The 135168-nt window shown below is 44.6% G+C and overlaps 5 protein-coding genes across 7 annotated transcripts in view; 1 reads left to right on the top strand and 4 right to left on the bottom strand.

The window, feature by feature from the left end:
* The window catches only part of rhpn1 (rhophilin, Rho GTPase binding protein 1), a 13420-nt gene extending 2896 nt beyond the window's left edge, over positions 1-10524 (bottom strand). Inside the window, exons 1-10 of the mRNA XM_062395905.1 lie at positions 10279-10524; positions 7821-7936; positions 3611-3739; positions 2373-2448; positions 2036-2113; positions 1728-1852; positions 1419-1585; positions 459-646; positions 216-372; positions 1-127 (exon numbers count right to left, since the gene is read on the bottom strand). The exon at positions 1-127 is cut by the window's left edge and continues 20 nt beyond it. Coding sequence (XP_062251889.1) covers positions 1-127; positions 216-372; positions 459-646; positions 1419-1585; positions 1728-1852; positions 2036-2113; positions 2373-2448; positions 3611-3739; positions 7821-7936; positions 10279-10350 — 1235 coding nt within the window. The 5' untranslated portion in view covers positions 10351-10524. The remainder of the gene's footprint in view (positions 128-215; positions 373-458; positions 647-1418; positions 1586-1727; positions 1853-2035; positions 2114-2372; positions 2449-3610; positions 3740-7820; positions 7937-10278) is intronic.
* A 6703-nt stretch (positions 10525-17227) lies between these two features.
* LOC133960776 (uncharacterized) lies at positions 17228-21585 on the bottom strand. Its single transcript, XM_062395614.1, has 3 exons — positions 21243-21585; positions 20031-20075; positions 17228-18684 (listed from the first exon to the last, which is right to left on the bottom strand). Exons 1-3 carry the CDS (start codon positions 21583-21585, stop codon positions 18485-18487), a joined length of 588 nt encoding a protein of 195 aa, XP_062251598.1. The 3' UTR covers positions 17228-18484.
* An 11213-nt stretch (positions 21586-32798) lies between these two features.
* tut4 (terminal uridylyl transferase 4) lies at positions 32799-49922 on the bottom strand. 3 transcript variants are annotated; one of them, XM_062395252.1, is made up of 30 exons: positions 49583-49922; positions 46990-47537; positions 46750-46901; positions 46012-46128; positions 45721-45898; positions 45151-45239; positions 45002-45053; positions 44607-44676; positions 43586-43712; positions 43158-43277; positions 41174-41368; positions 40877-41051; positions 40265-40785; positions 39680-39830; positions 39133-39219; positions 38785-38888; positions 38622-38679; positions 37998-38101; positions 37824-37913; positions 37163-37276; positions 36989-37066; positions 36684-36861; positions 36557-36604; positions 36225-36307; positions 35984-36099; positions 35504-35658; positions 35297-35394; positions 34344-34902; positions 33409-33576; positions 32799-33312 (listed from the first exon to the last, which is right to left on the bottom strand). In XM_062395252.1, exons 2-30 carry the CDS (start codon positions 47453-47455, stop codon positions 33224-33226), a joined length of 4542 nt encoding a protein of 1513 aa, XP_062251236.1. In that variant the 5' UTR covers positions 47456-47537; positions 49583-49922; the 3' UTR covers positions 32799-33223. The 3 variants fall into 3 exon arrangements, with proteins under 3 accessions (XP_062251236.1, XP_062251237.1, XP_062251238.1); XM_062395253.1 differs by having other exon boundaries at positions 34722-34902; XM_062395254.1 differs by having other exon boundaries at positions 34809-34902.
* A 266-nt stretch (positions 49923-50188) lies between these two features.
* gpx7 (glutathione peroxidase 7) lies at positions 50189-53971 on the top strand. Its single transcript, XM_062395256.1, has 3 exons — positions 50189-50668; positions 52495-52756; positions 53509-53971. The coding sequence occupies exons 1-3, from the start codon at positions 50534-50536 to the stop codon at positions 53670-53672; spliced, it is 561 nt and encodes a 186-aa protein (XP_062251240.1). The 5' UTR covers positions 50189-50533; the 3' UTR covers positions 53673-53971.
* Positions 53972-56841: 2870 nt separating this feature from the next.
* Positions 56842-128699, bottom strand: LOC133961122 (uncharacterized). The gene is made up of 6 exons (XM_062396094.1): positions 128648-128699; positions 126571-126672; positions 126305-126472; positions 126064-126180; positions 124744-124909; positions 56842-57618 (listed from the first exon to the last, which is right to left on the bottom strand). Exons 1-6 carry the CDS (start codon positions 128697-128699, stop codon positions 57531-57533), a joined length of 693 nt encoding a protein of 230 aa, XP_062252078.1. The 3' UTR covers positions 56842-57530.
* Positions 128700-135168: the final 6469 nt, after the last annotated feature.

Here is a 135168-nt window from a genome sequence, read left to right as displayed (position 1 = left end):
GGGTCTCGTAGAATGAGGCTGAGTGAAGGTCCGACAGGAGCGCTGACGTAGAACTGGAGGAAAGCCTTCTCTGCTTCCTCCTGCTGCCTCTCCTCTTCCTCCTCTTCCTCCTCTTCCTCAGCAGACGCTGCAGAACCAGACACATCAGGTTCAGTCGAACTCTCGAGTGATCAACGCGACACAAACACAGACTGGATTCATTTCTCTGTACTCACACATGTGGTCACAGAGCGCGACAGCAGTGTAGTAGTGTGAGAGAGCGCGGAAGTGTTCAGATTTGACCTGAACCATGGACGCCCACGAAAAAGGCACGTAGTCCTTCATCAGAGGCTGCGTCATGGTCTGCTGCACCAACAAGTAGACGTCCGACACCTGCAGGAGACACACAGTGAACCACACAGTGAGCAGCGCGGCACAGCCACAGGAACCACGCACACTAACCAGACGTGAGCACTCACCCGTGCAGCCTCTTGTGCCAGGCGGAGCTGGGAGGTGAAGTGTGCGTCCCGGGTCGTGAGCGTGACGCGCTCAAAGATGCACTCCTGCACCTGGGCGACCATCAGCCGGACCAGCATGCAAAGCGACGGGCCACTCATGTCCAGACTCGGAGCGTTGGAGAAATTCTCCTTCAGGTAATTAAAGGCACCTAAACAAAAAGAAGGAGATGAAATAAAGGATCAAAAATCTGCTTTACAATCGTAATCAGTGAATTAATCAGTCAAACAACAACAAAACCTTGATCATCAATAAATGAGGATTTTTTATCAACTTTTCATTTTCAGAAATAAATCGACCAAAACCTCACACGTAATCTAATTTCAGTTTTTAAAATGTGGAGAATCTCGTCTTAGATCTGTTGATATCCTTTTTAATTGAGTTTTAAGTTTTAGTTTGGTAAGTTCGTTTGAAATGAAAATGCTACACCAATGAATCTTGAACTGTCTGCAGCAGCTGACGTCTGGGTTCATGCTCTGGATCGTTTCTAGAGTTTATCCAGAGCTCAGTGCAGGTCTGAGAGCAGCTGTAAGTTACACAATTTAATTCTAGGATAGGACAGGATAAAAAATCTGTTTCAGCTCTAGATTAAATAAATTCAATATGATTCAAGATTCAAGAGTTTTATTATCCAATGCACAGAGATAACAGTTAAACAGTCGCTGGCAATGAAATGCTTGAGTCACAGGCTCTCTTCTAACAATGCTCAAGAATTAAAATAACTAAATTTGAATAAAATAGTGTAAAATAGAATATCAAAAATTTTAAATTTGAAATAAAATATATATTGCGGTTATTGCAGTTGGGAGGAGTTAATAAGTCTTATGGCCTGGGGGATGAATGTATGAGTGAACAGAACTACGATTAGAGGATCGACTGTGATTGATGGAACCCAGCTGTGTGTGGTTGTGTTGTTTCGGTACCTGCGGCTCTCTGGAAGGCATCTATGGCCCGGTCTATCCCAGCGGCTGCAGAGCGGTCCTGCCGGGCTCCGATCTGCGTGAACAACGCTCCGATGTTGAACAACACACTTCCTTTCTCGAAGGCCAGCGCCCGCTGACAGGACGGGACGCCGGTCAGAGAGTCGTACCTGGGAGAGAACCACAGTGAACTCCATGATGGATCTTGTTTGTGTAGCTCCACTTTACTTCATGTCTTTATCGTTTTAAAGACGCCTGGTACCGACTCCTCAGTGGAAACCATGCTGACTAACAGAAGTGTTTGTGTCCTACCAGTGGAAGTGGACGCCCAGGTTCCTGAGTGGAGGGAAGAAGCGCTGGTCCAGGTAGAACAGCTGGTTGTAGTACTCCATCAGCAGCTCCAGACCGGCCTGGTTCCGACTGGGAGTCCGCATGGCCTGACCACAGAGGACAGAGGAACCTCTTACCTCACAGACAGACTCTGAGACCTGTTATACAAGGTTCTTTTTACCACTGCCAGGAGCTAAATCGATTCTCCACAACTATGTTAATAAAAGAATATAATATTGAAGAAGATGAGTGTTTGTTTTGAAAGAAGTCATATGAGGGACTTTATGAACCTGTCTGAGCTCCATAAGCTCTCTGATCTCCTGCTCGTACAGAGAGCTGTCCTCTCCGTAGTGCTCGCAGATGAAGTCCTGTGGGAGGAGGCAGGAGGACAAGTCAGTCTCACAGTGATCTGCGTTCATGTCCTCACTTCACAGTGTGCACACAAACAGATGCTCCTCTACAGAAGAAATGTACAAGACACAAACTGATAAATTATGAAAACAAGCTGCTATAAATCAGTTTAATCTGCTGCATGTTCGTGAGCGGGGGGGTTTTCCTGAGATGTTGTGTTCACAAGAGTGAGACGGTCGGACGAGGGGGGAGACATGAACAACATGCTGTTTTCACCTGGATGGAAAGAGTGAAGTCCACCTCTTTGGTTTCCTTCAGGCCGAGAGGGATCATGGGAACGTTGACAGCCTCACTGTGAATAGAAAGAGTGTGTTTGTAATCTGTCACCAATGTAAACACACACACAAACACACACGCTCACACACAGAGGGCTGGTTTTCTAATATGCCTTGAATATCTAATATGGTTCTCAAGGAACAATATATTTGAGGTGCTTTAACGAACCCTTGCATTTGATGAGGTTACCCAAATATCAACTTGTAAAGTAAAATAAGTTAATATTATATAAAAGTTGTTTTCTTGTCACCATTTCATTCTCTGATGTCCCATAAAGCTCCTGCAGGAACCTTTGAGGGTTCCAGTGAGACCTCCGCTCACGGTTCCTGGAGGAACCCTGGTTATTAAGTCCTGGTTATTGAAGGTTCTTAGAAGAACCCAGGTCCTGTGGTTTTCTGAGGTTATCTAATGACAACAAACACCATCTGCTTATCTTCTAACGCAGCAGGGCTCCATCCTGCTAATAAGCAAAGCTAAAGCCAAGTATTAACCCTCACGCCCGGGCTCCCTCCCCTCCCCCACACCCGCCTCCTCTCGTTGACCATGAACACAAACACTCACACACAACACACACTAATCAGGGGGTTTATCCCTCCCATGACCTGGGGCTGCACGGGGGGAAATCGCTGAGCTGTTGTGTGTGTCTGTATCTTGAGTGAAGCTCTACAGGCCACATCCATACAACCACGTTCTCATTTGAAAACAGCTTTTCAGACTAAAACGATCTCTGTCCACATGATTGTGTTATCACTTTTCATCCTCGTCCATTCTAACACCTGAAAACACACAACACATGACCACTCGGCTTATTATCTTATCTCCTCCACATGTAAATCACTGTAAAATGACAACTGTAACTGCACAGCAGCTGTTAGCAAAGACAACAGGGTCAGTAACACTTGTTTCTCCTTGTTGTTCTACACTGAGGCTGGTAGTTTTCTTCATGAAGGGGGTCATGTGACAGGAGCCTGACGAATCAGTGAAGGCTACATCATGACCCAGAAGGTTTGAGTGTCTTCAGCCTATAAAACGGGGACGGCTCTAAATCTCTGGAGGAGAGTGGACACCAGGTGGATCCACAGCAGAGCTCATGCTTTCGGATGTCGCCTAAATCTACACAACACAAAGTTTTAACTCTCAACCAGTCAACAGACAACATCCTGTGTGGGGCTGTGTACCTGTCGGTCTGGTAGGCCTCCATGTTGCTGTTCAGCTCCTCCAGTTCCTCCTTCAGCAGCTGCAGGTTGGAGTTGACGAAGCTGAGCTCCATAGCCACGGTCTCCTTCACCTTGTTGTTGGTCGTCGCCCTTCACAATAAAAGAAGACGACGTCAGTGAAATGTTTGTCATCTGTCTGCCAATGTTGTTGTAGTTTATGTATTTGAGTTTCATAGGAGTCGCACAACAAGGCTGAAAGAAAGACAATTGTGTTAACGTGTGCACTTTGTTACACATCTCACCAACACAATAAACACACACAGCTTTGGACTTCAATGAATGTACTGTATGCATCATCTCTCCATCTCCTCCATCATCCTCTGTTCAGTCCAAGACACTCAAACACTAGGGTGGGGGGGAAGGCTGTTGTGTTTGTCTCGGGGGGGGGGGGGGGGGGGGGGCATCACTTGGTTACCATGGTAACTAATGACAAACACTTTGCTGGGAAGGCGCTGAAGAAAAAAATCCCCCAGAATGAGACAATCAGTAAATTCCACAACACAAAGACACAACAACACTGAACTGAGGCAAGGAAACGAGAATCACTGCTCACTGCACAAAACTGTGAACATGAGTTTAACATGATAAACTTTTAAAAAAGACGGGATCACACAAACAAAAGAGACGATTTCAGCGAAGCAGCTCAAATAGAAACCAGCCAGAGTTTTTCCTCATGTGGAATCTAAAAGCAGAATTAAAGGTCATGGTGCTGAGTCACCAGATGCATCAACAGCTGGGAGATTCAGGGAGGACAAGTCAACAGAAACTGTCGGATAAATAATCCAGTGAGAAAGAAACACTCCTCTCTGTGTGTAAACAAACTGAAGAAACAGATCCGTCAGGTTCTCTTCATTCTGTTCACCTGAGTCCTGCAGGAAACTGGATCTGTGGACAAACTGTTTCTTTTTACCTCTGTCACTTTCTGAAGGTAAATTCAAACCTGTTCTTTTTACCTCTGCTCACGAGCTCCTGTTTCTCTGTCCGTTAGCTGGTTGTCTGTGTGTCAGCAGGATTACACAAAAACTAGTGGACGGACCAGGAGGAAGGATGTGGGTCAGGAAAGAACTGATTAAAGTTGGTGCTGATCCGGATCCTGGGGCCGATCCAGGAATTTGTCTTTATCACTCAGTTTCTCTAACATTGTGAGAAGGATGTTTTTCCACAGTTTCAGTGATTTCTCACAGAATAATAAACAGATCGTGATGAATCAATCTGACATCTTCAGAGGACTGATATTCATGAGAGTGTGAAGTTTGGTTCATCTTCATTGAGTTCGAGGGGCTGCTGAGTCTGGTACGAGGTGTGAGCTCTAATCAGGAGTCCTAGTGAAGTGTGTTTGTACTAATACTTCTGGTTAGGGTTGTTATATATGATAATCAACTGAACACAGACACACCACAAACTTCATGGACATGACCAGAAAAAGTGAAGTGAAACTGCAAAAAAAGTTTTTCTGTATTACTATAACTTTTTTATCTTGTTATTACAACTTTTTGTTTCATCAAATTATGACTTTACTCTCATATTCTTGTTATATTTCAACTTTATATATTTTTTCTTGAACTGTGAAATGGCCGTAACACTCGTACCTTTGAGCTCCTTTTGAAGGATCTGTCCAGTTCGACCATTTTACATTCACCTCTCTCTTCCACACGCACACACACACACACACACACACACACACACACAAACAGACCTACATCTAGGATCAAGCCAAGGACAATCTGATTAGTCAGCTTTAACTGGGCAACCAATTATCCCCTTCACACACACCCACTCGCACGCACAACATTCTGCAGCTTTTGAGAGAAATGAAAATAGGAAGGAAGCCGGTGATCATAGTTCAATAAAAACCAAACTGACTGATAGAGACCAGGATCTAACTGTCGTCCAGCTGGATTCTCACAGAGGGACACGATGTGACGTCTTCATCGGCCAATCACAACCCATCTTTCATCCGTCATCCCCCCCCATGTCAGCACCCACACCACGACCCAGTTCCACAGGGAGTGAAACATAGAGGGAGGAGTTTCTGTTTGTCAGTATGTAGGTGTCTGTGTGTGTCAGTATGTGTGTGTCAGTATGTGTGTGTCAGTATGTTTGTGTGTGTCAGTATGTAGGTGTCTGTGTGTGTCAGTATGTTTGTGTGTGTCAGTATGTGTGTGTCTGTGTGTGTGTCAGTATGTTTGTGGGCTATTCCAGTTGACCGGAAAGGGGGAGGACAAAAAAAAGAGAAAGGTCTGACGGTGCCAGACAAATAAGTGGGGGATGAGGCTGCCGGGGCCTCGCTGGAAATCACTGCATGGGAACAGGACGGGGGGGCGGACACAAAGCCAGCTGATTACAGGCCGCCTGTCTGCGTGGGGGTCCTCTTTGTCTCTGTGACCCCCCCCCCCCCCCCCGTCCCAACAGAAAGGGCACGAGCACTGGTTTTATTTCCCCTGAACTGAGTCATCACCTTTTAGGATAACAGCCTGAAACCGGTCAGGAATGGAGCTGAGGGGAGAAACAGCCACGACCTGTCGAAGAATTAACCTATAATATCAATTAGTGCTATAAACAGCTGATTGATCAATCACAACAATTAATTATTGACTTAATTATTAAAGTGAATTCACTGGATCCAGCTCCTTAGATGTGAGATTTTCTGCTTTTTTCTATTGTGTAACTGCTTCTTTCGTATTCTTGTGAGTTTAGGATCATGCATCAGTCAAGAAAAGTAATGTCAAGTCTTACTAAACAAGTATATTGGAGATAAAAAGATAAATAAACTAACTGAGTGACGAAACTCCAATGAAAACAGTTCATTAGTGGTCGTGGCCCTGCCGCCCATCATCCACCCCCCCGAGAAAGATCTTTGAGAAAGTTAATTAGTCGTAGCCAAACAAGTGCTGGGATAATAGTGAGGAGTCGTGTGTTGATCTTATTAGATTCTGACACGGCACTTCTAACGAGGCCCAACGAGGCTCCTTGCTTTAATTAAGTGGCTCCTCCTTCTACTCCCTCTTTACGAGCGAGGAGCACCAGCTGACCCCACTGGTCTCAGACCTGCCACAGCCAACAAGGTGCATAGAGCAGATGTATGCACATGTATTAAATGTACAGTTTTCAGCATCTCTTCATTCATCTACGTCTGAGGGGATTAACAAACATGCACAGCCTGAGACGTAGTTAGGAGGAAAGAAAGGAGAGCGGGGGGGATAAAGATGATGTTAATGTTCTCAGAGAGAACACTTTGATGTTCTGCCACGTTTCTTTTTTCATTTCCCTCATTTCTCCACCGATAAAACTCCTGCCCGCTGTGTGAAGGACAGCCTGCTGCTTCCAGAGCTCAGGTCAGCTCAGATCAGCTCAGTGTGAGTAAATCCCATATTTCCAAAAGTATGCAGGGTTTAGTATTGTTATGCATGATTCTGTAAAAAGTACTGAAGTGAAAAGAGAGGCACATACGCACAACACAAAGGAGCAGACACATAAACACACACAGTGAACACAAACAGAGCCATAAAACTGGGTGGTGCTCGTCTGTGTGTGTGTCTGTGAGTGTGTGTGCGTGTGCGTGTGTTTTCGGGGGGGGGGGGGGGGTCAGTGATCTCTGACCTTTTCCCACAAATGTGACAGAGCCGACACGTTCACAAAAAGTGAACCGACACATAAGAGACGTGAACAACATCCATCACCACATCTCAGAGAGGAGAGCGCTGGACTTTTCAATCCTGAAGGAACCTTATGAAGAACGGGTCCATCTTTAAACTTTGTACCAAGCTCTCACTACTACCACTACACAACCAGTACACATTACAACACCACACATGTTCTCAGGTCACAGTGACTACAGGGAAGGTGCTGGTTGTCCTTCACTCTGTAAGTCAGTAACGAACTCTAATTGTTTGAGGACTGTGACAGCTCAGATCTCTTTTAACAGCTCTCAGTATCATTGGTCGATCACCATCTTACTGCATTTAAAGACAGTGACTATGTGGATCCTATTATAATAAACGATAAAGCAGAAAAACACCTAATACAATAAACACAGCTATTTAGTGCTGCACCTTATCCTCAAAAGTTACAGCAGGAAAGTTCCTCAGCAGATTTAGATTTCACCAGATTCTTTGATGTGCATCATAGAATCCCAAAGATGGAGATCCTCAGTTCGGGACTCTGACCTCACCTGAACAGGTTCTCTGCTCCTGCTCTCATGCGCATCTCCTTGTTGATCTGCTGGTTGATGCGAGCTCGTCTGTGCTGCAGCTTGCTGCGCTGGGTCTGGGCGAAGGGGTCGCATCCCTGCAGGTGGAGGAGGAAGAAATGAATGAATTCATCAGTTACAGCGACACATGTCAACACGTCAATGTTCACTACAGTCTGTACGACCACATGAGTAATGAAGACGATATGAATCCAGTCGACTTGATCACTCTGTGTTCTGTTCATTTCAAATAATGTGACTGAATTGGCACTTTGCTCGTTTCTTGTCCATCATATTGTAAATATGTTTCTAACAGACTGCATCGGAATACGATTTCCTATCTGCATGTTCCCCCAGAAAGACACAGAGATGAATAACAGGGATTCTTCAGCAGAGTCGTTCTCAGGATCTTTTTTGGATCCTTGCTGTAGAAACACAGACTGGACATGAAACCACCAGAGAGAAAGTCTACTTCATGGTGGAGATGACAGCTTGTAAAGGAACCTGTCAGAAACCAGAGTCACTGAGAAGAGCAGAGCGTCACGGAGACTGAAGAGGGAAATGATCTGATGTGCAGAAGGAACAGAACCTCCACTCCAGCAGGATCTCATGTTTTTGGTTTTAAGCATATTTCTTAAATAAGCGAGAGACTCACAGTAAGTTGTCCAACTGGCCAGGAGTGAAACCAGTGACCTTCTGCTGGAGGCGTGTTCATGAACACGTGTGCTACGTGCCCTCGCCATCAGCTCGCTCCAGGATCACGTGTTTAATAGGAAAGGGACCTGGTGATATGTCAGAGCAGTTTATCTGCCTGAGGACTTAAAGGCCTCTTAAATCTCACTTCAGCAGACGTTTAGTCCACAGCACCCCCACAGCTCCCAGTTCCAATGTGCTCCCTGGGAATCGATCACACGCTGCACCCCCCCCAGTTCCCTCTCACCCAGTTAAGGTGTTTGTTTAGCATGCACACGTCAAGTAATCCTCAGGGTGCCTGCGTGGATTAGGACTCGGGCCGAGCTCCCACCTCTGCTGCACCATCAGGAGGACGGAGGCCGCTCGACATCTGTGCAACCAACGCACAACTCGTCTCATTCAGCAACACAAACAAGTGAACCAACAAACTGTTGCTATCACAGTTATCTTCTCAGTCCAGCAGCAGCAGCAGGACAAGTGCCTTGCTTCAGGGCACCACGTCTGAGATCGATATTTATTATGACAATAAACTCTTGAATCTTGAATCTTATTATCCATCAGTGTTTTTACATCCCACTCACGGTGTCTGGAGTTAATTCAAAGGAGCAGTCGGACCTGGTTAAATCCAGTTCCTGCCGACACTGGCCGGCATGTGGGGTAAACAACAGGTTGCCAGTTTAATTCAGGACCAATGAGAAATGAGTCAACCTCTCACACCTACGGCCAATCAAGAGTCTCCAATTAAACCCAGTTTGCATGGGTTTGGACTGAAGGTGGAGCAGGAGCACATGGAGAAATCCCACTCAGACAGACAGGGCTGACCACTGCACCACCGTGCCACCACCGAGCCACCACCGTGCCACCACCTTACCACCACCGTGCCTCCACCGTGCCTCCACCGTGCCACCACCGTGCAACCACCGAGCCACCACCGTGCCACCACCGTACCACCACCGTGCCTCCACCGTGCCTCCACCGTGCCTCCACCGTGCCACCACCGTGCCACCACCTTACCACCACCGGGCCTCCACCGTGCCACCACCGTGCCTCCACCGTGCCACCACCGTGCAACCACCGAGCCACCACCGTGCCTCCACCTTAACTCCACCGTGCCTCCACCGTGCCACCACCGTGCCTCCACCGTGCCACCACCGTGCCACCACCGTGCCTCCACCGTGCCACCACCTTACCCCCACCGTGCAACCACCGAGCCACCACCGTGCCTCCAACTTAACTCCACCGTGCCACCACCAGCCTGATTGAAAAAACTGAAGATGTTCCTACTTCAAGTGTAAAGCTTTAAGGATAGATTTGTACCTCTATCTCTGTGGAGTGAGGACATTTTAGAGAGTGAGGACGTTTTGGTCATAACTCTTTCAAAGCCCTGTTTGAGGGTTGAGACTTGGTTATCAGTTAGAATGAGGTTAAAGGGATAGTTCTCCCCAAAATGAAAATTCACTCATTATCTACTCATCACTATATCGATGGAGGGGGGGGGGGGGGGGGTGTTATGACACAGTTACAAGTTATATTTGAATGACACCATTGTGTTGTTTCTGTTGTTTCATTACGTCTATAGAAGTGGTCGTGTTAACTTTAATTGGATTCTGCTGCAGCGCTGTTTAACCCCTGAAACTCCACAAGTGGTTACTGGAATCAGACACTTCACCCACCCCCCCATCATAGTTGTGTGTGTGTGTGTGTGTGTGTGTGTGTGTGTGTGTGTGTGTGTGTGCAGGTGTCCCACCTTCCGGATGCTGCCCTCTGTGGGCAGCGTCATGGGCAGCTCATCGTCTGAGGCTCCGTCTGACAGCGACATGTCCTGCTCTCTGTGGAAACACACACACACACACACACACACACACACACACACACACACACACACACACAAGCGGGGTTTCAACACACGCTCCCGTCCCGAGCCACGTTCTGACCACACACAGCCGCTGGTGGACAACTCGCCTGGTCGCAGGTTCCTCCATCATGAAGAAGCACCGGGCTACATTCCTCTGATCCGCTTCGTGTGGATTCAACCGCCAGAGGAAGAAAGTTGAGTGAGAGAACAACAACCTGCAGCTTCTCCTCCTTCTTCTTCTTCTTCTTCTTCTTCTTCTTCTCATGACCCTGAGTCCTCCTCCTCCTCCTCCTCCTCCTCCTCCTCCTCCTCTGTTGTTCTCTCTGCAGCTGCTGAAGCTTATTCGCTGAGGCGGGTCGCTCAAATTGACTCCAGCCAATCACGTGCCAGTATTCCGGAGCGAGAGTGGAGTGGACGAATCAGAGGGAGGATTAGGGGCCGAACGACGGCCAAAGCTGACCAATCAGGAGGCGCTGGAAGCGTCCCCCCCCCCCTTCACTCAGCGGGCTGTTGCTATGACGACGTCAGGGTTGTGGCTCGTGAGTGAATAATACGGATTATTACGTAGTTTACGCAAATTACGTTCAAAACACTTGAAATACTTACTTATATTACTACTAATAATATTATTACTTGTAGTAGTAATAATGATAATATTATTAACAACTATAACATAGTATCAATAATAATAGTCATAATAACAATAAACAATAGAAACAACAATGTTAGAAGTAAAGTATCAATTCTGTAGAATGATATATTATTTATATCATTCTACAGAATTGGGTTTATTATATTAATTGTTGCTCTGTGTTACTGTATATGTACAGGATACAGTTATTTATGTTGTTCCCACATTAGGAGTTACACACAAAACAATAAAACTAATTCACCTACACATCTGGATTATTTTTTGACATTTTAATCTTTATGTTTAAAGATAAATATTAAATTTGCATCATTCTCATCTAAACTAATCCATCCTGATCCACTTCATCTTGGTTCCACGGCTCTGGTCAGAAGTAGATTGTTCCAGAACGGTGAGGACACACTGAGACGACCCGGCTGCTGCTCGTCCCCATCACTGCCTCTGTGTCTGTCAGAGCACGTGTCTCCACATGGCAGCTCCTCCTGTCCCCGTCCAGCCGGTACTTCTGTCTGTCTTTGTCTGTGACTGTGTCCTGCAGGCAGCTCGGAGGAGACACCAGTCAGGACGGGGGTGCTGTGGGGGAGATTCATTAGCAGTGGGAAGAGTTGGTTCGATTCCAGGGAGAGAAAGATGAAGAGAAACTTGAAAGAGAAGAGCTAGAGAGAAAATGAATGCAGGATGACAGCAGAGTTTTGTTTGTCGACTATCACAGCCTCCTTTCTGTGAAGTTTCACATCTAACGACTGGTTGAAATTAAAGATGAAACTATGTGATTCTATTTAGTTTAACAATCAAAAAGACCTAAATGATCACGGTTATCGGTTTTATCTGTATTTATGTCCACAAACAAAAATGTTTAAACAGTTCTGATTCACAAACTGAGGTAGTTCAATGAGTTTTATATAGAGTGATATATTTATTATCAATAAAAGATAATACGGCACCAACACCGAAATAAAATGTAACATAATCATTGAAAAAAGGTAAGTAATAAGATATTATAATGATCTAATGACAGAAAGTGTAATGGTTTGACACTTACACTTGTTTTGTGAAGGACTTTTATTTTCATAGATGTCTAATATTTGACAATGAAATTAATGGTGTAAGTTGTGGGTTGATGTATTTACACCGAAACCAGTTCTGAACAGAAAACTAGAAATTAAAAAACCCTTATGAACTCTGAATATTCGACTGTCTGTGCTGTTGTTCTGCTGTTTGGCCACTTCGGGGCGCTATCACACAGAGAATATCACACTGAGTTTCAGTGGGTTGAAATATCTTCATCCATCTTTCAATCTCATTTTATTTATACTGCAGATATTCACAAATCCCAATCTGTCTCATAATTGTAATTTATAATAAAACTTTAAAGTTACTATTGCATGATGGGAATTGATAACCTTTTATTCTGCCTCCTCCTCTGAAACTCAGCAGAACCCAAACGGCTTCACGTTCATACATGTAACGTTGATGTAAAGTTTACTGAGACACAAGGTTACCACGTCTCCATCGTTTGACCCGGGAGAGTTTGTACTATCAAACTTTTCTTCAGGCTGCTCACATTCACACGGAGCTCCACCGGTGTACGAGGCCGGGGGACACTTCCAAACCATCCATCACTCTGTGTGCTCTGCTGTCTCTCTGCTGTCTCTGGGAGAAATGTCTCCCTGAAAGTCCAGCAGCAACCTGTCCCGAGGCTGAGCAGGAGAAAGCTTCAGTTCTCTGGATCATTTGTTTTTAGGCATTAATCACAAAGTACAGAAAATGAGGAAGAATGTGCAGGGACATATTTCATTTGGTTTGGAAAGTTGATGTGTTAAATAGGACATTATGAAAAGGGACAGTCGTTCTACAGACGTGATTAATAGTCATCAGTGTGGTTGTAGCCATAAAGGCTGGGGCTGCTGGGTAAAGGAGGCTGTTGTCTTCTGAGAGGGGCCCCAGAGAACCACTGATTACATTAGTCCACAGCTACGACACTATAGTTAGTGCTATTCTTCAGTTCCTTGTGCCTGGGGCCCCCTAAGCATCCTGCTGGGGCCTGAGGGCCTGAGGGCCTGTGAGGCTGCAGAGAGCAGGTGAGGACTCAGCCTGTGACACGACTCTGCCGGGAGGACACCTCTCACCGAGCGGGCGGGAGCAGGGACTCTGGAACAGATGGTTACCGGGTTGGGCAGGTCCTCTGCAATCCTCACGGCCTCTTCATTAGCCCCACGTGTCGTGCACCTTTCAAACGGGAGGGTGGGCTGACAGGCAGCAGCTCGCTCAGCAGTGTGGGCAACCCGCTGGAGTTTGTCCTCAGAACACAGGACGACTGAGTCACACTGAGAAGGTGCTTTGAGGTGAGGAAGCATTCAGAGCACGCAACAGACATATTTTCACCTCAATTAAAAGATGAATTTGAATAACTCGCTTCATTAAAGCTACGTACAGATCTGGTTGTTGGCAGGGCTGTTTGATGGTTTCTACCCAGCATGATCTGTTCTTACAGGAAACAAAGAAGAGGAATGGCCCTCGGGTTCGGGTTGAGGTCAGACAGACACACATCAAATAAGTTTTTCTCAAAGACAGTGAGAGCAAAAACATCTGAGATCACCACCTGGTGGCCGGCTGCAATATAGGTCATGAATCCTCCCTCCTCCATGTTAGCAGATGGGACCTGGTGGTGGGAGGAAGAGGAGAAACGTCTATGTAGTGACACGGACGTCCTCTCTCCACTTCCATGGTATCAAACACGTGAGCTCGGCCGCTCATTAGTATTTCCTCTACGTCTTCACAGCAGTTGGTCGATGCGTTGAAGAACCTCTGAGACTGTGATGTTGCAGGGGGGGGGGGGGGGACCACAGTGCAGCAGGAATCCTCAAGGTCAGGTCCCAGCAGGTCCCTCTCTGGGCTGCGTGGGTTTTATAATAACACTTTGAAGCTGTGGGTCAGTGTTTCCCTTCAGTTGTGTGGCGTTAGGAAATGTCATGTTAATGCTTCACTGCCTCAGCAGGTCACCACCGCAACAACATTTGTATTCTGCTGTTCCGCGCTGACCTTCATCGTTCCTGCGAATTTTAATAAAGTAATAAGATATTATAATGATCTAATGACAGAAAGTGTAATGGTTTGACACTTACACTTGTTTTGTGAAGGACTTTTATTTTTACAGAAATTACTGGTGTAAGTTGTGGGTTGATGTATTTACACCGAAACCAGTTCTGAACAGAAAACTAGAAATTTAAAAAACCCTTATGAACTCTAAATATATGTCTGTGCTGTTGTTCTGCTGTTTGGCCACTTCGGGGCGCTATCACACAGTAAATATCACACTGAGTTTCAGTGGGTTCAAACATCTTTCATCCATTTTTCAATCTAATCTGATTTATACTGCAGATATTCACAAATCCCAATCTGTCTCATGGGATTTTGATATTCTGATTGTAATTTATAATAAAACTTAAATTTACTATTGCATGATGGGAACAGTTTGGATCGTTAAACACTATTTTGTGAAGATTGTCTCAGAAATGAAGACGCACTGAATATAACAAACAGAATTGATAAGCTTTTATTTTGCCTCCTCCTCTGGAGTCAGAGTCTCAATCTGCAGCAGCTCAAGCTGAATTCAGATTCACTGGATGTGAATGAAACGGCTTCACGTTCATTCATGTAACGTTGATGTAAAGTTTACTGAGACACAAGGTTACCACGTCTCCATCGTTTGACCCGGGAGAGTTTGTACTATCAAACTTTTCTTCAGGCTGCTCACATTCACACGGAGCTCCACCGGTGTACGAGGCCGGGGGACACTTCCAAACCATCCATCACTCTGTGTGCTCTGCTGTCTCTCTGCTGTCTCTGGGAGAAATGTCTCCCTGAAAGTCCGGCAGCAACCTGTCCCGAGGCTGAGCAGGAGAAAGCTTCAGTTCTCTGGATCATTTGTTTTTAGGCATTAATCACAAAGTACAGAAAATGAGGAAGAATGTGCAGGGACATATTTAATTTGGTTTGGAAAGTTGATGTGTTAAATAGGACATTATGAAAAGGGACAGTCGTTCTCCAGACGTGATTAATAGTCATCAGTGTGGTTGTAGCCATAAAGGCTGGGGCTGCTGGGTAAAGGAGGCTGTTGTCTTCTGAGACGGGCCCCAGAGAACCACTGATTACATTAGTCCACAGCTACGACACTATAGTTAGTGCTATTCTTCAGTTCCTTGTGCTTGGGGCCCCCTAAGTATCCTGCTGGGGCCTGAGGGCCTGAGGGCCTGTGAGGCTGCAGAGAGCAGGTGAGGACTCAGCCTGTGACACGACTCTGCCGGGAGGACACCTCTCACCGAGCGGGCGGGAGCAGGGACTCTGGAACAGATGGTTACCGGGTTGGGCAGGTCCTCGTCAATCCTCACGGCCTCTTCATTAGCCCCACGTGTCGTGCACCTTTCAAACGGGAGGGTGGGCTGACAGGCAGCAGCTCGCTCAGCAGTGTGGGCAACCCGCTGGAGTTTGTCCTCAGAACACAGGACGACTGAGTCACACTGAGAAGGTGCTTTGAGGTGAGGAAGCATTCAGAGCACGCAACCGACATATTTTCACCTCAATTAAAAGATGAATTTGAATAACTCGCTCCATCAAAGCTACGTACAGATCTGGTTGTTGGCAGGGCTGTTTGATGGTTTCTACCCAGCATGATCTGTTCTCCCAGGAAACAAAGAAGAGGAATGGCCCTCGGGTTCGGGTTGAGGTCAGACAGACACACATCAAATACGTTTTTCTCAAAGACAGTGAGAGCAAAAACATCTGAGATCACCACCTGGTGGCCGGCTGCAATATAGGTCATGAATCCTCCCTCCTCCATGTTAGCAGATGGGACCTGGTGGTGGGAGGAAGAGGAGAAACGTCTATGTAGTGACACGGACGTCCTCTCTCCACTTCCACGGTATCAAACACGTGACCTCGGCCGCTCATTAGTATTTCCTCTACGTCTTCACAGCAGTTGGTCGATGCGTTGAAGAACCTCTGAGACTGTGAGGTTGCAGGGGGGGGGGGGGGGACCACACTGCAGCAGGAATCCTCAAGGTCAGGTCCCAGCAGGTCCCTCTCTGGGCTGCGTGGGTTTTATAATAACACTTTGAAGCTGTGGGTCAGTGTTTCTCCTCGGTTGTGTGGCGTTAGGAAATGTCATGTTAATGCTTCACTGCCTCAGCAGGTCACCACCGCAACAACATTTGTATTCTGCTGTTCCGCGCTGACCTTCATCGTTCCTGCGAATTTTAATAAAGGTGAAGAAAACTTGAGAGAGTTTATATAAACCACATGTTTTACTGTATATTGAAACTTTTAACCATTTGTTTCAGGTTGAAGGAATAAGAATGTACATATTTATTTTATTTTCTAAGAAATGAAAAGGCCAAAACCATCGACTCTGACGGAGGACATGACACCTCCTGGAAATAAAAAGTCATACACCTTGTCTCCTCCATGTTAGCAAATGGGAAGTGGACCAACAGACAAACTTGTTAAATAAATGTTTGTTATCACACTGATGTTTGTTAAAGTGTTTCTGATAAGTTTGGTTTAGATATTAGTTGATGAGATGACAACTGGCTGAAACCTAATGATTGACAGCTGACACTGAATGATATATTGGATCCTTGTACCTCGGAACAACTGCAGAGTTGTGATTGTTTTGTATTGAGAGTCAAACTGTTTTCATGGTGAAAGAAAACGTGCACAAACACAGAGGAAAGTTACTGATGTACATGAAAATAATAAACAAAGAATTAACCGTCGCACTTTATCCAATGACAGTTTATTAGAAGGAGTGTGAGTGATGGTGAAAGAAATAAAAGGTTCAGTTAAACACCATTTTATAAAACTGCCCTACAAACGAAAACCTTCAGATACAACAGACAAATCTGTTTCACCTCCTCTGCTGTGACTCACACACTCCAACATGTCGTCCGGTATTAATGCAGCTCACTAAGAATCAGCCCCATTAGTACGCAGCCCTTTGAGGTAACACAGGTAAACAGAGGCTTTGACAAAAAGCTGATATTAAATATTAAATCAACACTGTATCTTCAGGGGTGATGTCACGTTCAGATATTTAACCAGAGACGTGATTATCATAGAAACAACTGAAATTACACGAACATTGTTTTTTAACTGGAGCTCTTGAAGGTGATTTAACATTTGTTCACATCGAGCTAATAACATGAAACTACAAAATGATTCTATTTTATCTATTTACAATTTGTTTGCCACCAAATTTTGTTACACAAAAAGGAGACAGTGTTTATACTTCCTGTATCATTTGATGTGTGACACAAATTTGAGTGTAATATTGGGTTGCAACATAAAAAAAAGATTGAAATGAGGTATTTGTATCAGCAATATCACAATAAATACTGACCAACGTGTTCTGTCTACCAGGTAGTCCAGATTATTAGATTATAGTTACATTGTCAAGGATTACATGATTACTTTTCAGTTGAGTTATTAAAATATAAATGTTTTCAATTGAAAAGGATTAAAGGTTCAGACCGGTAAACATCTTCTGATTTAAAAAGCTTTCAACACAAGAACGTCCGTGTCCAGAGCAGCTTGTTTGAGACATAAATGAAGTCGTCATCTGCAAAGACGTTGATTAAACTCTGAAGAAACATGTGGAGGAAAGTTTCCTTCACAGTCAACGAGCTAATGTGCAGAAAAAGAAATGTGGGAAGAGTTTTTATTTTTCTACTTCAGCTTGAATTGTATTTAAACGATTGTCACCACCAGGGTCATCGGCTGTTTTGCATCTGACACAGTTATAAACTACGATTGATAACAGCAGGAATTAGCTCGTTAGCTAACGTACAAATGCTAAATGTGCAAAATGCATTTTTATCGCACTGATATATTTTTAGGTGTTTCACGATAATATTTGTGGAACTTCGTGAATTTTTGTTTTCTAATTTGAGGTGCGGTTTTTCCAGTCTTTGATTCAGAAGTAATCCGTTTAGATCATATCTTTTGTAATCATAATGGATTAGATTGGTAATAACAAACGTTGGCATTTCATCTGCATTCAGTAACTAGATCTCCAGTTAATCTGACCACACACTGATTGTGTATGTAGAGTCACTGTGTGGCTGTGGATGCAGGGAACTGAGTATTTTCACAATAAAGCTGTGATAATACTGCGATGAGGACAAGAAATATACTTTTTTCCTCAGATTGTTCATCCTGACAAAGCTGCATCTTTCCTCGACAGTCACTATGAAGAGTTGAGAGCATCTCCAGCATCTGAAGCCTCCAATGTTCCAGCAGCTTCACAGTCCGTCGTCCTTTGAGGCCTCGACACCTGCAGGTGATGAAACAGCGGAAAGAGCTTTGATTCATGACACACTTTCCACTCCAATGAGAAACCCAGACAAATACGCTGCCTTGCTTTTCTCTCAGGGAAAAGTCTGAGGGTCAGGGTTAAGTCCCTGAGCGAGTGTCCGGGGGTCGCAGCGGTACCGTCTCGTCGATGGTGACCACCGTCTCCTCCGTCTGTCCACTGGAGCTCAGGCAGTTCATCCGGTTCAGGGACATGTGGCTCGTCTCGTTCATGCTGCTCGCGACGCAGTTGATCTCCGTCTTGTTCTGGTTTGTAACTCGACGAGGTCCAAGCATCAGATCTGAGGAGAGAGAGAGGGATGAACGAGGAGAAGCTGGACGTCACTGAACGAGTCCACATGGACTCCAATGAACTGTCTGTATGTTCTCCCCTTCTTTCCTCCTCTGGAACAATTAGCTTGTCCATATGTTATTATAATATGCAAGCTTATTCTCTCCCTTTAATAAAGCCCATAGTTTATGATGAGCCTTCACAGACGTCCCCTGAGTGAGTGGAGGTATAACAGTATTTAGAACATGCACAGATAAAGGCTGCGAACTTCATCTGACAGAAAGTTATCATGGATTCAGCCTCTGTAATTCCGTTAGAGGCAAAGCACCATTAAATTGTTTCGGGGGGGAGGTGTGTGTGTGTCGCACAGCGGCTGCATCACGTGTGGCGGAGCCTTTTCCAACTGGAACACATCAATCACTGCTCTGTCAGATGAGCGGCTGAGATTCAGGTCGACAGAGGTGAGTGTGAAGAACAGGAGACTGAGCCGGACGACAGAGCGGCTCCGTGACCAGTCCTCCGTTCAGATATCATGATACATAAACACACTGATACATGGACCATGAGGATTTAGCACTTGTACACAACAAGCTTATAACATGACGTCCTGCGTACTTTGATGTGTTTGATACAGTTTTTTGTGTGTTACGACATTAAAGGAAATATAAAAAAATGAATGTTTAAAGTTTAGTAAACGTGTACTGTACGCAGGGTTAGGTGGGAAGGAATTTACTAAAAATAAGTAATTAGATTACAGTTACATTGTTAAGGATTACATGATTACTTTCAGTTAAGTCTTCAAAACATGGCAATTTAAACAACTTAAACAACTTAAACAACTCTTTCATTAAACTCACATCTTGACCTGGAAACACATTTTGACTTAAAACTTTTGCAACACAAAAACATTTGTGTATGTTTGAGACATAAATGAAGTTAACTTGAAATACAGCTAAGGTTGATGAAAAATGAAAGAAGGGTAAGGTTTAATGTTTGTTTTTATTTCTGTTGCTTTAGTTTAAATTCAGTTTCAACCATTTCCCCCCCGTGCTCATCAGCAGCTTTGTGTCTTACACTCACACCATGATGAGTTCTGATTCCTTCATGTTGCACCACGTCAGAGAAGTGAAGCTGCAAGACACAAATCCTCCACATTTACACCTCAGAAAGCCCGGGAGTCCAAACATGGTGTCGCCTGTGTGTGTGTCATATAAAGGTGTGTGTGTGTGGGCGGGGGGGGGCTCAGGTGAGGTGGGGGGAGACGGACAGCTAAGCTCTCACTGCTGAACACAGCAGCAGAGAGGTCAGTGTGTCTCTGTGGCAGAGTGCTGCAGACTGTGACCTGCTCTTTTTCACCTGGTTCGTTGGTTTCACCTTCAGCAACAATGGACCGGCCTCCACCTGCAGGGAACCAGAGAACAGCAGGTTGGAGACCGGACACAGACACAGAGACAGAGAACAATACTCTATTCCATCTAATTCTGAAATGTGATCATCTGGAGCTCAGACACTGGGTCGACTATCGATGTGTTAAAACCTGCACGGCCCCAATTGAGTGATGGTTTATAAAACTTAAAACGACACAAAGCAAAATCTGTTAAAACCCAAATAATAACTGTTCTTTTTCATAGAGAAAATACAAAGACAAAGCGGCATCTCATCATAAAACATTACATATGCATGGGAGTCGTTTTAACCCAATGAATGTCTTACAATTAATGTTGGTAGTGGAGGAAATGAGCAGCTTTATGTTTTATGATTTCGTGCTATTTTTTTAACATCTTGGTATAACTTAAAAAAAAAATTCACTCATGCCACCAAAACCCTTTGTTTCCTCTTCCTCAAAATCTGAAAATTTACCTCAAGATTTCCCAAATTGTTGAAACAATCACAGAACTTGTCAAATGCATCTTAAATGTAATTCAACCAAAAAACCCTGAACACCTAAAGAACATCAGTGACAACTTCCCCCTCTGTCCCGATCTGCCCCTGCAGAGACGTTACTGAGTGAAATCTCTGAAAACCACCTGACGTAAAACACAGACAATCAGGTCAAGTCAGCACATAGGCGACCGAACTGGTTCCTAAGAATAGACTCAATGCTTCAGTCAGTCGTTCATTATGCATCACTCACAGGAAGCTCCTCAAACTGAGGGAAAGAACCTGGTCTCTCACTAACATGTCAGGACGTCTCCTCACAAGGTCACCGGCTGAGCACAGATCCTCCAGATCTGAGTCTCTGAGCTTCCACTGTTGTTTTCCTGAATGAATCTAATTAACTCCTCTTCTCTCTCTCTCTCTCGCTCTTTAATTAAGACCTGGATTCTGCTTCTCTTGGAGGAGTGGCTCTCAACGAGTGAGGGCTCAGCGTGTGTGTGTCAGGGTCCACACGCAGAATGAGGTCACATTTAAAAGATTTAGGCTATATCCCTAACCTAAATATATCCTTCACCTAAATATACATCTAAACTCAAAATATTTATTAACCTTTTCATACACACATGGACCACACACACACACACACACACACACACACACACACACACACACCTCACAGGGGTCACGTACCAACAACAAAGTCATTGACCACATCTTTCACCAGGTGTCCAACTATCGCGTACGCCACCGCCACCACCACCAGCGCGGCCACCACCAGGTAGAGCACCGCCTTGGGCAGCGGGATGGGGTCTCTGCCCGGGGTCCGGTGGTCGGTGAACAGCAGGTCGCTCTCCGAGGACTGGAAGACGTGCTCCATGCCCGAGGTGTGGTTGGAGTGGAGCGGCGGGCTGCTGGTCGCCACCGCCTCCGCCTTGTCGATGCTGACCAAGCCCGTTGTTTTATTCATCAGAGGCAGAATCTGAGACAGGAAGTAGCTCCAATCCTTGATGGCACTCGTGTTGCATAAAAACATAGTTTCTAATCACCGCAGGAGGGGGGGGGGGGGGGTGTCTGCAGGACCACAGGGGCGCACGGATCTGAAGACGCACAGGGGCCGCACCAGGAACCCGTCCGTCCGGAGGGACAGTTTAATCCAACAGGTTTCCTGAGGAGCCAAAGTCCGACAGGAGCTCATCGGTGCTTCTGAAAACTTACCTCGCTTCCACCGACGACGCGACGCACACCGACGAGCTGCGCGCCTTTTACGCACGAATCACGAAGAGGTTTTGAGCATTGAACCATTTCCAAAGAGCAGCAGGAAGCAAGAGCCTAGAATCTCCAACACGGAGAGAGACGAGGAGGAAGACGTGTCGGCATGTTCTCCTTAAAACGCGTGAACCTTGATGTTGGCTGAAGGAGACGAGACATCCGCAGAACCACCGGTCGCAGGATGGAGAGGACGGTGAACGGGTTGGAGTCACGAAGCCTCCCTCCTCTTCTTCCTCTTCCTCCTCCTCCTCTGAGGTGACCGGAAAAAACCTGCGGTGAGAACCTCGGATCCACTTGATCCTGTTGGCTCGTCGGCTCCAGGATCAGCTCGAGGTGAGTTCTTGTCTTAATTTGAGACCAGTGGAGATTTTTCACGAAATCAAACGTGTCTTGAAATGAATCCTGGAAGAGAAAGAGAGACGCGAGAGAGAGATTGTCTTCTCTTTCATCTTTCAATCAGATGAAGTCTAATTAGAAAGTTTATAAAAGATCAAATGAGGTTTGATGAATATCATTTATCAATAAAGTGAAAAGGGATCAAACTTCTGGAACAATTAACCTGCTGAGCTCAAAAACTCAAATTAATTCACAAATAAAACTGTAAAGTGTGACAGCACATTCCTGTGAAATAACTTCTCACAGTGTATTTTTGAATAATATATTCAATATTAAGTAATTTTGTCGTATTTGAATTTAAACAATGTATTTTTTTAAGGTTTGAAACAAACCAGGTGTGAACGAGTCCGTCTGTCGACTCTACCGCTGTAGAAACTTCATCTGTATGAAGAAGAACAGTGACGTCCAAACCGGTAACGGTCCACTTTAGTTTCTTCCATTAGAGACAGAGTGGACAGTGAACCACAGATAACTGAGAGACGTCACTTATCTCTGTACCTCTGAAGACTCCATTTCTCCTCTGCTCCTGCTTCTCCCTGAGAAGATGAACCAGACTCAATTAAGATCACATCAGCCGCTGGAAGATCAGCTCAGAGGAAATGAAGTCGACTCACTGACCCTTAAATCAATCACAGCGTCCACGAGCCACCAGGGGGCCTTCAGGGAGTCTGCTGTCCCAAAGGTAGAGGACGGGTTCTTTTCAACTCTATATTAAGATCAGATTCATGAATGTCCCTGTCCATGACCTCGGAGACGAACCGGCCGTGTTGTCTGAAATGTCTCTGAGCCTTTACAGGATGTTGAGAAAGTGCAGAGGAAGAAGAAAAGACGAGAAGCGATCGTGTTCCACTACGAGACGTCACTGAGGCTGTGAAGCCCGACAACAGAGAACCAGCCCAGTGGGGATTCATCCTGCTGCAGGTCCACCTCTGAAAGATCAGTTCAGTTCTCCAGCTCAGTTTCCGGGAGAAGGCGACAGTAAGCTGACTCTCCATCGGCCTGATGGAAATAGTGTTGTAATATGTTGCACTTGTGTGTTTGTGTATCTTCTTTCATATGGTGTCGTAACTTAACTCTGAACGATCCAATCGTAGCCGACCTGATTTTGGTAAATGTGAGCTCCACCCATCAGAGACATCCCTGCTCCACCAGAGGATTGTGGGTAATGAAGTTTTTCTCCTTTGCATTGTGAATAAAACATAAAACTTATATTTCTACTTCACACACAGTCGAAGAGACAGAATGAGGATCTGTGGTTGGATGTGTATTACCGCAATGCACTGTGGGATTTGGGAGCTGTCATGTCGTCCATCTTCATTTGCATAATTAAATAGTTTAATAAGAAGGTGAGTCTGTATATTACAGATTTGCATAATGAGGCTCGTAATGTGTCCGTCTCGTTAATTTCCGATTCCAGTTTAGTGAGGACGTGTTGGACGAATCCTAGGATCTGTGTTTAGGTTGTGTGTGTCTGTGTGTGTGTAACATCACATGCATGTTCAGTGTTCTAGTTGCTGTGTAATATGTTCTGATGAAAACAGAAGCTGCCTGCTCATACCCGGTCATGGACATCTGCAGCTGAAGGTATTTCAGTCCGATGATCCTCTGGGAATATGAGACGGTTGATGCAAAATATGAAACTCATGAAAACTTTGCTAATGTGTCCTTTGGGCTTTGAGTGTGTCTGTGCTGAGCTCAGGGGACATGAACAGACCCTGCAGGTTTTATATTTATAGACCAGAACGAATTCTGTTTGGTAACTTGTTGTTATATTTGAGGGATAATCCAAAACTAGGCTGAAATCGTTCATTCCACTCGGTTCATGTTTCACCCAAACAAGAGGCCGACTCCCAGAAACGAGAAAAGAATATTCAAGATGGAAAAGGACAGAATGTTCTCCACAAGGTTAAAAGCTAATGAAACGAAAAGTATCTCGTTCCACACGACCGTGCATGAAACTACGTGTCACAACAGTGCAGAGGTATTAAAGATAAAGTCTGTGACCGACTCTGTGTGTGTCCATGTGTGTGTGTTTGGAGAGTTGTGTAACCGTATTTAAATTCACGTGTTTGTAATCTGATTTGTAAATTGCTTGAGATAAAGAGTAGAAGAGAACAAAATCCTAAATCAAGACAAATCAATCGATTTAAAGGGATTCTTAGTTTAACGGAGACTGAGGAGGACAAGGGAGTGAAGGGAGGATGAAGAAAGAGAAATCAGAACGGAGGATTCTCTCTATTCCCATGTGGATCAGATTGTCCTGACGAATAACAGAATCTCTGTCTGTGCGGCTCGGGCTTATCTGGCTGCCTGATGAATATTAACCCCAATACTGGACTTGTGTGATTTATCAGATGTGACCCGATTCAGACAAACGTTCGATTGCTGCCTCCTCCGTCCCTCCATCCCTCCATCCCTCCATCCCTCCATATTCCTCCACATTCCTCCATTCACCGGCTAAATTAAGCTTTTTTGTCACTCGTCTCTGTCTCATCCTCACAGGCTGCACGGAGGAAGTCTTCTTCTCCACTTAAAACCATCCAGGTCACACACACACACACACACACACACACACACACACACACACACACTGACACACACACACACACACACACACACACATTAATCCTCAGCAGCCCTGAGGTTGAGCAGATTCTCAGGAAGTGGATTCATATGATGATCCACGATCCTTCTCCCCGTCCTTTGTCCTTTTTCCATAAATCACGTGGTTTCATTAAAGAAGATTTCAGTCTCGTCGACACAACTGATGATATTTTCCTCTACGTTTAACAAAAAAAATATCTCTACTGCTAAATGTAGCTGCTAACTTGTAATTACACGTACCAGTGGAAACCAAGCATAGAAAAGATGGTATACATATATATATATATATATATATGTATATATATATATATATGCACACAGAACCACAGAAACCAGTTTAAGAAAAGTTAGTTAACGATTTAAAACACAGTTTGTACAATATTTAAACCAGACGCATAATTTCATAAACATTTGCGTAAAAAACAACATCACGTTTTTTGTGAGATATCGATTGGAATTCAAAATTAAAGCAACTTTTGTCGGGGAACAGCGCCCTCTGCAGTCACGGTTTTGAACTCAACATGGCCGACTGGTGGATAAATCTTCAGGCTCCTAACGATCATGCACAAATCGGATCATTTCACACAACACAAACAGTTTCGTTGTGAGAAACACTCAATTTAAATAAACTTAAAAAATGTAATTTGATTTGAAATGACAGAAAAGATCCGTCCTGTAACTGGAAGGAGGATTTCTGTGTCATCATGTGAGAGCAGGTCAACCTTCATCGGCTCCTCCATCCCTCCCCCGATACTCTACAGGTAAATAGGACACTGGGCCATATTGATTTTCCTCCAATGAAATGAAATTGGCTTGATGTAGTTTAAGGCCCTCCATCAAATCCAAAGCATCCTCTTCACGCTGAAGGTCAGAGGGAGGTGGCTCGGCTCTCGTGTTCTCACTGACGCCTCATGGTGTCTGACGTGGGAACCAAAACACACTGAAATATCAGATTCTATTATATTTACATCTTCACCTGATGTGGCTCGACACAGGCTTTGTGTTTTGTACAGTTTCCTGTCAGAGGATTTATTCACATGTCGTCTCTGAGCAGCTGCAGGTGACACAGATCCTGATCCTGAGCTGAGCTGTGACACTGTTTCCATCACATTCATCATGGGATCATCAGAGCCGACGTCTCTTTTCAGCAGGAGATTAATTTCAAAAATGGACATCGCTGTTTATCATTGTGATCTTAATATTCCAAATGGAAAAAAACGTAAAGTGAGCAGAAATGTAAGGGCTGAATTAAGGTTTGGCATTTTGAGATGAATGAGACATTTCAGCTATTATCCTGTTGACTATCCAGTAAATATAAAACATTCAATACATCCTGATTTTGTAGTTTGGGATTTCACAATAAAAGAAAAGTTTTATAATAAACTCATTAGACTCTTCTCTAATAAGCTCATCCAGCTGCCACAGATCAGGTATTAGACAGCGGTGGGATCAATGAACGTGCTGAGAGTCCCTGTGCCAGATGTGCTGCACCTCTGGTTCAGCTGTGGGACAAACACATCCCAGCATTCACTCACCCAGTGACAGCAGCACTTCAGTTCTCGTCAAAGAGGAATTAGCAGCCGGCCGGGGGGGAACCCTGAGGAGGCAGATTCAGGACGTCTGAGGTGAAAACAGCAGGTTCCATATAAACCAGATAGAAGATGAAGAGCAGAAGCTTGTTCGGAGACGACGAAGAAAGCAAAAAGAAATATAGTAGATAGGAGTTGTAATAGAAAGTGAAACATCTGATTCCAGAGTGATTTGACGATCTGTCCTGGTGTGATGTGTGTTTGTCTCTACCTGCGTCGGAGGTGGACACTGGAGCTGAAGGTGGAGACTCTGACCTTCTGGTCATCTCAGCTGATACTGTCACTCCGATCAATATCACATGCACGTGTTCCCCTCACGCTCTCCACGGGCACCTGTCTCCTCTCATCATGTTAATAGAGACTTTGCAATTTTCTGCTTAACAGCAACAGAAATTAAATTCACTTCAAATATCGTCTGATTTGCAGAGAAGGAGAATGTGAGGAAGTTTGCTGACACCAGAAGCCACAGCTCGGCTTTTCAACAGCTCAGTATTTCATTTAGTATCTTTATTGCTTCATGCATTTTCACTTTGGAAAAATATTTATTCCGTGGTCTCCCCCCCGGCTGCCGGTGTCCTCCACCACAGACGTGATAATGGAAGCCTGTGGCAGATGGGAGTGTTTTGAATAGGCTGTGTTCTCCCTGAGGAAACACATTTGTTTCTGCTGCTTCCCTCCTCAGACGTCCTCGCAGGGAAAATGGTCTTTTCACAGCTTCGCCTCAATGTGTCACCGAGACAAAATCGGATCTCTGGAAATTTAATTATCACAAATGGTGAGGTGGGGGAGCCGGGGCTTGCTCAGGCAGGGCCGCCCTGTTGGGTCACAGTCAGGAATCCCCCCCCCCCCCCCCCCCGGCAGCATCCTTCTCTGACCTCAGCCGACTCGTTTCAGCTCTTTGCTCAAACGTACGACAGCAGATCATAGAAACACTATGACACCAGCTCATTGTGTTATCTAGGCACAAATAGTGCAGTGTAGTAAACGTGTGTGTTTGTAATATTGTGTTCTCTTGTGTATAAACAGTCTCTGTTTTTTTCAATAAAATGAAACTGAATTTACTTTATTCTTGTTTTTGTGGTTTATATATAAGTTTGAAGGATTTCCTGAACTGTTGTGTTATTGTTTCCAGCTTGTCGACTGTTTCAGACCAACACAATCTTCAGACATACATTCACAACTTTTCAAAATAAAAGCTCAACATAAGCCATTGCAGCCTTTGTCTCTAAACTACACATTTACCGATTGGACAGTGACGAGCGGGAGGAGGAAGTGGATCAAACATTATCAATTAATCATAAAATAAAGATTCTTTATTTGCTTCATCTCATAACTGTTGTTGTTGTTGTGGCTGTTATGTAACCATGGCAGCAGTTTAATCTCAGATTCACGCAGATGAACATGTGACCTTGATGTGGTCGTTGTGGTCACGTGTCATTCTGAGCAGGTTCCCTCAAGGTGAACGGGGGGGGGGGGGGGGGGGGGGGGCTCATCTCCTGGCCTTTACCGTCCTGTCCATGCAAACAGATGCAGGACAACATTGTGTGTGTGTGTGTGTGTGTGTTTGTGCACTGAGTGAAAACGATATTCACTCAGTGCAATCACATTTATTTAATTTCATTAGAGTGACACTGATGGAAACGGCTGCCGGACCCACAACCAGGAATATGAATGAATGAGATCTTTGGAGCCACAGACACTAACGTCTTCATTCGGTGCAGTTGACGTTGAGTCCCTGCAGAGTGTGTCTTCTCGTGTGTGTCTTCTTGTGTGTGTCTGCTCATGTGTGTCATTGTTGTGCGGTAACACAGAGCGACACTGAACTGAGAAGATGACTGCTGAGAGGTGTTGATCTGTTACCATGAGGTGATGAGAGATGATTTCCTCAAGGCTGCAGGTAACAACGTTATGGACGATAACACAATCGTGCAAAAGTGTGAGAGAGCACACAGCAAATAGCCCAACACAGTAAAAACTTTAACTTCAACACTAATTTACAAGTTTAACTCATTCATCAACCAAAGAAAAGAAATCAATTTGGTTCTGAATCTTTTTTCCCTGAGAATAATTTATGGATCTGGATTTTTTATAACCTGACATATTTCAGGACCTGATATCTCTGAGTGTTCTAATTGGTTCGATGATAATTCTGAATAAGTTAAAGGGAGCTTCTGAGCCTTGTTTGCTCTATATCTATAGTTTCCTTTAAAACGTTTTGGTTCGGATGTACGTTTGGGATCAAGTCTAAAGTCAACCTGTCACTGTCCTCGTTCTTCACCCCACGTTCATAATGCAGACCTGAGTGTTATTAATCCATTTCTAAAGCCACTGGTCCAGTTCATGAATACCTGAGATCAGATTGTTGAGGTGATGAGCAGACTGACACTCGCCTCTAATAACTGACAAGAGTATACGTGGGATAGATGAGGACACAGCATCTGGCCCTTTCACGCCTCATTGACTTGATGGAATACTAATAAAAGCCATATGACAACAGCATACTAAGTGAGCAATTAATATTCTAAAATATTCCTGCACCGCATGTGGCACAGACCTGTTCCAGGCCCCCTCCCCTCCCCCCTCCCCTCCCCGGCAAAGTGACGGCGCCTTCTCTCCGGTAAAGAGGAGATGTCCTTATTAACCTTTCCTCTTTCTACCCTGCAGGTCTCATCCCAGTCTGACCAGCGTGTTCTGCTGGAAGCTCACGAGGCGGCTGAGTCCTGACAGCAGATAAATGACCTCCTGCAGGCCGAGAGGTCAGGAGCACTTTCTGTTCTGCTGGTTTCAGATGAAGGGCATCAAACAAGTTGGGTTTAATCAAAAAGTCTGTGACGACTGAAGTGTCAGTGAGAGGACAGATTCATTTTGTTTTCAGTGACAGAAGGTGAGAGGTTGTGATGACAGATGGTTTGTGTTGGACGGACGGACAGAGGACACACAAACCATCCTCAGCTTTCAATATGCAATACATTTGTTACTGGTTTTCAGAGAAGAACTTATTCAGTCATGTCACATATCTTCCAACAAGTGTCATGGAAATCAGTTCAGCCGTTTCTCTATAATCCTGCACACAAAGACACACAAACAAACACACACAAACAAACACATGTTAAGAGACAAATCAGTCTCCTTGGTGGACATAAAGGCCTGAATGATATTAAACAGTAATGAGGCCTATTACATGAAGATAACAGGATAATGACAGTGACCGAACAGAGAAGTATAACCTCTGCATCACCTCATTGGATTTCACTGGTTTTCCTGTTGTTATTCTTCTCTGCAGCATCTGAGGACAAATGTGTTGTGATGGTTGCAGAGGAATTGTCTCTGGAGAGACACACACACACACACAGACACACACAGAGCACTCACACACCTATTATACGTGCCCGTCTCCTGGGTTTCCTCCGGCAGACAGATGAGCAGTGGCAGAGGAAGCCCAGGAAGCTTCTCTGATAGATGATGGGTGGCTGCAGTGAACAGGAGGCCGGAGCCGTCCTCTGCCCTGATGAGCATTAGGGCTCTGGGTGTTTCTGTTGGAGGATATTTGGTGTGTTTGTCTGGTTTTCCTTCGTCTCTGGTCATCGGAGTCGTCTCCTCCAGTCGACCCCCCCCCCCCCCCACACACACACACCTCTTCACACGAACAGCAGGTCGCTGTGAAAGCTGCCGAGCCTCCACGTCCACTTGAGGGGTCAGGAAAGGGCAATTAGCATTTGAACCCAGGAGCAGTACGAGAGCTCGTGAGCAGAGAGGCAGGTCCACGATGCAGACGAGTAGATTAATAATCCTCTACTGATTCATTTTATTAAATTCTCTGCTTTTGTTTGTTGGAGTCGCTTCATTTCTGCTCAGTAACAAGTCAGAATCTATTTCTTACTTGAATGTGACTGAAAGGTTTCGCTTCATGAACACTGGAACTCCAGCATGATCCCATTATTCTGATTAAAGGTGTTGTCTTCCCTCACAGGTCATGTGATCAGAAGTCAGTCTGGATAATAACCGAAAACACAAGCAAAGGTCAAATATGAGGAAGCAACACGAGAAAAATCTGAAAAAAACCCGAACGCCACCTCGAGTCGGGACAACAAGTCGGACAGTTGGTGAAAACTTTGGAACACGAGTTTCCAAAACAGAAGCTTTAAATGTGAACTTCAAATATCACATCTCTGTCCATCAAAGTTCCCCATCGAGTCCCAGGTGCAGTGTTGATGAATGAAATCGTCTTTAACCTTTAATAGTTCTAGATGTTGTGCACAGAAGCAGCTTGAGGAGAATGTTTCTCTTCCCTGGTCATGTGTTCAGATTTCAAGCGTCCGGCTGCAGGTTTTGATTTGAGACCATCGGACGGTGAAGGACGTTATAGAATCTCTTGTTTCCTGTGCAGGTACAATGAGCAGAAGACATTTATACAAATGTTAAACGACGCCGCCTCCTGATCCCGAGGAGGAGCCGGTGATGGATGCAGCGCAGCAGGAGGAGATCATGGACGTGACGCTTTGATGGATGTATCCCTCCACATTGCTGCTACAGAGATATAGTGCCTGCCGTGTTCAGGCCTCATTGTTCAATCCAACACATCATTTGCACGTATAAGGTTAACAAGATGCCGACAAACCATTCAGTGATAAATTCATCATTCTGAACTGAATCTGTCCCAAACACTCACACACCCTGATTCCCTGAGGAGGAAGAAGAGGAAGCTGCAAACACAAACTCTCCAAAAGTCTGATCAAAGCCTTCAGGAGGTTATATCCCTTGATGTCATTTGTCTGTTTTATCTCAGCTGAGGCCCTGAGTCGACTTCGGGGGAATGTTTCTTCAGCCCCGACATCCATTATCAGTCCCAGGCAAACGCGTTTAGAAACTCTGTAGAACAATTACTCAGGAGGAGAGGAGATCGCAGGGATGCTGTCCCCTGGTCGTCCTCCACCCCCCCATTGCTGCTCTTTAATTGGGCTGCTAATCAATTAAAGCCTGTGTGTGAAAAGACCGTCTGAGCCAAGTGCATACATGAGGCTGGCTGTCGGATCTGTGGACACGGAGAGGAGACTCTGACCTGGTGTTTCATCCTGAATCATCTAACCTGACCTAGTGACAGAGATCCAGGGTTTGACCTGTGTAACTTCTGTGTTATGGGATCTGTGCATCAGGTTTGTGATCGCTTCCCCCTGAACTGGGACTTTTTGTGTAACCCTGATGCCTCTTGATAGAAACACAATTTCTATAAATGTTCCTGATTCCCAGACGCTTCATTGTTGTGACCACTTTCATGTCGACTGTGGTTTCCTGACAGATCAAGATGCTGCTGCTGGTTTGATCGTTGGGATCTGGAACGTGTCTGTTGGACTTTCACTCTTCAGCCGCAGCCGAGAGCTTAAAGAGCTGCATGACGTGGAGGGACTGACGGTGTTCAGAAGCATGAGGGTCCACTTCCACAGTGATTAAGACCGTTTCATAACTTCCTCCTGCAAATCAAACAGAGAGAGGGACGACTCCTTCTCTAAAGCTGCTCAGTCGTCCACCTCCTGCTTTATTCTATGAAAAGATTAAAAGGCTTCAGAACCTATTGACTCAGATTCCTCCTGCAGGTAGAGAGTAATTAATGGAATTAGAATCTGTATCTCCGCTCAGGCCTCTTATCAAAGCTGCTTCTCTATCGCTCCTGGAAATTTTAATTAGAAAAATCTTTCTAATTAACGATTGAGCAAAATGTAAGTTAACTTCAAACAGTTGATTCCCTTGTTAATCGATGGCCGGAGGCGCTGATGGATTCACTGAAGGACCTAAAGCTCCAATAATCATTTTCATACAGAGCAAAGTCACTGTGGTTCAGTCCCAGTGTTTCCAGCAGCTCTGATAAAACCACAGTTCACTACAGATCCAGCACCAGGCAGCAGACACACACCGATCGAGCTGCTGAAGAGAAAAGTCGCTTTGTGAAATCCTGACTTCCTCTGAATCTGAGCTTCTGAGACCATCACAGGCAGATTGGTTTATCTTGTGCAGCAGATTCTAATGTAAACTCACGAGCTCCTCAGTCGTGTGCTGGCTGCTGCAGCGTGTCGGACGCTGAGGCCGAGGGGCTGGACCATGACCATGGTGCAGAAAGAATAAACAGGAAGCTCCACACCTCAGAAACACAACAACAAACAGGATCCACAGATGGCAAAGGAAAAGATCTCAACGTACATATGTTGAGTATATATTATATATATATATATATATTTGGTAATCACCTTCACAAATCATGTCGCGACCCTCTTTCTGTGGCTTGTGTCCAGGGGGTCACGACCCCGGGTGTGTGAACCACTGCAGAAGAGTTCATGACCTTCGTCCATCTTCACAAACACTTACAGAAACAAATGAACTCACATGACACAACAAGCTTCTTCGCTTTTTTCTTTATTTTTTTGTAGCTTTTTGAATATTTGATATTTTTCCCTTTTTTCTTGCTATCCCTGCGTTTGGCACTAAATACTGACGGGACATGTTAGATTGTTTTAAAACAAACGTCTATTCAAAGCCTTCATCTCGCGGCAAGCAAAGTATGAATACAGCTAATAAAAATAAAGGTTTACATTTGTCCTGCTTACTTTACACATCAAATAAAAACACTTTTGGACCCCCTCAAAAACGGGGGTATTAAAATATTTGACATTTGTATCACAAATCAATGTAATGACACAAAAAGTAAAACCTAAAAACTGTACAAAAATGATAAAATTCATTTAAAAAAATTCCTGCGATCAAATAATGCAAAGAGTACATCGCTCTGCGTTAAGTGACCTTGAACCTAATTCAAATGAAAGTTCACTTCTTCTGCTGGAGGAAGTTCAGGTTGACTGAATGTCGGACGTGAGGGACCAGAGGGAAGTTGGGGTTTGGATTCACCACAGAACCTGATGAACGAGAGGATGAAAACAAAACGTCAGGTCGTTGTCCACAAAGGACCAGTGATTATCATCCTGTGGTGGTTTTTAAACAACATGTGTGACCTTGGGGCATGAAGGGTTTTCCCGGCTGGAAGCCTCCGTTGCCCTGGATGAAGCTCTGGGGCATCCTGTAGGGCCACGATGGAGGCAGGGCGTACTGGGGGGTTTTATTGTGCTCCCACACACGAGGGCCTTGACCCACACCCACAAACTGGGCCGGGTGACCTGAGTCTGTAGAGACGGGATGAAAGATACACACTCGTTGACTCACAAACAAGACAAAGTTCGTCAAATCCTCACCCGTGTGAAATGAGTGAAAATATTTTAAAAAGCAACTCAACACCTGTATTCAGCTTTGTTTCTGTGTGAATGTAAAGTTCCACGTAGGAAAAATCTGTTCATTTGTTGAGTTACTGAAATGTGATCTGCTTTGTCACTTTAGCTCGAAGCAGCAGCTGAGGATCCATAAACCTCTCAACAAGTTAAAATTCACAAAAATGAATTGGACAACAAATTGTATTTTAGGATCGAGTCACTTAAAGTTAAGTGTACAAATTACACACTAGTTTTTGAAGCTGTTAAATTCTCCATGATAAATATCGCATGTTTTAATTAGTTTATATCTGTCAGGTCTTAATTTGTTGTGTATATTTGACTGATGTAAATTAACAATGTGTATTCTCATAAAAAATATGTGACATATAAGGTTTTGTCCAGCTCTCTCTTGTAAAAATGGTTAATGTCTAGATCTAAAAATATAAAATGGTGAAATAAAAAGGAGTGAATCTGATGGAATGTTGAGTAAATGACAGCAGAACTCAGAGTCGTAGAGTTAGTGTACAGTAACAGAATCACACACACACAAACACACACAGACACAGACACAGACACACAGAAACAAAACACACAGACACAGACACACACACACACACACACACACACAAACACACACACACAGACACACACACACAGTGCCGCCACAGTTCACCCGTGAATACCTGACTTGACAACAGTGCCATTTCCCATTAGTGACCCAGGTGGTGCCATGTGGTTGTGCCAGTGTCCATCCCGTCCTGGCCCACCAATGCCCAGCCGCCCCCCCGCCGGCTGAGCGAAGATGATGCTGGGGTCGTTCAGGTTCATGGGACTGGGACCGACCCCGGAGCCTGTGGGACTCCCAGTCCCCGACGCAGAGCGCAGAGCGAATTTCAGGCCGGGTGGGGAGGGGGCGGGGTTAGAGGACGTGGCGAGGACCGGTCCATGGATGGGCCAGGAGGTGGAGGGGATGTGAACCGGGTGACGTGGCGGCCCCTGGGACTGGTGTTGGTGGGGGGGCAGAAGCCCCAGTGCGGTGAGCGCCCCCGGGTGGTACTGGCCTTGAAGAGAGTTGGGGAAGCCAAAGAGGGACAGGGGGAGCTGGGGGTGAGCGGGCTGTTTCGGGGGACCAGCAGAACTGGTCTTACTGTGGGAGGACTGAGGGGAGACGGAGGACTGGGAGGAGCTCTGAGGGACAGCGCCGGGCTGTGGGGAGAAGGGCGGAGTCTGCCGAGCGTCCGACTGTCAACAAGAAGAAAGGAGAAATCATTAGAGGCTTAAACCAAATTAAACCTTTTATATTGGATCCTTCCAGCGGGAGAACAATTAAAGTTTTGATAGTTTCATGAAGATTTTTTTGCGATTATGACAAATATAGTTTTGAGTCGTTCAGTGGCTGCATTGAAAAGTGAAGCCTTAACTGATGAAACCATCTCCTCACTGTCTATCGCTCATTCTCAATAAACATCTTAAACCTTCACCTCCCATAAAGGGACCATGAAATATCATTTTTCACTCAGTTTACAAGAAGTTCACTTTCAAAGTATTTGGATGGACTCAGACATCTCCAGAAGTTTACAGGAGAAGGTGTTTTAATAATTCTTTGTAACTTGGACATCCTGTTGGCTGTACTCACACACTCAGAGGCTTGTCTGGTTCTTCCAGGACAGTCTGCAGCCGCCTGCGGGATGGGGATGGACTGAGAGCTCACCATGGCTCGTACCATGTGAGGAGCTGTGAAGAGGGGGCACCGGTTTCAACACCGGGGATTGTAATGAACTAAACTGATGTTTTAAAATGTTTGAATTAATGAGTGAGGCTGCTTCTGTGAGTCTGTGGTCACCTGGTGCTCCGGCAGGCCTCTGTTTGAGGTGGCGGTACTCGGGACAGTCCCTCCGTACGTGACCCATGTCCCCACACTGGAAACAGCGTCTGTCCTTCGACTCGCGCTCCTCCTCTTTAATGTCCTCGTCTTTGTCGTTTTCCTTCTTCTTCATCCTGGAAAAGAGAAGAAAACAGTCAGGGACACGTTACAACGTATTTAACTCAAGTTTAATTATTGGTTAGTAGATAGTTCGCAGTTACACATTAATGACCAACGTTAGATTCACTCGGTATAATCTTGTTAGTAAAAATCCGACCAGCTAAAAATAATCATTTTTTTCATGTTAGAAGTTTTTCCTCTGATTAAATTAATCGTAGGATGATTATGAAGTTTCCCAATATAGAAACTATATACATTTTTAACATTTATACTTCTCAGTATATTTTCTTCTAGTGTTTTCTTTGAGTGGAATATGTCTCTGAGTGAAAGATGGACAACCTGCGTCTTTTCGGACAGTCTTTCATGTAATGTCCAATCTTCCCACAGATCCTGCAGCATCTGTCGTTGGGCGCCAACTCGCCGTCTGTCAGCACCTTGGAGTCAAAGAAATAGTCCTGCAGCAGAACACGGGAGAGAGGGAGCAGATGTTTAAGATCACGAATCAGGATCAGTTTCCTCAAGAAGAGGAGCAGACAGAATTAAATTATAACATTTAATCAGATTTTTTGGAAAGACGCACCACTTCAGTTCCGGGGATGGGGAAGAAAGGAGTTCCAAACAACTTCCTGCCGTTGATAAAAGCCTTCATGATGAAGTTTGTCACTGCAGGAGGAAAAAAGACTCAGCGTGAGGGACAAGGGGAGTTTTAAAATGTTTTATAACAAGAAAACGCATCAAAAGCATTTAAAAAGAAATCTAAAATAAAACGAGGATGCCGGTGTTGATGTGCAAAAACGCCATGTCCCAGTGTGTACTGTGCTTGCAAGCAGGCACTTCCCATGAACCTGTTGCACGTGAGCGTTATGAGCTGGGAATATCTACTGGTCGTCATGGCCGGACAGAAGCACTTACTTTTGCGAGAAACTCCAGCACCAAGATTATGATTCAAGTCAAAGGGATCTGTGGAGAGGAACAAATGAATGAGAAGGGCCGACGAGCCTGAAGCAGGTGAAGACAATCAGCGGAACCCTGTCAGCACCTTCAATCGCGATGCACTTGCTGGTCCACTGTTTCTCAAACGTGGTGAGGCGTTTCCTTTGGCGGATGCTGATGACGTGTTCCTTGAAGTCGAACTCCTCCGTGTAGAAGCGCAGGAGGCCCAACCACAGCTCCCCGACCGACTCTGTGTTCGGCTGCAGCACCGAGAGACGCCGACGCTGTGTGGACACAACAAAACACAGTGACTACAAACTTCCACAGCAACAGAGCGACAGGAAGGCGAGAACACAACACTGCGTTGTGCGTACATTTCAGTCATTGTGAAGTCGTTTTCATTAAACGCACCAGATCCTCAATGTTGTCAAAAAAGAAAGCATTCCAGCCATCGACCATCCGCTCAGGAACAGTCTGCCCGTCAAAGATCTATAAAACCACGATACAGAGATGATTCAAAACTAAAACACATCAAACAGGTTCAGATTATTCCAGATGCTGAAGTGATCAATCAGTGACAGACACCTCCTGCAGGACAGGAACGACTGGGGGCTGCCTCTGCTGAAGGAAGTAAAGCACCATCAGGATGTAAGCGTAAGATGATAGACTTCCTCTGGATGCATCTCCAATGTCACAGCGCTGTGGACACAGAGAGTTAGAGACAGTTACACTGAGGTCTCGTTAACTGCTCCTCGAAATCACAGGACATCCCCAAAAGACAAGTCACACTGACCAGGGGAGGCACCAAGAGAAACCATCAAAAACTCAACACAGCTTTTGTTTGTTAGCAGGATTATGCAAAAACTACAACATTTATTTCCATGAGATTTTGTGGAGGAGTAAAAAATGATGCAAGTAAGAACCCATTCAATTCTGTTGTGAGTCTGGATCAGTTCCAGGAATGTTTTGGGTTTTCAACATTTGATCAATTAATGGATCTTGATGAAAAATCTGGATGTAGAACATTTAAATATAGTTTGGTAAGAGGATTGTTGGGCCTCAGCAAAGTTAAGTGGAATTCTTCCTTCCAAAAGTCAACATTTGTGCCTGAACATACCAGAGTTCTGGTATGAAGGAGTAAACGTCTCCATGTTAGGATCTTGAAAACACAGAGTAGTGTGGATGTTGTCATCAAGCAGCTAGAGGAGCTTAGAGCTGCTACATCAGTTAGTCCTCTCTGACATACCTTTGCAAAAACCTTCATTGTGTATCCAAGGAACTGCACACGTGGATCCAGGGCTGCATACGCAGCCAGCATTCTGGTGTTGTGTTGAGCCTACAGAGGTGAAACATCCACATTTATTCACAGCACTCATCAGTAAACACGTAACATTCTGGTATGAAAACCTTGTTCACTCACCAGAGTGTTATAAAGGCTAATATCTCCCTCCAAACCACTCTGTCTGTGCTCAAACTTCACAATAGGCACTTTAGCTGTTGTAATAGGCAAGATGTTCCTCAAACCTGTGACGATGGAAAGAATAGAGCCGTTTACAGACATGACCTGTGGGCAAAGTCCAGAGAATCGGGTACGGACTTTACCCGAAGTTTGCCTTTCACACATGCACAACACAGCAGCAGGTTCACAACAGCAACAAATCCTTTTTCAGACGAGAGCTGGAAGCAGACGGAGACGAGAGGTGACGCATAACTCCGCTGCAGAGATCATGTGATCACTGCCGTGAGTTCTTATCAACACAAACTCTCTACACAACTTTGTGTTTCTACACGTTGGTTCTCTTTTGTATTTTATATATTTTTTCGTGTGTTGTCCCAAATTCGATTCTCCTGTCTTTCTACGGACGTTATACTGCTCACTCTGACTGTTGCATTTACACATTCATCTCCTCCTGAGGAAATGCGGAGGATCTGCAGAGTTCAGTGCATGTCTGAAAGCAGCTTAGGAGATCACAGTCTATCAGGTCCATACTTTACATTCACCACATTTCATGAAGCGGTAGAGATTTGTTCACGGTGAATTCACCTGTGTGCTTCTTTAGCAACTTCGCAAGGCCTTCAATGATCTCTTTGCAGTTCAGCATCTGTTAAGACAAAGTGTCAGAAAAACGGTGTCACGTCTCTGATCCGCTGAGGAAACGTTGAGTTGAGTGAAATGTCGGAGCTGTTGTGTGTTTGGTTTTCTCTACCTCGGCAGTTTCATGACCCTCCAGCGTCATGCAGATGTCCAGGTCACTGTCGCGAAAACCAAACCCGTTTTTGGAGGAGCCAAACAGGCAGAGCTGAACTTTATCTGTGGGTTCAGACACAGGAAGAGATTTAGAATCATTACGTCTTGTTAACTGCTGGAAAGCTTCTAACTAGAAAGGAACTGAGGAGGCATCAACAGTAAACAACAACTGCAAATTAACACCAAAAACAAGGAGAAAACGTCCAAAAGTCAAGTCACTGCAGACACAGAAAGAAAGACCTGGTTCTCCCTTCAGAGATGAACGTCAGGATCATGTGTCGAGCTGTAGTTCAACCTCAGTGCTCACCATTGAACTCCTTCCTGATGAACCTCTCCAGGCCTACGAGGATCTGCTCCCTCTTCTGCTGCTCTACAGGTGTAGGGGACAATTCATCTATGAGCAGCAGAGCAGGAAACAGAGACAATTAAGTCAGTCAAACAAAATAATGTGTATCAGCAGCTGTTTAATATTTAACATTTAATGATTTTAGGTTCCGAAAATGTGCCCCGTCTGCTTTTCATCATCGTAATTGTGGTAAATGGAGTATTTGCAGGATTTAGAAAAAACAAGACATTGAAGATGACAAGATTTAATCTAGAAAAATTCTGCAGCAATTCTGTAAGGATAATAAATAGGTTTAAACTTAAAAAAAGAGTCTGACCAAATTTCTTCGATAAAATCAACTGGTTCCGTGGTTTTTGAGCCCAGTGATACTCAAAAGTAGAAGAGATCACATTTTGTACGAAAATGTCAATTATCAGTTTTGTAATGGCGTGTTTAGGTTTTATCCAGAGTTTTCCTAAAGAGAGCATAAAGTGAGAGAAGAGTGAGAACTGCCCTGTTGCCTACGTACAGAAGCACAGTCTACAGAGCCCGTCGAGAATATCTCTGAAGCGCTCGTTCATGGGAGGCAACAGCTTCAGCTCAATCTTCTTAAAGTCTTCGGGGCAATCGTCCTTCAGGTGACCATCTCGTTTGCAGATGCTGCAAACAACAGTAGGAGGCTGGAAGGGGAAAAGTGACAAAAAAAAAAGTCCCAAATGTTGTGAACTTGACCATTTACAAAAACTCACTGATAAAAACATTGTGACATGTTGCGTTGTTTGAAAAATAACATTTCTTAAGGTTGATTATGCAGCACGTTCATAGCAACAACAACTGGTTCTCCAGTTTGAGGTCGTGCGTAATGAGTCAACTTCAGCGGACATTGAATAAACAGATGTGCAGCAGCTTCAAGGTTCTGAGGTCAGTCGCTGCCAGTTTCAGAAAGAAAAGCTGCAACCATCACCAACACAGACCAGGCACACATTTTTAAAACCGTTTGAAACGGCCACTGCACTAGTATAAAATATAACTTTCAGAATTCAGTATCTCTGGCTGACTTATATTTTTATATATTATATTACTTATATAAAGAGAAAATGGTGTTTAACATTACCTTCCCACCAGTGAAAATCATCTTATCAAACACATAGTGCAGATCCTCCGATGAAACATTCTCGTCCTTCTCTGATCCATCGTTTTCCTCCTCCCCCTCCTCGTCACTGTCCAGCAGGCCATTGGGGGGGAGGGAGGGTCTGTTCCCCTCATTGAGAACCATGTCCATGAGGCTGGCATCTAAAGTCCTCTCGTTTTTCTTTTTGGTAAAATCAGAACCATCTCCATCGTCGCTCTCAGGCTCCTCATCCTCCCTCAGCCTCTGCTGCCCCCTCTGACTTCTTTCACCTTTCTCTTCGTCTTCCTCGTTGCTCACAGATGCGGCCTCCTTCCTCTCCGTTCCTTCCAGTTTATTTTCCAGTTCTTGCTTGCTGACTCCTTTGCTTCTCTGAGGGCCCCGGTGACCCCGTCTCTGAGGGCACGCAAAGTATTTGTAAGCGGAGCGGAAGCGCTCCTGGATGTACTCGAAAACCATTTGGCTGTTCAAGCTTCGTGCAACATTCCTCTTCAAGGCAAACGGATCTGAAAACGAAAAGGACAAAGACTCAGAGTGAAGTTCTGTTTTTTTCTTAAAGCCTTTATAGATGAAATTTCCAACAGAGAGGTCTCTTACCTTCAATAGCGAGCCTGCGGCGAGGCCAGTTCTTGGTTTCTCTAGAGAGGAGAACCTTTAAGCGGATGCTGATGATGGATTCTTCAAGCGCAAACTCCAGTGTGTAGAAACGCAAGAGCTCCAACCACAGCTGGCCCAACATCACATCTTTACCCAGGTCTAAGGTTAAACGGGTCTATGAGGAAAGGTAACTGAGGGTTAGTTAAAAGCAGACTAAAAAGAATAATCAGTACAGTCCTTCATAAAGTATGATGAGCATTATAAACCCTCATACTGCGTGTGCTGTATGTGACTCACCAAACCCTCAGAATAATGAGAATCATCAAGTTTGCTCTTCTCCGGTTTGGAACCACTTCCTCCTCTGGCCTCGTTTCTGGTTTCCCCTCGTCCGTCTGTGGAGCTCGGAGGTCTGTGCTCCCATCGCACAAACATGTCCAACGCAATTCCAGTTAGATGATACTCATCCACATGTTTCACATCGAAGCCTTCGATCTGACAACGCAAAAGAAAGTCAAGCTATCAGAGAGGAAGTGTAAAAAAAACATGAGCCAGTCTCGTCATGACAGAAAAGTGAAAGGCTTCCAAAGCCAGTCAATGTAAAAAATATTACTTCATCATATAAACAATTTAAAAACCACAACAAGCAGAATAATTTCCTCAGAATGTAAATCCTGAAATTGGTTGAAAAAAAAAAAGTCAGAACCAAAATGATACCAATGTACTAACGCACATCATACTGATAACTTTACCCTATCACTAAATGCCACAGGGATAAAATCGCTCTGCAGCTCAAGTCTTACGCATCTTTAGTTTCACTGGCTCAGGTAAAAATAGTGTAGCCACCTCATCGATTCTGAAAATGGTCATTTAGTTTTAGTGGATTTGATTGAAGGAAGCTTTGGCTTCCAGTTTCTTCAAGTTGATTTTTCTAAAAAGGTAATTAAAAATTAACAAATGACAAATATGTAACCTAAGCTCCTGCCCATAAACAAGAGGACTTGTGATCATGATTCTAATAACTATAATAACACTGCAGATTTGTGACAATGATAAGGTGCAGGCACATTCTAAGTAGTGTGGCTCATGCAGGTAGCTCCTTCAGAAGACTCGACAGACGGGATAAACCTGCTCCTCCTTCCATATTTAGACTTGTACATGACACACTAATGGTGCCGCTGCTGCCGGTTATTAATTAGAAAATAGTCTATAATTATACTAAATTATTCAAAAGCAATACTTGACATTAAGCTCTAAATCTGTACAAGAATCTGAGATCGATTTCGGACGTTAAAGGAGTTTGTCCTTTAAAACTATAAAACTACTGGGCAGCAACACTTAGCAGTTAAACCCTGTGTATCGCAGTGAATTATTTAAGTGATGCATTTTTCGTAAATATCGATACAAAAAAAAAACGATTAATTAGATTCAGAAACTTCATATCCTGAATTAGCTTCACTATTGTCATTATTCTCTGCAGATACCGTTCAGTGCAGCTACTGATTCACGTGGGAATCGCCCGATCCGTCCGGTTTAACCAGCACAACAGGCAGCTGTGACACTCCCCGGGTGGAGTCATGACAATAACCACAGAATGACATTCTAGCCTCGGGATGCTATTCATGTGAACCAGTGGTCGGATGTTTATCTAATTCACTACAAGGAACTCGTCACACCAAAGCCTGAGGCATCAAAAAAACAACTCCACCCGTCTTGAAGATAAAATCACATTTAGAAATAGGTCATGAACCACAAATATTGGAGAGCAAGCACGACGGCCCTAAATATATGTCATGCTGTTACGAAGAAGTTATAAAGTATGCAGCCAGGAAGATAAATTCACAAATATTTACACTTTTTTTCCATTTAAATCTGTATGTCTGTCTATGAGCAACTAAATGTGACAAATGCTGAGGGGATCCAGGCCTGCTGGGATATGTCCCTCCAGGGAGTTCTGGGTCAACCCCTGCGACTCCGACCAGTTGGGATAACCCGCATCCTGATAGGAGGCCTGAACTAATCGAACAGACCCTTTTCAAAGAGGAGCAGCGGTTCTACCCTGAACTCTTTAAAACCTCATTCTTTGGGTCTCTACCTCTCATTCATTTATGTGTTTAGAAAAAGGTTTAAAAAAGAAGAAACGCTGAGTCGTCGAGAGGATGTGGTGTCAGTCTCCATCTTACTCCCTCCTCATTTCCTGTTATCACTCTACTTTCAGCTACTGTTTAAGAATAATAAAGAGAAAGAAAAACAAAAGCTGAGGAGAGTGCCACACTTCACCTACCCAGCGGCCCAGGTAGACGGGGAGGATGGGCTCTTTCCTCTGCTGCAGGAAGAAGATGACCATGAGGGCGAAGGAGTACGAGGGAATGCCACCTTCAGACTGGCAGTCGATGTGACACAGCTGCAGAGATAAAAACAAATGGTTCAATTGTAAAATAATCACTTTTTATACTGTTGATATTAAGACATATTACACACATTTCACTGTTTCTTTCCTGTTAAGTGTTCTGAATGTAAAAAGTCAAGTATCCTCCTTTGGAATCCAACGTGTCAAGTATCATTGAGTGACTCTTTAAAAACAAGTTTAAAAAAGAAGTCAGACGTTGAGCCTTTGCTGCAATGTGCAGGAAAATAAGAAAACACTAAAACCCACTTGAATACTTTTATCCTTTCTATTTCTGCTTAGGTGTCAGTCGCTCGCTGCCTTACCCTTGCCCAGTAGCGGAAGGCCAGCACCAGGGGGGCCAATCGGGGCTCCAGTTTCACCAGGGCTGCAAGGTGATTGGTGGTGAGCCAAGCGATGTCATTACCTGCACTCACTTTACAGATCAGGCCGCTGCACGGAGGTAAAGAAAGACAGCAATGAAACGCTGGAGACATTATTAAAGGGGAGTTATGTTTTCATTGCTGTAAGACTGTTAGCGAGAATAAACTAAAACTGCTGAACCGATATCATGGAAACTTGGTGGAAGGGTGGGGTATGAGCAGAGGAAGTAGTAATTCCTTTTTGTAGCTGATTTGATAAAGATGGAATTCTTTCTTTAGTATATTTAGAAGGCTGATAGAGTGCTTCTGGTTCTTGTTAGTTAATTCTGTATTTTACTGCCCACGTGTGGCAGTAGCAGGCTGTTGACTCTGGACGTTAACTTAATGCTTCTCATTGTTGAAGGTCTTACAAGAAACTTTTCATTGTTGTTGATCTCTGCGACTTTTCTAACAATATAGAAAATCTTCTATTTTAAAATATTATAACTGATTGAACAAAACCGTTGAGCGTTAAATACATTTATTCAGGTACAGAAAACCACACTTTCCCCTCCTCATATCTCCCCAGTTGTCTAATTTGCCATTTTAGTTCATACAGAGGCAGAAATATTGAAATAAGACCATTTGATGACCAGTTAAAAACTCCTTGTCGGGGCATTAATGTCATTTTTCCTGAATGCGACCTAAGGAGCGTGACCCTCTCAGCTTATGGTAAATATTTTGAGGATCCCTGTAGTAGTGACCAAGTTGTAGTCATAAAATGTCCTTTTAATATTCATCAATTTTAAAGTTGAAAACAAATTCATTATTATAATAACAATTATAATATGACAGGTACATACTGCAAACTAAAACTTAAGTAAACTCCCTTTCTTGGTAAGTATGAAAACGAATTAAACATATGAGAATACAAATAAAAATAAACAGAAACCATGTACATCGGTGCATTGAAACCAACACTCACCTGATTGCGTCCCGACAGAAAATTGCAGGAACTTTGGCGTGAAAATCTGACTCCACCTCAGAGAACTCCGCTGAAGAGAAGAAAAGAAACTGTGAAAATGAACTTCAGAACGGTTTAAAAAAAAAAAAAAATTACCTGCAACAACTCGGACAATAATTATGGATACGGTCTTAAAGGATAACTTTTCTTTTACAAGATCAACGTAGATTATGAATTTCTAAGCAATGCATCTTTAAAATGTTCTGCTGTGTCTACATTTCATGCACCTTGCAAATACCAGCTTACACATACAAGGCAACCTCATGAAATCCAGACCAACAAGAGGAGCCGGTTTCAGCATATAATGAACATGTAATTAAATCTGATGTCTTAACCGCAACCACGAAAGCACTCACGGCTTCTTTTGAGGATTTCCAGCACTTGAATCAAGACCTCAGGTTGTGTCATCTGGACGGAAAGAAGTAATTAGAGAGTGAGAATGATGGACATGTGTTATTACAGAGAACACTTTCTTTGTTTCGTGAAACACTAGAAGCTGACTCACTGAGGGAGGGTGCGTCACATCGATATTGATGTCGCTTGACTTGAAGGCAAATCTGGTGAGACATGAACCATAGAGACGGAGACAACAAGCTGCAAAACAGAGGGAAAGATATTTAGGAAATATGCACTGACTCAGATGAACAGTCATCCTGAAGAGGGCAGCAGAGTACAGGGAAACTTCTAGAGGCAACCTCAAGAACCAAATTTTATTAAGTGTATTTATTTATTTATTTAATACATCTTGGACTGTTTTATAGATACATCACTTTATATATTTTTATAATAATTCTTGTATTAACACACTAACAATACGAATTGTTTACAATCCTACATTATCATCTGGTTTTACACCTCACAGCATTTTATGATATTATCTTGTTCTCGTCTGTTAGTGTATTATGGTTTTATCTGGATTGACAGATTGCCACCGGCTGTTGCCATCTCTGAAGAATAAACGGACAGAGGATGAGGAAGGTCTCATTTCAGAAAGACTTTAAATTCAAACATTCGTCAAGACACTTCCTTTTTAACACTATAAAGACAAAGCTGGACGACATCACGTCATTGAAACCTGAGAGATGCTTCTTTATGATCGCCTCCATCTTGAAGACCACAGCCTTCCGGACTTCAAAGTCTTCCTCGGAGATCCCATGCTGTCTTGCTGTTTCTATCACGGCCGCGTCCACAGCCCTGAGCTGGGCAGCGGAGGGGGGCGGCAGAGCACGCAACTCGTTCTCCTCCTGTTTTTCCTGGACACAAAATATAAATACCTCAATCCTAAACCTTTTTTTTTTTTTCCGAAGAGCATTAACAAAATTTAAGTCCGAGGACAGCCAACACAAAGTACAATATAAAATCGTACCATGATGTTCTTCTTGTGTCTCTTCTCCTTGATGTGTTTGTGTGCTCCTTGAATGTTCTCAATGTGCACAGAGCAGAGCTTGCATAAGTATTGATAGTTTGGATACTCGGGGGACTGCTGTCAAAAAAGAGGAAGAAGCAAAAACCATCAGTTGTTATGTTCTCTCACAGTTTGTAGATTTTGTCATCCAGACAATCAACATCATATCCATCAACAAGGAAATGCATTTTCCAGGAATCTCAGTCTGCTAAAAAGACTTTAAAGAAGCGTTTGAGACGATGATTGACGACCAAAGCAATGGGAGAGATATTAAAGCAGATTATAGCAGATTTTCATTATGGAAAACACTGAAAAAGATTCTGATCCAGACGATGTTCCTGCAGAGCTGCTGACCAAGGCTCACTCAGAAGGAGACATGTTTGAGGAAGAGGCCAGCTTTGCAATATGCACCTGAATAAGCATGAGCTGATGTTGAAAGATTCTTCTAAAAACAAACACATCTGCAATTGTATTTTCCCCAGATGTGAAAGTCTGAAAATTTTTTAAAGATGCGTGTAAGCTGAACCATTCTTATTTACAATCATACGTGGATATTTGAATTTCATAGTCACTTTGTTTTTGTCCAATTTTGACTTTAACTAAATTAGTTAGAACAGTTATGCGATACAGAGACCAACTGTCCCCTGACAGACACCCGATGCCTCCCAGGCGTTTTCTATACATGGATGAGTTACTAACTTTGAGCAGTCGGTGGATGTAGTCTCTGTAGAGGCGCTCCTCTGCCTGTCGGAGGCCCAGCTGTTGCTCTGTCAGGGGTCTTTCCTCCACGGTGGGTCTCACCTCTGTGGCCTCATCAGACCGATGCATCAATGTTGCAGCTTTCATCCCCCCTACAACAGCCAAGAACATGCAGTTTACTTGACCAACATTTGGTGATGAGGAAACTACCATCTCAGGAAAATCATTGTGCAAACCTACCATGGGACTTTTCCTTTGCAGGAGTTATAAGGGAGCTCCTGCCCTGCCCTGCGAGCCCCCCCTCAGGTGCACCAGTCACAACAGGAGAGGTGGTCTCTCTGTTTGCTAAGGGGTTGCTGTCTGCAGAAAAATAGGCGCTGGGGTCGGGAACCTGTGACGTCAGCTGCTGCTGTGAGTTTGCTCCTTTGCCTCTCTCTCCAGAACTTGTTCTTCCAGTCAGTCTATTCTGCCTGGGCGGCCGTCCTCTCCTCTTTTCTTGGGGAGTGTCTGTGGTGCCTTTGCCTGGCCCACGGCTCCCTATAGTCTGGTCATCCTTCACACTGGTGAGGTGTTCTTTGCCGCGAGGTGCCGGTTTGGGGCCCTCTCTCTGCGCAGGAGCTTCTTTATAGGACTTCTCGCTGGACAAAGCTTTGGCTCCTCTCTGAGTCTGATTGACGGATTTTACTGGACCTATGGACTCATCCATCCCGCCTGTCCAGCTGCTGCTGCTGTCCCTGGTGGAGTCAACACCACGCTGAGGATTACCAGGCAGGCCGGCCACCTGAAATCTAGATTTAAAAAAAACAATAAACCAGGGCTATCAATCTGAGTAGTGGGACAAACACAACACAAAGCATTTAGAACAATTCAGTTGGAGAAAAATACAAATACAAATACACAAGTGAACATACAGTGAGTGTAAAGAGTTTATTAAAAGATTTTTTACTACAAACGTATAAAGAATAAAATCCATTAGAGAAAACAAAAACATTTCTCCATTCTATTCTATAAATCCTGTTTGGTTAATCCATGTTTTTTGAAAATAGTGGTGTATTTGCATTTTTTGTGGCTCAGCTATGTACCTCCAGAATATGAAAGCTGGATTTTCCTTAAGAATTTGTTATATTTCAAAAGCTAAATCGCCACTTGATAGATCAAAATCAGATGAAAGGATAAATAATAATTTTAAATTTTTAGCAGAAATACAGATTTCCCAAGGTGTGTTGAAGAATTCATCCAATTCTTTATTCAAAGTAACATTAAATGTATTTCACTGTATTTGTCAATGTTTGCATAGGGATGGGATTATATCACAGTATTAATTTATTTTCCCATTTCGGGAGCAGAACCCTATCCTGCCAGGTGACGTCCTTCCATCTCTTACTAGTCTTGTCACTCCAGGAGTAACACCGGTGTGGTTTTGAGACGTGCTCTACAAGCGCTGGCTGTCTGCATGCTGGATTCAGCCTGGGTGCTGGAAGCCTCCTCATATTCGCAGTGTGTTAGTTTTAATGAGCCAGTTTCAAACAAAAACTTACTGGTATGGACGTGGCATATGGTGGACCACAAGATTCAAACCACTCATCTGCACAAATAATTGTAAATCCTTATAGAAGTTTGCCAAGAGGGACGGAGCTGAGCCACACGGCTCTAAAACAAAGTGTTCTGACCCGATGAGACCAAGAAAAAGTTCTTCTGTGAAGCTTGATGTGATGTCATATCTGGAACTGTGTTCAAATTTTTTACACATAAAACTCTCGCTGGGAACAGCTGAATGAATTCACAAGTCTGCAGAAGCATTTTGTCTGCCAGTTTACGCAGAAGTGACGCAAAGTTCATCAACAGCATGACAATGACCCACTAACACAACAAAGGGCTTCATCAGGGGGAAAAGTGGAAGGTTCTTGAGCAGCCAAGTCAGTCGCTGAACACAACAGAGCAGCATTTCACCTCCTGAAGAGGAGGCTGGACTGAAGAGGCAGTGGAAAGCTTCACTAATGAAGGATACCACAGCTTGGTGAAGTCAGGGGGTCCCAGGCTTGACAGTTTGACAGGCAAAGCTTATGCAACCCCATTTTTAAATGTTTTAATTAAAGTAACGTTAAGACAAACTGCTCCTTTACTTTTGTATCACACAAAACCGTGATACAAAAGAGTCAAAAAACAGGAAATAAAATCTGAACTCTTATCTGATATTCATCATCATCTTTTGATCTTTAACTCTAATGTCTTCAAAGTGTGCTACAGTCAAATTGTTGAACTCAAAACTGATTTTAAAAAGGAACTTCTTAAAGCCTCTTTAGCATTTCTCCCACATGAGCTCTGTAAAAGTGGGTCTGGATACAATCGGTTGTGTTGTTGTTTACAGTTCATCCACACCAGCGTCGCCCCTCATCACCAAAAGATCTGGAATCTCCTCGTCTTTCCTAATTGAGGTCTTCATCTTCTACGTGTACGGCTCCTCTTCTTCATCCTGAGATATTTATATTCTACCAGTTTCACATCCATCACGTGTCAGAAACATCAACACGTCCTCTCGCTCTCTGTGAGGCTTCCACACATTCCCCTGCTACATCTTTACATGGGCTCACTCTGGCAATTTCCTGTTGCGTTTTACTGATGATTTAATTACTCAGGACTATTATATTATTTTAGGTACATTTTTATTAGTCAGTGTGTTTTGTTACATCCCATCACTGATGGGGAAGTAGACGGTAACTGGAGGTGTCGGAGCCGAGTGAGGCTCAGGTGAGGGGGTGGGGGGTGGGGGGGGGGGGCAGACTTTGACACAAACCACAGCACACTGAGAGAACCGACTCAAACAAACGCTCACCATTAAAACCAGCAGTGGATCCCCTGCGTTGTGTGAAGGGCTCCTGGTGACACCCAGGCGGCTCTCCGCTCTCCGCTCAGCCGACTCCTCCGCTAGCTGCCCCGGCGGAGCTAGCTGCAGTTAGCCGCCGAGCCCCAGTCCGGCTGCGATAACAAATAGTCCCGGAACCGAGTGGTTAAACACACCGAGGAGGAACGCACGGTGCCGACACGACCCGCAGGAGCGGGAGAGGAGTCCCGGTAACGCCGGAAAGCTGCTCCGGTGTCACGTTCTAACTTCCTCCGCGCGTCTGCTCCTCGTCTTGTTTTTCTGGTTCCACGGCCCCGCTCACAACAACCGCCGCCATGTTAGTTCACCAACGCGCTGCATGCTGGGAGCAACAGTGGTGCTAAAGAGGCGCGCTGCGTTCAAGGACAATTGTGTAGTAAAGGACTTTCTTTCTCTCTCCTTCCCTCCCCTTCTCTCTTTCTCTATCTCCTTCTCTCTCTTTCTCTTTCTTTCTCTGTCGTCTCTTTTTCTCTTTCTTTCTCTCTCTCCTTCTCTCTCTATTTCTCTGTCCTTCTCTTTCTTTCTCTGTCCTTCTATCTCTTTCCCTTTCTTTTTCTCTTTCTTTTTGACCGTCTGTTTCACTTTCTCTCTATTACTTTTTTCTTTATTTTTGTATTATTACAACCATTGTTATTGTTGAATTGTGACTTTATTCTCGTCATATTAAACTCCTGTTCACTGTTAAATTAGGACTCTATTCTTTTGTTTCCCTGGTCTTTGGTCTAATTTCCCTGCTTTATCCATCTCATGTGGTTCTTTGCTTCCGGGAAATGATGAAGGTACACAGGAAGTGAATGGGGGCTTTTATTTTGAAGTGCAGCACATAGACAGTGTGTGTGCCGCCTGGCTCCTGCAGGACTTTGCAGATCTGGTGCATGGTGATTTTAGCAGTTTCCAGAGAAGATGATGCTCTCCGGGCTTCTCGCCGTTCTACTGACTGTTCTCAGCTTCTCTGAGAGCAAACAGAAAGACATGTACACCTTCAAGGTGGTGAACAGCAGAGGGAAGTTAGTTTCCCTGGAGAAATACCGGGGCTCGGTGAGACTTATAAAGCTGACTCTCTCTCTCTCTCTCTCTCTCTGCATGTCTCGAGTCTTTGCATGAATGAACTCTGCATGGGAACTTCTTATTGTTCCGTGTCTCCTGTCCGACTGTAGTAACTAACCCTGTAGACAGAGGAACAGCTGATGTCCCATCATGCAGCCCCGGAGGTCTACGTGGCATCAGGCCTGAGCAGCAGAGTCTCCGTTCACAGCAGGTACCGAAGCCTTTTACGAAAGAAACACAGAAAAACGGCGTTCTCTGGGTTTATCAGGAGCCACTTAACTAAAACTAGCTGTTTCCCTTTATCCTGGTAAATTGCAACCTTTTTCACTTCATATTAAAACTTTTTTTATCATTAAATTCCGCCTTTATTATCTTAATGTTACATTTCCCCCCTCGTTAAATTGTGACTTTATTCTTTGTAATATTGACTTGCTTCTCGTTGTTTTCCAATGTTAAAATGTAACTCTTAAAATTGTGTTTGTGTGCGTGTGTGTGTTTGTGTGTGTGTGTGTGTGTGTGGGGGGGGTCCTCTTTCAATTCGTACTATATTCTCTTAAAATTAACACTAAATTGTGGATTTATTCCCTTAAAATCAAAACGCTTTTTTTAAAAGAATTCTAGAAGACAATTGAGAAACCCATCACAATAAACGAAATAGAGAAAGTATTAAATTTGTGGGCAGCACAGGATTTATTTTACAGAGCAGAAGTTCTCCTACCTGACATTTTCATAAATCTTAAAATTGTATCCTCCCGACTGACCTTACATGGTTCCAGAATCTCCAATGACCACAAAGTTAGTCACAGTATTCAAAGCACTTCTTATATAGTGTTTCCTATTTGTGATTTAGTGTAACATACATATTAAATTATATATTCTGTGGTAAAGGGAACTCCTCTCCTCCACACACAAGCTCCTGAAACACCTCGTCAGAAGAAGTGTATATAAAGTGATGTCACATGATCACAAATAAACACACAAATTAAAGTTATTAACCTGAAGATGAGCAGAATATGTTTCCTTTAAATCCCAGGATGCATTTTCAGATTTGTCTGACTTTAAATTGCTTCCCAAGATGATGGTATCACCAGTCTGTCAGCGTTCGTTCAGACTGAGAGACAATAAAATCAGAGAAAGCATAAACTGACTTTATCTGTGATGAGCTGCTCTTCTGACCAAACTCTCCTGTGCTGAAGCATGAAGCTGTAACATGTAGGAACCTGCACTAACAGTTTCTGTGCTGTGTCTGTCCTGAGGTGCATCAATGACCTCTGCACTAACATGTAGGATAAACAGGTAAACATCAATAAATAAAACGAATACGTATTCATGGAAGTGGTATTAGATGAAAGAAGCATCGTTCTTGTCCATTATCATCGAAAGATGAAAATAATTGATTTCCAGACACATCGCAGTTTTAGACACATTAATTCAGTTATTAGTTAAAGGTCCAGTGTGTAAGATTTAGGTGAAAGGGATCTACTGGCAGAAACTGAAGATAAAATAATCCCAGTGATGTTTTCACTAGTGTGTTTCATCTCATGACACATCATCACTAGATGTCACCAAATTCTCCACACTCAACCTTTAATAATTAATAACAGTTTTGGTTTGTCTGTTTTATATCACTGAAAATCAAGTAAGTAAAGTATTGTGTGGTTTTAAACTGCAGCTCCAATAAAACTGTTCTTGTTTGACATTTATTCATATCTGAAAACACATGCTAACAAACAAATGGATGACGTGTGCAGAGCATGTTCTGTACACACAGTGTTTGGTGACACTATTAGTTTTACAGTCAGTTTCTGTGGCTTCAGGTGTCCCTGGTGGTGAATGTAGCCAGTGAATGTGGCTTCACAGAGGAACACTACAAAGACCTGCAGCAGCTCCAGCGGGACTTTGGGCCATATCACTTCAACGTGCTGGCATTTCCCTGCAACCAGTTTGGGCAGCAGGAGCCCGGCAGCGACAAGGAGATTGACAGCTTTGTGCGCAGAGTCTACGGCGTCTCCTTCCCCCTGTTCAGTAAAATCTCCATTGTCGGAACTGGAGCCAACAATGTCTACAAGTACCTGGTCGGTGAGTGACATGACATGCTGGTGTTAGTTCTTTCTTAAATCACATGAAGCAAATTAGCCTGAAAGTCAACCAGGGTTCTATGAAAGACAGTGGAACCTGGTGGATCTCATACAAGTGACAAGAATGAGTATGACACGGAAAACGAAACACATACTGTACTGACATCATATGAGGAAGTATCAAAGTGTTTACCATATGAGAAGTGTTTATTTGGGCTGGTTCCTACAAAGGTGTAGTAGTTTAGGTGCAGCAATAGGAGTTGCAGGAAGAAGAGGTTTGTTGTGAGTCAGCAAACAATAGCAGAGACAAAAGGAATGAATGTTTAAGTGCCAATGATGGTACACCCACGTTCACACCCTGTTTACTTTCTATAACGGATGATAATCAATTCTAAAGGAATCGTGGGAAAGCAACATATGTGAGGGATTAGTGATGTAAGAAAAAAGGAAGATTCAAAGCTTTAGAACAATACATTTTTTAATATATTTGAAAAAGTGCATAACGTCCTTGGAAGCTCTGAAAAAAGGGCAAAAATAATAAAACGGTTTCGTCTCTTGAGGATGTAATCTACCAAATGTCTACAGATCTAAAGTTTTGTAAAATGCTGGAAACAAGTCCAAGGTGGTGTCACCATTATTGGGTAAGAAATACAATTCAGGGGGAAAAGAAAACAACAACGTTAGGAAGACAATGTAATATACAGCAAAGAATGTTTTTAAATCTTTATTTTCTTCTTCTCTGACTTTCTGCAGAGGCTTCTGGAAAAGAACCTGACTGGAATTTCTGGAAGTATCTGATTGACGTTAACGGCAAAGTGGTTGACACATGGGGACCAAAAGTGCCTGTGAAAGAAATCCGACCTAAAGTAGCTGAAATGGTGCGGCAGATAATCCTAAAGAAGAAAGAAGAGCTTTAACCCCTTGTTTCAACACAGTGTTTTGCAGAACGAGATTCAATACGAACAAGACGAACAAACGGAAAAGCTTGTATGTTGGTTGTACAATCTGACTGTTTAATATGATAAAGCAATGGCAAATTCTAATTGCTTTCAGAAAGCACTGATGTAACACCACTATGTTTTTACAAGTCAATGTTAAGTTGTATCAGGTGCATGACTTTAGAAAGTGCGGTTATATGCCTAGGAACCCCTGTTTCCCTGTTTGTAAGTCATGTGGATTTTATGTCTGATTTGTGGAATAAATGTTTGATACCTTTCTTTATTTATATTACTTTTTGGAAAACAAAATAAGAACAACCTGATTGTTAATAGAAAGCCCATACAATATATAAAGCAGCAAATATTTCATTAGTTTGTAATTTTACATACAGTTATACTCATTTACATGTTGTTTTACCTTCCTTAAATTTGAAAGTCCAATTTGAGTCATATGAAAGCGTCACCACCACACTTTATTAACATCTTAAGCAAAGGAAAATATAATTTAATAGATATAAACAATTAAAACTATAAAGACCCAATATTGGTTTTCAAGCTCTCCCAAAAACTTAACTGAGCTTTGATTTAGATTTAAATCTTGCACCTGTACTGATTGACCACATAAATATCACTATACCAATAGTGGCTTTCATTTAAACCAAAAATGTTGTTACCCTAATGTCTTTTATATAAAGTATTTGTAGAATCTTCAGCAAAATATTGAATTAGATAGAATCCGGTAAAGATTTTAATGCATTTGAAATACACAAGTTCTGGAGGAAAAGTTAGTAACTTCCACTTTAATTGGAAACGTTCCAGTCAAATTAAAGCTGATGAATAAATTCAAGAATTTACACTTTTTACATTTTTTAAGTCATTAAAGTTAAATTAGAGTTGTGTCTACATATTTAGACATCAGACTTCATCTGGTGGCTTCATAGTTCCTTCATCATATTCTAAAATAGGATGAAATGAAGGAATCCAATCAACAAATGAAGCATTCCCATCGTGATATACCCGTCAGTGGATCACAAACTTCCTGATAGACAGGAAGCAGCAGGTGAGGCTGGGTGAAATAACATCCGGCACCCGGTCAGTCAGCACTGGTGCACCTCAGGGATGCATGCTCTCCCCACTTCTCTTCTCCCTCTACGCCAACGACTGCACCTCAGGAGACCCATCTGTTAAAATCCTCAAATTTGCAGACGACACATCAGTCATCGGCCTCATCCAGGATAATGATGAGTCTGCATATAGGCGGGAGGTCGAACAGCTGGCCCTGTGGTGCGGTCGCAACAACCTAGAGCTGAACACGCTTAAAACCGTGGAGATGACAGTGGACTTCAGGAGGAGCCCCCCAGCACTGCACCCCCTCACCATACTCAACAGTACTGTGTTGGTTGTGGAATCATTCAGGTTTCTGGGATCCACAATCTCCCGGAACCTGAAGTGGGAACCCAACATAAATACAGTCAGAAGGCCCAGCAGAGGTTGTACTTCCTGTGCCAGCTTAGGAAGCACAACCTGCCTCAGGAGCTGCTGATCCTGTTCTACACTGCAGTCATCGAGTCTGTTCTCTGCACATCCATAACTGTCTGGTTTGGATCGGCCACTGAATTGGATAAGAACAGACTCCAACGGACAGTCAGGTCTGCAGGAAAGATCATCGGTGCCAACCTGCCCACCATCCAGGACCTGTACATATCCAGAGTCAGGAAACGGGCAAGAAAGATCACTGCAGACCCCTCTCACCCTGGACACAACCTTTTCCAACTCCTTCCCTCTGGTAGGCGCTACAGATCTCTGTTCACCAAAACCACCAGACACAAAAACAGTTTCTTCCCCCTCGCCGTCTCACTACTGAACAGCCAACCCACTCAGACACTGTGCAATAACTCTGGATCCTTATAATAACCAACAGTTACTCCCGAAATTATATTATATTATATATAATATACATTATAATTACATTTAATTATGTTTACTTATTTCACCCTCACTGGATAATTCTAATATGCACACCTGCACTTCTTGTCTTAGACCGTCGCACTGTTCGGACTGTTTGTATTGTTTTGTTTTGCTTTGTTTTGTTTTGTTATGTTTGTTTTTGTGATGTGTATTCTGTGTAAGCACCTGTGAGCCACTTTACAGAGTCAAGCTCCCGGTTTGTTCAAACTTACTTGGCCAATAAACCTGATTCTGATTCTGAATCTCCAGTTTTATCGAGCAAATGTTGTACCAAATTCTTAAAAGTTCAACAATTTTACATTGTTGTTTTTACGAAATGAATAAAGTTTATTTTACACTAGAAGAGGAGGGTGTCATGATCCACTCCCTGGCCTCCGTTCCTCCGTGTGTTTGTATGTGTGTGTGTGAATGAATGAGCCCTGATATGTGTGGCATGCCTAGTATGTGTGAGTGTGATTGGTGCAGATCTGGGAGTGTGTGGGGTTTCCCTCCAAGGGTCATCACCTCTAATCACCTGCTGCCGTGTGTGTGTGTGTGTGTGTGTGTGTGTGTGTGTGTGTGTGTGTGTGTGTATGGACCGTGGTCTCCACGCCTCTCACCTCCAGATTAGACATTTTGCAGTAGTATCAACAGCATTGGCTTGAAATCCTGCTTCGTATTCGTGCTGTGTTCAAACTGCTTCCACTTTGTGTCCCTGCTCATCCCAGGTGACTAATCAGCCAGCTGGTTAGTCACCTGTCTGTCCTGCTTGTTTCCTCTCTGACAGTTTCCTGCGGAGCCACTGGGCTTCCTCTGCTGTCGCTCCACAATTCAGCCATTCCATCCCTCAAGACTTCCTGTACCAAAACCATTTATCATCATTGAATAATTATTAGAAAACTTTTGCTATACTGCCAGTCGTTGTCTGAGCTGTGTTTGGGCATAACTCCGGCTTCACCCATGCAAGCAGAAGCATGTGACACATCCTGCTGCTGTCATAATAAAAAAAAAAAAAATGACGATCTCAAATACATGTATTCAAATTATGTATTTATGTCCATATCTAGAATAGAAAAGGTTTCTCTACTAAAGCAGCTGGGAAAACTTAAAAATTGTTATTTGAAGAAGCTGGTCCCGATATGATTTTATCAGGAAGAAGATTGGCAGCAGTAATGAAGATGTTTTTTTAAGTAGTTTAATGAATGATTACAACATATAATGCAGTAAATATTTTCTTATTTTGTGTAATAACACACATTTATCATCATTCCCATCTTTTATGGCCTTAATTTAATGTGAAAGCAAATTATGTCATATACAAAAGAGTAACCACAATAAGTTTTTTCCTACATTTTCACCATGACAAAAGACTAAAGAAAAGCAGTGAATTAATTAATTAATTGAGAGAATTAAAATAAACAATGGTATTTATTTGATTAGAATTTCACACGTATATTGATTCACATATTATTAAACAATTTAGTATTATAATATTTTTAAATAAGGTATCATAGTTGTACAAGTTGCAAAAAAAGTTAAATAAGGTCAAATGTATAACAGTATTCAGTCGCCTTCAAATATAAACACAGATTTGTGAAGAAATCATCAGTGAGTATGATCCTGTGAAGATATTTATGTTTCACTTAAATTAAGGCTAATAAATTGAACAAAAGTTAAAGTTTTGTGTGCCTGCGTCTATATCATTGGTGCTGACTTAGCTCACTTCAACTTCACCCAGACACTATCCCCTTTTGACTAAATAGGTATTTTATAATCTGTGTGACTACCAGCCAAAGATGGCAGCAAATAAAAAGGTTCTCTGAGAGAACTAAAGGTTCTCTCAGAGTCCTTCCAGTGGATTCAAAGCTTCATCCACTTTTATCCTGAAATCTAAAACAGGATGAAAATGAGGAGTCCAATCAGGAGATGCAGCATTCCTATTCTGACACAACAGGCATCACTGGCAGTGGTTGTTGTATTTGTAGCTGCCTGTGAAGAGGTTGTTGTGTATGTGGTGGCAGCAGCAGTTGGGGTATTGGTTGATGACGTTGGGGCAGTGCTTGTTGTCGTTTGGGTAGTGGTTGGTGTAGTTTGTGTAGTGCTTGTTGTCATTGAAGTAGTGGTTGTTGTTGTTGGGGTGGTGGTAGTTGTAGTTGGGCCACTGGTTGTTGTAGTTGGGGTAGTGGTTGTTTTAGTTGGGGTAGTGGTAGTTGGGGTAGTGGTTGTTGTAGTTTGGTCAGTGGTAGTTGGGGTTGTGGTTGTTGTAGTTGGGGTAGTGGTTGTTGTAGTTGGGGTAGTGGTTGTTGTTGTTTGGGTCGTGGTTGTTGTAGTTGGAGTAGTGGTAGCTGTGGTTGGGTTAGTGGATGTTGTAGTTGGGTTAGTGGTTGTTGTAGTTGGGGTAGTGGTTGTTGTAGTTGGGGTAGTGGTTGTTGTTGTTTGGGTCGTGGTTGTTGTAGTTGGAGTAGTGGTTGTTGTTGTTGGGGTCGTGGTTGTTGTAGTTGGCGTAATGGTTGTTGTAGTGGGCGTAGTGGTTGTTGTTTGGGTAGTTGTTGTTGTAGTTGGCTTAGTGGTTGTTGTAGATGGGATAGTTGTTGTAGTTGGAGTAGTGGTTGTTGTAGATGGGGTAGTGGTTGTTGTAGATGGGGTAGTGGTTGTTGTTATTGGGATTGTGGTTGTTGTAGATGGGGTACTGGTTGTTGTAGTTGGGAGAGTGGTTGTTTTAGTTGGGGTAGTGGTTGTTGTTGTTGGGGTCGTGGTAGTTGTAGTTGGGCTACTGGTTGTTGTAGTTGGGGTAGTGGTTGTTGTAGTTGGGGTAGTGGTTGTTGTTGTTTGGGTAGTGGTTGTTGTTGTTGGGGAAGTGGTTGTTGTAGTTGGGGTAGTGGTAGTTGGAGGTGGGGTAGTGGTAGATGGGGTAGTGGTTGTTGTAGTTTGGTCAGTGGTAGTTGGGTAAGTGGATGTTGTAGTTTGGTCAGTGGTAGTTGGGGTTGTGGTTGTTGTAGTTGGGGTAGTGGTTGTTTTAGTTGGGGTAGTGGTAGTTGGGGTAGTGGTTGTTGTAGTTTGGTCAGTGGTAGTTGGGTTAGTGGATGTTGTAGTTGGGGTAGTGGTTGTTGTAGTTTGGTCAGTGGTAGTTGGGTTAGTGGATGTTGTAGTTGGGGTAGTGGTTGTTGTAGTTGGGGTAGTGGTTGTAGTTGGGGTAATGGTAGTTGTAGTTGGCGTAGTGGTGGTTGTAGTTGGGGTAGTGGTTGTTGTAGTTGGGGTAGTGGTTGTTGTAGTTGGGGTAGTGGTGGTTGTAGTTGGGATAGTGGTTGTTGTAGTTGGGGAAGTGGTTGTTGTAGTTGGGGTAGTGGTTGTTGTTGTTGGAGTGGTGGTTGTTGTTGTTGGGGAAGTGGTTGTTGTAGTTGGGGTAGTGGTAGTTGGAGGTGGGGTAGTGGTAGATGGGGTAGTGGTTGTTGTAGTTTGGTCAGTGGTAGTTGGGTAAGTGGATGTTGTAGTTTGGTCAGTGGTAGTTGGGGTTGTGGTTGTTGTAGTTGGGGTAGTGGTTGTTTTAGTTGGGGTAGTGGTAGTTGGGGTAGTGGTTGTTGTAGTTTGGTCAGTGGTAGTTGGGTTAGTGGATGTTGTAGTTGGGGTAGTGGTTGTTGTAGTTTGGTCAGTGGTAGTTGGGTTAGTGGATGTTGTAGTTGGGGTAGTGGTTGTTGTAGTTGGGGTAGTGGTTGTAGTTGGGGTAATGGTAGTTGTAGTTGGCGTAGTGGTGGTTGTAGTTGGGGTAGTGGTTGTTGTAGTTGGGGTAGTGGTTGTTGTAGTTGGGGTAGTGGTGGTTGTAGTTGGGATAGTGGTTGTTGTAGTTGGGGAAGTGGTTGTTGTAGTTGGGGTAGTTGTTGTTGTAGTTGGGGTAGTGGTTGTTGTTGTTGGGGTAGTGGTGGTTGTAGTTGGGTTAGTGGTTGTTGTAGTTGGGATAGTGGTTGTTGTAGTTGGGGAAGTGGTTGTTGTAGTTTGAGTAGTGGTTGTTGTTGTTGGGCTAGTGGTAATTGTTGTTGGGGTAGTGGTTGTTGTAGTTGGGGTAGTTGTTGTTGTAGTTGGGGCAGTGGTTGTTGTTGTTGGGGTAGTGGTGGTTGTAGTTGGGATAGTGGTTGTTGTAGTTGGGGAAGTGGTTGTTGTAGTTGGGGTAGTTGTTGTTGTAGTTGGGGTAGTGGTTGTTGTTGTTGGGGTAGTGGTGGTTGTAGTTGGGTTAGTGGTTGTTGTAGTTGGGATAGTGGTTGTTGTAGTTGGGGAAGTGGTTGTTGTAGTTTGAGTAGTGGTTGTTAAAGTTACGGCCATGGTTGTAGGGGTAGTGGTTGTTGTAGTTGGGGTAGTGGTTGTTGTAGATGGGGTAGTGGTTGTTGTAGATGGGGTAGTGGTTGTTATTATTGGGATTGTGGTTGTTGTAGATGGGATAGTTGTTGTAGTTGGAGTAGTGGTTGTTGTAGATGGGGAAGTGGTTGTTGTAGATGGGGTAGTGGTTGTTGTTATTGGGATTGTGGTAGTTGTAGATGGGGTACTGGTTGTTGTAGTTGGGAGAGTGGTTGTTTTAGTTGGGGTAGTGGTTGTTGTTGTTGGGGTCGTGGTAGTTGTAGTTGGGCTACTGGTTGTTGTAGTTTGGGTAGTGGTTGTTGTAGTTGGGGTAGTGGTTGTTGTTGTTTGGGTAGTGGTTGTTTTAGTTACGGCCATGGTTGTATAGATAGTGGTTGTTGTAGTTGGGGTAGTGGTTGTTGTTGTTGGAGTGGTGGTTGTTGTTGTTGGGGTAGTGGTTGTTGTAGTTGGGGTAGTGGTAGTTGTAGGTGGGGTAGTGGTAGTTGGGGTAGTGGTTGTTGTAGTTTGGTCAGTGGTAGTTGGGTTAGTGGATGTTGTAGTTTGGTCAGTGTTAGTTGGGGTTGTGGTTGTTGTAGTTTGGGTAGTGGTTGTTGTAGTTGGGGTAGTGGTTGTTGTAGTAGGGGTAGTTGTTGTTGTAGTTGGGGTATTAGTCTTTGTAGTTGTCGTAGTGGTGGGTGTTGTTGGGGTAGTGGTTGTTGTAGTTGGAGTAGTGGTAGTTGTTGTTGGGGTAGTGGTTGTTGTAGTTGGCGTAGTGGTTGTTGTTGTTGGGGTAGTGGTTGTTGTTGTAGGGGTAGTGGTAGTTGTAGTTGGAGTAGTGGTAGTTGAAGTAGTGGTGGTTGTAATTGGGGTAGTGGTTGTTGTAGTTGGGGTAGTGGTTGTTGTAGTTGGGGTAGTGGTTGTAGTTGGGGTAGTGGTTGTTGTAGTTGGGGTAGTGGTTGTTGTAGTTGGGGTAGTGGTTGTTGTACTAGGGGTAGTAGATGTTGTAGTTGGGGTAGTGGTTGTTGTAGTTGGCGTAGTGGTTGTGGTTGTTGGGGTAGAGGTTCTTGTAGTTGGGGTAGTGGTATTTGGGGTAGTGGTTGTTGTAGTTGGGGTAGTGGTTGTTGTAGTTGGGGTAGTGGTTGTTGTAGTTGGGGTAGTGGTTGTTGTAGTTGGGGTAGTGGTTGTTGTACTAGGGGTAGTAGTTGTTGTAGTTGGGGTAGTGGTTGTTGTAGTTGGCGTAGTTGTTGTGGTTGTTGGGGTAGTGGTTCTTGTAGTTGGGGTAGTGGTAGTTGGGGTAGTGGTTGTTGTAGTTGGCGTAGTGGTGGTTGTAGTTGGGGTAGTGGTTGTTGTAGTTGGGGTAGTGGTTGTTGTTGTTGGGGTAGTGGTTGTTGTAGTTGGGGTAGTTGTTGTTGTAGTTGGGGTAGTGGTTGTTGTTGTTGGGCTAGTGGTAGTTGTAGTTGGCGTAGTGGTGGTTGTAGTTGGGGTAGTGGTTGTTGTAGTTGGGGTAGTGGTTGTTGTAGTTGGGGTAGTTGTTGTTGTAGTTGGGGTAGTGGTTGTTGTTGTTGGGCTAGTGGTAGTTGTTGTTGGGGTAGTGGTTGTTGTAGTTGGGGTAGTGGTTGTAGTTGGGGTAATGGTAGTTGTAGTTGAAGTAGTGGTGATTGTAGTTGGGGTACTGGTTGTTGTAGTTGGGGTAGTGGTTGTTGTAGTTGGGGTAGTGGTTGTTGTACTAGGGGTAGTAGTTGTTGTAGTTGGGGTAGTGGTTGTTGTAGTTGGCGTAGTGGTTGTGGTTGTTGGGGTAGTGGTTCTTGTAGTTGGGGTAGTGGTAGTTGGGGTAGTGGTTGTTGTAGTTGGCGTAGTGGTGGTTGTAGTTGGGGTAGTGGTTGTTGTAGTTAGGGTAGTGGTTGTCGTTGTTGGGGTAGTGGTTGTTGTAGTTGGGGTAGTTGTTGTTGTAGTTGGGGTAGTAGTTGTTGTTGTTGGGCTAGTGGTAGTTGTAGTTGGCGTAGTGGTGGTTGTAGTTGGGGTAGTGGTTGTTGTAGTTGGGGTAGTGGTTGTTGTAGTTGGGGTAGTTGTTGTTGTAGTTGGGGTAGTGGTTGTTGTTGGGCTAGTGGTAGTTGTTGTTGGGGTAGTGGTTGTTGTAGTTGGGGTAGTGGTTGTAGTTGGGGTAATGGTAGTTGTAGTTGAAGTAGTGGTGGTTGTAGTTGGGGTAGTGGTTGTTGTAGTTGGGGTAGTGGTTGTTGTAGTTGGGGTAGTGGTTGTAGTTGGGGTAGTGGTTGTTGTAGTTGGGGTAGTTGTTGTTGTAGTAGGGATAGTGGTTGTTGTAGTTGGGGTAGTGGTTGTTGTACTAGGGGTAGTAGTTGTTGTAGTTGGGGTAGTGGTTGTTGTAGTTGTCGTAGTGGTGGTTCTAGTTGGGGTAGTGGTTGTTGTAGTTGGGGTAGTGGCTGTTGTTGTTGGGGTAGTGGTTGTTGTAGTTGGGGTAGTTGTTGTTGTAGAAGGGGTAGTTGTTGTTGTAGTTGGGGTATTAGTTGTTGTAGTTGGCGTAGTGGTGGTTGTTGTTGGGGTAGTGGTTGTTGTAGTTGGAGTAGTGGTAGTTGTTGTTGGGGTAGTGGTTGTTGTAGTTGGCGCAGTGGTTGTGGTTGTTGGGGTAGTGGTAGTTGGGGTATTGGTTGTTGTAGTAGGGTTACTGGTTGTTGTTGTTGGGGTAGTGGTTATTGGGGTAGTGGTAGTTGTAGTTGGAGTAGTGGTAGTTGTTGTTGGGTTAGTGGTAGTTTGGGTAGTGGTTGTTTTAGTTGGCGTAGTGGTTGTTGTTGTAGTTGGGGTAGTGGTTGTTGTTGTTGGGGTAGTGGTTGTTGTAGTTGGGGTAGTGGTTGTTGTTGTTGGGGTAGTGGTTGTTGTAGTTGGGGTAGTGGTTGTTGTAGTTGGGGAAGTGGTTGTTGTAGTTGGGGTAGTTGTTGTTGTAGTTGGGGTAGTGGTTGTTGTTGTTGGGGTAGTGGTGGTTGTTGTTGGGTTAGTGGTTGTTGTGGTTGGGATAGTGGTTGTTGTAGTTGGGGAAGTGGTTGTTGTAGTTTGAGTAGTGGTTGTTAAAGTTACGGCCATGGTTGTAGGGGAAGTGGTTGTTGTAGTTGGGGAAGTGGTTGTTGGGGTAGTGGTTGTTGTAGTTGGCGTAGTGGTTGTGGTTGTCGGAGTAGTGGTAGTTTGGGTAGTATTTGTTGTAGTAGGGGTACTGGTTGTTGTTGTTGGTGTAGGTGTTGTTGTTGTAGGGGTAGTGGTAGTTGTAGTTGGAGTAGTGGTAGTTGTTGTTGGGGTAGTGGTTGTTGTAGTTGGCGTAGTGGTAGTTGTAGTTGGGGTAGTGGTTGTTGTAGTTGGGGTAGTGGTTGTTGTAGTTGGGGTAGTGGTTGTTGTACTAGGGGTAGTAGTTGTTGTAGTTGGGGTAGTGGTTGTTGTAGTTGGCGTAGTGGTTGTGGTTGTTGGGGTAGAGGTTCTTGTAGTTGGGGTAGTGGTATTTGGGGTAGTGGTTGTTGTAGTTGGGGTAGTGGTTGTTGTAGTTGGGGTAGTGGTTGTTGTAGTTGGGGTAGTGGTTGTAGTTGGGGTAGTGGTTGTTGTAGTTGGGGTAGTGGTTGTTGTACTAGGGGTAGTAGTTGTTGTAGTTGGGGTAGTGGTTGTTGTAGTTGGCGTAGTTGTTGTGGTTGTTGGGGTAGTGGTTCTTGTAGTTGGGGTAGTGGTAGTTGGGGTAGTGGTTGTTGTAGTTGGAGTAGTGGTAGTTGTTGTTGGGTTAGTGGTAGTTTGGGTAGTGGTTGTTTTAGTTGGCGTAGTGGTTGTTGTTGTTGGGGTAGTGGTTGTTGTTGTTGGGGTAGTGGTTGTTGTAGTTGGGGTAGTGGTTGTTGTTGTTGGGGTAGTGGTTGTTGTAGTTGGGGTAGTGGTTGTTGTAGTTGGGGAAGTGGTTGTTGTAGTTGGGGTAGTTGTTGTTGTAGTTGGGGTAGTGGTTGTTGTTGTTGGGGTAGTGGTGGTTGTTGTTGGGTTAGTGGTTGTTGTGGTTGGGATAGTGGTTGTTGTAGTTGGGGAAGTGGTTGTTGTAGTTTGAGTAGTGGTTGTTAAAGTTACGGCCATGGTTGTAGGGGAAGTGGTTGTTGTAGTTGGGGAAGTGGTTGTTGGGGTAGTGGTTGTTGTAGTTGGCGTAGTGGTTGTGGTTGTCGGAGTAGTGGTAGTTTGGGTAGTATTTGTTGTAGTAGGGGTACTGGTTGTTGTTGTTGGTGTAGGTGTTGTTGTTGTAGGGGTAGTGGTAGTTGTAGTTGGAGTAGTGGTAGTTGTTGTTGGGGTAGTGGTTGTTGTAGTTGGCGTAGTGGTAGTTGTAGTTGGGGTAGTGGTTGTTGTAGTTGGGGTAGTGGTTGTTGTAGTTGGGGTAGTGGTTGTTGTACTAGGGGTAGTAGTTGTTGTAGTTGGGGTAGTGGTTGTTGTAGTTGGCGTAGTGGTTGTGGTTGTTGGGGTAGAGGTTCTTGTAGTTGGGGTAGTGGTATTTGGGGTAGTGGTTGTTGTAGTTGGGGTAGTGGTTGTTGTAGTTGGGGTAGTGGTTGTTGTAGTTGGGGTAGTGGTTGTAGTTGGGGTAGTGGTTGTTGTAGTTGGGGTAGTGGTTGTTGTACTAGGGGTAGTAGTTGTTGTAGTTGGTGTAGTGGTTGTTGTAGTTGGCGTAGTTGTTGTGGTTGTTGGGGTAGTGGTTCTTGTAGTTGGGGTAGTGGTAGTTGGGGTAGTGGTTGTTGTAGTTGGCGTAGTGGTGGTTGTAGTTGGGGTAGTGGTTGTTGTAGTTGGGGTAGTGGTTGTTGTTGTTGGGGTAGTGGTTGTTGTAGTTGGGGTAGTTGTTGTTGTAGTTGGGGTAGTGGTTGTTGTTGTTGGGCTAGTGGTAGTTGTAGTTGGCGTAGTGGTGGTTGTAGTTGGGGTAGTGGTTGTTGTAGTTGGGGTAGTGGTTGTTGTAGTTGGCGTAGTGGTTGTGGTTGTTGGGGTAGAGGTTCTTGTAGTTGGGGTAGTGGTATTTGGGGTAGTGGTTGTTGTAGTTGGGGTAGTGGTTGTTGTAGTTGGGGTAGTGGTTGTTGTAGTTGGGGTAGTGGTTGTAGTTGGGGTAGTGGTTGTTGTAGTTGGGGTAGTGGTTGTTGTACTAGGGGTAGTAGTTGTTGTAGTTGGTGTAGTGGTTGTTGTAGTTGGCGTAGTTGTTGTGGTTGTTGGGGTAGTGGTTCTTGTAGTTGGGGTAGTGGTAGTTGGGGTAGTGGTTGTTGTAGTTGGCGTAGTGGTGGTTGTAGTTGGGGTAGTGGTTGTTGTAGTTGGGGTAGTGGTTGTTGTTGTTGGGGTAGTGGTTGTTGTAGTTGGGGTAGTTGTTGTTGTAGTTGGGGTAGTGGTTGTTGTTGTTGGGCTAGTGGTAGTTGTAGTTGGCGTAGTGGTGGTTGTAGTTGGGGTAGTGGTTGTTGTAGTTGGGGTAGTGGTTGTTGTAGTTGGGGTAGTCGTTGTTGTAGTTGGGGTAGTGGTTGTTGTTGTTGGGCTAGTGGTAGTTGTTGTTGGGGTAGTGGTTGTTGTAGTTGGGGTAGTGGTTGTAGTTGGGGTAATGGTAGTTGTAGTTGAAGTAGTGGTGATTGTAGTTGGGGTACTGGTTGTTGTAGTTGGGGTAGTGGTTGTTGTAGTTGGGGTAGTGGTTGTTGTACTAGGGGTAGTAGTTGTTGTAGTTGGGGTAGTGGTTGTTGTAGTTGGCGTAGTGGTTGTGGTTGTTGGGGTAGTGGTTCTTGTAGTTGGGGTAGTGGTAGTTGGGGTAGTGGTTGTTGTAGTTGGCGTAGTGGTGGTTGTAGTTGGGGTAGTGGTTGTTGTAGTTAGGGTAGTGGTTGTCGTTGTTGGGGTAGTGGTTGTTGTAGTTGGGGTAGTTGTTGTTGTAGTTGGGGTAGTAGTTGTTGTTGTTGGGCTAGTGGTAGTTGTAGTTGGCGTAGTGGTGGTTGTAGTTGGGGTAGTGGTTGTTGTAGTTGGGGTAGTGGTTGTTGTAGTTGGGGTAGTTGTTGTTGTAGTTGGGGTAGTGGTTGTTGTTGGGCTAGTGGTAGTTGTTGTTGGGGTAGTGGTTGTTGTAGTTGGGGTAGTGGTTGTAGTTGGGGTAATGGTAGTTGTAGTTGAAGTAGTGGTGGTTGTAGTTGGGGTAGTGGTTGTTGTAGTTGGGGTAGTGGTTGTTGTAGTTGGGGTAGTGGTTGTAGTTGGGGTAGTGGTTGTTGTAGTTGGGGTAGTTGTTGTTGTAGTAGGGATAGTGGTTGTTGTAGTTGGGGTAGTGGTTGTTGTACTAGGGGTAGTAGTTGTTGTAGTTGGGGTAGTGGTTGTTGTAGTTGTCGTAGTGGTGGTTCTAGTTGGGGTAGTGGTTGTTGTAGTTGGGGTAGTGGTTGTTGTTGTTGGGGTAGTGGTTGTTGTAGTTGGGGTAGTTGTTGTTGTAGAAGGGGTAGTTGTTGTTGTAGTTGGGGTATTAGTTGTTGTAGTTGGCGTAGTGGTGGTTGTTGTTGGGGTAGTGGTTGTTGTAGTTGGGGTAGTGGTTGTTGTTGTTGGGGTAGTGGTTGTTGTAGTTGGCGCAGTGGTTGTGGTTGTTGGGCTAGTGGTAGTTGTAGTTGGCGTAGTGGTGGTTGTAGTTGGGGTAGTGGTTGTTGTAGTTGGGGTAGTGGTTGTTGTAGTAGGGTTACTGGTTGTTGTTGTTGGGGTAGTGGTTGTTGGGGTAGTGGTAGTTGTAGTTGGAGTAGTGGTAGTTGTTGTTGGGTTAGTGGTAGTTTGGGTAGTGGTTGTTTTAGTTGGCGTAGTGGTTGTTGTTGTTGGGGTAGTGGTTGTTGTTGTTGGGGTAGTGGTTGTTGTAGTTGGGGTAGTGGTTGTTGTTGTTGGGGTAGTGGTTGTTGTAGTTGGGTTAGTGGTTGTTGTAGTTGGGGTAGTGGTTGTTGTAGTTGGGGAAGTGGTTGTTGTAGTTGGGGTAGTTGTTGTTGTAGTTGGGGTAGTGGTTGTTGTTGTTTGGGTAGTGGTGGTTGTTGTTGGGTTAGTGGTTGTTGTGGTTGGGATAGTGGTTGTTGTAGTTGGGGAAGTGGTTGTTGTAGTTTGAGTAGTGGTTGTTAAAGTTACGGCCATGGTTGTAGGGGAAGTGGTTGTTGTAGTTGGGGAAGTGGTTGTTGGGGTAGTGGTTGTTGTAGTTGGCGTAGTGGTTATGGTTGTCGGAGTAGTGGTAGTTTGGGTAGTATTTGTTGTAGTAGGGGTACTGGTTGTTGTTGTTGGTGTAGTGGTTGTTGTTGTAGGGGTAGTGGTAGTTGTAGTTGGAGTAGTGGTAGTTGTTGTTGGGGTAGTGGTTGTTGTAGTTGGCGTAGTGGTAGTTGTAGTTGGGGTAGTGGTTGTTGTAGTTGGGGTATTGGTTGTTGTAGTAGGGGTAGTTGTTGTTGTTGTTGGGGTAGTGGTAGTTGGGGAAGTGGTTGTTGTAGTTGGCGTAGTGGTGGTTGTAGTTGGGGTAGTGGTTGTTGTAGTTGGGGTAGTTGTTGTTGTAGTTGGGGTAGTTGTTGTTGTAGTTGGGGTAGTGGTTGTTGTTGTTGGGGTAGTGGTGGTTGTAGTTGGGTTAGTGGTTGTTGTAGTTGGGGTAGTTGTTGTTGTAGTTGGGGTAGTGGTTGTTGTTGTTTGAGTAGTGGTTGTTAAAGTTACGGCCATGGTTGTAGGGGTAGTGGTTGTTGTAGTTGGGGTAGTGGTTGTTGGGGTAGTGGTTGTTGTAGTTGGCGTAGTGGTTGTGGTTGTTGGAGTAGTGGTAGTTTGGGTAGTGGTTGTTGTATTAGGGGTACTGGTTGTTGTTGCTGAGGTAGTGGTTGTTGTTGTTGGGGTAGTGGTAGTTGTAGTTGGAGTAGTGGTAGTTGTAGTTTGAGTAGTGGTTGTTAAAGTTACGGCCATGGTTGTAGGGGTAGTGGTTGTTGTAGTTGGGGTAGTGGTTGTTGGGGTAGTGGTTGTTGTAGTTGGCGTAGTGGTTGGGGTTGTTGGAGTAGTGGTAGTTTGGGAAGTGGTTGTTGTAGTAGGGGTACTGGTTGTTGTTGTTGGGGTAGTGGTTGTTGTTGTTGGGGTAGTGGTAGTTGTAGTTAGAGTAGTGGTAGTTGTTGTTGGGGTAGTGGTTGTTGTAGTTGGCATAGTGGTGGTTGTAGTTGGGGTAGTGGTTGTTGTAGTTGGGGTAGTGGTTGTTGTAGTAGGGGAAGTTGTTGTTGTTGTTGGGGTAGTGGTAGTTGGGGAAGTGGTTGTTGTAGTTGGCGTAGTGGTGGTTGTAGTTGGGGTAGTGGTTGTTGTAGTTGGGGTAGTGGTTGTTGTAGTAGGGGTAGTTGTTGTTGTAGTTGGGGTATTAGTCTTTGTAGTTGGCGTAGTGGTGGTTGTTGTTGGGGTAGTGGTTGTTGTAGTTGGAGTAGTGGTAGTTGTTGTTGGGGTAGTGGTTGTTGTAGTTGGCGTAGTGGTTGTGGTTGTTGGGGTAGTGGTAGTTGGGGTATTGGTTGTTGTAGTAGGGTTACTGGTTGTTGTTGTTGGGGTAGTGGTTGTTGGGGTAGTGGATGTCGTAGTTGGGGTAGTGGTTGTTGTAGTTGGGGTAGTGGTTGTTGTAGTAGGGGAAGTTGTTGTTGTTGTTGGGGTAGTGGTAGTTGGGGAAGTGGTTGTTGTAGTTGGCGTAGTGGTTGTTGTAGTTGGGGTAGTGGTTGTTGTAGTAGGGGTAGTTGTTGTTGTAGTTGGGGTATTAGTCTTTGTAGTTGGCGTAGTGGTGGTTGTTGTTGGGGTAGTGGTTGTTGTAGTTGGAGTAGTGGTAGTTGTTGTTGGGGTAGTGGTTGTTGTAGTTGGCGTAGTGGTTGTGGTTGTTGGGGTAGTGGTAGTTGGGGTATTGGTTGTTGTAGTAGGGTTACTGGTTGTTGTTGTTGGGGTAGTGGTGGTTGTAGTTGGGTTAGTGGTTGTTGTAGTTGGGGTAGTTGTTGTTGTAGTTTGGGTAGTGGTTGTTGTTGTTGGAGTAGTGGTTGTTAAAGTTACGGCCATGGTTGTAGGGGTAGTGGTTGTTGTAGTTGGGGTAGTGGTTGTTGGGGTAGTGGTTGTTGTAGTTGGCGTAGTGGTTGTGGTTGTTGGAGTAGTGGTAGTTTGGGTAGTGGTTGTTGTATTAGGGGTACTGGTTGTTGTTGCTGAGGTAGTGGTTGTTGTTGTTGGGGTAGTGGTAGTTGTAGTTGGAGTAGTGGTAGTTGTAGTTTGAGTAGTGGTTGTTAAAGTTACGGCCATGGTTGTAGGGGTAGTGGTTGTTGTAGTTGGGGTAGTGGTTGTTGGGGTAGTGGTTGTTGTAGTTGGCGTAGTGGTTGGGGTTGTTGGAGTAGTGGTAGTTTGGGAAGTGGTTGTTGTAGTAGGGGTACTGGTTGTTGTTGTTGGGGTAGTGGTTGTTGTTGTTGGGGTAGTGGTAGTTGTAGTTAGAGTAGTGGTAGTTGTTGTTGGGGTAGTGGTTGTTGTAGTTGGCATAGTGGTGGTTGTAGTTGGGGTAGTGGTTGTTGTAGTTGGGGTAGTGGTTGTTGTAGTAGGGGAAGTTGTTGTTGTTGTTGGGGTAGTGGTAGTTGGGGAAGTGGTTGTTGTAGTTGGCGTAGTGGTGGTTGTAGTTGGGGTAGTGGTTGTTATAGTTGGGGTAGTGGTGGTTGTAGTTGGGGTAGTTGTAGTTGTAGTTGGGGTATTGGTTGTTGTAGTTGGAGTAGTGGTTGTTGTTGTTGGGGCAGTGGTTGTTGGGCTAGTGGTAGTTGTTGTTGGGGTAGTGGTTGTTGTAGTTGGGGTAGTTGTTGTTGTAGTAGGGATAGTGGTTGTTGTAGTTGGGGTAGTGCTTGTTGTAGTAGGGATTATGGTTGTTGTAGTTGGGGTAGTGGTTGTTGTACTAGGGGTAGTAGTTGTTGTAGTTGGGGTAGTGGTTGTTGTAGTAATAGTAGTTGTTGTTGTAGTTGGGGTAGTGGTTGTTGTAGTTGGCGTTGTGGTGGTTGTAGTTGGGGTAGTGGTTGTTGTAGTTGGGGTAGTGGTTGTTGTAGTAGGGGTAGTTGTTGTTGTAGTTGGGGTAGTTGTTGTTGTAGTTGGGATAGTGGTTGTTGTTGTTGGGCTAGTGGTAGTTGTTGTTGGGGTAGTGGTTGTAGTTGGGGTAATGGTAGTTGTAGTTGGCGTAGTGGTGTTTGTAGTTGGGGTAGTGGTTGTTGTAGTTGGGGTATTGGTTGTTGTAGTTGGGGTAAAGGTTGATGTAGTTGGGGTAGTGGTTGTAGTTGGGGTAGTGGTTGTTGTAGTTGGCGCAGTGGTTGGGGTTGTTGTAGTAGTGGTAGTTTGGGTAGTGGTTGTTGTAGTAGGGGTACTGGTTGTTGTTGTTGGGGTAGTGGTTGTTGTAGTTGGCATAGTGGTGGTTGTAGTTGGGGTAGTGGTTGTTGTAGTTGGGGTAGTGGTTGTTGTAGTAGGGGTAGTTGTTGTTGTTGTTGGGGTAGTGGTAGTTGGGGTAGTGGTTGTTGTAGTTGGCGTAGTGGTGGTTGTAGTTGGGGTAGTGGTTGTTGTAGTTGGGGTAGTTGTTGTTGTAGTTGGGGTAGTGGTTGTTGTAGTTGGGGTAGTGGTGGTTGTAGTTGGGGTAGTTGTAGTTGTAGTTGGGGTATTGGTTGTTGTAGTTGGAGTAGTGGTTGTTGTAGTTGGGGTAGTGGTTGTTATAGTTGGGGTAGTGGTGGTTGTAGTTGGGGTAGTTGTAGTTGTAGTTGGGGTATTGGTTGTTGTAGTTGGAGTAGTGGTTGTTGTTGTTGGGGCAGTGGTTGTTGGGCTAGTGGTAGTTGTTGTTGGGGTAGTGGTTGTTGTAGTTGGGGTAGTTGTTGTTGTAGTAGGGATAGTGGTTGTTGTAGTTGGGGTAGTGGTTGTTGTAGTAGGGATTATGGTTGTTGTAGTTGGGGTAGTGGTTGTTGTACTAGGGGTAGTAGTTGTTGTAGTTGGGGTAGTGGTTGTTGTAGTAAGAGTAGTTGTTGTTGTAGTTGGGGTAGTTGTTGTTGTAGTTGGCGTTGTGGTGGTTGTAGTTGGGGTAGTGGTTGTTGTAGTTGGGGTAGTGGTTGTTGTAGTAGGGGTAGTTGTTGTTGTAGTTGGGGTAGTTGTTGTTGTAGTTGGGGTAGTGGTTGTTGTAGTAGGGGTAGTTGTTGTTGTTGTTGGGGTAGTGGTGGTTGGGGTAGTGGTTGTTGTAGTTGGCGTAGTGGTGGTTGTAGTTGGGGTAGTGGTTGTTGTAGTTGGGGTAGTTGTTGTTGTAGTTGGGGTAGTGGTTGTTGTAGTTGGGGTAGTGGTGGTTGTAGTTGGGGTAGTTGTAGTTGTAGTTGGGGTATTGGTTGTTGTAGTTGGAGTAGTGGTTGTTGTAGTTGGGGTAGTGGTTGTTATAGTTGGGGTAGTGGTGGTTGTAGTTGGGGTAGTTGTAGTTGTAGTTGGGGTATTGGTTGTTGTAGTTGGAGTAGTGGTTGTTGTTGTTGGGGCAGTGGTTGTTGGGCTAGTGGTAGTTGTTGTTGGGGTAGTGGTTGTTGTAGTTGGGGTAGTTGTTGTTGTAGTAGGGATAGTGGTTGTTGTAGTTGGGGTAGTGGTTGTTGTAGTAGGGATTATGGTTGTTGTAGTTGGGGTAGTGGTTGTTGTACTAGGGGTAGTAGTTGTTGTAGTTGGGGTAGTGGTTGTTGTAGTAATAGTAGTTGTTGTTGTAGTTGGGGTAGTGGTTGTTGTAGTTGGCGTTGTGGTGGTTGTAGTTGGGGTAGTGGTTGTTGTAGTTGGGGTAGTGGTTGTTGTAGTAGGGGTAGTTGTTGTTGTAGTTGGGGTAGTTGTTGTTGTAGTTGGGATAGTGGTTGTTGTTGTTGGGCTAGTGGTAGTTGTTGTTGGGGTAGTGGTTGTAGTTGGGGTAATGGTAGTTGTAGTTGGCGTAGTGGTGTTTGTAGTTGGGGTAGTGGTTGTTGTAGTTGGGGTATTGGTTGTTGTAGTTGGGGTAAAGGTTGATGTAGTTGGGGTAGTGGTTGTAGTTGGGGTAGTGGTTGTTGTAGTTGGCGCAGTGGTTGGGGTTGTTGTAGTAGTGGTAGTTTGGGTAGTGGTTGTTGTAGTAGGGGTACTGGTTGTTGTTGTTGGGGTAGTGGTTGTTGTAGTTGGCATAGTGGTGGTTGTAGTTGGGGTAGTGGTTGTTGTAGTTGGGGTAGTGGTTGTTGTAGTAGGGGTAGTTGTTGTTGTTGTTGGGGTAGTGGTAGTTGGGGTAGTGGTTGTTGTAGTTGGCGTAGTGATGGTTGTAGTTGGGGTAGTGGTTGTTGTAGTTGGGGTAGTTGTTGTTGTAGTTGGGGTAGTGGTTGTTGTAGTTGGGGTAGTGGTGGTTGTAGTTGGGGTAGTTGTAGTTGTAGTTGGGGTATTGGTTGTTGTAGTTGGAGTAGTGGTTGTTGTAGTTGGGGTAGTGGTTGTTATAGTTGGGGTAGTGGTGGTTGTAGTTGGGGTAGTTGTAGTTGTAGTTGGGGTATTGGTTTTTGTAGTTGGAGTAGTGGTTGTTGTTGTTGGGGCAGTGGTTGTTGGGCTAGTGGTAGTTGTTGTTGGGGTAGTGGTTGTTGTAGTTGGGGTAGTTGTTGTTGTAGTAGGGATAGTGGTTGTTGTAGTTGGGGTAGTGGTTGTTGTAGTAGGGATTATGGTTGTTGTAGTTGGGGTAGTGGTTGTTGTACTAGGGGTAGTAGTTGTTGTAGTTGGGGTAGTGGTTGTTGTAGTAAGAGTAGTTGTTGTTGTAGTTGGGGTAGTTGTTGTAGTTGGCGTTGTGGTGGTTGTAGTTGGGGTAGTGGTTTTTGTAGTTGGGGTAGTGGTTGTTGTGGTAGGGGTAGTTGTTGTTGTAGTTGGGGTAGTTGTTGTTGTAGTTGGGGTAGTGGTTGTTGTTGTTGGGGTAGTGGTGGTTGTAGTTGGGATAGTGGTTGTTAATGTTGGGCTAGTGGTAGTTGTTGTTGGGGTAGTGGTTGTAGTTGGGGTAATGGTAGTTGTAGTTGGCGTAGTGGTGTTTGTAGTTGGGGTAGTGGTTGTTGTAGTTGGGGTATTGGTTGTTGTAGTTGGGGTAAAGGTTGATGTAGTTGGGGTAGTGGTTGTAGTTGGGGTAGTGGTTGTTGTAGTTGGCGCAGTGGTTGGGGTTGTTGTAGTAGTGGTAGTTTGGGTAGTGGTTGTTGTAGTAGGGGTACTGGTTGTTGTTGTTGGGGTAGTGGTTGTTGTAGTTGGCATAGTGGTGGTTGTAGTTGGGGTAGTGGTTGTTGTAGTTGGGGTAGTGGTTGTTGTAGTAGGGGTAGTTGTTGTTGTTGTTGGGGTAGTTGTAGTTGGGGTAGTGGTTGTTGTAGTTGGCGTAGTGGTGGTTGTAGTTGGGGTAGTGGTTGTTGTAGTTGGGGTAGTTGTTGTTGTAGTTGGGGTAGTGGTTGTTGTAGTTGGGGTAGTGGTGGTTGTAGTTGGGGTAGTTGTAGTTGTAGTTGGGGTATTGGTTGTTGTAGTTGGAGTAGTGGTTGTTGTAGTTGGGGTAGTGGTTGTTATAGTTGGGGTAGTGGTGGTTGTAGTTGGGGTAGTTGTAGTTGTAGTTGGGGTATTGGTTGTTATAGTTGGAGTAGTGGTTGTTGTTGTTGGGGCAGTGGTTGTTGGGCTAGTGGTAGTTGTTGTTGGGGTAGTGGTTGTTGTAGTTGGGGTAGTGGTTGTTGTACTAGGGGTAGTAGTTGTTGTAGTTGGGGTAGTGGTTGTTGTAGTAAGAGTAGTTGTTGTTGTAGTTGGGGTAGTGGTTGTTGTAGTTGGCGTTGTGGTGGTTGTAGTTGGGGTAGTGGTTGTTGTAGTTGGGGTAGTGGTTGTTGTAGTAGGGGTAGTTGTTGTTGTTGTTGGGGTAGTGGTTGTTGTAGTTGGGATAGTGGTTGTTGTAGTTGGGGAAGTGGTTGTTGTAGTTGGGGTAGTGGTTGTTGTTGTTGGGGTAGTGGTGGTTGTAGTTGGGTTAGTGGTTGGTGTAGTTGGGATAGTGGTTGTTGTAGTTGGGGAAGTGGTTGTTGTAGTTGGGGTAGTTGTTGTTGTAGTTGGGGTAGTGGTTGTTGTTGTTAGGGTAGTGGTGGTTGTAGTTGGGTTAGTGGTTGTTGTAGTTGGGATAGTGGTTGTTGTAGTTGGGGAAGTGGTTGTTGTAGTCGGGGTAGTTGTTGTTGTAGTTGGGATAGTGGTTGTTGTAGTTGGGGAAGTGGTTGTTGTAGTTTGAGTAGTGGTTGTTAAAGTTACGGCCATGGTTGCAGGGGTAGTGGTTGTTGGGGTAGTGGTTGTTGTAGTTGGCGTAGTGGTTGTGGTTGTCGGAGTAGTGGTTGTTTGGGTAGTGGTTGTTGTAGTAGGGGTACTGTTTGTTGTTGTAGTTGGGGTAGTGGTTGTTGTTGTTGGGATAGTGGTGGTTGTAGTTGGGTTAGTGGTTGTTGTAGTTGGGATAGTGGTTGTTGTAGTTGGGGAAGTGGTTGTTGTAGTCGGGGTAGTTGTTGTTGTAGTTGGGATAGTGGTTGTTGTAGTTGGGGAAGTGGTTGTTGTAGTTGGGGTAGTGGTTGTTGTTGTTGGGCTAGTGGTAGTTGTTGTTGGGGTAGTGGTTGTTGTAGTTGGGGTAGTGGTTTTTGTAGATGGGGTAGTGGTTGTAGTTGGGGTAGTGGTTGTTGTAGTTGGCGTACTGGTTGTAGTAGTTGGGGTAATGGTTGTTGTAGTTGGGGTAGTGGTGGTTGTAGTTGGGGTAGTTGTATTTGTAGTTGGGGTATTGGTTGTTGTAGTTGGAGTAGTGGTTGTTGTTGGGGCAGTGGTTGTTGGGCTAGTGGTAGTTGTTGTTGGGGTAGTGGTTGTTGTAGTTGGGGTAGTTGTTGTTGTAGTAGGGATAGTGGTTGTTGTAGTTGGGGTAGTGGTTGTTGTAGTAGGGATAGTGGTTGTTGTAGTTGGGGTAGTGGTTGTTGTACTAGGGGTAGTAGTTGTTGTAGTTGGGGTAGTGGTTGTTGTAGTAAGAGTAGTTGTTGTTGTAGTTGGGGTAGTGGTTGTTGTAGTTGGCGTAGTGGTGGTTGTAGTTGGGGTAGTGGTTGTTGTAGTTGGGGTAGTGGTTGTTGTAGTTGGGATAGTGGTTGTTGTAGTTGGGGAAGTGGTTGTTGTAGTTGGGGTAGTGGTTGTTGTTGTTGGGGTAGTGGTTGTTGTAGTTGGGTTAGTGGTTGTTGTAGATGGGATAGTGGTTGTTGTAGTTGGGGAAGTGGTTGTTGTAGTTGGGGTAGTTGTTGTTGTAGTTGGGGTAGTGGTTGTTGTTGTTGGGGTAGTGGTGGTTGTAGTTGGGTTAGTGGTTGTTGTAGTTGGGATTTTTGTTGTTGTAGTTGGGGAAGTGGTTGTTGTAGTCGGGGTAGTTGTTGTTGTAGTTGGGATAGTTGTTGTTGTAGTTGGGGAAGTGGTTGTTGTAGTTTGAGTAGTGGTTGTTAAAGTTACGGCCATGGTTGCAGGGGTAGTGGTTGTTGTAGTTGGGGAAGTGGTTGTTGGGGTAGTGGTTGTTGTAGTTGGCGTAGTGGTTGTCGGAGTAGTGGTAGTTTGGGTAGTGGTTGTTGTAGTAGGGGTACTGGTTGTTGTTGTTGGTGTAGTGGTTGTTGTTGTTGGGGTAGTGGTAGTTGTAGTTGGAGTAGTGGCAGTTGTTGTTGGGGTAGTGGTTGTTGTAGTTGGCATAGTGGTGGTTGTAGTTGGGGTATTGGTAGTTGTAGTTGGGTTAGTGGGTGTTGTAGTAGGTTTAGTTGTTGTTGTTGTTGTTGGGGTAGTGGTAGTTGGGGAAGAGGTTGTTGTAGTTGGCGTAGTGGTGGTTGTAGTTTGGGTAGTTGTTGTTGTAGTAGGGATAGTGGTTGTTGTAGTTGGGGTAGTGGTTGTTGTAGTAGGGATAGTGGTTGTTGTAGTTGGGGTAGTGGTTGTTGTACTAGGGGTAGTAGTTGTTGTAGTTGGGGTAGTGGTTGTTGTAGTAAGAGTAGTTGTTGTTGTAGTTGGGGTAGTGGTTGTTGTAGTTGGCGTAGTGGTGGTTGTAGTTGGGGTAGTGGTTGTTGTAGTTGGGGTAGTGGTTGTTGTAGTTGGGATAGTGGTTGTTGTAGTTGGGGAAGTGGTTGTTGTAGTTGGGGTAGTGGTTGTTGTTGTTGGGGTAGTGGTTGTTGTAGTTGGGTTAGTGGTTGTTGTAGATGGGATAGTGGTTGTTGTAGTTGGGGAAGTGGTTGTTGTAGTTGGGGTAGTTGTTGTTGTAGTTGGGGTAGTGGTTGTTGTTGTTGGGGTAGTGGTGGTTGTAGTTGGGTTAGTGGTTGTTGTAGTTGGGATTTTTGTTGTTGTAGTTGGGGAAGTGGTTGTTGTAGTCGGGGTAGTTGTTGTTGTAGTTGGGATAGTGGTTGTTGTAGTTGGGGAAGTGGTTGTTGTAGTTTGAGTAGTGGTTGTTAAAGTTACGGCCATGGTTGCAGGGGTAGTGGTTGTTGTAGTTGGGGAAGTGGTTGTTGGGGTAGTGGTTGTTGTAGTTGGCGTAGTGGTTGTCGGAGTAGTGGTAGTTTGGGTAGTGGTTGTTGTAGTAGGGGTACTGGTTGTTGTTGTTGGTGTAGTGGTTGTTGTTGTTGGGGTAGTGGTAGTTGTAGTTGGAGTAGTGGCAGTTGTTGTTGGGGTAGTGGTTGTTGAAGTTGGCATAGTGGTGGTTGTAGTTGGGGTATTGGTAGTTGTAGTTGGGTTAGTGGGTGTTGTAGTAGGGTTAGTTGTTGTTGTTGTTGTTGGGGTAGTGGTAGTTGGGGAAGAGGTTGTTGTAGTTGGCGTAGTGGTGGTTGTAGTTTGGGTTGTGGTTGTTGTAGTTGGCGTAGTGGTTGTTGTAGTTGGGGTAGTGGTTGTTGTAGTTGGGGTAGTGGTTGTTGTAGATGGGGTAGTGGTTGTTGTAGTTGGGGTAGTGGTAGGTGTAGTTGGAGTAGTGGTAGTTGTTGTTGGGGTAGTGGTAGTTGGGGTAGTTGTTGTTGTAGTTGGCGTAGTGGTGGTTGTAGTTGGGGTAGTGGTTGTTGTAGTTGGGGTAGTTGTTGTTGTAGTTGGGGTAGTGGTTGTTGTTGTTGGGCTAGTGGTAGTTTTTGTTGGGGTAGTGGTTGTTGTAGTTGGGGTAGTGGTTGTTGTAGATGGGGTAGTGGTTGTAGTTGGGGTAGTGGTTGTTGTAGTTGGCGTACTGGTTGTAGTAGTTGGGGTAGTGGTTGTTGTAGTTGGGGTAGTGGTGGTTGTAGTTGGGGTAGTTGTATTTGTAGTTGGGGTATTGGTTGTTGTAGTTGGAGTAGTGGTTGTTGTTGTTGGGGCAGTGGTTGTTGGGCTAGTGGTAGTTGTTGTTAGGGTAGTGGTTGTTGTAGTTGGGGTAGTTGTAGTTGTAGTAGGGATAGTGGTTGTTGTAGTTGGGGTAGTGGTTGTTGTTGTTGGGGTAGTGGTGGTTGTAGTTGGGTTAGTGGTTGTTGTAGTTGGGATAGTGGTTGATGTAGTTGGGGAAGTGGTTGTTGTAGTCGGGGTAGTTGTTGTTGTAGTTGGGATAGTGGTTGTTGTAGTTGGGGAAGTGGTTGTAGTTTGAGTAGTGGTTGTTAAAGTTACGGCCATGGTTGCAGGGGCAGTGGTTGTTGTAGTTGGGGTAGTGGTTGTTGTAGTTGGCGTAGTGGTTGTGGTTGTCGGAGTAGTGGTTGTTTGGGTAGTGGTTGTTGCAGTAGGGGTACTGTTTGTTGTTGTTGGGGTAGTGGTTGTTGTTGTTGGGGTAGTGGTAGTTGTAGTTGGAGTAGTGGGAGTTGTTGTTGGGGTAGTGGTTGTTGTAGTTGGCGTAGTGGTGGTTGTAGTTGGGGTATTGGTAGGTGTAGGTGGGGTAGTGGTGGTTGTAGTTGGGGTATTGGTAGGTGTAGGTGGGGTAGTGGTTGTTGTAGTAGGGTTAGTTGTTGTTGTTGTTGGGGTAGTGGTAGTTGGGGAAGAGGTTGTTGTAGTTGGCGTAGTGGTTGTTGTAGTAGGGTTAGTTGTTGTTGTTGTTGGGGTAGTGGTAGTTGGGGAAGAGGTTGTTGTAGTTGGCGTAGTGGTGGTTGTAGTTTGAGTTGTGGTTGTTGTAGTTGGAGTAGTGGTTGTTGTAGTTGGGGTAGTGGTTGTTGTAGTTGGGGTAGTGGTTGTTGTAGATGGGGTAGTGGTTGTTGTAGTTGGGGTAGTGGTAGGTGTAGTTGGAGTAGTGGTAGTTGTTGTTGGGGTAGTGGTTGTTGTAGTTGGCGTAGTGGTGGTTGTAGTTTGGGTAGTGGTTGTTGTAGTTGGGGTAGTGGTTGTTGTTGTTGGGGTAGTGGTGGTTGTAGTTGGGTTAGTGGTTGGTGTAGTTGGGATAGTGGTTGTTGTAGTTGGGGAAGTGGTTGTTGTAGTTGGGGTAGTTGTTGTTGTAGTTGGGGTAGTGGTTGTTGTTGTTAGGGTAGTGGTGGTTGTAGTTGGGTTAGTGGTTGTTGTAGTTGGGATAGTGGTTGTTGTAGTTGGGGAAGTGGTTGTTGTAGTCGGGGTAGTTCTTGTTGTAGTTGGGATAGTGGTTGTTGTAGTTGGGGAAGTGGTTGTTGTAGTTTGAGTAGTGGTTGTTAAAGTTACGGCCATGGTTGCAGGGGTAGTGGTTGTTGGGGTAGTGGTTGTTGTAGTTGGCGTAGTGGTTGTGGTTGTCGGAGTAGTGGTTGTTTGGGTAGTGGTTGTTGTAGTAGGGGTACTGTTTGTTGTTGTAGTTGGGGTAGTGGTTGTTGTAGTTGGGATAGTGGTTGTTGTAGTTGGGGAAGTGGTTGTTGTAGTCGGGGTAGTTGTTGTTGTAGTTGGGATAGTGGTTGTTGTAGTTGGGGAAGTGGTTGTTGTAGTTGGGGTAGTGGTTGTTGTTGTTGGGCTAGTGGTAGTTGTTGTTGGGGTAGTGGTTGTTGTAGTTGGGGTAGTGGTTTTTGTAGATGGGGTAGTGGTTGTAGTTGGGGTAGTGGTTGTTGTAGTTGGCGTACTGGTTGTAGTAGTTGGGGTAATGGTTGTTGTAGTTGGGGTAGTGGTGGTTGTAGTTGGGGTAGTTGTATTTGTAGTTGGGGTATTGGTTGTTGTAGTTGGAGTAGTGGTTGTTGTTGGGGCAGTGGTTGTTGGGCTAGTGGTAGTTGTTGTTGGGGTAGTGGTTGTTGTAGTTGGGGTAGTTGTTGTTGTAGTAGGGATAGTGGTTGTTGTAGTTGGGGTAGTGGTTGTTGTAGTAGGGATAGTGGTTGTTGTAGTTGGGGTAGTGGTTGTTGTACTAGGGGTAGTAGTTGTTGTAGTTGGGGTAGTGGTTGTTGTAGTAAGAGTAGTTGTTGTTGTAGTTGGGGTAGTGGTTGTTGTAGTTGGCGTAGTGGTGGTTGTAGTTGGGGTAGTGGTTGTTGTAGTTGGGGTAGTGGTTGTTGTAGTTGGGATAGTGGTTGTTGTAGTTGGGGAAGTGGTTGTTGTAGTTGGGGTAGTGGTTGTTGTTGTTGGGGTAGTGGTTGTTGTAGTTGGGTTAGTGGTTGTTGTAGATGGGAAAGTGGTTGTTGTTGTTGGGGAAGTGGTTGTTGTAGTTGGGGTAGTTGTTGTTGTAGTTGGGGTAGTGGTTGTTGTTGTTGGGGTAGTGGTGGTTGTAGTTGGGTTAGTGGTTGTTGTAGATGGGATTTTTGTTGTTGTAGTTGGGGAAGTGGTTGTTGTAGTCGGGGTAGTTGTTGTTGTAGTTGGGATAGTGGTTGTTGTAGTTGGGGAAGTGGTTGTTGTAGTTTGAGTAGTGGTTGTTAAAGTTACGGCCATGGTTGCAGGGGTAGTGGTTGTTGTAGTTGGGGAAGTGGTTGTTGGGGTAGTGGTTGTTGTAGTTGGCGTAGTGGTTGTCGGAGTAGTGGTAGTTTGGGTAGTGGTTGTTGTAGTAGGGGTACTGGTTGTTGTTGTTGGTGTAGTGGTTGTTGCTGTTGGGGTAGTGGTAGTTGTAGTTGGAGTAGTGGTAGTTGTTGTTGGGGTAGTGGTTGTTGTAGTTGGCATAGTGGTGGTTGTAGTTGGGGTATTGGTAGTTGTAGTTGGGGTAGTGGGTGTTGTAGTAGGGTTAGTTGTTGTTGTTGTTGTTGGGGTAGTGGTAGTTGGGGAAGAGGTTGTTGTAGTTGGCGTAGTGGTGGTTGTAGTTTGGGTTGTGGTTGTTGTAGTTGGCGTAGTGGTTGTTGTAGTTGGGGTAGTGGTTGTTGTAGTTGGGGTAGTGGTTGTTGTAGATGGGGTAGTGGTTGTTGTAGTTGGGGTAGTGGTAGGTGTAGTTGGAGTAGTGGTAGTTGTTGTTGGGGTAGTGGTAGTTGGGGTAGTGGTTGTTGTAGTTGGCGTAGTGGTGGTTGTAGTTAGGGTAGTGGTTGTTGTAGTTGGGGTAGTTGTTGTTGTAGTTGGGGTAGTGGTTGTTGTTGTTGGGCTAGTGGTAGTTGTTGTTGGGGTAGTGGTTGTTGTAGTTGGGGTAGTGGTTGTTGTAGATGGGGTAGTGGTTGTAGTTGGGGTAGTGGTTGTTGTAGTTGGCGTACTGGTTGTAGTAGTTGGGGTAGTGGTTGTTGTAGTTGGGGTAGTGGTGGTTGTAGTTGGGGTAGTTGTAGTTGTAGTTGGGGTATTGGTTGTTGTAGTTGGAGTAGTGGTTGTTGTTGTTGGGGCAGTGGTTGTTGGGCTAGTGGTAGTTGTTGTTAGGGTAGTGGTTGTTGTAGTTGGGGTAGTTGTAGTTGTAGTAGGGATAGTGGTTGTTGTAGTTGGGGTAGTTGTTGTTGTTGTTGGGGTAGTGGTGGTTGTAGTTGGGTTAGTGGTTGTTGTAGTTGGGATAGTGGTTGATGTAGTTGGGGAAGTGGTTGTTGTTGTCGGGGTAGTTGTTGTTGTAGTTGGGATAGTGGTTGTTGTAGTTGGGGAAGTGGTTGTTGTAGTTTGAGTAGTGGTTGTTAAAGTTACGGCCATGGTTGCAGGGGTAGTGGTTGTTGTAGTTGGGGTAGTGGTAGTTGGGGTATTGGTTGTTGTAGTAGGGTTAGTTGTTGTTGTTTTTGGGGTAGTGGTAGTTGGGGAAGAGGTTGTCTTAGTTGGCGTAGTGGTGGTTGTAGTTTGGGTTGTGGTTGTTGTAGTTGGGGTAGTGGTTGTTGTAGTAGGATTAGTGGTTGTTGTAGTTGGGGTATTAGTCTTTGTAGTTGGCGTAGTGGTGGTTGTTGTTGGGGTAGTGGTTGTTGTAGTTGGAGTAGTGGTAGTTGTTGTTGGGGTAGTGGTTGTTGTAGTTGGCGTAGTGGTTGTGGTTGTTGGGGTAGTGGTAGTTGGGGTATTGGTTGTTGTAGTAGGGTTACTGGTTGTTGTTGTTGGGGTAGTGGTTATTGGGGTAGTAGTTGTTGTAGTTGGCGTAGTGGTGGTTGTAGTTGGGGTAGTGGTTGTTGTAGTTGGGGTGGTTGTTGTTGTAGTTGGGGTAGTGGTTGTTGTTGTTGGGCTAGTGGTAGTTGTTGTTGGGGTAGTGGTTGTTGTAGTTGGGGTAGTGGTTGTAGTTGGGGTAATGGTAGTTGTAGTTGGCGTAGTGGAGGTTGTAGTTGGGGTAGTGGTTGTTGTAGTTAGGGAGGTGGTTGTTGTAGTTGGGGTAGTGGTTGATGTAGTTGGGGTAGTGGTTGTAGTTGGGGTAGTTGTTGTTGTAGTAGGGATAGTGGTTGTTGTAGTTGGGGTAGAAGTTGTTGTACTAGGGGTAGTAGTTGTTGTAGTTGGGGTAGTGGTTGTTGTAGTTGGCGTAGTGGTTGTGGTTGTTGGGGTAGTGGTTGTTGTAGTTGGGGTAGTGGTAGTTGGGGTAGTGGTTGTTGTAGTTGGCGTTGTGGTGGTTGTAGTTGGGGTAGTTGTTGTTGTAGTTGGGGTAGTTGTTGTTGTAGTTGGCGTAGTGGTTGTTGTTGTTGGGCTAGTGGTAGTTGTTGTTGGGGTATTGGTTGTTGTAGTTGGGGTAGTTGTTGTTGTAGTTGGGGTAGTGGTTGTTGTTGTTGGGCTAGTGGTAGTTGTTGTTGGGGTAGTGGTTGTTGTAGTTGGGGTAGTGGTTGTAGTTGGGGTAATGGTAGTTGTAGTTGGCGTAGTGGTGGTTGTAGTTGGAGTAGTGGTTGTTGTTGTTGGGGTAGTGGTTGTTGTAGTTTGGGTAGTGGTTGTTGTAGATTGGGTAGTGGTTGTTGTAGTTGGGGTAGTGGTTGTTGTAGTTGGCGTAGTGGTTGTTGTAGTTGGGGTAGTGGTTGTTGTAGTTGGGGTAGTGGTTGTTGTAGATGGGGTAGTGGTTGTTGTAGTTGGGGTAGTGGTAGTTGTAGTTGGGGTAGTGGTTGTTGTAGATGGGGTAGTGGTTGTTGTAGTTGGGGTAGTGGTAGTTGTAGTTGGAGTAGTGGTAGTTGTTGTTGGGGTAGTGGTAGTTGGGGTAGTGGTTGTTGTAGTTGGGGTAGTGGTTGTTGTAGTAGGGGTAGTTGTTGTTGTTGTTGGGGTAGTGGTTGTTGTAGTTGGGATAGTGGTTGTTGTAGTTGGGGAAGTGGTTGTTGTAGTTGGGGTAGTGGTTGTTGTTGTTGGGGTAGTGGTGGTTGTAGTTGGGTTAGTGGTTGGTGTAGTTGGGATAGTGGTTGTTGTAGTTGGGGAAGTGGTTGTTGTAGTTGGGGTAGTTGTTGTTGTAGTTGGGGTAGTGGTTGTTGTTGTTAGGGTAGTGGTGGTTGTAGTTGGGTTAGTGGTTGTTGTAGTTGGGATAGTGGTTGTTGTAGTTGGGGAAGTGGTTGTTGTAGTCGGGGTAGTTGTTGTTGTAGTTGGGATAGTGGTTGTTGTAGTTGGGGAAGTGGTTGTTGTAGTTTGAGTAGTGGTTGTTAAAGTTACGGCCATGGTTGCAGGGGTAGTGGTTGTTGGGGTAGTGGTTGTTGTAGTTGGCGTAGTGGTTGTGGTTGTCGGAGTAGTGGTTGTTTGGGTAGTGGTTGTTGTAGTAGGGGTACTGTTTGTTGTTGTAGTTGGGGTAGTGGTTGTTGTTGTTGGGATAGTGGTGGTTGTAGTTGGGTTAGTGGTTGTTGTAGTTGGGATAGTGGTTGTTGTAGTTGGGGAAGTGGTTGTTGTAGTCGGGGTAGTTGTTGTTGTAGTTGGGATAGTGGTTGTTGTAGTTGGGGAAGTGGTTGTTGTAGTTGGGGTAGTGGTTGTTGTTGTTGGGCTAGTGGTAGTTGTTGTTGGGGTAGTGGTTGTTGTAGTTGGGGTAGTGGTTTTTGTAGATGGGGTAGTGGTTGTAGTTGGGGTAGTGGTTGTTGTAGTTGGCGTACTGGTTGTAGTAGTTGGGGTAATGGTTGTTGTAGTTGGGGTAGTGGTGGTTGTAGTTGGGGTAGTTGTATTTGTAGTTGGGGTATTGGTTGTTGTAGTTGGAGTAGTGGTTGTTGTTGGGGCAGTGGTTGTTGGGCTAGTGGTAGTTGTTGTTGGGGTAGTGGTTGTTGTAGTTGGGGTAGTTGTTGTTGTAGTAGGGATAGTGGTTGTTGTAGTTGGGGTAGTGGTTGTTGTAGTAGGGATAGTGGTTGTTGTAGTTGGGGTAGTGGTTGTTGTACTAGGGGTAGTAGTTGTTGTAGTTGGGGTAGTGGTTGTTGTAGTAAGAGTAGTTGTTGTTGTAGTTGGGGTAGTGGTTGTTGTAGTTGGCGTAGTGGTGGTTGTAGTTGGGGTAGTGGTTGTTGTAGTTGGGGTAGTGGTTGTTGTAGTTGGGATAGTGGTTGTTGTAGTTGGGGAAGTGGTTGTTGTAGTTGGGGTAGTGGTTGTTGTTGTTGGGGTAGTGGTTGTTGTAGTTGGGTTAGTGGTTGTTGTAGATGGGATAGTGGTTGTTGTAGTTGGGGAAGTGGTTGTTGTAGTTGGGGTAGTTGTTGTTGTAGTTGGGGTAGTGGTTGTTGTTGTTGGGGTAGTGGTGGTTGTAGTTGGGTTAGTGGTTGTTGTAGTTGGGATTTTTGTTGTTGTAGTTGGGGAAGTGGTTGTTGTAGTCGGGGTAGTTGTTGTTGTAGTTGGGATAGTTGTTGTTGTAGTTGGGGAAGTGGTTGTTGTAGTTTGAGTAGTGGTTGTTAAAGTTACGGCCATGGTTGCAGGGGTAGTGGTTGTTGTAGTTGGGGAAGTGGTTGTTGGGGTAGTGGTTGTTGTAGTTGGCGTAGTGGTTGTCGGAGTAGTGGTAGTTTGGGTAGTGGTTGTTGTAGTAGGGGTACTGGTTGTTGTTGTTGGTGTAGTGGTTGTTGTTGTTGGGGTAGTGGTAGTTGTAGTTGGAGTAGTGGCAGTTGTTGTTGGGGTAGTGGTTGTTGTAGTTGGCATAGTGGTGGTTGTAGTTGGGGTATTGGTAGTTGTAGTTGGGTTAGTGGGTGTTGTAGTAGGTTTAGTTGTTGTTGTTGTTGTTGGGGTAGTGGTAGTTGGGGAAGAGGTTGTTGTAGTTGGCGTAGTGGTGGTTGTAGTTTGGGTAGTTGTTGTTGTAGTAGGGATAGTGGTTGTTGTAGTTGGGGTAGTGGTTGTTGTAGTAGGGATAGTGGTTGTTGTAGTTGGGGTAGTGGTTGTTGTACTAGGGGTAGTAGTTGTTGTAGTTGGGGTAGTGGTTGTTGTAGTAAGAGTAGTTGTTGTTGTAGTTGGGGTAGTGGTTGTTGTAGTTGGCGTAGTGGTGGTTGTAGTTGGGGTAGTGGTTGTTGTAGTTGGGGTAGTGGTTGTTGTAGTTGGGGTAGTGGTTGTTGTAGTTGGCGTAGTGGTTGTCGGAGTAGTGGTAGTTTGGGTAGTGGTTGTTGTAGTAGGGGTACTGGTTGTTGTTGTTGGTGTAGTGGTTGTTGTTGTTGGGGTAGTGGTAGTTGTAGTTGGAGTAGTGGCAGTTGTTGTTGGGGTAGTGGTTGTTGTAGTTGGCATAGTGGTGGTTGTAGTTGGGGTATTGGTAGTTGTAGTTGGGTTAGTGGGTGTTGTAGTAGGTTTAGTTGTTGTTGTTGTTGTTGGGGTAGTGGTAGTTGGGGAAGAGGTTGTTGTAGTTGGCGTAGTGGTGGTTGTAGTTTGGGTAGTTGTTGTTGTAGTAGGGATAGTGGTTGTTGTAGTTGGGGTAGTGGTTGTTGTAGTAGGGATAGTGGTTGTTGTAGTTGGGGTAGTGGTTGTTGTACTAGGGGTAGTAGTTGTTGTAGTTGGGGTAGTGGTTGTTGTAGTAAGAGTAGTTGTTGTTGTAGTTGGGGTAGTGGTTGTTGTAGTTGGCGTAGTGGTGGTTGTAGTTGGGGTAGTGGTTGTTGTAGTTGGGGTAGTGGTTGTTGTAGTTGGGATAGTGGTTGTTGTAGTTGGGGAAGTGGTTGTTGTAGTTGGGGTAGTGGTTGTTGTTGTTGGGGTAGTGGTTGTTGTAGTTGGGTTAGTGGTTGTTGTAGATGGGATAGTGGTTGTTGTAGTTGGGGAAGTGGTTGTTGTAGTTGGGGTAGTTGTTGTTGTAGTTGGGGTAGTGGTTGTTGTTGTTGGGGTAGTGGTGGTTGTAGTTGGGTTAGTGGTTGTTGTAGTTGGGATTTTTGTTGTTGTAGTTGGGGAAGTGGTTGTTGTAGTCGGGGTAGTTGTTGTTGTAGTTGGGATAGTGGTTGTTGTAGTTGGGGAAGTGGTTGTTGTAGTTTGAGTAGTGGTTGTTAAAGTTACGGCCATGGTTGCAGGGGTAGTGGTTGTTGTAGTTGGGGAAGTGGTTGTTGGGGTAGTGGTTGTTGTAGTTGGCGTAGTGGTTGTCGGAGTAGTGGTAGTTTGGGTAGTGGTTGTTGTAGTAGGGGTACTGGTTGTTGTTGTTGGTGTAGTGGTTGTTGTTGTTGGGGTAGTGGTAGTTGTAGTTGGAGTAGTGGCAGTTGTTGTTGGGGTAGTGGTTGTTGAAGTTGGCATAGTGGTGGTTGTAGTTGGGGTATTGGTAGTTGTAGTTGGGTTAGTGGGTGTTGTAGTAGGGTTAGTTGTTGTTGTTGTTGTTGGGGTAGTGGTAGTTGGGGAAGAGGTTGTTGTAGTTGGCGTAGTGGTGGTTGTAGTTTGGGTTGTGGTTGTTGTAGTTGGCGTAGTGGTTGTTGTAGTTGGGGTAGTGGTTGTTGTAGTTGGGGTAGTGGTTGTTGTAGATGGGGTAGTGGTTGTTGTAGTTGGGGTAGTGGTAGGTGTAGTTGGAGTAGTGGTAGTTGTTGTTGGGGTAGTGGTAGTTGGGGTAGTTGTTGTTGTAGTTGGCGTAGTGGTGGTTGTATTTGGGGTAGTGGTTGTTGTAGTTGGGGTAGTTGTTGTTGTAGTTGGGGTAGTGGTTGTTGTTGTTGGGCTAGTGGTAGTTTTTGTTGGGGTAGTGGTTGTTGTAGTTGGGGTAGTGGTTGTTGTAGATGGGGTAGTGGTTGTAGTTGGGGTAGTGGTTGTTGTAGTTGGCGTACTGGTTGTAGTAGTTGGGGTAGTGGTTGTTGTAGTTGGGGTAGTGGTGGTTGTAGTTGGGGTAGTTGTAGTTGTAGTTGGGGTATTGGTTGTTGTAGTTGGAGTAGTGGTTGTTGTTGTTGGGGCAGTGGTTGTTGGGCTAGTGGTAGTTGTTGTTAGGGTAGTGGTTGTTGTAGTTGGGGTAGTTGTAGTTGTAGTAGGGATAGTGGTTGTTGTAGTTGGGGTAGTGGTTGTTGTTGTTGGGGTAGTGGTGGTTGTAGTTGGGTTAGTGGTTGTTGTAGTTGGGATAGTGGTTGATGTAGTTGGGGAAGTGGTTGTTGTAGTCGGGGTAGTTGTTGTTGTAGTTGGGATAGTGGTTGTTGTAGTTGGGGAAGTGGTTGTAGTTTGAGTAGTGGTTGTTAAAGTTACGGCCATGGTTGCAGGGGTAGTGGTTGTTGTAGTTGGGGTAGTGGTTGTTGGGGTAGTGGTTGTTGTAGTTGGCGTAGTGGTTGTGGTTGTCGGAGTAGTGGTTGTTTGGGTAGTGGTTGTTGCAGTAGGGGTACTGTTTGTTGTTGTTGGGGTAGTGGTTGTTGTTGTTGGGGTAGTGGTAGTTGTAGTTGGAGTAGTGGGAGTTGTTGTTGGGGTAGTGGTTGTTGTAGTTGGCGTAGTGGTGGTTGTAGTTGGGGTATTGGTAGGTGTAGGTGGGGTAGTGGTTGTTGTAGTAGGGTTAGTTGTTGTTGTTGTTGGGGTAGTGGTAGTTGGGGAAGAGGTTGTTGTAGTTGGCGTAGTGGTGGTTGTAGTTTGAGTTGTGGTTGTTGTAGTTGGCGTAGTGGTTGTTGTAGTTGGGGTAGTGGTTGTTGTAGTTGGGGTAGTGGTTGTTGTAGATGGGGTAGTGGTTGTTGTAGTTGGGGTAGTGGTAGGTGTAGTTGGAGTAGTGGTGGTTGTAGTTTGGGTAGTGGTTGTTGTAGTTGGGGTAGTGGTTGTTGTTGTTGGGGTAGTGGTGGTTGTAGTTGGGTTAGTGGTTGGTGTAGTTGGGATAGTGGTTGTTGTAGTTGGGGAAGTGGTTGTTGTAGTTGGGGTAGTTGTTGTTGTAGTTGGGGTAGTGGTTGTTGTTGTTAGGGTAGTGGTGGTTGTAGTTGGGTTAGTGGTTGTTGTAGTTGGGATAGTGGTTGTTGTAGTTGGGGAAGTGGTTGTTGTAGTCGGGGTAGTTCTTGTTGTAGTTGGGATAGTGGTTGTTGTAGTTGGGGAAGTGGTTGTTGTAGTTTGAGTAGTGGTTGTTAAAGTTACGGCCATGGTTGCAGGGGTAGTGGTTGTTGGGGTAGTGGTTGTTGTAGTTGGCGTAGTGGTTGTGGTTGTCGGAGTAGTGGTTGTTTGGGTAGTGGTTGTTGTAGTAGGGGTACTGTTTGTTGTTGTAGTTGGGGTAGTGGTTGTTGTTGTTGGGATAGTGGTGGTTGTAGTTGGGTTAGTGGTTGTTGTAGTTGGGATAGTGGTTGTTGTAGTTGGGGAAGTGGTTGTTGTAGTCGGGGTAGTTGTTGTTGTAGTTGGGATAGTGGTTGTTGTAGTTGGGGAAGTGGTTGTTGTAGTTGGGGTAGTGGTTGTTGTTGTTGGGCTAGTGGTAGTTGTTGTTGGGGTAGTGGTTGTTGTAGTTGGGGTAGTGGTTTTTGTAGATGGGGTAGTGGTTGTAGTTGGGGTAGTGGTTGTTGTAGTTGGCGTACTGGTTGTAGTAGTTGGGGTAATGGTTGTTGTAGTTGGGGTAGTGGTGGTTGTAGTTGGGGTAGTTGTATTTGTAGTTGGGGTATTGGTTGTTGTAGTTGGAGTAGTGGTTGTTGTTGGGGCAGTGGTTGTTGGGCTAGTGGTAGTTGTTGTTGGGGTAGTGGTTGTTGTAGTTGGGGTAGTTGTTGTTGTAGTAGGGATAGTGGTTGTTGTAGTTGGGGTAGTGGTTGTTGTAGTAGGGATAGTGGTTGTTGTAGTTGGGGTAGTGGTTGTTGTACTAGGGGTAGTAGTTGTTGTAGTTGGGGTAGTGGTTGTTGTAGTAAGAGTAGTTGTTGTTGTAGTTGGGGTAGTGGTTGTTGTAGTTGGCGTAGTGGTGGTTGTAGTTGGGGTAGTGGTTGTTGTAGTTGGGGTAGTGGTTGTTGTAGTTGGGATAGTGGTTGTTGTAGTTGGGGAAGTGGTTGTTGTAGTTGGGGTAGTGGTTGTTGTTGTTGGGGTAGTGGTTGTTGTAGTTGGGTTAGTGGTTGTTGTAGATGGGAAAGTGGTTGTTGTAGTTGGGGAAGTGGTTGTTGTAGTTGGGGTAGTTGTTGTTGTAGTTGGGGTAGTGGTTGTTGTTGTTGGGGTAGTGGTGGTTGTAGTTGGGTTAGTGGTTGTTGTAGATGGGATTTTTGTTGTTGTAGTTGGGGAAGTGGTTGTTGTAGTCGGGGTAGTTGTTGTTGTAGTTGGGATAGTGGTTGTTGTAGTTGGGGAAGTGGTTGTTGTAGTTTGAGTAGTGGTTGTTAAAGTTACGGCCATGGTTGCAGGGGTAGTGGTTGTTGTAGTTGGGGAAGTGGTTGTTGGGGTAGTGGTTGTTGTAGTTGGCGTAGTGGTTGTCGGAGTAGTGGTAGTTTGGGTAGTGGTTGTTGTAGTAGGGGTACTGGTTGTTGTTGTTGGTGTAGTGGTTGTTGCTGTTGGGGTAGTGGTAGTTGTAGTTGGAGTAGTGGTAGTTGTTGTTGGGGTAGTGGTTGTTGTAGTTGGCATAGTGGTGGTTGTAGTTGGGGTATTGGTAGTTGTAGTTGGGGTAGTGGGTGTTGTAGTAGGGTTAGTTGTTGTTGTTGTTGTTGGGGTAGTGGTAGTTGGGGAAGAGGTTGTTGTAGTTGGCGTAGTGGTGGTTGTAGTTTGGGTTGTGGTTGTTGTAGTTGGCGTAGTGGTTGTTGTAGTTGGGGTAGTGGTTGTTGTAGTTGGGGTAGTGGTTGTTGTAGATGGGGTAGTGGTTGTTGTAGTTGGGGTAGTGGTAGGTGTAGTTGGAGTAGTGGTAGTTGTTGTTGGGGTAGTGGTAGTTGGGGTAGTGGTTGTTGTAGTTGGCGTAGTGGTGGTTGTAGTTAGGGTAGTGGTTGTTGTAGTTGGGGTAGTTGTTGTTGTAGTTGGGGTAGTGGTTGTTGTTGTTGGGCTAGTGGTAGTTGTTGTTGGGGTAGTGGTTGTTGTAGTTGGGGTAGTGGTTGTTGTAGATGGGGTAGTGGTTGTAGTTGGGGTAGTGGTTGTTGTAGTTGGCGTACTGGTTGTAGTAGTTGGGGTAGTGGTTGTTGTAGTTGGGGTAGTGGTGGTTGTAGTTGGGGTAGTTGTAGTTGTAGTTGGGGTAGTGGTTGTTGTAGTTGGAGTAGTGGTTGTTGTTGTTGGGGCAGTGGTTGTTGGGCTAGTGGTAGTTGTTGTTAGGGTAGTGGTTGTTGTAGTTGGGGTAGTTGTAGTTGTAGTAGGGATAATGGTTGTTGTAGTTGGGGTAGTGGTTGTTGTTGTTGGGGTAGTGGTGGTTGTAGTTGGGTTAGTGGTTGTTGTAGTTGGGATAGTTTTTGATGTAGTTGGGGAAGTGGTTGTTGTTGTCGGGGTAGTTGTTGTTGTAGTTGGGATAGTGGTTGTTGTAGTTGGGGAAGTGGTTGTTGTAGTTTGAGTAGTGGTTGTTAAAGTTACGGCCATGGTTGCAGGGGTAGTGGTTGTTGTAGTTGGGGTAGTGGTAGTTGGGGTATTGGTTGTTTTAGTAGGGTTAGTTGTTGTTGTTTTTGGGGTAGTGGTAGTTGGGGAAGAGGTTGTCTTAGTTGGCGTAGTGGTGGTTGTAGTTTGGGTTGTGGTTGTTGTAGTTGGGGTAGTGGTTGTTGTAGTAGGATTAGTGGTTGTTGTAGTTGGGGTATTAGTCTTTGTAGTTGGCGTAGTGGTGGTTGTTGTTGGGGTAGTGGTTGTTGTAGTTGGAGTAGTGGTAGTTGTTGTTGGGGTAGTGGTTGTTGTAGTTGGCGTAGTGGTTGTGGTTGTTGGGGTAGTGGTAGTTGGGGTATTGGTTGTTGTAGTAGGGTTACTGGTTGTTGTTGTTGGGGTAGTGGTTAATGTAGTTGGGGCAGTGGTTGTAGTTAGGGTAGTGGTTGTTGTAGTTGGGGTAGTTGTTGTTGTAGTAGGGATAGTGGTTGTTGTAGTTGGGGTAGTAGTTGTTGTACTAGGGGTAGTAGTTGTTGTAGTTGGGGTAGTGGTTGTTGTAGTTGGCGTAGTGGTTGTGGTTGTTGGGGTAGTGGTTGTTGTAGTTGGGGTAGTGGTAGTTGGGGTAGTGGTTGTTGTAGTTGGCGTAGTGGTGGTTGTAGTTGGGGTAGTTGTTGTTGTAGTTGGGGTAGTTGTTGTTGTAGTTGGCGTAGTGGTTGTTTTTGTTGGGCTAGTGGTAGTTGTTGTTGGGGTAGTGGTTGTTGTAGTTGGGGTAGTGGTTGTAGTTGGGGTAATGGTAGTTGTAGTTGGCGTAGTGGTGGTTGTAGTTGGAGTAGTGGTTGTTGTAGTTGGGATATTCGTTGTTGTAGTTGGGGAAGTGGTTGTTGTAGTTGGGGTAGTTGTTGTTGTAGTTGGGGTAGTGGTTGTTGTTGTTGGGGTAGTGGTGGTTGTAGTTGGGTTAGTGGTTGTTGTAGTTGGGGTAGTGGTTGTAGTTGGGGTAATGGTAGTTGTAGTTGGCGTAGTGGTGGTTGTAGTTGGAGTAGTGGTTGTTGTAGTTGGGATATTCGTTGTTGTAGTTGGGGAAGTGGTTGTTGTAGTTGGGGTAGTTGTTGTTGTAGTTGGGGTAGTGGTTGTTGTTGTTGGGGTAGTGGTGGTTGTAGTTGGGTTAGTGGTTGTTGTAGTTGGGATATTCGTTGTTGTAGTTGGGGAAGTGGTTGTTGTAGTTGGGGAAGTTGTTGTTGTAGTTGGGGTAGTGGTTGTTGTTGTAGGGCTAGTGGTAGTTGTTGTTGGGGTAGTGGTTGTTGTAGTTGGGGTAGTGGTTGTAGTTGGGGTAATGGTAGTTGTAGTTGGCGTAGTGGTGGTTGTAGTTGGAGTAGTGGTTGTTGTTGTTGGGGTAGTGGTTGTTGTAGTTGGGGTAGTGGTTGTTGTAGATTGGGTAGTGGTTGTTGTAGTTGGGGTAGTGGTTGTTGTAGTTGGCGTAGTGGTTGTTGTAGTTGGGGTAGTGGTTGTTGTAGTTGGGGTAGTGGTTGTTGTAGTTGGGGTAGTGGTTGTTGTAGATGGGGTAGTGGTTGTTGTAGTTGGGGTAGTGGTAGTTGTAGTTGGAGTAGTGGTAGTTGTTGTTGGGGTAGTGGTAGTTGGGGTAGTGGTTGTTGTAGTTGGCGTAGTGGTGGTTGTAGTTAGGGTAGTGGTTGTTGTAGTTGGGGTAGTTGTTGTTGTAGTTGGGGTAGTGGTTGTTGTTGTTGGGCTAGTGGTAGTTGTTGTTGGGGTAGTGGTTGTTGTAGTTGGGGTAGTGGTTGTTGTAGATGGGGTAGTGGTTGTAGTTGGGGTAGTGGTTGTTGTAGTTGGCGTACTGGTTGTAGTAGTTGGGGTAGTGGTTGTTGTAGTTGGGGTAGTGGTGGTTGTAGTTGGGGTGTTTGTAGTTGTAGTTGGGGTATTGGTTGTTGTAGTTGGAGTAGTGGTTGTTGTTGTTGGGGCAGTGGTTGTTGGGCTAGTGGTAGTAGTTGTTGGGGTAGTGGTTGTTGTAGTTGGGGTAGTTGTTGTTGTAGTAGGGATAGTGGTTGTTGTAGTTGGGGTAGTGGTGGTTGTAGTTGGGTTAGTGGTTGTTGTAGTTGGGATATTCGTTGTTGTAGTTGGGGAAGTGGTTGTTGTAGTTGGGGAAGTTGTTGTTGTAGTTGGGGTAGTGGTTGTTGTTGTAGGGCTAGTGGTAGTTGTTGTTGGGGTAATGGTTGTTGTAGTTGGGGTAGTGGTTGTTGTAGATGGGGTAGTGGTTGTTGTAGTTGGGGTAGTGGTAGGTGTAGTTGGAGTAGTGGTAGTTGTTGTTGGGGTAGTGGTTGTTGTAGTTGGCGTAGTGGTGGTTGTAGTTTGGGTAGTGGTTGTTGTAGTTGGGGTAGTTGTTGTTGTAGTTGGGGTAGTGGTTGTTGTTGTTGGGCTAGTGGTAGTTGTTGTTGGGGTACTGGTTGTTGTAGTTGGGGTAGTGGTTGTTGTAGATGGGGTAGTGGTTGTAGTTGGGGTAGTGGTTGTTGTAGTTGGCGTACTGGTTGTAGTAGTTGGGGTAGTGGTTGTTGTAGTTGGGGTAGTGGTGGTTGTAGTTGGGGTAGTTGTAGTTGGGGTATTGGTTGTTGTAGTTGGAGTAGTGGTTGCTGTTGTTGGGGCAGTGGTTGTTGGGCTAGTGGTAGTTGTTGTTAGGGTAGTGGTTGTTGTAGTTGGGGTAGTTGTTGTTGTAGTAGGGATAGTGGTTGTTGTAGTTGGGGTAGTGGTTGTTGTTGTTGGGGTAGTGGTGGTTGTAGTTGGGTTAGTGGTTGTTGTAGTTGGGATAGTGGTTGTTGTAGTTGGGAAAGTGGTTGTTGTAGTCGGGGTAGTTGTTGTTGTAGTTGGGATAGTGGTTGTTGTAGTTGGGGAAGTGGTTGTTGTAGTTTGAGTAGTGGTTGTTAAAGTTACGGCCATGGTTGCAGGGGTAGTGGTTGTTGTAGTTGGGGTAGTGGTTGTTGGGGTAGTGGTTGTTGTAATTGGGGTAGTGGTTGTTGTAGTTGGGGTAGTTGTTGTTGTAGTAGGGATAGTGGTTGTTGTAGTTGGGGTAGTAGTTGTTGTACTAGGGGTAGTAGTTGTTGTAGTTGGGGTAGTGGTTGTTGTAGTTGGTGTAGTGGTTGTGGTTGTTGGGGTAGTGGTTGTTGTAGTTGGGGTAGTGGTAGTTGGGGTAGTGGTTGTTGTAGTTGGCGTTGTGGTGGTTGTAGTTGGGGTAGTTGTTGTTGTAGTTGGGGTAGTTGTTGTTGTAGTTGGCGTAGTGGTTGTTGTTGTTGGGCTAGTGGTAGTTGTTGTTGGGGTATTGGTTGTTGTAGTTGGGGTAGTTGTTGTTGTAGTTGGGGTAGTGGTTGTTGTTGTTGGGCTAGTGGTAGTTGTTGTTGGGGTAGTGGTTGTTGTAGTTGGGGTAGTGGTTGTAGTTGGGGTAATGGTAGTTGTAGTTGGCGTAGTGGTGGTTGTAGTTGGAGTAGTGGTTGTTGTTGTTGGGGTAGTGGTTGTTGTAGTTTGGGTAGTGGTTGTTGTAGATTGGGTAGTGGTTGTTGTAGTTGGGGTAGTGGTTGTTGTAGTTGGCGTAGTGGTTGTTGTAGTTGGGGTAGTGGTTGTTGTAGTTGGGGTAGTGGTTGTTGTAGATGGGGTAGTGGTTGTTGTAGTTGGGGTAGTGGTAGTTGTAGTTGGAGTAGTGGTAGTTGTTGTTGGGGTAGTGGTAGTTGGGGTAGTTGTTGTTGTAGTTGGCGTAGTGGTGGTTGTAGTTAGGGTAGTGGTTGTTGTAGTTGGGGTAGTTGTTGTTGTAGTTGGGGTAGTGGTTGTTGTTGTTGGGCTAGTGGTAGTTGTTGTTGGGGTAGTGGTTGTTGTAGTTGGGGTAGTGGTTGTAGTTGGGGTAATGGTAGTTGTAGTTGGCGTATTGGAGGTTGTAGTTGGGGTAGTGGTTGTTGTAGTTAGGGAGGTGGTTGTTGTAGTTGGGGTAGTGGTTAATGTAGTTGGGGTTGTGGTTGTAGTTGGGGTAGTGGTTGTTGTAGTTGGGGTAGTTGTTGTTGTAGTAGGGATAGTGGTTGTTGTAGTTGGGGTAGTAGTTGATGTACTAGGGGTAGTAGTTGTTGTAGTTGGGGTAGTGGTTGTTGTAGTTGGCGTAGTGGTTGTGGTTGTTGGGGTAGTGGTTGTTGTAGTTGGGGTAGTTTTAGTTGGGGTAGTGGTTGTTGTAGTTGGCGTAGTGGTGGTTGTAGTTGGGGTAGTTGTTGTTGTAGTTGGGGTAGTTGTTGTTGTAGTTGGGGTAGTTGTTGTTGTAGTTGGGGTAGTGGTTGTTGTAGTTGGGGTAGTGGTTGTTGTTGTAGAGCTAGTGGTAGTTGTTGTTGCGGTAGTGGTTGTTGTAGTTGGGGTAGTGGTTGTAGTTGGGGTAATGGTAGTTGTAGTTGGCGTAGTGGTGGTTGTAGTTGGAGTAGAGGTTGTTGTAGTTGGGATATTCGTTGTTGTAGTTGGGGAAGTGGTTGTTGTAGTTGGGGTAGTTGTTGTTGTAGTTGGGGTAGTGGTTGTTGTTGTTGGGGTAGTGGTGGTTGTAGTTGGGTTAGTGGTTGTTGTAGTTGGGATATTCGTTGTTGTAGTTGGGGAAGTGGTTGTTGTAGTTGGGGAAGTTGTTGTTGTAGTTGGGGTAGTGGTTGTTGTTGTAGGGCTAGTGGTAGTTGTTGTTGGGGTAGTGGTTGTTGTAGTTGGGGTAGTGGTTGTAGTTGGGGTAATGGTAGTTGTAGTTGGCGTAGTGGTGGTTGTAGTTGGAGTAGTGGTTGTTGTTGTTGGGGTAGTGGTTGTTGTAGTTGGGGTAGTGGTTGTTGTAGATTGGGTAGTGGTTGTTGTACTAGGGGTAGTAGTTGTTGTAGTTGGGGTAGTGGTTGTTGTAGTTGGCGTAGTGGTTGTGGTTGTTGGGGTAGTGGTTGTGGTTGTTGGGGTAGTGGTTGTTGTAGTTGGGGTAGTGGTAGTTGGGGTAGTGGTTGTTGTAGTTGGCGTTGTGGTGGTTGTAGTTGGGGTAGTTGTTGTTGTAGTTGGGGTAGTTGTTGTTGTAGTTGGCGTAGTGGTTGTTGTTGTTGGGCTAGTGGTAGTTGTTGTTGGGGTATTGGTTGTTGTAGTTGGGGTAGTTGTTGTTGTAGTTGGGGTAGTGGTTGTTGTTGTTGGGCTAGTGGTAGTTGTTGTTGGGGTAGTGGTTGTTGTAGTTGGGGTAGTGGTTGTAGTTGGGGTAATGGTAGTTGTAGTTGGCGTAGTGGTGGTTGTAGTTGGAGTAGTGGTTGTTGTTGTTGGGGTAGTGGTTGTTGTAGTTTGGGTAGTGGTTGTTGTAGATTGGGTAGTGGTTGTTGTAGTTGGGGTAGTGGTTGTTGTAGTTGGCGTAGTGGTTGTTGTAGTTGGGGTAGTGGTTGTTGTAGTTGGGGTAGTGGTTGTTGTAGATGGGGTAGTGGTTGTTGTAGTTGGGGTAGTGGTAGTTGTAGTTGGAGTAGTGGTAGTTGTTGTTGGGGTAGTGGTAGTTGGGGTAGTTGTTGTTGTAGTTGGCGTAGTGGTGGTTGTAGTTAGGGTAGTGGTTGTTGTAGTTGGGGTAGTTGTTGTTGTAGTTGGGGTAGTGGTTGTTGTTGTTGGGCTAGTGGTAGTTGTTGTTGGGGTAGTGGTTGTTGTAGTTGGGGTAGTGGTTGTAGTTGGGGTAATGGTAGTTGTAGTTGGCGTATTGGAGGTTGTAGTTGGGGTAGTGGTTGTTGTAGTTAGGGAGGTGGTTGTTGTAGTTGGGGTAGTGGTTAATGTAGTTGGGGTTGTGGTTGTAGTTGGGGTAGTGGTTGTTGTAGTTGGGGTAGTTGTTGTTGTAGTAGGGATAGTGGTTGTTGTAGTTGGGGTAGTAGTTGATGTACTAGGGGTAGTAGTTGTTGTAGTTGGGGTAGTGGTTGTTGTAGTTGGCGTAGTGGTTGTGGTTGTTGGGGTAGTGGTTGTTGTAGTTGGGGTAGTGGTAGTTGGGGTAGTGGTTGTTGTAGTTGGCGTAGTGGTGGTTGTAGTTGGGGTAGTTGTTGTTGTAGTTGGGGTAGTTGTTGTTGTAGTTGGGGTAGTTGTTGTTGTAGTTGGGGTAGTGGTTGTTGTAGTTGGGGTAGTGGTTGTTGTTGTAGAGCTAGTGGTAGTTGTTGTTGCGGTAGTGGTTGTTGTAGTTGGGGTAGTGGTTGTAGTTGGGGTAATGGTAGTTGTAGTTGGCGTAGTGGTGGTTGTAGTTGGAGTAGTGGTTGTTGTAGTTGGGATATTCGTTGTTGTAGTTGGGGAAGTGGTTGTTGTAGTTGGGGTAGTTGTTGTTGTAGTTGGGGTAGTGGTTGTTGTTGTTGGGGTAGTGGTGGTTGTAGTTGGGTTAGTGGTTGTTGTAGTTGGGATATTCGTTGTTGTAGTTGGGGAAGTGGTTGTTGTAGTTGGGGAAGTTGTTGTTGTAGTTGGGGTAGTGGTTGTTGTTGTAGGGCTAGTGGTAGTTGTTGTTGGGGTAGTGGTTGTTGTAGTTGGGGTAGTGGTTGTAGTTGGGGTAATGGTAGTTGTAGTTGGCGTAGTGGTGGTTGTAGTTGGAGTAGTGGTTGTTGTTGTTGGGGTAGTGGTTGTTGTAGTTGGGGTAGTGGTTGTTGTAGATTGGGTAGTGGTTGTTGTAGTTGGGGTAGTGGTTGTTGTAGTTGGCGTAGTGGTTGTTGTAGTTGGGGTAGTGGTTGTTGTAGTTGGGGTAGTGGTTGTTGTAGTTGGGGTAGTGGTTGTTGTAGATGGGGTAGTGGTTGTTGTAGTTGGGGTAGTGGTAGTTGTAGTTGGAGTAGTGGTAGTAGTTGTTGGGGTAGTGGTAGTTGGGGTAGTGGTTGTTGTAGTTGGCGTAGTGGTGGTTGTAGTTAGGGTAGTGGTTGTTGTAGTTGGGGTAGTTGTTGTTGTAGTTGGGGTAGTGGTTGTTGTTGTTGGGCTAGTGGTAGTTGTTGTTGGGGTAGTGGTAGTTGTTGTTGGGGTAGTGGTTGTTGTAGTTGGCGTAGTGGTAGTTGTAGTTGGGGTAGTGGTTGTTGTAGTAGGGGTAGTGGTTGTTGTAGTAGGGGTACTGGTTGTTGTTGTTGGGGTAGTGGTTGTTGTTGTTGGGGTAGTGGTAGTTGTAGTTGGAGTAGTGGTAGTTGTTGTTGGGGTAGTGGTTGTTGTAGTTGGCGTAGTGGTGGTTGTAGTTGGGGTAGTGGTAGTTGTAGTTGGGGTAGTGGTTGTTGTAGTAGGGGTAGTTGTTGTTGTTGTTTGGGTAGTGGTAGTTGGGGAAGAGGTTGTTGTAGTTGGCGTAGTGGTGGTTGTAGTTGGGGTAGTGGTTGTCGTAGTTGGGGTAGTGGTTGTTGTAGTAGGGGTAGTTGTTGTTGTAGTTGGGGTATTAGTCTTTGTAGTTGGCGTAGTGGTGGTTCTTGTTGGGGTAGTGGTTGTTGTAGTTGGGGTAGTTGTTGTTGTAGTTGGGGTAGTGGTTGTTGTTGTTGGGCTAGTGGTAGTTGTTGTTGGGGTAGTGGTTGTTGTAGTTGGGGTAGTGGTTGTTGTAGTTGGGGTAGTGGATGTTGTAGTAGGGATAGTCGTTGTTGTAGTTGGGGTAGTGGTTGTTGTAGATGGGGTAGTGGTTGTTGTAGTTGGGGTAGTGGTAGTTGTAGTTGGAGTAGTGGTAGTTGTTGTTGGGGTAGTTGTAGTTGGGGTAGTGGTTGTTGTAGTTGGCGTAGTGGTGGTTGTAGTTAGGGTAGTGGTTGTTGTTGTTGGGCTAGTGGTTGATGTAGTTGGGGTAGTGGTTGTAGTTGGGGTAGTGGTTGTTGTAGTTGGGGTATTTGTTGTTGTAGTAGGGATAGTCGTTGTTGTAGTTGGGGTAGTGGTTGTTGTACTAGGGGTAGTAGTTGTTGTAGTTGGCGTAGTGGTTGTGGTTGTTGGGGTAGTGGTTGTTGTAGTTGGTGTAGTGGTGGTTGTAGTTGGGGTAGTGGTTGTTGTAGTTGGGGTAGTGGTTGTTGTTGTTGTGCTAGTGGTAGTTGGGGTAGTGGTTGTTGTAGTTGGCGTAGTGGTGGTTGTAGTTGGGGTAATGGTTGTTGTAGTTGGGGTAGTGGTTGTTGTTGTTGTGCTAGTGGTAGTTGTTGTTGGGGTAGTGGTTGTTGTAGTTGGGGTAGTTGTTGTTGTAGTTGGGGTAGTGGTTGTTGTTGTTGGGGTAGTCGTGGTTGCAGTTGGGGTAGTGGTTGTTGTAGTTGGGATAGTGGTTGTTGTAGTTGGGGTAGTGGTTGTTGTAGATGGGGTAGTGGTTGTTGTAGTTGGGGTAGTGGTAGTTGTAGTTGGAGTAGTGGTAGTTGTTGTTGGGGTAGTGGTAGTTGGGGTAGTGGTTGTTGTAGTTGGCGTAGTGGTGGTTGTAGTTAGGGTAGTGGTTGTTGTAGTTGGGGTAGTTGTTGTTGTAGTTGGGGTAGTGGTTGTTGTTGTTGGGCTAGTGGTAGTTGTTGTTGGGGTAGTGGTTGTTGTAGTTGGGGTAGTGGTTGTTGTAGATGGGGTAGTGGTTGTAGTTGGGGTAGTGGTTGTTGTAGTTGGCGTACTGGTTGTAGTAGTTGGGGTGGTGGTTGTTGTAGTTGGGGTAGTGTTGGTTGTAGTTGGGGCAGTTGTAGTTGTAGTTGGGGTATTGGTTGTTGTAGTTGGAGTAGTGGTTGTTGTTGTTGGGGCAGTGGTTGTTGGGCTAGTGGTAGTAGTTGTTGGGGTAGTGGTTGTTGTAGTTGGGGTAGTTGTTGTTGTAGTAGGGATAGTGGTTGTTGTAGTTGGGGTAGTGGTTGTTGTAGTAGGGATAGTGGTTGTTGTAGTTGGGGTAGTGGTTGTTGTACTAGGGGTAGTAGTTGTTGTAGTTGGGGTAGTGGTTGTTGTAGTAAGAGTAGTTGTTGTTGTAGTTGGGGTAGTGGTTGTTGTAGTTGGGATAGTGGTTGTTGTAGTTGGGGAAGTGGTTGTTGTTGTCGGAGTAGTGGTAGTTGTAGTTGGGGTAGTGGTTGTTGTAGTAGGGGTAGTGGTTGTTGTAGTAGGGGTACTGGTTGTAGTTGTTGGGGTAGTGGTTGTTGTTGTTGGGGTAGTGGTTGTTGTAGTTGGCGTAGTGGTGGTTGTAGTTGGGGTAGTGGTAGTTGTAGTTGGGGTAGTGGTTGTTGTAGTAGGGGTAGTTGTTGTTGTTGTTTGGGTAGTGGTAGTTGGGGAAGAGGTTGTTGTAGTTGGCGTAGTGGTGGTTGTAGTTGGGGTAGTGGTTGTCGTAGTTGGGGTAGTGGTTGTTGTAGTAGGGGTAGTTGTTGTTGTAGTTGGGGTATTAGTCTTTGTAGTTGGCGTAGTGGTGGTTGTTGTTGGGGTAGTGGTAGTTGTTGTTGGGGTAGTGGTCGTTGTAGTTGGCGTAGTGGTGGTTGTAGTTGGGGTAGTGGTAGTTGTAGTTGGGGTAGTGGTTGTTGTAGTAGGGGTAGTTGTTGTTGTTGTTTGGGTAGTGGTAGTTGGGGAAGAGGTTGTTGTAGTTGGCGTAGTGGTGGTTGTAGTTGGGGTAGTGGTTGTTGTAGTTGGGGTAGTGGTTGTTGTAGTAGGGGTAGTTGTTGTTGTAGTTGGGGTATTAGTCTTTGTAGTTGGCGTAGTGGTGATTGTTGTTGGGGTAGTGGTTGTTGTAGTTGGGGTAGTTGTTGTTGTAGTTGGGGTAGTGGTTGTTGTTGTTGGGCTAGTGGTAGTTGTTGTTGGGGTAGTGATTGTTGTAGTTGGGGTAGTGGTTGTTGTAGTTGGGGTAGTGGATGTTGTAGTAGGGATAGTCGTTGTTGTAGTTTGAGTAGTGGTTGTTGTAGTAGGGGTACTGGTTGTTGTTGTTGGGGTAGTGGTTGTTGTTTTAGGGGTAGTGGTAGTTGTAGTAGTGGTAGTTGTTGTTGGAGTAGTGGTTGTTGTAGTTGGCGTAGTGGTGGTTGTAGTTGGGGTAGTGGTTGTTGTAGTTGGGGTAGTGGTTGTTGTAGTAGGGGTAGTTGTTGTTGTTGTTGGGGTAGTGGTTGTTGTAGTAGGGATAGTGGTTGTTGTAGTTGGGGTAGTGGTTGTTGTAGATGGGGTAGTGGTTGTAGTTGGGGTAGTGGTTGTTGTAGTTGGCGTAGTGGTTGTTGTAGTTGGGGTAGTGGTTGTTGTAGTTGGGGTATTGGTTGTTGTAGATGGGGTAGTGGTTGTTGTAGTTGGGGTAGTGGTTGTTGTAGTAGGGTTACTGGCTGTTGTTGTTGGGGTAGTGGTTGTTGGGGTAGTAGTTGTTGTAGTTGGCGTAGTGGTGGTTGTAGTTGGGGTAGTGGTTGTTGTAGTTGGGGTAGTTGTTGTTGTAGTTGGGGTAGTGGTTGTTGTTGTTGGGCTAGTGGTAGTTGTTGTTGGGGTAGTGGTTGTTGTAGTTGGGGTAGTGGTTGTAGTTGGGGTAATGGTAGTTGTAGTTGGCGTAGTGGAGGTTGTAGTTGGGGTAGTGGTTGTTGTAGTTAGGGAGGTGGTTGTTGTAGTTGGGGTAGTGGTTGATGTAGTTGGGGTAGTGGTTGTAGTTGGGGTAGTGGTTGTTGTAGTTGGGGTAGTGGTTGTTGTAGTAGGGATAGTGGTTGTTGTAGTTGGGGTAGTGGTTGTTGTAGTAGGGGTACTGGTTGTTGTTGTTGGGGTAGTGGTTGTTGTAGTTGGGGTAGTTGTTGTTGTAGTTGGGGTAGTGGTTGTTGTAGTTGGGGTAGTGGTGGTTGTAGTTGGGGTAGTTGTAGTTGGGGTATTGGTTGTTGTAGTTGGAGTAGTGGTTGTTGTTGTTGGGGCAGTGGTTGTTGGGCTGGTGGTAGTTGTTGTTGGGGTAGTGGTTTTTGTAGTAGGGTTAGTTGTTGTTGTTGTTGGGGTAGTGGTAGTTGGGGAAGAGGTTGTTGTAGTTGGCGTAGTGGTGGTTGTAGTTTGGGTAGTGGTTGTTGTTGTTGGGGTAGTGGTGGTTGTAGTTGGGTTAGTGGTTGTTGTAGTTGGGATAGTGGTTGTTGTAGTTGGGGAAGTGGTTGTTGTAGTTGGGGTAGTTGTTGTTGTAGTTGGGGTAGTGGTTGTTGTTGTTGGGGTAGTGGTGGTTGTAGTTGGGTTAGTGGTTGTTGTAGTTGGGAGAGTGGTTGTTTTAGTTGGGGAAGTGGTTGTTGTAGTTGGGGTAGTTGTTGTTGTAGTTGGGATAGTGGTTGTTGTAGTTGGGGAAGTGGTTGTTGTAGTTTGAGTAGTGGGTGTTAAAGTTACGGCCATGGTTGTAGGGGTAGTGGTTGTTGTAGTTGGGGTAGTGGTTGTTGGGGTAGTGGTTGTTGTAGTTGGCGTAGTGGTTGTGGTTGTCGGACTAGTGGTAGTTTGGGTAGTGGTTGTTGTAGTAGGGGAACTGGTTGTTGTTGTTGGGGTAGTGGTTGTTGTTGTTGGGGTAGTGGTAGTTGTAGTTGGAGTAGTGGTAATTGTTGTTGGGGTATTGGTCGTTGTAGTTGGGGTAGTGGTTTTTGTAGTAGGGTTAGTTGTTGTTGTTGTTGGGGTAGTGGTAGTTGGGGAAGAGGTTGTTGTAGCTGGAGTAGTGGTTGTTGTTGTTGGGGCAGTGGTTGTTGTTGTTGGGCTAGTGGTTGTTGTGGTTGGGGTAGTGGTTGTTGTAGTTGGGGTAGTTTTTGTTGTAGTAGGGATAGTGGTAGTGGTAGTTGGGGTAGTGGTTGTTGTAGTTGGCGTAGAGGTGGTTGTAGTTGGGGTAGTGGTTGTTGTAGTTGGGATAGTTGTTGTTGTAGTTTGCGTAGTGGTTGTTGTAGTTGGGGTAGTTGTTGTTGTAGTTGGTGTAGTGGTTGTTGTTGTTGGGCTAGTGGTTGTTGTTGTTGGGGTATTGGTTGTTGTAGTTGGGATAGTTGTTGTTGTAGTTGGGGTAGTGGTTGTTGTAGTTTGAGTAGTGGTTGTTAAAGTTACGGCCATGGTTGCAGGGGTAGTGGTTGTTGTAGTTGGGGTAGTGGTTGTTGGGGTAGTGGTTGTTGTAGTTGGCGTAGTGGTTGTGGTTGTCGGAGTAGTGGTAGTTTGGGTAGTGGTTGTTGTAGTAAGGGTACTGTTTGTTGTTGTTGGGGTAGTGGTTGTTGTTGTTGGGGTAGTGGTAGTTGTAGTTGGAGTAGTGGTAGTTGTTGTTGGGGTAGTGGTTGTTGTAGTTGGCGTAGTGGTGGTTGTAGTTGGGGTATTGGTAGTTGTAGTTGGGGTAGTGGTTGTTGTAGTAGGGTTAGTTGTTGTTGTTGTTGGGGTAGTGGTAGTTGGGGAAGAGGTTGTTGTAGTTGGCGTAGTGGTTGTTGTAGTTGGGGAAGTGGTTGTTGTAGTTGGGGTAGTGGTTGTTGGGGTAGTGGTTGTTGTAGTTGGCGTAGTGGTTGTGGTTGTCGGAGTAGTGGTTGTTTGGGTAGTGGTTGTTGTAGTAGGGGTACTGTTTGTTGTTGTTGGGGTAGTGGTTGTTGTTGTTGGGGTAGTGGTAGTTGTAGTTGGAGTAGTGGTAGTTGTTGTTGGGGTAGTGGTTGTTGTAGTTGGCGTAGTGGTGGTTGTAGTTGGGGTATTGGTAGTTGTAGTTGGGGTAGTGGTTGTTGTAGTAGGGTTAGTTGTTGTTGTTGTTGGGGTAGTGGTAGTTGGGGAAGAGGTTGTTGTAGTTGGCGTAGTGGTTGTTGTAGTTGGGGAAGTGGTTGTTGTAGTTGGGGTTGTGGTTGTTGGGGTAGTGGTTGTTGTAGTTGGCGTAGTGGTTGTGGTTGTCGGAGTAGTGGTAGTTTGGGTAGTGGTTGTTGTAGTAGGGGTACTGGTTGTTGTTGTTGGAGTAGTGGTTGTTGTTGTTGGGGTAGTGGTAGTTGTAGTTGGAGTAGTGGTAGTTGTTGCTGGGGTAGTGGTTGTGGTAGTTGGCGTAGTGGTGGTTGTAGTTGGGGTATTGGTAGTTGTAGTTGGTGTAGTGGTTGTTGTAGTAGGGTTAGTTGTTGTTGTTGATGGGGTAGTGGTAGTTGGGGAAGAGGTTGTTGTAGTTGGCGTAGTGGTGGTTGTAGTTTGGGTTGTGGTTGTTGTAGTTGGGGTAGTGGTTGTTGTAGTAGGATTAGTTGTTGTTGTAGTTGGGGTATTAGTCTTTGTTGTTGGCGTAGTGGTGGTTGTTGTTGTTGGGGTAGTGGTAGTTGTAGTTGGAGTAGTGGTAGTTGTTGCTGGGGTAGTGGTTGTGGTAGTTGGCGTAGTGGTGGTTGTAGTTGGGGTATTGGTAGTTGTAGTTGGGGTAGTGGTTGTTGTAGTAGGGTTAGTTGTTGTTGTTGATGGGGTAGTGGCAGTTGGGGAAGAGGTTGTTGTAGTTGGCGTAGTGGTGGTTGTAGTTTGGGTTGTGGTTGTTGTAGTTGGGGTAGTGGTTGTTGTAGTAGGATTAGTTGTTGTTGTAGTTGGGGTATTAGTCTTTGTTGTTGGCGTAGTGGTGGTTGTTGTTGGGGTAGTGGTTGTTGTAGTTGGAGTAGTGGTAGTTGTTGTTGGGGTAGTGGTTGTTGTAGTTGGCGTAGTGGTTGTGGTTGTTGGGGTAGTGGTAGTTGGGGTATTGGTTGTTGTAGTAGGGTTACTGGTTGTTGTTGTTGGGGTAGTGGTTGTTGGGGTAGTGGTAGTTGTTGTTGGGGTAGTGGTTGTTGTAGTTGGGGTAGTGGTTGTAGTTGGGGTAATGGTAGTTGTAGTTGGCGTAGTGGTGGTTGTAGTTGGGGTAGTGGTAGTTAGGGTAGTGGTTGTTGTAGTTGGGGTAGTGGTTGATGTAGTTGGGGTAGTGGTTGTAGTTGGGGTAGTGGTTGTTGTATTTGGGGTAGTTTTTGTGGTTGTCGGACTAGTGGTAGTTTGGGTAGTGGTTGTTGTAGTTGGGGTATTGGTTGTTGTAGTTGGAGTAGTGGTTGTTGTTGTTGGGGCAGTGGTTGTTGGGCTGGTGGTAGTTGTTGTTGGGGTAGTGGTTTTTGTAGTAGGGTTAGTTGTTGTTGTTGTTGGGGTAGTGGTAGTTGGGGAAGAGGTTGTTGTAGTTGGCGTAGTGGTGGTTGTAGTTTGGGTAGTGGTTGTTGTTGTTGGGGTAGTGGTGGTTGTAGTTGGGTTAGTGGTTGTTGTAGTTGGGATAGTGGTTGTTGTAGTTGGGGAAGTGGTTGTTGTAGATGGGGTAGTTGTTGTTGTAGTTGGGGTAGTGGTTGTTGTTGTTGGGGTAGTGGTGGTTGTAGTTGGGTTAGTGGTTGTTGTAGTTGGGAGAGTGGTTGTTTTAGTTGGGGAAGTGGTTGTTGTAGTTGGGGTAGTTGTTGTTGTAGTTGGGATAGTGGTTGTTGTAGTTGGGGAAGTGGTTGTTGTAGTTTGAGTAGTGGTTGTTAAAGTTACGGCCATGGTTGTAGGGGTAGTGGTTGTTGTAGTTGGGGTAGTGGTTGTTGGGGTAGTGGTTGTTGTAGTTGGCGTAGTGGTTGTGGTTGTCGGACTAGTGTTAGTTTGGGTAGTGGTTGTTGTAGTAGGGGAACTGGTTGTTGTTGTTGGGGTAGTGGTTGTTGTTGTTGGGGTAGTGGTAGTTGTAGTTCGAGTAGTGGTAATTGTTGTTGGGGTATTGGTCGTTGTAGTTGGGGTAGTGGTTGTTGTAGTAGGGTTAGTTGTTGTTGTTGTTGGGGTAGTGGTAGTTGGGGAAGAGGTTGTTGTAGCTGGAGTAGTGGTTGTTGTTGTTGGGGCAGTGGTTGTTGTTGTTGGGCTAGTGGTAGTTGTGGTTGGGGTAGTGGTTGTTGTAGTTGGGGTAGTTTTTGTTGTAGTAGGGATAGTGGTAGTTGTAGTTGGGGTAGTGGTTGTTGTAGTTGGCGTAGAGGTGGTTGTAGTTGGGGTAGTGGTTGTTGTAGTTGGGATAGTTGTTGTTGTAGTTTGCGTAGTGGTTGTTGTAGTTGGGTTAGTTGTTGTTGTAGTTGGTGTAGTGGTTGTTGTTGTTGGGCTAGTGGTAGTTGTTGTTGGGGTAGTGGTTGTTGTAGTTGGGGTAGTTGTTGTTGTAGTTGGGGTAGTGGTTGTTGTAGTTTGAGTAGTGGTTGTTAAAGTTACGGCCATGGTTGCAGGGGTAGTGGTTGTTGTAGTTGGGGTAGTGGTTGTTGGGGTAGTGGTTGTTGTAGTAGGGGTACTGTTTGTTGTTGTTGGGGTAGTGGTTGTTGATGTTGGGGTAGTGGTAGTTGTAGTTGGAGTAGTGGTAGTTGTTGTTGGGGTAGTGGTTGTTGTAGTTGGCGTAGTGGTGGTTGTAGTTGGGGTATTGGTAGTTGTAGTTGGGGTAGTGGTTGTTGTAGTAGGGTTAGTTGTTGTTGTTGTTGGGGTAGTGGTAGTTGGGGAAGAGGTTGTTGTAGTTGGCGTAGTGGTTGTTGTAGTTGGGGAAGTGGTTGTTGTAGTTGGGGCAGTGGTTGTTGGGGTAGTGGTTGTTGTAGTTGGCGTAGTGGTTGTGGTTGTCGGAGTAGTGGTAGTTTGGGTAGTGGTTGTTGTAGTAGGGGTACTGGTTGTTGTTGTTGGAGTAGTGGTTGTTGTTGTTGGGGTAGTGGTAGTTGTAGTTGAAGTAGTGGTAGTTGTTGCTGGGGTAGTGGTTGTTGTAGTTGGCGTAGTGGTGGTTGTAGTTGGGGTATTGGTAGTTGTAGTTGGGGTAGTGGTTGTTGTAGTAGGGTTAGTTGTTGTTGTTGATGGGGTAGTGGTAGTTGGGGAAGAGGTTGTTGTAGTTGGCGTAGTGGTGGTTGTAGTTTGGGTTGTGGTTGTTGTAGTTGGGGTAGTGGTTGTTGTAGTAGGATTAGTTGTTGTTGTAGTTGGGGTATTAGTCTTTGTTGTTGGCGTAGTGGTGGTTGTTGTTGGGGTAGTGGTTGTTGTAGTTGGAGTAGTGGTAGTTGTTGTTGGGGTAGTGGTTGTTGTAGTTGGCGTAGTGGTTGTGGTTGTTGGGGTAGTGGAAGTTGGGGTATTGGATGTTGTAGTAGGGTTACTGGTTGTTGTTGTTGGGGTAGTGGTTGTTGGGGTAGTGGTAGTTGTTGTTGGGGTAGTGGTTGTTGTAGTTGGGGTAGTGGTTGTAGTTGGGGTAATGGTAGTTGTAGTTGGCGTAGTGGTGGTTGTAGTTGGGGTAGTGGTTGTTGTAGTTAGGGTAGTGGTTGTTGTAGTTGGGGTAGTGGTTGATGTAGTTGGGGTAGTGGTTGTAGTTGGGGTAGTGGTTGTTGTAGTTGGGGTAGTTGTTGTTGTAGTAGGGATAGTGGTTGTTGTAGTTGGGGTAGTGGTTGTTGTACTAGGGGTAGTAGTTGTTGTAGTTGGGGTAGTTGTTGTTGTAGTTGGCGTAGTGGTTGGGGTTGTTGGGGTAGTGGTTGTTGTAGTTGGGGTAGTGGTAGTTGGGGTAGTGGTAGTTGTTGTTGGGGAAGTGGTTGTTGTTGTCGGAGTAGTGGTAGTTTGGGTAGTGGTTGTTGTAGTAGGGGTACTGGTTGTTGTTGTTGGGGTAGTGGTTGTTGTAGTTGGCGTAGTGGTGGTTGTAGTTGGGGTAGTGGTAGTTGTAGTTGGGGTAGTGGTTGTTGTAGTAGGGGTAGTTGTTGTTGTTGGGGTAGTGGTAGTTGGGGAAGAGGTTGTTGTAGTTGGGGTAGTGGTTGTTGTAATAGGGGTAGTGGTTGTTGTAGTAGGGGTACTGGTTGTTGTTGTTGGGGTAGTGGTTGTTGTTGTTGGGGTAGTGGTAGTTGTAGTTAGAGTAGTGGTAGTTGTTGTTGGGGTAGTGGTTGTTGTAGTTGGCGTAGTGGTGGTTGTAGTTGGGGTAGTGGTAGTTGTAGTTGGGGTAGTGGTTGTTGTAGTAGGGGTAGTTGTTGTTGTTGTTGGGGTAGTGGTAGTTGGGGAAGAGGTTGTTGTAGTTGGCGTAGTGGTGGTTGTAGTTGGGGTAGTGGTTGTTGTAGTTGGGGTAGTGGTTGTTGTAGTAGGGGTAGTTGTTGTTGTAGTTGGGGTATTAGTCTTTGTAGTTGGCGTAGTGGTGGTTGTTATTTGGGTAGTGGTTGTTGTAGTTGGGGTAGTTGTTGTTGTAGTTGGGGTAGTGGTTGTTGTTGTTGGGCTAGTGGTAGTTGTTGTTGGGGTAGTGGTTGTTGTAGTTGGGGTAGTGGTTGTTGTAGTTGGGGTAGTGGATGTTGTAGTAGGGATAGTCGTTGTTGTAGTTGGGGTAGTGGTTGTTGTACTAGGGGTAGTAGTTGTTGTAGTTGGGGTAGTTGTTGTTGTAGTTGGGGTAGTGGTTGTTGTTGTTGGGCTAGTGGTAGTTGTTGTTGGGGTAGTGGTTGTTGTAGTTGGGGTAGTGGTTGTTGTAGTTGGGGTAGTGGATGTTGTAGTAGGGATAGTCGTTGTTGTAGTTGGAGTAGTGGTAGTTGTAGTTGGCGTAGTGGTGGTTGTAGTTGGGGTAGTGGTTGTTGTAGTTGGGGTAGTTGTTGTTGTAGATGGGGTAGTGGTTGTAGTTTGGGTAGTGGTTGTTGTAGTTGGCGTACTGGTTGTAGTAGTTGGGGTAGTGGTTGTTGTTGTTGGGGTAGTGGTGGTTGTAGTTTGAGTAGTGGTTGTTAAAGTTACGGCCATTGTTGCAGGGGTAGTGGTTGTTGTAGTTGGGGTAGTGGTTGTTGGGGTAGTGGTTGTTGTAGTTGGCGTAGTGGTTGTGGTTGTCGGAGTAGTGGTAGTTGTTGTTGGGGTAGCGGTTGTTGTAGTTGGGGTAGTTGTTGTTGTAGTTGGGGTAGTGGTTGTTGTAGTAGGATTAGTTGTTGTTGTAGTTGGGGTATTAGTCTTTGTTGTTGGCGTAGTGGTGGTTGTTGTTGGGGTAGTGGTTGTTGTAGTTGGAGTAGTGGTAGTTGTTGTTGGGGTAGTGGTTGTTGTAGTTGGCGTAGTGGTTGTGGTTGTTGGGGTAGTGGAAGTTGGGGTATTGGATGTTGTAGTAGGGTTACTGGTTGTTGTTGTTGGGGTAGTGGTTGTTGGGGTAGTGGTAGTTGTTGTTGGGGTAGTGGTTGTTGTAGTTGGGGTAGTGGTTGTAGTTGGGGTAATGGTAGTTGTAGTTGGCGTAGTGGTGGTTGTAGTTGGGGTAGTGGTTGTTGTAGTTAGGGTAGTGGTTGTTGTAGTTGGGGTAGTGGTTGATGTAGTTGGGGTAGTGGTTGTAGTTGGGGTAGTGGTTGTTGTAGTTGGGGTAGTTGTTGTTGTAGTAGGGATAGTGGTTGTTGTAGTTGGGGTAGTGGTTGTTGTACTAGGGGTAGTAGTTGTTGTAGTTGGGGTAGTTGTTGTTGTAGTTGGCGTAGTGGTTGGGGTTGTTGGGGTAGTGGTTGTTGTAGTTGGGGTAGTGGTAGTTGGGGTAGTGGTAGTTGTTGTTGGGGAAGTGGTTGTTGTTGTCGGAGTAGTGGTAGTTTGGGTAGTGGTTGTTGTAGTAGGGGTACTGGTTGTTGTTGTTGGGGTAGTGGTTGTTGTAGTTGGCGTAGTGGTGGTTGTAGTTGGGGTAGTGGTAGTTGTAGTTGGGGTAGTGGTTGTTGTAGTAGGGGTAGTTGTTGTTGTTGGGGTAGTGGTAGTTGGGGAAGAGGTTGTTGTAGTTGGGGTAGTGGTTGTTGTAATAGGGGTAGTGGTTGTTGTAGTAGGGGTACTGGTTGTTGTTGTTGGGGTAGTGGTTGTTGTTGTTGGGGTAGTGGTAGTTGTAGTTAGAGTAGTGGTAGTTGTTGTTGGGGTAGTGGTTGTTGTAGTTGGCGTAGTGGTGGTTGTAGTTGGGGTAGTGGTAGTTGTAGTTGGGGTAGTGGTTGTTGTAGTAGGGGTAGTTGTTGTTGTTGTTGTTGTTGGGGTAGTGGTAGTTGGGGAAGAGGTTGTTGTAGTTGGCGTAGTGGTGGTTGTAGTTGGGGTAGTGGTTGTTGTAGTTGGGGTAGTGGTTGTTGTAGTAGGGGTAGTTGTTGTTGTAGTTGGGGTATTAGTCTTTGTAGTTGGCGTAGTGGTGGTTGTTATTTGGGTAGTGGTTGTTGTAGTTGGGGTAGTTGTTGTTGTAGTTGGGGTAGTGGTTGTTGTTGTTGGGCTAGTGGTAGTTGTTGTTGGGGTAGTGGTTGTTGTAGTTGGGGTAGTGGTTGTTGTAGTTGGGGTAGTGGATGTTGTAGTAGGGATAGTCGTTGTTGTAGTTGGGGTAGTGGTTGTTGTACTAGGGGTAGTAGTTGTTGTAGTTGGGGTAGTTGTTGTTGTAGTTGGGGTAGTGGTTGTTGTTGTTGGGCTAGTGGTAGTTGTTGTTGGGGTAGTGGTTGTTGTAGTTGGGGTAGTGGTTGTTGTAGTTGGGGTAGTGGATGTTGTAGTAGGGATAGTCGTTGTTGTAGTTGGAGTAGTGGTAGTTGTAGTTGGCGTAGTGGTGGTTGTAGTTGGGGTAGTGGTTGTTGTAGTTGGGGTAGTTGTTGTTGTAGATGGGGTAGTGGTTGTAGTTTGGGTAGTGGTTGTTGTAGTTGGCGTACTGGTTGTAGTAGTTGGGGTAGTGGTTGTTGTTGTTGGGGTAGTGGTGGTTGTAGTTTGAGTAGTGGTTGTTAAAGTTACGGCCATTGTTGCAGGGGTAGTGGTTGTTGTAGTTGGGGTAGTGGTTGTTGGGGTAGTGGTTGTTGTAGTTGGCGTAGTGGTTGTGGTTGTCGGAGTAGTGGTTGTTTGGGTAGTGGTTGTTGTAGTAGGGGAACTGGTTGTTGTTGTTGGGGTAGTGGTTGTTGTTGTTGGGGTAGTGGTTGTAGTTGGGGTAGAGGTTGTTGTAGTTGGGGTAGTTGTTGTTGTAGTAGGGATAGTGGTTGTTGTAGTTGGGGTAGTGGTTGTTGTAGTAGGGATAGTGGTTGTTGTAGTTGGGGTAGTGGTTGTTGTACTAGGGGTAGTAGTTGTTGTAGTTGGGGTAGTGGTTGTTGTAGTAGGGTTACTGGTTGTTGTTGTTGGGGTAGTGGTTGTTGGGGTAGTGGTAGTTGTTGTTGGGGTAGTGGTTGTTGTAGTTGGGGTAGTGGTTGTAGTTGGGGTAATGGTAGTTGTAGTTGGCGTAGTGGTGGTTGTAGTTGGGGTAGTGGTTGTTGTAGTTAGGGTAGTGGTTGTTGTAGTTGGGGTAGTGGTTGATGTAGTTGGGGTAGTGGTTGTAGTTGGGGTAGTGGTTGTTGTAGTTGGGGTAGTTGTTGTTGTAGTAGGGATAGTGGTTGTTGTAGTTGGGGTAGTGGTTGTTGTACTAGGGGTAGTAGTTGTTGTAGTTGGGGTAGTGGTTGTTGTAGTTGGCGAAGTGGTTGTGGTTGTTGGGGTAGTGGTAGTTGGGGTATTGGTTTTTGTAGTAGGGTTACTGGTTGTTGTTGTTGGGGTAGTGGTTGTTGGGGTAGTGGTAGTTTTTGTTGGGGTAGTGGTTGTTGTAGTTGGGGTAGTGGTTGTAGTTGGGGTAATGGTTGTTGTAGTTAGGGTAGTGGTTGTTGTAGTTGGCGTAGTGGTTGATGTAGTTGGGGTAGTGGTTGATGTAGTTGGGGTAGTGGTAGTTGGGGTAGTGGTTGTTGTGGTTGGCGTAGTGGTGGTTGTAGTTGGGGTAGTTGTTGTTGTAGTTGGGGTAGTTGTTGTTGTAGTTGGCGTAGTGGTTGTTGTTGTTGGGCTAGTGGTAGTTGTTGTTGGGGTAGTGGTTGTTGTAGTTGGGGTAGTTGTTGTTGTAGTTGGGGTAGTGGTTGTTGTTGTTGGGGTAGTGGTTGTTGTTGTTGGGCTAGTGGTAGTTGTTGTTGGGGTAGTGGTTGTTGTAGTTGGGGTAGTGGTTGTAGTTGGGGTAATGGTAGTTGTAGTTGGCGTAGTGGTGGTTGTAGTTGGACTAGTGGTTGTTGTTGTTGGGGTAGTGGTTGTTGTAGTTGGGGTAGTGGTTGTTGTAGTTGGCGTAGTGGTTGTTGTAGTTGGGGTAGTGGTTGTTGTAGTTGGGGTAGTGGTTGTTGTAGATGGGGTAGTGGTTGTAGTTGGGGTAGTGGTTGTTGTAGTTGGCGTACTGGTTGTAGTAGTTGGGGTAGTGGTTGTTGTAGTTGGGGTAGTGGTGGTTGTAGTTGGGGTAGTTGTAGTTGTAGTTGAGGTATTGGTTGTTGTAGTTGGAGTAGTGGTTGTTGTTGTTGGGGCAGTGGTTGTTGGGCTAGTGGTAGTTGTTGTTGGGGTAGTGGTTGTTGTAGTTGGGGTAGTTGTTGTTGTAGTAGTGATACTGATTGTTGTAGTTGGGGTAGTGGTTGTTGTAGTAGGGATAGTGGTTGTTATAGTTGGGGTAGTGGTTGTTGTACTAGGGGTAGTAGTTGTTGTAGTTGGGGTAGTGGTTGTTGTAGTTGGGGAAGTGGTTGTTGTAGTTGGGGTAGTGGTTGTTGTTGTTGGGGTAGTGGTGGTTGTAGTGGGGTTAGTGGTTGTTGTATTTGGGACAGTGGTTGTTGTAGTTGGGGAAGTGGTTGTTGTAGTTGGGGTAGTTGTTGTTGTAGTTGGGGTAGTGGTTGTTGTTGTTGGGGTAGTGGTGGTTGTAGTTGGGTTAGTGGTTGTTGTAGTTGGGATAGTGGTTGTTTTAGTTGGGGAAGTGGTTGATGTAGTCGGGGTAGTGGTTGTTGTGGTTGGCGTAGTGGTGGTTGTAGTTGGGGTAGTTGTTGTTGTAGTTGGGGTAGTTGTTGTTGTAGTTGGCGTAGTGGTTGTTGTTGTTGGGGAAGTGGTTGTTGTAGTTGGGGTAGTTGTTGTTGTAGTTGGGGTAGTGGTTGTTGTTGTTGGGCTAGTGGTAGTTGTTGTTGGGGTAGAGGTTGTTGTAGTTGGGGTAGTGGTTGTTGTAGATTGGGTAGTGGTTGTTGTAGTTGGGGTAGTGGTTGTTGTAGTTGGCGTAGTGGTTGTTGTAGTTGGGGTAGTGGTTGTTGTAGTTGGGGTAGTGGTTGTTGGGGTAGTGGTAGTTGTTGTTGGGGTAGTGGTTGTTGTAGTTGGGGTAGTGTTTGTAGTTGGGGTAATAGTAGTTGTAGTTGGCGTAGTGGTGGTTGTAGTTGGGGTAGTGGTTGTTGTAGTTAGGGTAGTGGTTGTTGTAGTTGGGGTAGTGGTTGATGTAGTTGGGGTAGTGGTTGTAGTTGGGGAAGTGGTTGTTGTAGTTGGGGTAGTTGTTGTTGTAGTTGGGGTAGTGGTTGTTGTTATTGGGCTAGTGGTAGTTGTTGTTGGGGTAGTGGTTGTTGTAGTTGGGGTAGTTGTTGTAGTTGGGGTAATGGTAGTTGTAGTTGGCGTAGTGGTGGTTGTAGTTGGACTAGTGGTTGTTGTTGTTGGGGTAGTGGTTGTTGTAGTTGGGGTAGTGGTTGTTGTAGATTGGGTAGTGGTTGTTGTAGTTGGGGTAGTGGTTGTTGTAGTTGGCGTAGTGGTTGTTGTAGTTGGGGTAGTGGTTGTTGTAGTTGGGGTAGTGGTTGTTGTAGTTGGGGTAGTGGTTGTTGTAGTTGGGGTAGTGGTTGTTGTAGTTGGGGTAGTGGTTGTTGTAGATGGGGTAGTGGTTGTAGTTGGGGTAGTGGTTGTTGTAGATGGGGTAGTGGTTGTAGTTGGGGTAGTGGTTGTTGTAGTTGGCGTACTGGTTGTAGTAGTTGGGGTAGTGGTTGTTGTAGTTGGGGTAGTGGTGGTTGTAGTTGGACTAAGGGTTGTTGTTGTTGGGGTAGTGGTTGTTGTAGTTGGGGTAGTGGTTGTCGTAGTTGGGGTAGTGGTAGTTGTAGTTGGAGTAGTGGTAGTTGTTGTTGGGGTAGTGGTAGTTGGGGTAGTGGTTGTTGTAGTTGGCGTAGTGGTGGTTGAAGTTGGGGTAGTGGTTGTTGTAGTTGGGGTAGTTGTTGTTGTAGTTGGGGTAGTGGTTGTTGTTGTTGGGCTAGTGGTAGTTGTTGTTGGGGTAGTGGTTGTTGTAGTTGGGGTAGTGGTTGTTGTAGATGGGGTAGTGGTTGTAGTTGGGGTAGTGGTTGTTGTAGTTGGCGTACTGGTTGTAGTAGTTGGGGTAGTGGTTGTTGTAGTTGGGGTAGTGGTGGTTGTAGTTGGGGTAGTTGTAGTTGTAGTTGGGGTATTGGTTGTTGTAGTTGGAGTAGTGGTTGTTGTTGTTGGGGCAGTGGTTGTTGGGCTAGTGGTAGTTGTTGTTGGGGTAGTGGTTGTTGTAGTTGGGGTAGTTGTTGTTGTAGTAGTGATAGTGGTTGTTGTAGTTGGGGTAGTGGTTGTTGTAGTAGGGATAGTGGTTGTTGTAGTTGGGGTAGTGGTTGTTGTACTAGGGGTAGTAGTTGTTGTAGTTGGGGTAGTGGTTGTTGTAGTTGGGGAAGTGGTTGTTGTAGTTGGGGTAGTGGTTGTTGTTGTTGGGGTAGTGGTGGTTGTAGTGGGGTTAGTGGTTGTTGTATTTGGGATAGTGGTTGTTGTAGTTGGGGAAGTGGTTGTTGTAGTTGGGGTAGTTGTTGTTGTAGTTGGGGTAGTGGTTGTTGTTGTTGGGGTAGTGGTGGTTGTAGTTGGGTTAGTGGTTGTTGTAGTTGGGATAGTGGTTGTTGTAGTTGGGGAAGTGGTTGTTGTAGTCGGGGTAGTTGTTGTTGTAGTTGGGATAGTGGTTGTTGTAGTTGGGGAAGTGGTTGTTGTAGTTTGGGTAGTGGTTGTTGTAGTAGGGGTACTGTTTGTTGTTGTTGGGGTAGTGGTTGTTGTTGTTGGGGTAGTGGTAGTTGTAGTTGGCGTAGTGGTTGTTGTAGTTGGGGTAGTGGTTGTTGTAGTTGGGGTAGTGGTTGTTGTAGTTGGGGTAGTGGTTGTTGTAGTTGGGGTAGTGGTTGTTGTAGTTGGGGTAGTGGTTGTTGTAGATGGGGTAGTGGTTGTAGTTGGGGTAGTGGTTGTTGTAGATGGGGTAGTGGTTGTAGTTGGGGTAGTGGTTGTTGTAGTTGGCGTACTGGTTGTAGTAGTTGGGGTAGTGGTTGTTGTAGTTGGGGTAGTGGTGGTTGTAGTTGGACTAAGGGTTGTTGTTGTTGGGGTAGTGGTTGTTGTAGTTGGGGTAGTGGTTGTCGTAGTTGGGGTAGTGGTAGTTGTAGTTGGAGTAGTGGTAGTTGTTGTTGGGGTAGTGGTAGTTGGGGTAGTGGTTGTTGTAGTTGGCGTAGTGGTGGTTGAAGTTGGGGTAGTGGTTGTTGTAGTTGGGGTAGTTGTTGTTGTAGTTGGGGTAGTGGTTGTTGTTGTTGGGCTAGTGGTAGTTGTTGTTGGGGTAGTGGTTGTTGTAGTTGGGGTAGTGGTTGTTGTAGATGGGGTAGTGGTTGTAGTTGGGGTAGTGGTTGTTGTAGTTGGCGTACTGGTTGTAGTAGTTGGGGTAGTGGTTGTTGTAGTTGGGGTAGTGGTGGTTGTAGTTGGGGTAGTTGTAGTTGTAGTTGGGGTATTGGTTGTTGTAGTTGGAGTAGTGGTTGTTGTTGTTGGGGCAGTGGTTGTTGGGCTAGTGGTAGTTGTTGTTGGGGTAGTGGTTGTTGTAGTTGGGGTAGTTGTTGTTGTAGTAGTGATAGTGGTTGTTGTAGTTGGGGTAGTGGTTGTTGTAGTAGGGATAGTGGTTGTTGTAGTTGGGGTAGTGGTTGTTGTACTAGGGGTAGTAGTTGTTGTAGTTGGGGTAGTGGTTGTTGTAGTTGGGGAAGTGGTTGTTGTAGTTGGGGTAGTGGTTGTTGTTGTTGGGGTAGTGGTGGTTGTAGTGGGGTTAGTGGTTGTTGTATTTGGGATAGTGGTTGTTGTAGTTGGGGAAGTGGTTGTTGTAGTTGGGGTAGTTGTTGTTGTAGTTGGGGTAGTGGTTGTTGTTGTTGGGGTAGTGGTGGTTGTAGTTGGGTTAGTGGTTGTTGTAGTTGGGATAGTGGTTGTTGTAGTTGGGGAAGTGGTTGTTGTAGTCGGGGTAGTTGTTGTTGTAGTTGGGATAGTGGTTGTTGTAGTTGGGGAAGTGGTTGTTGTAGTTTGGGTAGTGGTTGTTGTAGTAGGGGTACTGTTTGTTGTTGTTGGGGTAGTGGTTGTTGTTGTTGGGGTAGTGGTAGTTGTAGTTGGAGTAGTGGTAGATGTTGTTGGGGAAGTGGTTGTTGTTGTCGGAGTAGTGGTAGTTTGGGTAGTGGTTGTTGTAGTAGGGGTACTGGTTGTTGTTGTTGGGGTAGTGGTTGTTGTAGTTGGCGTAGTGGTGGTTGTAGTTGGGGTAGTGGTAGTTGTAGTTGGGGTAGTGGTTGTTGTAGTAGGGGTAGTTGTTGTTGTTGTTGGGGAAGTGGTAGTTGGGGAAGAGGTTGTTGTAGTTGGCGTAGTGGTGGTTGTAGTTGGGGTAGTGGTTGTTGTAGTTGGGGTAGTGGTTGTTGTAGTAGGGGTAGTGGTTGTTGTAGTAGGGGTACTGGTTGTTGTTGTTGGGGTAGTGGTTGTTGTTGTTGGGGTAGTGGTAGTTGTAGTTACAGTAGTGGTAGTTGTTGTTGGGGTAGTGGTTGTTGTAGTTGGCGTAGTGGTGGTTGTAGTTGGGGTAGTGGTAGTTGTAGTTGGGGTAGTGGTTGTTGTAGTAGGGGTAGTTGTTGTTGTTGTTGGGGTAGTGGTAGTTGGGGAAGAGGTTGTTGTAGTTGGCGTAGTGGTGGTTGTAGTTGGGGTAGTGGTTGTTGTAGTTGGGGTAGTGGTTGTTGTAGTAGGGGTAGTTGTTGTTGTAGTTGGGGTATTAGTCTTTGTAGTTGGCGTAGTGATGGTTGTTGTTTGGGTAGTGGTTGTTGTAGTTGGGGTAGTTGTTGTTGTAGTTGGGGTAGTGGTTGTTGTTGTTGGGCTAGTGGTAGTTGTTGTTGGGGTAGTGGTTGTTGTAGTTGGGGTAGTGGTTGTTGTAGTTGGGGTAGTGGATGTTGTAGTAGGGATAGTCGTTGTTGTAGTTGGGGTAGTGGTTGTTGTACTAGGGGTAGTAGTTGTTGTAGTTGGGGTAGTTGTTGTTGTAGTTGGGGTAGTGGTTGTTGTTTTTGGGCTAGTGGTAGTTGTTGTTGGGGTAGTGGTTGTTGTAGTTGGGGTAGTGGTTGTTGTAGTTGGGGTAGTGGATGTTGTAGTAGGGATAGTCGTTGTTGTAGTTGGAGTAGTGGTAGTTGTAGTTGGCGTAGTGGTGGTTGTAGTTGGGGTAGTGGTTGTTGTAGTTGGGGTAGTTGTTGTTGTAGATGGCGTAGTGGTGGTTGTAGTTGGGGTAGTGGTTGTTGTAGTTGGGGTAGTTGTTGTTGTAGATGGGGTAGTGGTTGTAGTTGGGGTAGTGGTTGTTGTAGTTGGTGTACTGGTTGTAGTAGTTGGGGTAGTGGTTGTTGTTGTTGGGGTAGCGGTGGTTGTAGTTTGAGTAGTGGTTGTTAAAGTTACGGCCATGGTTGCAGGGGTAGTGGTTGTTGTAGTTGGGGTAGTGGTTGTTGGGGTAGTGGTTGTTGTAGTTTGCGTAGTGGTTGTGGTTGTCGGAGTAGTGGTTGTTTGGGGAGTGGTTGTTGTAGTAGGGGAACTGGTTGTTGTTGTTGGGGTAGTGGTTGTTGTTGTTGGGGTAGTGGTTGTAGTTGGGGTAGAGGTTGTTGTAGTTGGGGTAGTTGTTGTTGTAGTAGGGATAGTGGTTGTTGTAGTTGGGGTAGTGGTTGTTGTAGTAGGGATAGTGGTTGTTGTAGTTGGGGTAGTGGTTGTTGTACTAGGGGTAGTAGTTGTTGTAGTTGGGGTAGTGGTTGTTGTAGTAGGGTTACTGGTTGTTGTTGTTGGGGTAGTGGTTGTTGGGGTAGTGGTAGTTGTTGTTGGGGTAGTGGTTGTTGTAGTTGGGGTAGTGGTTGTAGTTGGGGTAATGGTAGTTGTAGTTGGCGTAGTGGTGGTTGTAGTTGGGGTAGTGGTTGTTGTAGTTAGGGTAGTGGTTGTTGTAGTTGGGGTAGTGGTTGTAGTTGGGGTAGCGGTTGTAGTTGGGGTAGCGGTTGTTGTAGTTGGGGTAGTTGTTGTTGTAGTAGGGATAGTGGTTGTTGTAGTTGGGGTAGTGGTTGTTGTACTAGGAGTAGTAGTTGTTGTAGTTGGGGTAGTGGTTGTTGTAGTTGGCGTAGTGGTTGTGGTTGTTGGGGTAGTGGTAGTTGGGGTATTGGTTGTTGTAGTAGGGTTACTGGTTGTTGTTGTTGGGGTAGTGGTTGTTGGGGTAGTGGTAGTTGTTGTTGGGGTAGTGGTTGTTGTAGTTGGGGTAGTGGTTGTAGTTGGGGTAATGGTAGTTGTAGTTGGCGTAGTGGTGGTTGTAGTTGGGGTAGTGGTTGTTGTAGTTAGGGTAGTGGTTGTTGTAGTTGGGGTAGTGGTTGATGTAGTTGGGGTAGTGGTTGTAGTTGGGGTAGTGGTTGTTGTAGTTGGGGTAGTTGTTGTTGTAGTAGGGATAGTGGTTGTTGTAGTTGGGGTAGTGGTTGTTGTACTAGGGGTAGTAGTTGTTGTAGTTTGGGTAGTGGTTGTTGTAGTTGGTGTAGTGGTTGTGGTTGTTGGGGTAGTGGTTGTTGTAGTTGGGGTAGTGGTAGTTGGGGTAGTGGTTGTTGTGGTTGGCGTAGTGGTGGTTGTAGTTGGGGTAGTTGTTGTTGTAGTTGGGGTAGTTGTTGTTGTAGTTGGCGTAGTGGTTGTTGTTGTTGGGCTAGTGGTAGTTGTTGTTGGGGTAGTGGTTGTTGTAGTTGGGGTAGTTGTTGGTGTAGTTTGGGTAGTGGTTGTTGTTGTTGGGGTAGTGGTGGTTGTAGTTGGGTTAGTGGTTGTTGTAGTTGGGATAGTGGCTGTTGTAGTTGGGGAAGTGGTTGTTGTAGTTGGGGTAGTTGTTGTTGTAGTTGGGGTAGTGGTTGTTGTTGTTGGGCTAGTGGTAGTTGTTGTTGGGGTAGTGGTTGTTGTAGTTGGGGTAGTGGTTGTAGTTGGGGTAATGGTAGTTGTAGTTGGCGTAGTGGTGGTTGTAGTTGGACTAGTGGTTGTTGTTGTTGGGGTAGTGGTTGTGGTAGTTGGGGTAGTGGTTGTTGTAGATTGGGTAGTGGTTGTTGTAGTTGGGGTAGTGGTTGTTGTAGTTGGCGTAGTGGTTGTTGTAGTTGGGGTAGTGGTTGTTGTAGTTGGGGTAGTGGTTGTTGTAGTTGGGGTAGTGGTTGTTGTAGTTGGGGTAGTGGTTGTTGTAGTTGGGGTAGTGGTTGTTGTAGATGGGGTAGTGGTTGTTGTAGTTGGGGTAGTGGTAGTTGTAGTTGGAGTAGTGGTAGTTGTTGTTGGGGTAGTGGTAGTTGGGGTAGTGGTTGTTGTAGTTGGCGTAGTGGTGGTTGAAGTTGGGGTAGTGGTTGTTGTAGTTGGGGTAGTTGTTGTTGTAGTTGGGGTAGTGGTTGTTGTTGTTGGGCTAGTGGTAGTTGTTGTTGGGGTAGTGGTTGTTGTAGTTGGGGTAGTGGTTGTTGTAGATGGGGTAGTGGTTGTAGTTGGGGTAGTGGTTGTTGTAGTTGGCGTACTGGTTGTAGTAGTTGGGGTAGTGGTTGTTGTAGTTGGGGTAGTGGTGGTTGTAGTTGGGGTAGTTGTAGTTGTAGTTGGGGTATTGGTTGTTGTAGTTGGAGTAGTGGTTGTTGTTGTTGGGGCAGTGGTTGTTGGGCTAGTGGTAGTTGTTGTTGGGGTAGTGGTTGTTGTAGTTGGGGTAGTTGTTGTTGTAGTAGGGATAGTGGTTGTTGTAGTTGGGGTAGTGGTTGTTGTAGTAGGGATAGTGGTTGTTGTAGTTGGGGTAGTGGTTGTTGTACTAGGGGTAGTAGTTGTTGTAGTTGGGGTAGTGGTTGTTGTAGTTGGGGAAGTGGTTGTTGTAGTTGGGGTAGTGGTTGTTGGGGTAGTGGTGGTTGTAGTGGGGTTAGTGGTTGTTGTAGTTGGGATAGTGGTTGTTGTAGTTGGGGAAGTGGTTGTTGTAGTTGGGGTAGTTGTTGTTGTAGTTGGGGTAGGGGTTGTTGTAGTTGGGGTAGTGGTTGTTGTAGTTGGGGTAGTTGTTGTTGTAGTAGGGATAGTCGTTGTTGTAGTTGGGGTAGTGGTTGTTGTTGTTGGGCTAGTGGTAGTTGTTGTTGGGGTAGTGGTTGTTGTTGTTGGGGTAGTGGTGGTTGTAGTTGGGTTAGTGGTTGTTGTAGTTGGGATAGTGGCTGTTGTAGTTGGGGAAGTGGTTGTTGTAGTTGGGGTAGTTGTTGTTGTAGTTGGGGTAGTGGTTGTTGTTGTTGGGCTAGTGGTAGTTGTTGTTGGGGTAGTGGTTGTTGTAGTTGGGGTAGTGGTTGTAGTTGGGGTAATGGTAGTTGTAGTTGGCGTAGTGGTGGTTGTAGTTGGACTAGTGGTTGTTGTTGTTGGGGTAGTGGTTGTGGTAGTTGGGGTAGTGGTTGTTGTAGATTGGGTAGTGGTTGTTGTAGTTGGGGTAGTGGTTGTTGTAGTTGGCGTAGTGGTTGTTGTAGTTGGCGTAGTGGTGGTTGTAGTTGGGGTAGTGGTTGTTGTAGTTGGGGTAGTGGTTGTTGTTGTTGTGCTAGTGGTAGTTGTTGTTGGGGTAGCGGTTGTTGTAGTTGGGGTAGTTGTTGTTGTAGTTGGGGTAGTGGTTGTTGTTGTTGGGGTAGTGGTGGTTGCAGTTGGGGTAGTGGTTGTTGTAGTTGGGATAGTCGTTGTTGTAGTTGGGGTAGTGGTTGTTGTAGTAGGGGTAGTTGTTGTTGTTGTTGGGGTAGTGGTTGTTGTAGTAGGGATAGTGGTTGTTGTAGTTGGGGTAGCGGTTGTTGTAGATGGGGTAGTGGTTGTAGTTGGGGTAGTGGTAGTTGTAGTTGGCGTAGTGGTAGTTGTAGTTGTCGTAGTGGTGGTTGTAGTTGGGGTAGTGGTTGTAGTTGGGGTAGTTGTTGTTGTAGGTAGCGTAGTGGTGGTTGTAGTTGGGGAAGTTGTAGTTGTAGTTTGGGTAGTGGTTGTTGTAGTAGGAGTAGTTGTTGTTGTTGTTGGGGTAGTTGTTGTTGTTGTTGGGGTAGTGGTTGTTGTAGTTGGGGTAGTGGTTGTTGTAGTAGGGTTAGTTGTTGTTGTAGTTGGGGTATTAGTCTTTGTAGTTGGCGTAGTGGTGGTTGTTGTTGGGGTAGTGGTTGTTGTAGTTGGCGTAGTGGTTGTGGTTGTTGGGGTAGTGGTAGTTGGGATATTGGTTGTTGTAGTAAGGTTACTGCTTGTTGTTGTTGGGGTAGTGGTTGTTGGGGTAGTGGTTGTTGTAGTTGGCGTAGTGGTGGTTGTAGTTGGGGTAGTGGTGGTTGTAGTTGGCGTAGTGGTGGTTGTAGTTTGGGTTGTGGTTGTTGTAGTTGGGGTAGTGGTTGTTGTAGTAGGATTAGTGGTTATTGTAGTTGGGGTATTAGTCTTTGTAGTTGGCGTAGTGGTGGTTGTTGTTGGGGTAGTGGTTGTTGTAGTTGGGGTAGTGTTTTTTGTAGATGGGGTAGTGGTTGTAGTTGGGGTAGTGGTTGTTGTAGTTGGCGTACTGGTTGTAGTAGTTGGGGTAGTGGTTGTTGTAGTTGGGGTAGTGGTGTTTGTAGTTGGGGTAGTTTTAGTTGTAGTTGGGGTATTGGTTGTTGTAGTTGGAGTAGTGGTTGTTGTTGTTGGGGAAGTGGTTGTTGGGCTTGTGGTAGTTGTTGTTGGGGTAGTGGTTTTTGTAGTAGGGTTAGTTGTTGTTGTTGTTGGGGTAGTGGTAGTTGGGGAAGAGGTTGTTGTAGTTGGCGTAGTGGTGGTACTAGTTGGGTTAGTGGTTGTTGTAGTTGGGACAGTGGTTGTTGTAGTTGGGGAAGTGGTTGTTGTAGTTGGGGTAGTTGTTGTTGTAGTTGGGGTAGTGGTTGTTGTTGTTGGGGTAGTGGTGGTTGTAGTTGGGTTAGTGGTTGTTGTAGTTGGGAGAGTGGTTGTTTTAGTTGGGGAAGTGGTTGTTGTAGTTGGGGTAGTTGTTGTTGTAGTTGGGATAGTGGTTGTTGTAGTTGGGGAAGTGGTTGTTGTAGTTTGAGTAGTGGTTGTTAAAGTTACGGCCATGGTTGTAGGGGTAGTGGTTGTTGTAGTTGGGGTAGTGGTTGTTGGGGTAGTGGTTGTTGTAGTGGGCGTAGTGGTTGTGGTTGTCGGACTAGTGGTAGTTTGGGTAGTGGTTGTTGTAGTTGGGGAACTGGTTGTTGTTGTTGGGGTAGTGGTTGTTGTTGTTGGGGTAGTGGTAGTTGTAGTTGGAGTAGTGGTAGTTGTTGTTGGGGTAGTGGTTGTTGTAGTTGGCGTAGTGGTGGTTGTAGTTGGGGTATTGGTCGTTGTAGTTGGGGTAGTGGTTGTTGTAGTAGGGTTAGTTGTTGTTGTTGTTGGGGTAGTGGTAGTTGGGGAAGAGGTTGTTGTAGCTGGAGTAGTGGTTGTTGTAGTAGGGATACTGGTTGTTGTAGTTGGGGTAGTGGTTGTTGTACTAGGGGTAGTGGTAGTTGGGGTAGTGGTTGTTGTAGTTGGCGTAGTCGTGGTTGTAGTTGGGGTAGTGGTTGTTGTAGTTGGGGTAGTGGTTGTTGTAGTTGGCGTAGTGGTTGTGGTTGTTGGGGTAGTGGTTGTTGTAGTTGGAGTAGTGGTTGTTGTTGTTGGGGTAGTGGTTGTTGTTGTTGGGCTAGTGGTAGTTGTTGTTGGGGTAGTGGTTGTTGTAGTTGGGTTAGTGGTTGTTGTAGTAGGGATAGTGGTTGTTGTAGTTGGGGTAGTGGTTGTTGTAGTAGGGGTAGTGGTTGTTGTAGTTGGGGTAGTGGTTGTTGTAGTAGGAGTAGTTGTTGTTGTAGTTGGGGTAGTGGTTGTTTTAGTTGGCGTAGTGGTGGTTGTAGTTGGGGTAGTGGTTGCTGTAGTTGGGTTAGTGGTTGTTGTAGAAGGGGTAGTGGTTGTAGTTGGGGTGGTAGTTGTTGTACTTGGCGTAGTGGTTGTTGTAGTTGGGGTAGTAGTTGTTGTAGTTGGGGTAGTGGTTGTTGTAGTTGGCGTAGTGGTAGTTGTAGTTGGCGTAGTGGTGGTTGTTGTTGGGGTAGTGGTTGTAGTTGGGGTAGCTGTTGTTGTTGTTGGGGTAGTGGTTGTGGTTGTTGGGGTAGTGGTTGTTGTAGTTGGGGTAGTGGTAGTTGGGGTAGTGGTTGTTGTAGTTGGCGTAGTGGTGGTTGTAGTTGGGGTAGTGGTTGTTGTAGTTGGGGTAGTTGTTGTTGTAGTTGTGGTAGTGGTTTTTGTACTAGGGGTAGTAGTTGTTGTAGTTGGTGTAGTGGTTGTTGTAGTTGGCGTAGTGGTTGTGGTTGTTGGGGTAGTGGTGGTTGTAGTTGTGGTAGTGGTTTTTGTACTAGGGGAAGTAGTTGTTGTAGTTGGTGTAGTGGTTGTTGTAGTTGGCGTAGTGGTTGTGGTTGTTGGGGTAGTGGTTGTTGTAGTTGGGGTAGTGGTAGTTGGGGTAGTGGTTGTTGTAGTTGGCGTAGTGGTGGTTGTTGTTGGGGTAGTGGTTGTTGTAGTAGAGGTATTTGTTGTTGTATTTGGGGTAGTGGTTGTTGTTGTTGGGCTTGTGGTAGTTGTTGTTGGGGTAGTGGTTGTTGTAGTTGGTGTAGTGGTTGTAGTTGGGGTAATGGTAGTTGTAGTTGGCGTAGTGGTGGTTGTAGTTGGGGTAGTGGTTGATGTAGTTGGGGTAGTGGTTGTAGTTGGGGTAGTGGTTGTTGTAGTTGGGGTAGTTGCTGTTGTAGTAGCGATAGTGGTTGTTGTAGTTGCGGCAGTGGCTGTTGTACTAGGAGTAGTGGTAGTTGGGGTAGTGGTTGTTGTAGTTGGCGTAGTGGTGGTTGTAGTTGGGGTAGTGGTTGTTGTAGTTGGGGTAGTGGTTGTTGTAGTTGGGGTAGTGGTTGATGTAGTTGGGGTAGTGGTTGTAGTTGGGGTAGTGGTTGTTGTAGTTGGCGTAGTGGTTGTGGTTGTGGTTGTTGGGGTAGTGGTTGTTGTAGTTGGAGTAGTGGTTGTTGTAGTTGGGGTAGTGGTTGTTGTAGTTGGGGTAGTGGTTGTTGTAGATGCGGTAGTGGTTGTAGTTGGGGTGGTAGTTGTTGTACTTGGCGTAGTGGTTGTTGTAGTTGGGGTAGCTGTTGTTGTAGTTGGCGTAGTGGTGGTTGTAGTTGGGGTGGTTGTTGTTGTTGTTTGGGTAGTGGTAGTTGTTGTTGGGCTAGTGGTAGCTGTTGTAGGGGTAGTGGTTGTTTTAGTTGGGGTAGTGGTTGTAGTTGGGGTAGTGGAAGTTGTTGTTGGCGTAGTGGTGGTTGTAGTTGGGGTAGTGGTTGTTGTAGTTGGGGGAGTGGTTGATGTAGTTGGGGTAGTGGTTGTAGTTGGGGTAGTGGTTGTTGTAGTTGGGGTAGTGGTTGTTGTAGTAGGGATAGTGGTTGTTGTAGTTGGGGTAGTGGTTGTTGTACTAGGGGTAGTAGTTGTTGTAGTTGGGGTAGTGGTGGTTGTAGATGGGGTAGGGGTTGTTGTAGTTGGGGTAGTGGTTGTTGAAGTTGGGGTAGTGGTTGTTGTAGATGGGGTAGTGGTTGTAGTTGGGGTAGTGGTTGTTGTAGTTGGCGTAGTGGTTGTTGTAGTTGGGGTAGTGGTTGTTGTAGTTGGGGTAGTGGTTGTTGTAGATGGGGTAGTGGTTGTTGTAGTTGGGGTAGTGGTTGTAGTTGGGGTAGTGGTAGTTGTAGTTGGCGTAGTGGTTGTTGTAGTTGGTGTAGTGGTGGTTGTAGTTGGGGTAGTGGTTGTTGTAGTTGGGGTAGTGGTTGTTGTAGTTGGGGTAGTGGTAGTTGTAGTTGGCGTAGTGGTGTTTGTTGTTGGGGTAGAGGTTGTCGTAGTTGGGTTAGTGGTTGTTGTAGTTGGGGTAGTGGTTGTTGTAGTAGGAGTAGTTGTTGTTGTAGTTGGGGTAGTGGTTGTTGTAGTAGGCGTAGTGGTGGTTGTAGTTGGGGTAGTGGTTGTCGTAGTTGGGTTAGAGGTTGTTGAAGTTGGGGTAGTGGTTTTTGTAGATGTGGTAGTGGTTGTTGTAGTTGGGGTAGTGGTTGTAGTTGGGGTAGTGGTTGTTGTAGTTGGGGTAGTGGTTGTTGTAGTTGGGGTAGTGGTTGTAGTTGGGGTAGTTGTTGTAGTTGGGGAAGTGGTTGTTTTATTTGGGGTAGTGGTTGTTGTAGGTGGCGTAGTGGCGGTTGTAGTTGGGGTAGTTGTAGTTGTAGTTGGGGTTTTGGTTGTTGTAGTTGGATTATTGGTTGTTATAGTTACCGCCATGGTTGTAGGGGTAGTGGTTGTAGTTGGGGTAGTTGTTGTTGTAGTTGGGGTAGTGGTTGTTGTAGGTAGCATAGTGGTTGTTGTAGTTGGTGTAGTTGTAGTTGTAGTTGGGGTAGTTGTTGTTATAGTTGGGGTAGTTGTTGTTGTAGTTGGGGTAGTGGTTTTTGTAGTTGGGCTAGTGGTTGTAGTTGGGGTAGTGGCTGTTGTAGTTGGGGTAGTGGTTGTTGTAGGTAGCGTAGTGGTGGTTGTAGTTGGGGTAGTCGTTGTTGTAGTTGGAGTAGTGTTTGTTGTAGTTGGCGTAGAGGTATTTGTTGTTGGGGAAGTGGTTGTTGTAGTTGGGGTAGTGGCTGTTGTAGTTGGGGTAGTGGTTGTTGTAAGTAGCGTAGTGGTGGTTGTAGTTGGGGTAGTTGATGTTGTAGTTGGGGTAGTGGTTGTTGTAGTTGGGGTAGTGGTTGTTGTAGTTGGGGTAGTGGTTGTAGTTGGAGTTGTGGTTGTTGTAGTTGGGGTGGTGGTTGTTGTAGTTGGGGTAGTGGTTGTTGTAGTTGGGGTAGTGGTTGTTGTAGTTGGGGTAGTGGTTGTTGTAGTTGGGGTAGTGGTTGTTGTAGTTGGGGTAGTGGTTGGAGTTTGAGTTGTGGTTGTTGTAGTTGGGGTGGTTGTTGTTGTAGTGGTTGTTGTTGTAGTTGGGGTAGTGGTTGTTGTCGTTGGGGTAGTGGTAGTTGTAGTTGGGGTAGTGGTTGTTGTCGTTGGGGTTGTTGTTGTTGTAGTGAGAGTGTTACACAAACTAGTCCCACAACAGGCTGGTCCACTGGTAATGTTACCAACACTTTGCATGAAAGGCAGTGACCCCAGGCTGGCAGCAGTTGCACACAGATTTGTAGATGCACAGCCAAAAGCTGGAGAAGTGCCACCTGTATTTGTCACTAAGATGAAATACAATTGTAGGTTTGTTAGTTGGATAATATCACAGAGAATTCTTCACTTTTAAGAGGATTAAAGTATTTCGAAATATAACTTCATCAAAATACTATATTACAATTATCTACGAAAAACAGAGCCTTTTAAATATATATATATATATCTCTGAATTTTCGAGATAATTAAGTATAATAAAGCATATTTAATTAAAGTGCTTTAAATGTTTAGTACATGAGTAAATATATCTTAACTCTTCACTCTTTAGTATGAATATGTTAAAAATACTTAAGTAGAATAGGTTTGAAGTAAACTTTGTTTAATGCATTATAGTTCCTGTATAGACACGGACTTACTGTTATGAATCTGTAACTAGACAAAGGAAAAGTTTTATTTTTTAGTGACCCTCTTAAGAGGCACAAGCTCTTAGGTGTTGTTTAGGGAAGATTCAAATAAAGCGGAAAACAGTTGAAACTCTCGACCATCTTTCGAGGATATGCTACAGATAGATAAAGGATAGTTTTCATTTTTGTCCATTAGTCAATATTTAGTTTGTTAGTCTTTTGTAGTTCATTGTTATTTATACAGAAGGAGAGTCTGACGCTATACGTCATGGAGCTAATACAAGAAATCCAACAAAAGATGAGAAACATCTACGCAAATGTAAATTCATCAAAATATTAGATTACAATTATTTAAGAAAAATAGGGCTTTTCGTCCAAGTGAATGCAATACGCTACCGGACTTTTATCATCAAGTTGAGTTCCAGGAAATCGTGATTTTAAATATCAAACAGATTAACTGAGAAATAATCAATAGTTTGTCAACTGTTCAAGATGAAACTAATTTTAACTACTTTATCTCATGTGTGCGCTTTAATTCTAAAACATTATGATGATCTAAAGATGATGAGAAAATAAACTTTTCATAAAAAGACATAAGACTGTAAAAAATAAGTTTTTAATCTCTAATGTTATGGATCATAAATACAGAGTAACACAGATGATACAGATTTAATTAAAGTGCTTTAAATGTTCAGTACATGAGTAAATATATCATAACTCTACATTCTTTAGTATGAATATTTAGCAAATACTTAAATGTAGTAAAAAAGTTTTGAAGTAATCTTTGTTTAAATGCAGTATATAAGAAGAAGACTTACCACTGGCTTGAAAGCAGAGATCCTCTGTTCCCTTACATTGTACTGAAGAGCTGCAATCAGAGGTCATGGGGTTACAGACGTGACACTGTAGACTGTTAACTGCTGGAACCACAGGGACTGAAACAGACAAAAAATTATACTGTTTATTAGAGAAAGAGAGAAGATGGAAGTGTTATGGATTAAAAACAGAACATGTCAGGAGAAGGATGCAGATTAATAAGAGTCATCTACATCTACTTACAAGGAGGAGTGACAGAGTTGCAGTTGTCTGTGTTGCAGCATGTAGCATTTGCAAGTGCACTGGAAACACCCAAGTTCACTGAAAATGTAGAAGAGCCTGTGGTTGGACACAGGGAGGGGGGGGCACAGGCCTTGTAGATTTGCTGTCCAGGAGTCCCAGATGAAACGGCTGCAGAGTCAAAGTGCAGTTTGTTAATGGTGATGGAAAGCACACGTCACTTTGCAGTACATGTATTTCACTGGAGAGTAACTTGTAGAGAAGTTTACCTTGAATGGAAGCTGTGATACACATCGTGCCTGTGGGACATGTAACTGCTGCTGTGGTTGAACAGGTAACATCTGTGCAAGTTTCACACACAAGTGCTTCACCTGCAATGTGGAGAAAAATAGTCAGTGATATGATGATCTGTTCTAAATTGTGGTTCCTAAAGGCTCAAAAATCTGCTCACTGTTCAAACGGAGTTTCAGACATATGGGTTGTAATTTAAATATAAATAGACACTACATACAGTGTTGTGAAAAAGTATTTGCCCCCTTCCTGGTTTCTTATGTTGTTGCATATTTGTCACACTTAAATGTTTCAGATCATCAAACCAGTTTTTATATTAGACAAAGATAACCTGAGTAAATATGAAATGCATTTTTTAAATGATGATTTTTTTCTAAGGGAAAAATGGTATCCAAACCTACCTATCCCTATGTGAAAAAGCAATTGCACCCCATGATAAATCATGAATGAATTGTGATTAACAATATTTTTTTGAAAGCTGAATTCAATTTCACTAGCTACACCCAGGCCTGATTACTGCCAGACCTGTTGAATAAAGAAATAACTTAAATAGAACCTGTCTGACAAAGTGAAGTAGGATAAAAGATCTCAAAAAGCAACACATCATGCCTCGATCTAAAAGAAATTCCAAAACAGATGAGAAACAAAGTAATTGACATGTATCAGTTTGGAAAGGGGTACAAAGCCATTTCTAAGGCTTTGGGACTTCAGTGAACCACGTTGAGAGCCATTATCCACATATGGAGAAGACTTGGAACAGTGGTGAACCTTCCCTGGAGTGGCTGGCATACCAAAATTACTCCAAGAGCGCATCGACGACTCATCCAGGAGGTCATAAAAGACACCAGAACAACATCTAAGGAACTGCAGGCCTCACTTGCCTCAGTTAAAGTCAATTTTTCATGATTCAGCAATAAGAAAGACACTAGGCAAAAATGGCATCCATGGCAGAGTTCCAAGACAAAAGCCACTGCTGACCAAAAATAACATAAAGGCTCGTCTCACATTTGCCAAAAATCCCCAAGACTTTTAGGCAAATATTTTGTGGACTGACGAAACAAAAGATTAACTTTTGGAAGATGTGCGCCGCATCACATCTGGCGTAAAACTAACACAGCATTTCATTAAAACAACACCATAGCAACAGTCAAACATGGTGGTGGTAGTGTTATGGTCTGGGGCTATTTTGCAGCTTCAGGACGACTTGCCACAATTGATGGAACCATGAATTCTGGTCCCTCCCAGAAAATCCTTAAGGAGAATGTCCGGCCATCAGTTTGTGACCTCAAGCTTAAGCGCACTTGGGTTATGCAGCAGGACAATGATCCGAAACACACCAGCATGTCCACCTCTGAATGGCTCATAAAAAACAAAATGAAGGTTTTGGAGTGGCCTATTCAAAGTCTGGACTTAAATCAGATTGAGATGCTGTGGCATGACCTTAAACAAGCCGTTTATAGAAAACGGTGGCTGAATTAAAACTATTCTGCAAGAAGAGTGGGCCAAAATTCCTCCACAGCTATGTGTAAGACTCATTGCCAGTTATCGCAAACGCTTGATTGCAGTTATTGCCGCCAAGGGTGGCACAACCAGTTATTTGGTTACTTTTTCACAAAGGACCAGGTAGGTTTGGATAGCTTTTTTCCTTTAATAAGTGAAATCATGATTTAAAAACTGCATTTTGTATTTACTTTGGTTATCTTTGTCTAATATTAAAATTTGCTTGATGATCTGAATCTTTTAAGTCGGGACAAATATGCCAAAAAATAAAAAAATCTGGAAGGGGGCAAATACTTTTTCACAGCACTGTACATGACTCTCAATTATTTCATCTGCTTCCTACCTGTTTAGTCTGTTTCTTGTACTGCTGTACTGTAACTTATAAATATCTCCTCTGAGGATCAATAGAGCCTCCTTATATTTTCAAGGACATTAAATTACTTCTTTTAAGTGGAACAAACAGCTGGTGAATATTATTGTTAACATTTTTAAAACTAGATTTAAAAGAGGTTCTGTTGTAGCTGCTGAATCAGTATTGTAGAGATAATTAGTTACCTGTGCTGGAGAGCGCCCAGATGAGATTTAGAGAAAGAAGCAGCTTCATCATGATGAACAGGTAAGTTCAGTAGATTCCTTATACGACCTCTCATCAACACGGAGTCACTTTATATACTCTACAGGTGATGAACGCCTGTATGACTGAGACATGTCGGAATATCTCAGGGATTGGGCGTGTTTCCATTTTTACAGCGTGATCATTCAAACTGTCAGTCTCTCTTTTGTCACATAGAAAACACGTCAACACATGACAACACACCCATTTTAACTTAATCACTGTTCACCTCTTTAGGATTGTGCACCAAAAAGGTAAAGCACAAAACATAGGCCTACATTTTGCTTAGGATCAAAAACTCATTTATACACATTGTGTATCTATATATGATTTTGTATTTTAATGTCACAAAGTAACTTGCTGTCCCATTTGAAAGAATATTTTAAAACACCATGGAAAATTATGAAAACATGTCTAGAGCATACGAAAAAAGCCTCAAAAGTTGTAGCTTATATTTACAGATGTATTAGAATGTTACACAATTACCAAAATCAAAACATTTAATCTTACAAAATGGAATGATAACAATTAGACCCTCGTACATTCCTATGGTTTTGCCTAGTTTGCATTTGTATTAAATATAACTCCCTCTTAGAATTTATACATTTGACACATGATTGAGTATTGAGTTAACAAACTTTTCTCAGCAGCATAACTTTTCATTCAAATAGTGTTGTATAATTTCATCAGAACCCAAAATAAAATAAAAGCAAAAATCAATGAACATGTTATGAGTTAGCCGTGGTTCTGAGAGGGTGAAGTCCCAGCTGTGGGGTCCACCGCATAAAATAATGCTCTTACAATTATCATATGTGCCTCTATCATTACATAAAAGATTTCACAGTAGTTTCAATATCGACCTAGTCCCTCCTACCTCTCTCTCTGTTACTCTAATGCTTAAGTCTTTTTCATGTTCATTGATGGTCATTTTTTAAACTTAATGGGAAAAGATATGTCTGACAGCTGCAGACGTGGCAACAGTTCAATGAGATACTTCACATCCAGCAGTGTCATCGTCGCAGGAGTTATACCAAACCTGTCTGGTCCACATCAATCGTATTACTATAGCTTTCACATCTATCTACATATATCAAAGAAAATATCACAGTGCCTTATGAAAAACACAGCCAATGTCATTTTGTAATATTTTTTTATTCAATTTGACAAAATTTGTTAAAGAACAAAGTGAGAGCTTTGTGTGATTGTTGTTCACAAATGCAGTCTTGAAGTTGGATGTTATGCTCATGAATCAGCAGCCCACTCCCACCCCCCCCCCCCCCCCTCGTGGCACTTGCTCTAGTATTTCTTGTTATTTTAATCCTAATTTCAAATCAGTGTATAATCTTATTTTACAAGCCAGGTTTTAATGTCATTCTATATTTTCAAGTGCAGTATAATCATCGAATGAATAAAGAATTGTATTAAAGTCAGTAGGGTTAGTATTCCCAGCACTGTATTCTCTGGTGCATTGCCACACCTACTGCTGAACTGACACCATCGCTTTTCTATTTTTACTTCAATCTCAGCAAGCAAGCTAAGCCTTATTTAAACAACACATTTCTTTCCAGGTGCAAGCACAATGTGCTGCACAAAACTATGCGGAAAGTGTTAAGATAAACATTAAAAAAAAACAGGTCGATGGTTTTGCTACGGCTCTGCAGGAGGATTCTGCTCTAGCTAGCAGCTAACAGTAACAGTTAAACTGTCAGCAGACATTTTCTCTCAGTTCTAAAACCTGGTCCTGATTAACAGCTTTTCATTCAGTAATGTTTTTATACTTCAAATGTTGAGCTAACTTGAGGTTGTTTTCAGTTAGCGGAGGTGCCAAAGCACTAAAGCCACCAACAGCTGTGCAGTAAGTTGTTATCCACACATTAAAGTTTAATTTTAATGAGACTTTAGACTTATAGTTTAAATGAAAAGTTCATGTGAAGATAAGTCTGAATTTTAAACCATATTTAAAACTATATTCTAGCGCTCTGTTATGTCTAATATCAATTAAAATGTTTTTCTTATCTTTTAGAATCAGTGATACTTTGGTTGAACTGTTTTCCAGGATATTAGACCTGGAGACATTGTGACATGAAATGGTCAAACAGACATTTCAAATCGCAAAGATCTTGTTCTACAGAGACTGAATGTGACTCCAGGTCAAGATGGCTGCTGTGAATTAGTTCAGGCTCAGATTCATATTTTTCATTTTTGCTGCTGACCTCAAAATCGTGTCAGTGAAGGAATTGCTTAGAAAAATATTGTTCTTTTTAGTGTTTTGTGCTGTATTGTTGATGTTCTTTAGCAACATTACCACACCTCCTGTTGTTGAATTGATTCCACATTCTCTCTATTTATACCTCAGGCCTTTAGAAATAAAAGTGTGTTATTCTTCACTTAGATAGAGAAATTGTGTTTGCATGGGTGGAAACCGTTCCTGTGTGAAGGCGCCAACAAAGGGAAAACAATTTAAGTAATTAATTGTTGCTTCTGGAAGCTTAAGTAATTTAACCTATCATTCCTATATTCACTCATGTGAAAATGGTTTTACAGCAGGATAAACAATAACGTGCCAAACCTCAGCTGCTGCCGACTTAATTATTAGAAACTACAAAACAGAAACTCCCACAGATGCTTCACATGTTTGTATGGGTGGGAACTGTTTCTGTGTGAGGAAGCCAACAACGCCTAAACAATGGGAAATAATCAATTTCAATTTTGGACACTGACTTGGAAGTCTTCCTCATCTGAATGCCGAAGTGTCCTTGGGCAAGATACTGAACCACGCATTGCCCCTGATAGAAAAAGTGCTGCTCATAGATGCAGTGTCATTTTACCCATCGGCCATATATTCACTCATGTGGAAATAGTATGACAACAATAACCTGCTGACTTAATTATTAGAAACTACAAAACAGAAACTTAAAATAAAATTAAGGTTTGTGGTGTTTTGTTAAAACTGCTTCATGTTTCATATGCTGTCTAAAATGTTATTTTATCTCCTATGCCTCACATTTTGACAGCAGACTAGTTGCTGCTGTGAGGACACTGACAAAATAAGAAAACACTGGATTTACAGACAGCATGGACGGAGAGGGGGAGGGGGGACCCTGGTCCAGAACCTCTGTGTCAAGTGAGTGTTAATATTTCTTCCTGTACAGTCAAGGAAATGACAACACAGAGACAAAGAACGAGCAACAAGGCTGAAAGATACGCAAACTACTTTAAAGTGATGCAAATAGGATACAACCAGAAATAGACAAAACAAGTATGAATATACAAACAAGACTCTTCAAGGACAGGTTGGTAAATATGATTTAAGGGTTGTGAGAAGCTAACACACCTGCTTTATTATTATCCTTATGCAAAGTTAACAAATAGATTCAACATGATTTTCTTGCTAAACCAGTCTTGGCATTTAGATCGCTTCTAACATAGCCAAAAACTGTGCGTCATTACATTCATCTCTAAATACTTGTGCCCTTTCAACACAGGAGATCACACCTTGACAACACATTCACAAGTAATATCAGAACAATATCATAGAACTACAATAGTAAGAGGATAATTTCAGTGAAAGCACAGAGTCGATACTCATAACACAAGACGGACATTAAACTGGAAGGTCACTGATTTGAGAACTGACAAGTTCTTCAGAACTTTCTTAATAAAACTCATTGTTCTTATATTGATGAATGCCAATATCTTCGGAAGATACTAATTTGCATATAGGCAAACGCCCTGCCACTGCCCATAACATGGCATTCGACTGCAGTGCCGTGTGCACAGAGAAATAATAGAAACTGAAAAGGAAATTTAGGAGAACAAGAATATTTAAATGAAGATTTCTAGACCTTACAATGCTCATGCTTTGAGAAGTCCTTGAAGAACTCTTTCTTCCAAAAGCATTCTTTAAATAAAAACAGTTATTAAAGACACCCTTAGTCTAACAAAGAACCCTTGCAAATGATTTGGTCAAAAAAGGTTCTTCAGAAGCAAATGGTTCCTGAGACAACCAAAGCCCCTCAGGAAGAATCATTTTAAATTATTTTCCAAATTTAACTGGAAGCTGGTGAAACAAATTCAGGAGACATGTTAATGTTCCTGTCTGGACACTTACTGCAGAGCGATGAAGACTTAGTGGTGGGGCCTGATCACAGGGAATTACAATAGTCAAGCATGGTAACAAAGGCATGGACTAATCTTTCTGCATCTCTGCTCCACAAAAGGATAAAACAACAATATACAGTCTCTCTTCTCCATGACCACCTCTTTTTTCTTTGTGAACATCTGCCCCACTGTGGTATTCTTAAGTAACTGCAACAGGTGGATGTGAAGCGTGTCATTCAGCTTCCAGCAGCGACTGATCTGTGATGACTGATACAAGCTTTATCAAATGTGGATCCAGCAGTGGAGGAGTAGAAGAGGTCTGCCAAAGCTGTACATGAAAAAATTGTCTCACATGACATTTAATAAATAATAACTTTTGTTTCTATAGCACTAATCTAAACAAGGTCAAACATTACTTTGGAATAAAACAACACACAACAAGACAAAACAAAAAGTAAGAATTGTTGAATTTAAAAATCAGACATGACATTAACATCAGACATTAAATCAGACATTAACACGCTTTCCTTTCCTAGAAAGCGTGTTAATGCATAAGAATCAGAATCAGAAGTATTTTATTGCCAAGTAGGTTTACACCTACAAGGAATTTGCTCTGGTTATTGGTGCATACAATGAACATAGAAAAATAAAACGCAATAAATACAACACACATAGGAAAAGCAATAAAAAATAGAAAACCAGTATGTATTTACTCACTTTTTTCCAATATTTATACAAAGTAGCATTTATTTTGACATAAACATTCCTGAATAAAAATATATGAAAGATAAAAGATAAAAAAATTGAAGTAAAAAGTGAAATGCAAAATGCAAAACAGTAAACAGTGTCCGATTGCAATAAGCAATGTAATACAGTATAATATAATATGAGATAATGTGTTAATTAATTTAACACATCCTTGAGGTGTGGGGGTGGAATAAAAGTCTGAGTGTGGGGAGAGCGTGGCCTAGGGGATAGAGCGGGTGTTCTGCAACAAGAAGGTTGCCGGTTCGAATCCCACTCTTTCCCATCTGCATGCGTAAGTGTCCTTGGCAAGATACTGAACCCCTAAATGGCCCCTCATAAAATGTTGAGTGTTCTAAAAATGTAAGTCGCTTTGGACAAAAAGCATCAGCTAAATGACATGTAATGAGTCAGGTGGGGGTCAGGTGACACTCAGCTGGGAGAGCTTCTCCTGTAGCAGACTCGGGATGATTGTGTTGAAGGCAGAGCTGAAGTCCACAAACAGGATCCTGGCATAGGTTCCTGAGGAGTCCAGGTGCTGGAGGATGAAGTGGAGGGCCATGTTGACTGCATCGTATACAGACCTGTCGGCTCTGTAGGGTGGGTCCAGGAGAGGGTCAGTGATGACTTTTAGGTGGAACAGCATGAGGCGCTCAAATGCCTTCATCACCACAGAGGTCAGGGCGACGGGTCTGTAGTCGTTGAGTCCACAAACTTTGTTTTCTTTGTTTTTTTGGGGACAGGGATGATGGTGGAGGTTTGAAGCAAGCTGGTACGTGACATGTCTCCAGTGAGGTGTTAAAAATGTCAGTAAACACCGGAGACAGCTGATCAGCATAGCGCTTCAGGTTTGATGGAGAGACAGAGTCTGGCCCGGCTGCTTTGCGTGGTTCTATCTCCTGAAAAGTCTGTTGACGTCCCTCTCCAGGATGGAGAGAGTCATCACTGTGGTTGGAAGTTGTGCAGAGGTGCAGGCCCTTGCTTTGGTTGGGGAGCTGCGGCTGATGGTCTGGAGTGTGGTGTCATGGGGGATGATTTCAGGACTTTCCCATTGTCTATCGAAGCAACAGTAAAACTCGTTCAAGTCGTTGGCCAGGCGTGAGTCGTTAGTGGAGTGGGGGTCTCTGTTTGTCGGGGTGGAAGATTTGCAGTTGTAACCGGATGGCAGTGGGTTGTGGAGACATGGAGCCAAGATCCAAGAGTTTGAAAGGAAACAAACAGAAAAGTGATTAATATACTGAGTTACGTAACTGAGTTTAAAGTTGATTATATAAACTTTTATTTGCAAAGGAAAATAAACAAATAATCAAAATAAGACATACAGGTAGACCCTTCTTTTGTGGTCATAAATTTCTTTAAAATTTTGAGGAGTAGAAGGCAAATAAGTGGACATTAAAAAATAAAATACTCAAAAAGTGGCAGAAGAGTGACAGAAATCTTTGGCATTTCATGAAATATTAAATGATCAACAAGCTGAATTTCAATAAGCAGCAGATTGGACAGCGTTTGAGTATTTGTGTTCAAACCATTTTTCCAAAAGTCTTTGACTGCTTCATTACATGATATCACAAACAAAGGACAAATGTGTGAGACAGCTGAAACAAACAAAACAAAGTTA

This window comes from Platichthys flesus, chromosome 9, assembly GCF_949316205.1.
Source record: "Platichthys flesus chromosome 9, fPlaFle2.1, whole genome shotgun sequence".
Lineage (NCBI taxonomy): Eukaryota > Metazoa > Chordata > Actinopteri > Pleuronectiformes > Pleuronectidae > Platichthys > Platichthys flesus.
This window is presented reverse-complemented; position numbering and strand designations above follow the sequence as displayed.

Excerpts from the sequence above, each read along its gene's own strand:
- LOC133961122 (XM_062396094.1), bottom strand. The coding sequence starts at position 128,699 with ATGATGAAGCTGCTTCTTTCTCTAAATCTCATCTGGGCGCTCTCCAGC. Across the intron at positions 124,910-126,063 it reads TCTCTGCTTTCAAGCCAGTG|TGACAAATACAGGTGGCACT; the intron begins GTAAGTCTTCTT and ends ATTTCATCTTAG. Across the intron at positions 57,619-124,743 it reads AACACTCTCACTACAACAAC|TACAACAACCACTGCCAGTG; the intron begins AACAACCCCAAC and ends GGCAGCTACAAA.
- tut4 (XM_062395252.1), bottom strand. The coding sequence starts at position 47,455 with ATGGATGAGTCCATAGGTCCAGTAAAATCCGTCAATCAGACTCAGAGA. Across the intron at positions 39,831-40,264 it reads TGATTTTCACTGGTGGGAAG|CCTCCTACTGTTGTTTGCAG; the intron begins GTAATGTTAAAC and ends TTCCCCTTCCAG. Across the intron at positions 38,102-38,621 it reads GTTGCTAAAGAAGCACACAG|GTTTGAGGAACATCTTGCCT; the intron begins GTGAATTCACCG and ends CCATCGTCACAG.
- LOC133960776 (XM_062395614.1), bottom strand. The coding sequence starts at position 21,585 with ATGTTTTTATGCAACACGAGTGCCATCAAGGATTGGAGCTACTTCCTG. Across the intron at positions 20,076-21,242 it reads GGTCAATGACTTTGTTGTTG|GTGGAGGCCGGTCCATTGTT; the intron begins GTACGTGACCCC and ends GGTTCCCTGCAG. Across the intron at positions 18,685-20,030 it reads AGGTGAAACCAACGAACCAG|ATCTGATGCTTGGACCTCGT; the intron begins GTGAAAAAGAGC and ends CTCTCTCCTCAG.
- gpx7 (XM_062395256.1), top strand. The coding sequence starts at position 50,534 with ATGATGCTCTCCGGGCTTCTCGCCGTTCTACTGACTGTTCTCAGCTTC. Across the intron at positions 50,669-52,494 it reads TGGAGAAATACCGGGGCTCG|GTGTCCCTGGTGGTGAATGT; the intron begins GTGAGACTTATA and ends CTGTGGCTTCAG. Across the intron at positions 52,757-53,508 it reads TGTCTACAAGTACCTGGTCG|AGGCTTCTGGAAAAGAACCT; the intron begins GTGAGTGACATG and ends GACTTTCTGCAG.